Source organism: Salvia miltiorrhiza, unplaced genomic scaffold (assembly GCF_028751815.1).
Source record: "Salvia miltiorrhiza cultivar Shanhuang (shh) unplaced genomic scaffold, IMPLAD_Smil_shh original_scaffold_326, whole genome shotgun sequence".
Classification (NCBI taxonomy): Eukaryota; Viridiplantae; Streptophyta; class Magnoliopsida; order Lamiales; family Lamiaceae; genus Salvia; species Salvia miltiorrhiza.
In genome coordinates this window covers 211,323-334,069 of record NW_026651527.1, presented here as the reverse complement: position 1 = coordinate 334,069, position 122,747 = coordinate 211,323, and the positions used below count along the sequence as shown (strand labels likewise).

The 122,747-nt window shown below is 35.3% G+C and overlaps 11 protein-coding genes and 1 long non-coding RNA gene across 18 annotated transcripts; 10 read left to right on the top strand and 2 right to left on the bottom strand.

The window, feature by feature from the left end:
• The first annotated feature begins 6,558 nt into the window (after positions 1-6,558).
• Positions 6,559-8,556, top strand: LOC131004119 (protein ELF4-LIKE 4-like). 2 transcript variants are annotated; one of them, XM_057930725.1, is made up of 2 exons: positions 6,559-6,866; positions 7,925-8,556. In XM_057930725.1, the coding sequence occupies exon 2, from the start codon at positions 7,955-7,957 to the stop codon at positions 8,300-8,302; it is 348 nt and encodes a 115-aa protein (XP_057786708.1). In that variant the 5' UTR covers positions 6,559-6,866; positions 7,925-7,954; the 3' UTR covers positions 8,303-8,556. The 2 variants fall into 2 exon arrangements, with proteins under 2 accessions (XP_057786708.1, XP_057786709.1); XM_057930726.1 differs by having other exon boundaries at positions 6,851-7,037.
• Positions 8,557-26,029: 17,473 nt separating this feature from the next.
• On the top strand, positions 26,030-38,290 carry LOC131004125 (uncharacterized). 3 transcript variants are annotated; one of them, XM_057930734.1, is made up of 17 exons: positions 26,030-26,620; positions 27,275-27,644; positions 27,742-27,813; positions 27,942-28,004; positions 28,741-28,953; positions 29,778-30,383; positions 30,472-31,221; positions 31,869-32,150; positions 33,269-33,424; positions 33,640-34,061; positions 34,303-34,717; positions 34,972-35,241; positions 35,576-36,365; positions 36,472-36,530; positions 36,672-37,148; positions 37,357-37,395; positions 37,813-38,290. In XM_057930734.1, the coding sequence occupies exons 1-17, from the start codon at positions 26,253-26,255 to the stop codon at positions 37,996-37,998; spliced, it is 5,538 nt and encodes a 1,845-aa protein (XP_057786717.1). In that variant the 5' UTR covers positions 26,030-26,252; the 3' UTR covers positions 37,999-38,290. The 3 variants fall into 3 exon arrangements, with proteins under 3 accessions (XP_057786717.1, XP_057786718.1, XP_057786719.1); XM_057930735.1 differs by lacking the exon at positions 26,030-26,620 and having other exon boundaries at positions 27,273-27,405; positions 27,471-27,644; XM_057930736.1 differs by lacking the exon at positions 26,030-26,620 and having other exon boundaries at positions 27,506-27,644; positions 27,953-28,004.
• Positions 38,291-41,961: 3,671 nt separating this feature from the next.
• LOC131004116 (transcription initiation factor TFIID subunit 12b) lies at positions 41,962-49,123 on the top strand. 2 transcript variants are annotated; one of them, XM_057930722.1, is made up of 10 exons: positions 41,962-43,184; positions 43,868-44,074; positions 45,576-46,127; positions 46,380-46,454; positions 46,862-46,940; positions 47,311-47,375; positions 47,738-47,773; positions 47,920-48,101; positions 48,316-48,372; positions 48,862-49,123. In XM_057930722.1, exons 1-8 carry the CDS (start codon positions 42,162-42,164, stop codon positions 48,097-48,099), a joined length of 2,217 nt encoding a protein of 738 aa, XP_057786705.1. In that variant the 5' UTR covers positions 41,962-42,161; the 3' UTR covers positions 48,100-48,101; positions 48,316-48,372; positions 48,862-49,123. The 2 variants fall into 2 exon arrangements, with proteins under 2 accessions (XP_057786705.1, XP_057786704.1); XM_057930721.1 differs by having other exon boundaries at positions 45,573-46,127.
• Positions 49,124-51,579: 2,456 nt separating this feature from the next.
• On the top strand, positions 51,580-54,668 carry LOC131004118 (ubiquitin-like protein ATG12). Of its 3 annotated transcripts, none has more exons than XR_009094914.1 (6): positions 51,580-52,323; positions 52,464-52,522; positions 52,970-53,038; positions 53,586-53,648; positions 54,094-54,205; positions 54,292-54,668. XR_009094914.1 is itself a non-coding variant. In XM_057930724.1 (5 exons), exons 1-5 carry the CDS (start codon positions 52,302-52,304, stop codon positions 54,151-54,153), a joined length of 273 nt encoding a protein of 90 aa, XP_057786707.1. In that variant the 5' UTR covers positions 51,618-52,301; the 3' UTR covers positions 54,154-54,668. The 3 variants fall into 3 exon arrangements, 1 of the variants encoding a protein (XP_057786707.1); XR_009094913.1 differs by having other exon boundaries at positions 51,598-51,761; XM_057930724.1 differs by having other exon boundaries at positions 51,618-52,323; positions 54,094-54,668.
• A 2,023-nt stretch (positions 54,669-56,691) lies between these two features.
• LOC131004117 (AP2-like ethylene-responsive transcription factor AIL1) lies at positions 56,692-60,195 on the top strand. Its single transcript, XM_057930723.1, has 9 exons — positions 56,692-57,254; positions 57,534-57,999; positions 58,129-58,211; positions 58,329-58,337; positions 58,423-58,511; positions 58,608-58,681; positions 58,763-58,813; positions 59,058-59,134; positions 59,486-60,195. Exons 1-9 carry the CDS (start codon positions 57,104-57,106, stop codon positions 60,025-60,027), a joined length of 1,542 nt encoding a protein of 513 aa, XP_057786706.1. The 5' UTR covers positions 56,692-57,103; the 3' UTR covers positions 60,028-60,195.
• An 11,270-nt stretch (positions 60,196-71,465) lies between these two features.
• LOC131004101 (uncharacterized) lies at positions 71,466-73,545 on the top strand. Its single transcript, XR_009094904.1, has 2 exons — positions 71,466-72,285; positions 73,135-73,545. It is a non-coding gene; the product is annotated as an uncharacterized LOC131004101 (long non-coding RNA).
• A 4,600-nt stretch (positions 73,546-78,145) lies between these two features.
• LOC131004100 (uncharacterized) lies at positions 78,146-80,500 on the top strand. The gene is made up of 2 exons (XM_057930705.1): positions 78,146-79,012; positions 79,095-80,500. Exons 1-2 carry the CDS (start codon positions 78,237-78,239, stop codon positions 80,257-80,259), a joined length of 1,941 nt encoding a protein of 646 aa, XP_057786688.1. The 5' UTR covers positions 78,146-78,236; the 3' UTR covers positions 80,260-80,500.
• Positions 80,501-92,952: 12,452 nt separating this feature from the next.
• Positions 92,953-95,212, top strand: LOC131004099 (uncharacterized). Its single transcript, XM_057930704.1, has 2 exons — positions 92,953-93,784; positions 93,871-95,212. The coding sequence occupies exons 1-2, from the start codon at positions 93,006-93,008 to the stop codon at positions 95,033-95,035; spliced, it is 1,944 nt and encodes a 647-aa protein (XP_057786687.1). The 5' UTR covers positions 92,953-93,005; the 3' UTR covers positions 95,036-95,212.
• A 1,087-nt stretch (positions 95,213-96,299) lies between these two features.
• LOC131004097 (protein NODULATION SIGNALING PATHWAY 1) lies at positions 96,300-98,204 on the top strand. The gene has a single exon (XM_057930702.1). The coding sequence runs from the start codon at positions 96,515-96,517 to the stop codon at positions 98,153-98,155; it is 1,641 nt and encodes a 546-aa protein (XP_057786685.1). The 5' UTR covers positions 96,300-96,514; the 3' UTR covers positions 98,156-98,204.
• Positions 98,205-98,268: 64 nt separating this feature from the next.
• On the bottom strand, positions 98,269-102,055 carry LOC131004098 (E3 ubiquitin-protein ligase SPL2). The gene is made up of 6 exons (XM_057930703.1): positions 101,430-102,055; positions 100,837-100,938; positions 99,803-99,973; positions 99,588-99,709; positions 99,129-99,248; positions 98,269-98,717 (listed from the first exon to the last, which is right to left on the bottom strand). The coding sequence occupies exons 1-6, from the start codon at positions 101,826-101,828 to the stop codon at positions 98,420-98,422; spliced, it is 1,212 nt and encodes a 403-aa protein (XP_057786686.1). The 5' UTR covers positions 101,829-102,055; the 3' UTR covers positions 98,269-98,419.
• Positions 102,056-104,749: 2,694 nt separating this feature from the next.
• On the bottom strand, positions 104,750-107,857 carry LOC131004096 (uncharacterized). The gene is made up of 5 exons (XM_057930701.1): positions 107,431-107,857; positions 106,696-107,112; positions 105,521-105,613; positions 105,323-105,390; positions 104,750-105,234 (listed from the first exon to the last, which is right to left on the bottom strand). Exons 1-5 carry the CDS (start codon positions 107,734-107,736, stop codon positions 105,123-105,125), a joined length of 996 nt encoding a protein of 331 aa, XP_057786684.1. The 5' UTR covers positions 107,737-107,857; the 3' UTR covers positions 104,750-105,122.
• Positions 107,858-117,106: 9,249 nt separating this feature from the next.
• Positions 117,107-120,173, top strand: LOC131004129 (uncharacterized). The gene is made up of 4 exons (XM_057930739.1): positions 117,107-117,554; positions 117,657-117,733; positions 118,654-119,094; positions 120,075-120,173. Exons 1-4 carry the CDS (start codon positions 117,107-117,109, stop codon positions 120,171-120,173), a joined length of 1,065 nt encoding a protein of 354 aa, XP_057786722.1.
• The last annotated feature ends 2,574 nt before the right edge of the window (positions 120,174-122,747 follow it).

The following is a 122,747-nucleotide window of genomic DNA, read 5'->3' as shown; positions in this document are numbered from 1 at the left end:
GTACCCGCATCGGGGAGGAGGGTCGGGTGAGGGTGCGGTTTTCGGCAGTTTTCGTCCCGCGGGTAGGGTACCCGCGGATACCCGATTTTACACCCCTAGTACAGTACTAATGTTTTCTTTCAAATGTGAACGTCTATCCTCCTTGAAACATGTTTTTTTTTTTTTTCCTTTCTAATAAAGGATCAAACGTTTTATAGAAGAAGAATGAACTTGGATTCTCAATAATAATGTTTCTCTAGACATTGAAGTTTTCTTTGAAACGTTATGATTATGATTATCCTTTAATTCCAAATTATTTCTTATACAGTAATGATGTTGTCTGTAGAAGGACAAATATAATACCACCACAATTTGGGACAGAATAGTAGTCAAATGGAGTAATTATTTATTTTTGGCATGATTATCTACGACCTTGCAAAGTAGAAAGCAACACCTACCTCAATGGTATAGCAACATATCCATTTAATTATGCAATGTCACTGAATTGGGGTTAATGTTTCAATTTGCAGTTTAAAAAAAAATTAAAATACTTTTAATGTTTAATAAGTTAATTATTTGTAAATACACGAAGTATACCCAAATAATAATTTTTAACTACCTCAAATTTTCTAATTAATTAGTACATATAATTTGAACTTTTGAAATTTGGTCAGAATTAAAACCCCCACAAAATGTTATCCTATATTGACGTTAGAATTTTATTAAGTGAAAGTTCAATTTTTTTCTCATTTTCTTCTCTGTCACAGCTAGCTCATATAAAATATGACATACAATAAATTTCCATCAATAAGGTTAAATTTATCAAAAAATTTAATTTGTGCCAAATTATTGAACGTTCAAATTTTACGTGTTTGATTAAATCCCATAATTTTGATATACTTTATATATATAGACAATTAATCCTCAAAAATATTTGTAAAATTTTATGCATTAAACACACTTTGAACTAGTCTAATGGGTAGAAATTCATGGTTAGACAATGAGTTCCTTATTTCCTCGTTTAAGATTTGTCCAATGCGTGATATATAACTACGAAATTTTATTCGTCAGCCAAAAATTAAACAAATGATTTAGGGATTCAAAAAGATGGCTAAGATCGAAACTAATCTGTTTTTTCAGAGATTTCTTATTGATTTGGACGCTATCCACTCAAATTCAATGGACAATATTAAAGTATAGTCAAATCGTCTCACAATAGTTAAAGGAGAAGTTGCTGTTTGAGAACTATATTATATTGAATTCGATGAAATATTCAAGAAAAGCTTGCCAGAGATTTGTGCTATATCTAAACGGGGGCTATAAGCCCATGATAATGAGCCGTAATATATGGTGTATACATAGGGGGTGCGCTAAGATAAAAATATACTGTATTTTAAAATAATTTATTTTTAAATTATTAAAATCTATGATTAATTTATTATTTTTGTTAGATTTAATTTTTAACTCTATATTTGATTTTTTGAATAAATCCTTAAAGTTCTTATCGTCTTCATTTAATAATTATTTATCATTAAAGAAATTCGTGCATATTAAAGATTGGAATAAGGAAGATAAAATCAGATAAGACCAAACCAATGCATTTTTTTATGAATGTTGGTTAGGGTTTGCTAAGCAAAATTTTGCTCCAAATTTACAACTGATCACACGATTTTTCAACATATTCTGCAATCTTCAATCATTTGCCCTCCAAGCATATTATACGTCTATAAATAGGGTGGAAGATCACTGGATTCAGTACCAGTTCATATAAAAAGATATACAAATATTTGAAGAGCATGACAATTGAGTTGAGTATTGGTTTAACATATACATTCCAACATCTAGTTCAACTTACCTTTCTTTATATATAAAATTAGCAATATTAAATAAAGAAATTTAAAAGTTGCGCCACATGGGACTCGAACCCATGACCTTTGGCCTTAGACATTAGCCCCTTATCGCTTGACTAACACACACACACACAGTTCTGTTCAACTTACCTTGAGTGAGAGTCGTGAGTCTAGGATTAGCTGATAGATTTTGTATGTTCATGATACACATATTAACTTAAGTATAAGTCTAGTTATTGCTAGCGTATACGATAGGATTAGAAGTGATTTCTTTTCTTATCGGATCTATTCAATAAGATGGATTATATTATGTAGATCGTGTAATTCATTGTAAAATGAATTTTTATAGTGGATTCATAATTGCAATTAATTAACATTGTAGCATAAATTATTTATGTTGTGTGTGCATTGTTTTTTTCCACTGCTTTACTGCTTTTCGTAAGTAGTTGTTGGATCCATTGTTCAAACAATCTGTCCAATATCTCTATTTTGTGGGAGCAGAAATTTTCAATTTTGTTGGATATATTATGGTCATGACTGGTAGGGCTGGGAATCGGGTACCCTACCCGAAAAAATCGGGTACCCGGTCCCGATTAAGGCGGAAAAATGATACCCGGTCCCGAACCCGAAAAAAAATCGGGTACCCTAATACCCGAGTCGGGTATTCGGGTACCCTAAATTACCCGGTCAAAATTGCATGTTTCAGGTCAAACTGTGAAAATCGGGTATTTCGGGTATTAGGGTACCCGATTTTCCTTAATCGGGTATTAGGGTACCCTAATACCTGAAAATACCCGATTTTTTTAAAAATTATTTCGAAAATGTAACCCCTAATTTCATGATTTGAGTCATTAAAAAAAAAGGAAGAAGAACTGTACCTGGGAGTGGGGACGGTTGGCGGCGCGTCTGCTATTGCTCGGAGGCGGCGCAGCTGCTGGGACGACGGAGGCGGCGAGGCTGGGTCGACGGGTCGCGGGCGGAATAGAGGGAGTTGGGCGCCTGGCGGACTGGGCGATGGTCGTAGCGGGTGGGACGACGGAGGCCGGCGCCGGCGCCGTTGGGTCGACGAGCGAACGGAACAGAGGGAGTTGAGAGGGATTGAGGGCTGGGGGCGTGGGAGGAGTCAGGGAGGGAGTAGGGTTACAGTTTGTGAGTTTGATTTGAAATTAAAGAATTAAAATTTAATTAAATAATTTAATATATATTTAATAAAAAATCGGGTATTTCGGGTATACCCGATACCCAATTTTTCCCCACCCTAAATACCTGATCCCGAACCCGGTCCCTAATTTTTCGGATATAGGGTACCCGATACCCGATTTTTTCGGGTCGGGCAATCGGGTACCCTATACCCGAACCCTAACTTCCCACCCCTAGTCATGAGCTCGAATCTCATAAGTAGCAAAAAAATTAATTTTCGAAATTCAGATATTCACACAACGAATTTATACGTATTCTACATATAATTCAAATATTTTAGTTGGTTCACAACGAATTCATACGTATTTTACATATAATTCAAATATTTTAGTTGGTTCACAACGAATTCATACGTATCTATTTTGGGACATTATCCACCACTAATAATACCTCATGTATTCTTACTTTTTACATTTTCACCACTCTAAATACTAATTATAACACTTTTTCATAGTTTCAATACTCTATCTGTCACAATTATCTTGAGATAAAAATTTTGGACAAGAGATTTAAAAAACTAGTTTTTAGTGTGTTAAGTGTGATATGTAAAAAAATGAAATGTGAACAAAGGAAAAAACTTTTATCATATAAGAAAATGTATCAAGATAATCGGGAGGTTCAAAAATGAATTTGTCTCAAGATAAGTAGGACGAAGGGAGTATTGATTATAACATTTTTTTATCATTTTCAATACACTCAACAATTTTGTCTTAAAAACACATGTCCCTCCCTTGAGTTGGCGTTCGGCTTATTTATAAATTTCTTAAAATAATTTATAAGAGGTTTAACTTATAATATTCGGAAAAATAAATCATCAACTATAACTTATTTCTTCAGCATATTATAAATTTGTAACAACTAATTTACAAAAGCAATCCTACCATATTTGGTTATTTCCAACATATACTCCTTTTATTCGAATATTATCATTCTCTTTCTATCTAATTAAGATCTTCAGTAGTCTCTAATACAAAATTTATCTATAACTTATATGGACCTCGGTTATTCAAACATTTTTAGATATTACATCTCTTAAACACTTAAAACATTTGATCAAAAATCACAGCTTATAAAATATGTATAAAATAAACTTAACCAAACATCCTAAAAAAGCAAAATAAAACACCCTCTAATTTACATCAAACATTATCAACTTATCGAACCAACCCAAAATTGGAGAGACAACTAACTACACGGCATGTTTAATCTCTGTGCCTTATTTGTTTTCGTGTTACATTACATCAAAATTATGACCATTTATTTAAAAAAATATATTGAGAATAGAAAAAAAGAAAGGGAGGAGACATTAGATATTAGATAGTTACTAGTATATGCAAAGTGTAAGTGTGTATAAAATACAAGTAACCACCAGGTCCACCACTAATAAAACGCTAGTTACATGGCTCGCCAACTCATACATTTATGATTTGAATAAATACAATATTCTAATATTATAAAAATCAGTTTGCAAAACGATAATTATTTAAAATTTTATTAATTTATATACAATTAATCCTATAAAAAAATTTAATAAAAAAAATTAATTTATTGAAATGCTCGGTTTTATAAATAAAATAATCTCACACCATTGTATAGAGCTAGATTCCATCAAATTTATAAAGTAAATATTCGAATACTTTGATCCGTCGATAATTATTACACAATAAAAACCGGCTCCGCAATTATGCAATATAATTGTCTTCGCATTTGACGCCTGGCCCACGTTGAAAAATATTTAGCCAAAGGGCGAATCCCGCAATAAACGCAGGATGGATATATATATATATATATATATAGGCGCGTTCGAGTGAGATCTCCTATTTTTTGTGAGACACTCACCATAATGAATAAGACATATATACTGATGAAGAATGGCCCCAAGGCAGTATATACTGATGTATAACAAAATTTAAAATATTTCGCTCTCTCCAGGATTCGAACGCTAAGAAAAAAATTTCTCCCTTTAGATACAATATCAACCATAAGATTAATGAAATAAACGCACAAGATGGTGTCTCAGGTCTCACTAAAATTAGGGGGTCTCATTGGAGCGCTCCCCTATATATATATATAGGGGAGCGCTCCAATGAGACCCCCTAATTTTAGTGAGATCTAGGGCACGATCTGGTGCGTTTATTTTATCAATCCTATGGCTGATATTGTATCTGAAGGGTGATTTTTTTTCGCAGGGTTCGAATCCTGGAGGGAGCAGAATATTTTAAATTTTGTTATTCATCAGTATATACTGCATTGTTCATCAGTATATACGGCCCTGTTCATCAGTATATATGTCTTGTTCATTACGAATTTTTTAAATTTTATTTTTCATCAGTATATACATCTTGTTCATTAGATATACGTTTTGTTCATTAGTATTATATGTCTTATTCATTGTACTCATGTTACACGAAAAATAGGGGGTCTCACTGGAGCGCGCCCCTATATATATATGTATATAATGCGTTTTTTATTTTATACAAAAAGATGTGTTTTTACTCTAACTCACCCCTATATATATATATATATATAGAGAGAGAGAGAGAGAGATCAGTTATTTTTAAAAATTATTACTTTCTCGTCCCTAAAAATTATGACTTTATTACTATATTGATACGTTCATAAAAATTACTATAATTTTTTCTTACTTGGAAATGATCTCACAAACTTTCACTCCTACTATTTACAAAAAAGTGTGGGATACAATCTCCACTCAAACGCAACTACTATATTTTTTCTTAAAACTCGTGTCATCTCATTCGTGTTGCAATTTTAAGGACGAATGGAGTTTGTATTATCATTTCACATAGTAGTTAATTTGAACTTCAACGCAAATAATGTTACATATTTCATATGAACACTTTACGCCAACACCTATTTAGTTCGTACTAATATTACCTTTTATTTTATAAATTTATATTAATTCTAATATCTCATAAATTATTATTGTAACTAATTATTAATCTTATAAATTACATAAAAATTAAATCTCAATTTGTTCTTTTTATTAATTATTTAAAGTTAAAAGAAAAAATAAACAAATCAAGCCTTGATGTTATATACTAGTTAATAAAATAAATTATCTCCATAATAAATTATATCCTAATTTTCGATTATCGTCCATTCACAAAACATTTTTTAGTCACTTTCTAAAAATAATCCTACTAACTATGACACTTATAATTTCTTTCTGAAAAAAAAAAGTATCACACTTATGATTATCACATATTTGCACACATTGTCATTAATGGATCTATCATTTTTTGAATAAATTAATAATAATTAAATAAATAAATTTAATGATCACACCACGATAAATTCGAATCTGAGAGTTTTAATCTCATATATTTATCACATTTTATTTTAATTGAACCATTAATCATTATACTTTTTCTATCATTATTTTTTTTATTTGTGGAATTTCCTTCTCCACTTTTCTCAAAGGTAAATTAAAATGAAAATAATACATAGAATAGAAAAAAAATGATTGAACGTTAATTATAGTCACATAAAATATTAAAGCATAATATTTGACATTTGTGAGCCCATGAAATCCTCAAAACTGAAAGAGAGTGGGAGATCACAAGACAAGCATAAAAAAGCACAAGAAACACAAACCCCACGAAACTACCAAAGAGGGGTCCCCTTTTGTGTGACTGTGTGTTTGTGTGTGCGTGTATTGTCAAATCTCAAAGTTTACTGAATAATACTCCCCTTTTCTTTTCAACCCGCTTCATGATTTCAGGGTCTTTTCCCAATCCCTGCACCGTTTGCTGCTACTGCTGTTGATTCTTCTCCTTCTCGAAGAGAGAGAGAGAGAGAATGGTCCTGAATTTCAAGGTAAACCAGCTGGAAAATGCTGGGAAATTTTGGTTTCTTCTGTTGATATTTGTGCCCTTAATTAAATGTGGGGTTTCTCATTTCTGCGCTTTTGAGCTTTTGCTGCCTTTGCTGTTTGCAATCAGATATCTTTGTTTGACCGTTTAGATACTCAATTTTACTGCAATTAAGGTATAACTATGTGTTTGTTGTGTGATTTTTCTTTTTGATTGTTGAGGATTTGAATCTCTTTGTTGTATTCATTATGTAGGTTTATATTGTCTTACCAATCTTAGACAGGGTATTTTGCTTGTCAGAACAAGGTTTCTACCTTCAAAATTTTGCCATAAAATTTTGAGATATTTAATGCTGAATTCACCTAATTTTCATGATGAAGATCCCTTGGTGTAATTGCACTTTCTTTAAATGTTCCTTTTAAACCCAAGTCACAATTAATTTTGAGAGAGACCTTTCCTTCTTCATCACAATTTACACACACTTGACGCCATTGATGACCATAATTTCAGTTTCCTGAGCAGATTTTTAGATGACTAATTAGGAATTTCTAAGAGTCAATGATTAGCTTAAATATCAGTTTACTCTGCTTTGTTTCTGGAAGAGAGCTACTTGGTGAAAAAGGTCATTCATCAAGAAAAAGAAGTCAGCTTTCTTTCTTTCCTTTTTTTTTTTTTATCGCTCTCTTTTTGTTGTTGTTGAATTGCACCTTTTGTCCATAGATTTGTTAAGAGAACAAACTTTTGTACTCGATTTTGTTCGTAGATATTCGAGCTTTGTATAGGACTTGAGTAAAAGAAAAAAGATGAATTTTCTATCACACAACATAGTGTATATTTTGTACAAGATTTTCTGTATGCTCCTGAAAACGGAAGCTAACTATTTCTTAAGCTTCTTGCTCTATATCTGATTTCTAGTTTCCTTTTATGTCGAATTCGTTTAATTGAACTTCCTAAAATACCACAAAAAGGGTAAAATGAAGAAGATGAACAAGTCATGTTTCTTTCTAGCATCAAGAATTGCCTTTCTAATAGCATTTGTGTTTATCCTGGCAAAAATTGCAGTGGTTGTAACACTTTTGAGGGCGAGAGGCTATGGAAGACGACATATTTTCTGGCCTTGCCAACGGGCAGCAGATCGAGAGCAAGGTTGTTCAAACGTTTCAGAAAAGTTTTTTACAAGTCCAAAACATACTGGACCAGAATAGGGTGTTGATCAGTGAGATCAACCAGAATCACGAGTCAAAGATCCCGGATAATCTGTCGCGTAACGTGGGGCTGATTCGGGAGCTCAACAACAACATCAGGAGGGTGGTTGATCTGTACACTGATCTGTCCAACTCCTTCACCAAATCCATGGAGGCGTCCTCGGAGGGTGATTCAGCCGGGGCGACGAAATCTGATGGAAGAGGTGGGCAGAAGAGAGTAAGATCTGGTAATTGAGTTTAAATAGTTGGGGGTTTCCATCTAATTCTTGAGGTGATACAATCTGGTTAGTGTAACTTGATTTCTTGGAATTTTTTCTTGATCTTTAGCTAGAATGAGCATTTTTCTTGAGATAAAGAACTGTGGATACATAAGAGCTATCTATTGTGGTAGTTTGGTGTAAATCTTGCAATTGTAATATCATCATGGACATTAACTGCCTATACATTTTCAAAGCAAAAATCAGTCACAATCTTTTCTTCCTTTGGAAATTTAGGTGAGCTCACAATCTTGCTATTGGGTGGAAATGTTGTTCATCTACACACACGCACACATATGGGTATGTGTAATTCGTTTTCCTTATTTCGAGCATTGTCTAAAACTTTTCATTTTTTATTAATATGTGTTGAGCTTTATTAAATAATCGGATGCAATATTCTCTTTTTTCACCTTTTATTGTTATACTTTAAAAATGCCATAATTGATAAATTAGTGTAAAAATTGACTAAAATATAAAATAAAGTTAGACGAGACTCACATATTTCACGGGTGTTTTATTTTTTTAAATAAAATTTAGGAGCTCAAATCGACGATAAACAAATAACGAGGGTCGAGAATTAAAGAACTTGATGCTTTACTTTCTCGTAATGGATATTTGGTACTTTCCCCGTCTCAACTCAACAAGCCTTCGGACACAGATATTAATAAATGGACAGTTTATAATAAAATGAGAGATAATTTTTTTTTTTTGAAGATATATTTAGGAGTGTACAGACTCAAACCAAACCCGCCTGGACCAACGGGTTTGGTCCGGACCGAACCAACCCAAGACCTATGTACAATTCGGTTCGGGTTAGTTTTCTAGGATCGAAATTTTGTTGGGTCGGTTCGGGTCGAAACCCGATCGAACCCAGACCGACCCATATATTTATAAATTAATTATTTGTTTTATATATTTAATATTTATAATAATAATAATAAAATTTAAAATTCAAATTTCTAACCCTAAGTCCTAAGTTTGGAAATTGAAACTTAAAATTCAAATATTTGCAAAAAACTGAACGGTAGAACCCTCCCTACCCACTCAAACCCTAGCCGCCGCTACTGCCACCCCACCCACTCAAACCCGCCGCCCCGCCCCTGCTGGACCGGTCCCGACTCGGCGACTCCCGCGGCCACGACCCCCCTCTCTGTCGATCAGATCCAGAGTCCAGAATCGCACGGCACAGTCGCGCCCACGTCGCCCAAAGTCTGTGCTCAGTCTGTCAATCCGTCAGTCGCGCCGCCTCTGTCTCCAAACTCAGCCGCTCGCTGTCGCTGCCCATACCTGCAGCAAGCAGTCCTACTCCTCACCGACGAGCCCAACGGATGACTCCGGTAAAGTTTTTGTATATATGTACGTCACTTTGTGTATCAGTTTATACAGTATCAATTTGTGTATATAACTATATATAAATCTGAAATTATGTTTATAAGTTTGTGTAATTATGTATGTCAATTTGTGTATTTCAGTTTGTGTATAATATATATTTCATATTTATGTGTATCTGATATTATATTTATTGGCGGGTCTGACCCAAACCGAACGGACCCGTTGGTTGGGTTCGGTCTGATCCCGGGTCAGTCTGCATGCAAGAATCGGTCCGGGTCGGTCCAGCTTTTTGAAAATTTCGGTCCAACAAACCCGCCAGACGCTCACCCCTAGATATATTTGTCCAAAAAGTAATAGAGATAAATGAAGATACTCCATCCGTCCACCAATTCGTGTCTTAATTTCTATTTTGGTTCGTCCACCAATTCGTGTCCTACCTATTTTTAGTAACTATTTCCTTAACAAATCAATACATTTTTTCTTAAAATCCGTACCCCTTCCCCTAGGACACAAATTTGTGGACAGATGGAGTATTATTTTTTAAATGAAATGAGAGATAAGTATGTGTGAGTCACAATGACATTTGATATAAATAATGAATTATGTGGAAATATTTATTATGTATTGACTTTCTATCTTAAGAAGTAGACTATTAAATTGGGACACACAAATAAAAAAATATGATATATTAAATTGAGGAGGAGGGAGTAATTGCCTAATTGGTACTAAATATCTTTATTTGTTGAATATTTCATATTTGTACATAGACTTTAGACTACCCCTTATGAGACTCTCACAGGAGGTCACTAAAATAAGACCAAAAAAATAAAAAATAAGGAGAGAATAAATAAATCAAAAGGTCACCATTTTACCTGACTTAGGCGGCCATCCACCCTCAAGTCACCATTTGCACTTTACTATTCTTTTTACACATGGCAGGTTCTCATTTGTGTATTAAGATTTTATATTTTAAATACATTTTATCATAGATAATTTTTTATTAAAAATACAAATTATATTAAAAGTGTTTTTCCTCTATAAATAAGTCTAATTTTAATATATTTTCACAAAACAAAATAAATATTTAATTTGTATCTTTTTAGCTGTAATTTATTATTTCACATATCAATTTGTAGTTTTATTTGCAATTTTGTGTTTTAATTCTTATAATTTTCATTTGTTACAGAGTAAAGTTTCAATTATAATATTTTTTTTGAGACAGTTATCATATACTTTTAAGTACGATTATATAAGTTTAAATTAGGGCTAATTGCCGCTAAATTCAAAAGCTTTTTGAGAATTTGCGATATTCTCACCAACTTCAAAATCGGCGTATAAATACACGAATTGAGAATTCGTTCTTAATGTTCCCAAAATTATTAACTCCGGCGAAATGAGGTGGCAATCAGTGAATATGTGTCAAATACATGGCAATTAGGTATTACATGTCATTTTTTCATTTTTTTAATAATTTTATTTTAATAAAATATAATAATTTATTAATAAATTAATTTACAAAAAAAAATAAAAAAAATCCTACCCCCATCCCCAAACACCCCCATAACTTACCCCCTTCCCCAACCCCTCGACCACCTAATCCCCATCTCCCATCTCTCATCCCTCTCCTCGATCTGTCGGAACAAGGCAGCAAACGCCACCGCGCCGCCGTCGTTCGTGGATGCGGCGTCATTTTCGTGGGATGGAAGGGCTCGGTGGCGGTGGGAGAAGGAGGAGACCAAGAGGGTGAGGTGGCGCTTGGAGGTGGTCGGGGAGGCCGGAATCTCTGTGGGAATTCGATTGTGATGAGCTTGATTTTGAAGCCGGAATCTTGGGCCTTCTTCACTGGGTCGGAAAAGGCAGGGGTGGAGATGATGGTGGCTAGGGTGCGATTTCGAAAACCGCAATTTGGGGCCTAGGGCACGAGCAGCGGTGAGCGGCCCATTTTTAGGAGGAGCAACGGCGGCGAAGAGGGAGGCCACGCCGCGTGGAGGGCAGGGGCGAGTCGCTCCCCCTTCTTCTTGTTGCTCGAATCCTTGATTTTCCATTGTTGTTGCTCGAATCGTGAGTAACGGCGGCATGGGTGTTCTGGTCTAGCTGGGAAGCTTAGATCGATAGAGGGGAGAGGGGAGAGGGGAGAGAATAGAAAGGAGAGGGAGATCAGAGACGAGGGAGGCTGCGATTTGGGGCCTAGAGCATGATTTAGGGAGGGAGGCGGCGATTCAGGGCAGTGGCGGCTCCGCCATCCGAGCTTGAAGCTCTCGCCGGCGACCTGGAAATCACAGCCCCAATTTTTCTTTTTCTTTTTTATTTTTTCTTTTTTTTAATTGTTGTTGGAAATCAAAACGACGTCGTATTGTTTTAAAAAAATGACGTCATTTTCTTGCACCGCCGACTATGCCACGTTGTATTTACGGTAGTCCATGTCACCTTCAATTTGGGGTTTTTTTTCTTAGTTTGGGAACATTAAGAACGGATTTTCAATTCATGTATTTATACGCCGATTTTGAAGTTGGTGAGAATATCGCAAATTCTCAAAAAGCTTTTGAATTTAGCGGCAATTAGCCCTTTAAATTATAAAATATTTTAAATGAGTTTTTATAGTATCTTTTAAGAACAAATTATCATTGACAAAACACATTGTTAAAAAAAAGTAAAATAAAATTTGTAGGTTTGATTGATGTCACTAATGGGAGTAAAAGTTATATTAAGTTGTGGGTTCTGTATATGAATGAGAGAGAAATTAAACATTTTATTAAAAAGTTGAGTTAAGTTGGATTGAATGAATGTCACGACTATGAATAGCCTTATTGAGCTACACTAGTGATTGGGATTGATGATTCAGACACGATAATTATTGATTTATGGATTCCCCAAATATATTATCACAAACGAAATACATTTCTAACACCATACAATCTCCATCACCAAAAGTAAAAAACTCTAATAAAAATATATCAATATCCCCATTAAAAAATGCTCTATTCATCCCAATATTCATGACTCCTTTCTTTTTGGCATGAGTATTTAGGAGACTAAAATTAAGAGGTAAATTGTGTATCTCACGTACTTAATGTCCTCTCTCTCCCTCCCCTAATCTCTTCTCACAGTCCGGCCTTTGCGCTCACTCTCCCTCCCCTAATCTCCTTCCACAGTCCGACCGACATGATATTGTGTGGATTTGGTTAGACTCAAGCTCCGGCGAAGCAGCAGTAAAATCACCGCGCCACCACCTTATTTCTGTCTATAACGTTCATGAAACCCGCCCACCTCTTGCTCTGATTGATAGCAATATAGCCGCTGTCGGAGCTTTATATCCCCAAATCCATCGATTCCACCCTCAAATATATGCACTGGCGCCACTCCACGCGGCTTGGCCTCCTTCCTCGGTGACGGTGAAAGTGCCACCACCTCTCTCCGCTCTCGATTCAGACAGTAACAGCCACCCCGAACTTTTTTCGTACACCGCCCTTGGCCGGACAACAACGGTGAGTCGCCGTTGTGCCCTATCTCTTTCCGTCCTCAACTCTCTATCTTTTTCCCTGATTCAGTCACCACCCTTCGTCTCATCTTCCTCGTCTGTTGTTACATTACATCCCCAGATCCCCAAACTCTATCCTCTAATTCTCGCCGAAGGCGACGCTACTCACGTAACACCGTCTCCCTTCGCCCACAAACCCAACAACAGCAAAAACTACAAGACCATTTTTATATAATTCGATTCAAATCATTCCCAAGCCAAAGTTAAATATTTGGTTAAGTATCAGATTAATTTGTTTCAAGTCAAAAGCCTATTTTTTAGTGGAAGAAGATGGGAGGTGACAAGAAGAGAAAGAGTGGAGGAGAGAGGAAGGTGACGAGAAAATGGGAAGATCGTTGTCACGGTGGAGGCGCGAATTTGGTTGTGGATACGGTTTTAGAGAAACGATGAATGTGGCGGGAGGAAGAGGGCAGAAGGAGAGAGAGAGAGAGACCAGAGGAGAGTGGGGATGAAATCGGGTGGGTGGGGTGTTTTTAGGGTTAGATTTTAGGTTTAAATACTAGGGTTAATTACACATTTAATTGTTCCCTAATTACACCTAAAAAATGAAACGAGCCAAGTAACATGGGACGACTGAAGAAGGAATACGAGCCATGATATTGGGATGGAGGGAGTATCAAACTATATACTCCTTCTATCCCTCAAATAACTTCATTTTTTTTGGGTGGTCCCCCAAATAACAATCCACTCCATCCGTCCCATTGATCTTGTTCCGTATTCCTTTTTTGTTTGTCTCACTGATCTTGTCCCATTTCTCTAAATAGTACTCCATCCGTCTGAAGGAATATTAAATTGAATTAATACTCGATTGCCCGATGATCGTTTCTTGGATTATTATTAATTCATCATACAACGATTAAATCCTAACATGCTCCTATGAATTTAACAGCTGCACATAGGTGTTAGGAAATACTTACTTGAGAATTGGATGCACAAGATGTTGATGATCGCGTCGAAAGAATCTGACTCCAGCTCTGATCTTCTCGACTGTATCCCGCTCAATTCCCAACGTTGGATGGACAACGAGCTATGGAAATTCCCAAGACAGAAAATCACCTCACGTTTCCTGCGCCCCACTCTGCTCTCAAAACCCTAATTTTTATCAGTGTATTTTCCTGAGAGCTGACAGCTGTATTTTATAATACAGAAAAGAAGATGGGGCGCCAGTTATTGAGTGAGGGCCGAAAATCTGCCCTACTTGGGCTAGGAGACATTGGGCCAGCCCAGGGACCAGATACAAGGAATAAAGATGGGCCTCAAATAAATTAATTTATCTATGGTCAGCCCATACCATAATTAATTTATAAATATCAGTTCATTCCACTAGAGAACCGATACTGACTTACCCCTTTATTGCCGGTGATGAGTCGGGGCTTGTATTTAGACTTATTAAATCTCCGTATTTAAAATATCCGACATCCATTAATTAATTAGAGCTCTGAAAGCTTAAATTAATTAATCTCTTAATAATTCCTTAAGCAGTACCACTCAAACTTTATTATTACGCTTGAACTTAATCAACCTGCAGGGTTTAGCGTAATAAACCTTATTGAGCTCCTTAAGGGGATGTCATTATCCTATATCGGATACGGGTACTAATACAGATAATCAAATATCATATATTAACCGCTATCACCCAAGATACAGAGTACTCGAGTTAGTATATAACTTTCACCCATAGTAAGTCAAAGTGATATACGAGTTAATATATATATCTGAATACTTATTAGTATTAAGATTTATAAGTCACCGAGATCTTGATTCTTCACTTAAGTCAGATAGAAGAATACATCTCAAACTGTGGTCCTATCAATACGTAATGACGTACCAATATAGACAAGTAGCCAAGACAAACTACTTCCATCTATACTGCAGCCTAAACCAATAACTTGTCCTAAAGTTATTTCGGCTGTGATCATATTATATCTCTTAAGATTATTCCAATTATATGGTCTTCTGTGATCTACAACACACCATATAATCTACTCATACAGAGACAAAGAACATACATATGCAATCATGAACACAATCAGATAGGAGATAAGAATAGTGAATACAGGAATCATTGTATACAAGCATAAAGTTCTTGCCTTCAGTATACAAATCCAACAATCTCCCACTTATACTAAAGCAAAACTTTTAGTATACAATGTGTCTAAATACTAGCTATTACAAAAACTTCACTTCATCTCTCCCACTTATACTGAAAGTTTTTCTCTAAGTGGGTGGCATCAACCGCAATCCCATCCCTCGAGCATGCTTCTCATAGGTCTTTTGCGGTAAGCTTTTCGTGAAAGGATCAGCTAGGTTCTCCAATGTATCAATCTTTTCTACTAGCACATCTCCTCTGTTTACGATTTCTCGTATGATGTGGTACTTTCTCTCTATGTGTTTTGACGCCTTGTGGTCCTGGGTTCCTTAGAATTTGCCACTGCACCCGAGTTATCACAATAAATTATGATACTCTTAGGCAAATTAGGGACCACTCCTAGATCCAAGAGGTAGTTCCGGAACCATACAGCCTCCTTAGCAGCTTCCGAAGCAGCTACATACTCGGCTTCCATGGTGGAGTCTGCAATGCACTTCTGCTTTGCACTCCGCCACGATACGGCTCCACCTCCCAAGGTAAACACATAACCAGAGGTAGATCTCTTCTCATCCCGGTCAGCCTGAAAATCCGAATCGGTGTAACCCAAAGGAAATAGACTGTCTGACTGGTAAACTAGCCTATAATCTCGAGTCCGTTTCAGGTACTTGAGAATATGCTTTACCGCAGTCCAGTGTCCTGGTCCAGGGTTCGACTGATATCTTGCAACCATGCCAACGACATAGCAAATATCAGGTCTCGTGCATAGCATCGCATACATGAGGCTACCTACGGCGGAAGCATATGGTATCTTTCTCATCTCCTCAACCTCACTAGGCGTCTTAGGACACATGTCTTTAGACAGAGGAATGCCATGTCTAAAAGGTAGTAAGCCTTTCTTGGCATTTTGCATGCTAAAACGAGCAATCACAGTATCAATGTAAGACGCTTGAGATAAGCTCAACATCCTTTTCTGGCGATCACGAACGACCTTGATCCCCAGGATGTACGCTGCATCTCCTAAGTCTTTCATTTGAAACTGTTCGGATAACCACTTCTTTATGTCTGATAATAGCTCAACATTGTTGCCAATGAGGAGGATATCATCTACATAAAGTGCAAGGAAAACCACGTCACCATTGGCATCTAAACGGTACACGCAACTTTCGTTCTCACAACGAGTAAATCCATAGGATTTAATGACCTCGTCAAAACGTTTGTTCCATGACCTCAAAGCTTGCTTAAGTCCATAAATGGACTTCTTAAGCTTCCACACAAGATGCTCTTCGCCCTTTTTTACAAACCCTTCGGGTTGCTGCATATAGATGTCTCTTCCTTCTTCAAGGAAACCGTTTAGAAAAGCAGTTTTGACATCCATTTGCCAAACTTCAAGGTTCATGTGGGCTGCTATGGCAAGGAGTATTCGGATGGACTTAAGCATGGCAACCGGCGAAAAGGTCTCATCATAATCTATACCATGTTCCTGGGTATAACCTTTCACCACCAGTCTAGCTTTAAAAGCTGCGACTTCGCCATCCGAATCTCTCTTTCTCTTGTATACCCACCTACTACCTATAGCTAAAAAGCCATCTGATAGTTCGGTCTTCTCGTATACATCCATAGCACCCATGGATTCTATCTCAGAAACCATGGCTTCGTACCAAGAATCTGCATCTTGATCTTTCATCGCTTGTCTAAAGTTGTCAGGGTCGATATCCTTTTGTTCATCAACAGGGAGAAGATCCAAAGATTCTCCCAAGAACATAAATCGATCGGGTTGAACTATAACCCTCCCACTACGACGAAGCGGTGGTGGTACAGCTGTGACAATGGTTTGTGCAGTATCCTGTGGTGCATTCACTTGCACACTTGGCTGGGGTGATGGAATCGCCTGTCCATTGCCTTCGATTTCTTGAAGAACAATCTCGGACTTAGACTTGTGCTTATCTATATAATCCTGTTCCAAGAATCGTGCGTTGGTGCTAACAACCACTTTCTGATCCTTAGGATTATAAAAATAACCACCTTTCGTTCCCTTAGGATATCCTATAAACAACATTAATTCGCATCTAGGTTCCAATTTCTTCGCTTCCTTGTCCAGCACGTATGCAGGACAAACCCATACCTTTATATGGGTCAAGCTGGGCTGGCGCCCTGACCATAACTCGATAGGAGTTTTAGGAACCGATTTGGAGGGTACTAGATTGAGCAAGTAAACCGATGTTTCCAAGGCATATCCCCAGAACGAAATAGGCAATGATGCATAACTCATCATTGATCGTACCATTTCCAAAAGAGTCCTGTTTCTTCTCTCCGCTACACCGTTCTGTTGGGGAGTACCCGATGCAGTCAATTGAGATGTAATCTCAAAATCTGACAAGTATTGCAAAAATTCGTTTCCGAGGTATTCGCCACCGCGATCAGACCGCAATGACTTGATAGATTTACCCGTTCTCTTCTCCACTTCTGCCTTGAATTCTTTGAATTTCTCAAAGCATTCAGACTTGCGTTGAAGTAGGTAAATATACTCAAATCTTGAGTAATCGTCAATGAAAGTGACGAAATACTCATAGCCTCCACGAGCTTTTGTGGACATCGGTCCACACAAGTCAGAGTGAACCAATTCTAACACATGTGAGGCCCTATTCCCCTTGGCCTTAAAAGGCCTTGCCGTCATCTTTCCTTCTATACAGGATTCGCAGGTTCTAAATGGAACAGCTTGAAAGTCTTTCAAGACTCCATTTGAAACGAGCCTTTGGATCCTGGTTAGATTGATGTGGCCTAACCTTAGGTGCCACACATGCGTATACTATTCATGAGAATAATACTTCCTCTTATTCGGATTAGGACAGATTTGTGATGTAGATGCAACATGGACAGAATTTTTAATTGGACATGTAATAGTATAGAGAGAGTTATTCAAAATTCCAGAACAAATAGTCATGTTATTTTTCATGATAGAGACGCCTCTATCAAAAGTAACAGAATATCCATCCAAAAACAATTTTGAAACAAAAATTATGTTCCGCCGAAAATCCGGCACATATAAAATATCTCTCAAAACTAAAATGTCATCACCAAAACATAAAGATAAATCTCCAATTGCAACAGCTGCGACCTTCGACGCGTTGCCCATGGAGATGGTGATCTCATCACTTGCCAGTTCCCTTGTTGGCATGAAGCCCTGCAAGGTGTAACAAACATGGTCAGTTGCCCCCGTATCCACTACCCATGAATGAGTAGAAAACGAAGCTAAACATGTTTCAGTTACTAAAACTTGTGACGTACCTTGTCCCTTTGCCTTGAGCACTGGACAATCTTTTTTCCAATGCCCAACCTTGCCGCATTTGAAGCACTTTCCCTTGCCTGTTGGCTTGTTCACGCCGCCGGTAGGGCCATCTACTTTGGCTTTACCGCTCCCACTAGCCTCATGATCATGCTTGCCCTTTGGACCTTTCCACTTCTTTTTCCCGCCTTTCGACAAAGAAGCAGATCCCTTGGCAGCAACAAGGACCTCTTTCCCACGGCCCATCACTCCCTCTGCCGCAACTAGAGCATTCAACAACTCATTAAGAGTGTAGTTGACTTTGCTCATAACGATATTGAGACGGAAGTGCTCAAAAGTTTTGGGGAGAGTATTGAGGATGATATCGACCTTGGCTTCGCCTTCGATACCCCCTCCTAGCAGATCAAGCCTGTCAAACAAATTTGTCATATGCATGACATGATCGTGCACAGGACTGCCCTCGCTCATCCTACAAGATAAGATTTCTCTCATCAAGTTAAAGCGAGCAGACCTCTCGGACTCCCCATAAACCTCCTTGAGGTTTAACATGATGGTCGCCGCGTCATCCATGACCTGATGCTGGAGTTGCAAAGTTTGCGACATAGTCATCATAATATAGCACTTGGCCATATTATTCGACTTGTGCCACCTTTTATGCGCCTCACGTTCCGCATCAGTCGACTCATCAGTTAAGGCCGCGGGACGTGGAGTGGTAAGCACAAAACTGTGCTCATCAGCGTCAAGTATGTACATAATATGGCGTTTCCATTCGGTGTAATTAGGACCGATGAGAGGATTGTTTGCTAGAATGTTAATTATCGGAGACATAGACATATCTGAAAGTAAACAAATAAACATGTAAGAACATGAAGCACATAATTCATAACAATAATATTGTAACCTTTTGATAAAACAATATTAATGAAACCTCCAACGGCTCAAAGAATCCCATGTGCAAGCCACGCTGTGTGGACGTTTACACACGAACTCCTCAACCAGACTATTTACTAGTCGTTTAATTTCCATCCATGTCAATTTAACCTTTTGACAAAAGAAATTAATAGTTGGCACCTTAACTAGACCATATCATCATCAAGAAGAGACTCCTCGGGGAGTTGTACATTGTACTTGATATGATATCTAAGCAATGACCACAATTTAACCTTGAAAATTAAATTCTCGAAATTAGCATACTCACGAGGACCATACCGCTTTCAATTTAATTTTCTTGGTTATCTTATTTAATTCCATTCTCCAAAGTACTTGTGAAAAATTACACAAGTAAGCCACGCTTTGTGGACGTTTACTGCATAACTCCCACTACTTCAATGGATTTAAATATTTTTATTAGAAACCTCATCTGACAAACTTATGAAAAAACAAATATGAAGTAAGTCACGCTGTGTGGACGTTTACTCAAATTTGCCAATCACTTTGTCTTGAGGCCGCATGTGGAGGTCTAAAATAATTTTTAATTACTATAAAAATTATTAAACAGCTTAGTCTTTTTCTTTCAAAAGGTTTGTACATGCTCAAGCACATAAACCTAAACATGCTTCTCTAGAACGCAACATGTAAATCATGCTCGCAGAATTCTAAAACATGCTTAAGAAAACGGCAAACCTACTAGCATGCTCGTCTAAGCGCAATTAATAAACAAATATTAATAAACAAAGACGGGCAAAAGCAGGTAAAGAGCATAAGGGATTAACAACCACGACATGCAAAGAAACATAATTAAAGAATTAAAATTCTTCGTGACCCATTCGTGGAAACCCAACATCTATTCTATTACAAAATAAAATAAATAAAAATGGACAATAAAATGCCCAAAACCGCCTAAACAGGCTGAAAAACTGATCCAGCCCTTGTTTGGGCCCAAAACGTGTAGCCCAGCCGCCCAGGCCCGTCCAGCAGCTGCCAAAACCGAGATTGGGCCAAAAAACACCCAGCGCCCAGGCCCAGCCCAGGTAAACGGCCTAAACTCGCGGTCAAAGGCCCAGAACCCGGAGTCAACAGACCCTACCCACGAACTGTACCCGGATCCGCGCCTCGGATCCGGGTCTTCACCCCTCTGACCCGCGAACTGCTAGGGCTTGCGAGAAACAGGCGCCGCCTAGGGTTTCGCCTCTTAGCGCGGCGCCGCCACCTTCCAACACAGCCGCCGCACAGCAACCCTCGGCGCCGCACATCAGCACGCCGGTGCTGCAGCAGCCATGGCGCGCGCAGTGTCCCGGCGCTGGCAGCAGCCCGGCGCTGCATCAGCACGGTCCGGCACCTCCAGCAGCAGCAACGGTCGGCAGCAGCTCTCGCCTGACTCGGCCTTGGCGTCCCCGGCAGCAGCAACGAACGGCGACAGCAGCGGCTCCAGCGTGCGGCAACAGCAGCGGCAGCGTGCCGCCCGCCGGGCGCGCACCGCCCCTGCCCGCTGCTTCCAGCCCTCGCCACGCCTCGCCACGCCTCGCCAGCAGCCCTCGGTGACAGCAGAACGCAGCAGCGCGGTCGCCTGACCAGGCGCGCGCAGCGCACGGTGCCGAAGCGCCCGTGCGTGCGCGGCCCTCGGCACCGCGGCTGCCCGTGCCACACCGTGTCCGTGGCAACCTCCTTACACCTTCCTCGTCGTTGATTCGTCGTCATCCTCGTTTCGTTCCTCGATTTTACAGATTTACAACGGAAAAACAAATACAATTGAAAACCTAATCTAACCACGGATTTTCTCGTGGTGAAAAATGATTACAACGTCAAACGACGTATTCCACGAATCAACGAACCACGAAGAACAACAGCAGTAAAAACAACGCACATTATTAATCGTACATAAATTAATAATAGAGCCAAGAAATTAATCCTGGGCTCTGATACCAATTGAAGGAATATTAAATTGAATTAATACTCGATTGCCCGATGATCGTTTCTTGGATTATTATTAATTCATCATACAACGATTAAATCCTAACATGCTCCTATGAATTTAACAGCTGCACATAGGTGATAGGAAATAATTACTTGAGAATTGGATGCACAAGCTGTTGATGATCGCGTCGAAAGAATCTGACTCCAGCTCTGATCTTCTCGACTGTATCCCGCTCAATTCCCAACGTTGGATGGACAACGAGCTATGGAAATTCCCAAGACAGAAAATCACCTCACGTTTCCTGCGCCCCACTCTGCTCTCAAAACCCTAATTTTTATCAGTGTATTTTCCTGAGAGCTGACAGCTGTATTTTATAATACAGAAAAGAAGAGGGGGCGCCAGTTATTGAGTGAGGGCCGAAAAGCTGCCCTACTTGGGCTAGGAGACATTGGGCCAGCCCAGGGACCAGATACAAGGAATAAAGATGGGCCTCAAATAAATTAATTTATCTATGGTCAGCCCAGACCATAATTAATTTATAAATATCAGCTCATTCCACTAGAGAACCGATACTGACTTACCCCTTTATTGCCGGTGATGAGTCGGGGCTTGTATTTAGACTTATTAAATCTCCGTATTTAAAATATCCGACATCCATTAATTAATTAGAGCTCTGAAAGCTTAAATTAATTAATCTCTTAATAATTCCTTAAGCAGTACCACTCAAACTTTATTATTACGCTTGAACTTAATCAACCTGCAGGGTTTAGCGTAATAAACCTTATTGAGCTCCTTAAGGGGATGTCATTATCCTATATCGGATACGGGTACTAATACAGATAATCAAATATCATATATTAACCGCTATCACCCAAGATACAGAGTACTCGAGTTAGTATATAACTTTCACCCATAGTAAGTCAAAGTGATATACGAGTTAATATATATATCTGAATACTTATTAGTATTAAGATTTATAAGTCACCGAGATCTTGATTCTTCACTTAAGTCAGATAGAAGAATACATCTCAAGCTGTGGTCCTATCAATACGTAATGACGTACCAGTATAGACAAGTAGCCAAGACAAACTACTTCCATCTATACTGCAGCCTAAACCAATAACTTGTCCTAGAGTTATTTCGGCTGTGATCATATTATATCTCTTAAGATTATTCCAATTATATGGTCTTCTGTGATCTACAACACACCATATAATCTACTCATACAGAGATAAAGAACATACATATGCAATCATGAACACAATCAGATAGGAGATAAGAATAGTGAATACAGGAATCATTGTATACAAGCATAAAGTTCTTGCTTTCAGTATACAAATCCAACACCGTCTGCCAAAAGTGGGGCACAATTACTATATCGGACGTTCGCAAAGAGTGTACCACTAGAGGTGGCCACGGTTCGGTTCCAGGTTCGAACCGGAACCGAAACCGAAACCGCCGATTCTCGGTTTCAAAAATTGGAACCGGAACCGAACCGAAAAATACCCCTCACGGTTTCGGTTCCGAACCGTGAACCCGCAGTTCTAGTTCCGGTTCTGAATCGCCGGTTCCGGTTCGAACCGTTAGAACCGTCCATTTGTTTTTTTTTTTTTTCCTTTTTTTATGTAATTTGTATTGTTTTATATGTATTGTTGTGTAAAATTTAATGAAATTTGCTTTAATAAAATAAAAGACACAAGAAAATATAAATTTCATATACTTTATTTTCTAAATTGAACTTTATAATTCAAAGTTACACCTTACAACTCTTATAATATAATTTACAAATTACAACTTTTGGATGCTAAAATAAAATTAAGGCAACTTAGTTTACAACTTGTAATTGGGAAAAAAAAAAGAAATAAAGAAAATAGGACTTGAGCTTAATTATAACATTTAAGTTATAATTGAGTTGCCTACGTATCCCGAAAGAATCAAAGTCCACTATGGATTAATTAATGGATAACTATTTTTTTAAAAAACCAATTAACTGATAACTATTAACCTATATACCACTAATCAACAACTAACGACATAAGTATTTTTACAACTCACGCATGATCCTCCATTTGTAACCAAAACAACTCGGTTCCCAAAATAATAAACACTATGGAGCTACTGATATAAACTCCCTTCGTTTCGTCTTAAATTGATCAACTTCTTTTTAACATAAAATTTAAGAAATTAATATTTTAAATGTATTTGATAATAAAGTAAATAAGTGGTTATACTTATATATTTCCTTACTTATAAGCAGTTCTCAGATGGTTCCACGGTTCTGCAGACGGTTCCACGGTTCACGGTTTCAGTCCGGTTCCAGCACGGTTTCAACACGATTCCCGGTTCCACGGTTCGGTTCCGATTCGGAACCGGGAATCGACAGTTTGAAGAAATTGGAACTGGAATCGAACCGGCCGAGCACGATTTTGATTCCGGTTCGGAACTGTATGACACGGTTCCGATTCCAGAACCGTCCCGGACGGTTCGGTTCCCAGTTCCAGTTTTTTTGGCCATGTCTATGTACCACTTTCCTTTTAAAGGAATGGTCCCACCATCCTCTTTAATATTTTAACCTTACAAACACTTTTTATTTACTAAAAAACCCACCCCAAATTCAATCTCAACCACACATCTCATAAAGTGGTGGGATCATTTCTCCATTATATCAAAATCATCACCAATTGTATTAAATCCCGTGCCCAACTAAAGTGCCCCACTTTTGGTGGACGGAGGGAGTAACAATTAGCTAAACAATAAGAATTCTTAATTACTTTATCTCTCTTACTTTATCAATTTATCACATTCTATATTATTACATTCTCTCTTATATTTTATCATCTTTCATCTCCAATTTTATCAATTTTATACTCCCTCCGTCCCAATAATCTTGTTCCACTTTCATTTTTGGTTTGTCCCAATAATCTTGTCTCATTTCCCTTTTAGGCAAATTTTAAGAATTGAGTAATTTCTAATTAAAAATAATTTTAGTTAATCCAATTAAACAACCCCCACATTATACTACTCGGCTCTCTCTCTCTAATCTCTATACCGCGACTTCCCCTTTCTCCTAGAAACCTCGGCGCCGCCTCCCCCCTTTCCACTATGTTCCGCTGGCGCCGTCTCTCCCATTCTCCCTCTGTAAATTCGCCGATCTGCACAGATCTAAGCCCTAATTGAGTCGAGTCGAGTTGGGTAGGTGTTGCTCTTGTTGAGTTGAGTAGATAGAGGCGCAGTTTTCGCCGGAGTCAGGGGAGAAAGATCCGACGAAGGCTGTGGCTTGAGCGGCCGTCTGAATCGAACGAAGGGAAGAAGTAGACTGGAGATTTTCGGCGGCGGCGACAACCTTCTGGATGTTAGGGGTGTTAGGGCTTCGATTTAAGGCGACTATTTTTCCATTCAGAATCGGAGCAAGAGAGGAAGGGGTTTTCAGATTCGGCTAGAGAGATATGGGTGTCAGTGGCTTCTCGCTGCTGTCGACCGGAGATCCCAAAATCCCACCACCCATTTGATTCCGGCGACTGCACAGCCATAGGGCTGCCGCCGCTCTGAATCTGAGATCTGCACGACGTCGTCGCTCCGCTGCGCTGAATCTGAGGCTGTGTGTTTCTTTAATTTGTGTGTTTCTTTAAGGCTGTGAAGAATGATGGTGTGTTTCTTGAATTTGTAAAAGTAGAAATCTTATTAAGGCTGAGGATGATGTTGCCGTCGCCAGAGTTATACATGGTGTCGCCGGCGGCGCGACGTTGTATGTTGAGGGAGAGAGTGACGAGAGAGAGAAAGACATGTTTTGGGAGAAATAAGGATAATTAACCTATATTTATTTTTTCTTAAACATGTGGGACCTTCTACTTTACAACACTAATTTTACACTCCTTAATCTCCGTGCTCAAAAGAAATGGGACAACATTATTGGGACGGAGGGAGTACTTTATTACCTACACACTTAAAACACTAATAATACTCTCCTTAATAACCGTACCGAAACCAAATGGGACAAGTCCAATGGAACATATGAATATCTATTTTGGAACACTACCCTATTATTAATAATACATCATTTAACTTTTTACATTTTCAATAACATTATCTTATAACTTGTGCCCATCCCTTTTATAAAGTTATTTGGGGGACGGTTGAAATATGTTGAGATAGAGTTAAAAGTTTTTTGAAATTTGTTTTGCAATTTTCGAACAATAAAATTGATAACTTGATAAGACAACCACATAATGAACTTAGGAAATCAGAATCACTCAATCAATTTAGAAAATTCGATATTGAACATATATCTAAATTTGAACTCGAAAACTCATGAAAAAAACTTAGAAAGAACCATTATACCACAAATCAAAAGATTGTAATATTGTGTGGTGTCTGCTGTGTGTTGATCTAACGGTTGAAGATTAATATTTAAGACCTAAGGTTATGGATTCGAGTCATTTGTCGTGCGATCTTTAATTTTTATTTATTTAATTATGTAATTTATCAAAAAAAATGAAAAGAAATTGCATTATTATTGAAATGTTTTTTTTTTTAAAAATTGATCTAATTTGCAACATGGTCAATCATATTTAAATCGTACTATTTTCCATAGCCTTAAAGTTCGAGGGCTGAATTGAAATTTCGAATCTTGTCATCAGCAGCGCCAGCGTGTATTCAAACAATTCCACTATTTTCCCCCAACCTGATTCGAACCCTAAACCTAGTTTTTGACAGAAACGCAAACCTGCAAATCCCAATTTCCCCGCCAAAAGAAAACGTAATGCTAATAAATACTAGTAATAAATTCTAATAAAAAAGGTGAATGTAACTGATCAACCGCCATCCGCCACCGCATGGACGCCGTCGTCAACTCAGCACTGGAAGAGATATGCTGCGGAGCGGCGAAGGGGCTCCAGCTCAGCGACTTGTGGGCGAAAATCGGCCCAACTCTCGCTGCCCGCGGCCTCCCCATCTGCCAGAACGTGAAGCGGGCAGTGTGGGAGAATCTGGCGGAGATACCGGGGCTGAAGCTTGTGGCGTGCGACGGCGCCTCGTCCGAGCTTACGGAGTCTACAGTTGAAGAGTGCGACAAGATGAATGTCAAAATCGTGGCTCCAGAAGCGATGAGGAGGAGTTTTCTCGGACTTTACGACTTGGGAACGTCGGAATCCTCATCGGCTGATATTCAACGCTTTATTCTCGAACGCCTCGCCGTAGCTAGGTGAGCTTCAGTAGTCCAAATTTGGATAATCTGCACTAGAATTTGCCTGCTTTATGGGATTGTTGCTATTGTTTTCTGGTCATGTTGTTTATTTGTTTAATAATTATGTGTTAGTATTACGTTTTAGAGACTATGATGGTGTTTGGCTAAGCTTATTCTCCAAGAGCTTATAAGAATTCATGTCTCAAGAATTTATAAGTTCTCAAAGTGTAGATTATTACGCTCATAAGTTCAAGAGAGAAAATTAAAGAAGGAAGAAATTGGAATGATATATGATAAAATTTTACAAACAATGGTAGGGTCATTTTTGTAAAATGATTATTGCTTATAAGTATGAAAATTTAGTTGGGGTTGAAGAACTTATTTTTAGGGGAGCTTATAAGTTATTGGAGTTGTTTAGGGGTTTATTTTGCCAAACACTTCTCAAAAACTTATAAGTTCCCAAACATCTTATAAGTTGTTTTAAGGAGCTTATAAGCTCAGCTAAACACCCCGTATCTTGATGTTTAGTCATTCATAATTGTGAGTTGGAGATAATGAGTTCTACTAGATTTAGTTGTGTGTTTTGTCGTCAGTTTGAAATACGTAGGATAAATGTTTGACATGGGAAGCTAAAGATTTTAATACCTATTTATTGTTTGCCTGTATCTTCAGGAACAATGGGATTGCGCAGAACGATCTTACTAAGGAATTACACATTCCTGCTAACAATTTATCTTATCAATTTAAGACACTTGAAACCCAAGGATTGATAGTGAAGCAGCCAACTGTCATTAGGAAGAATGGTAACATTGTGTCCACCAATATGCTATATCTTGCTCGTTATGCTAAGCATTTCGGTTCTCAGCAGAGGCTTGAAATCACTAGGACGGATCAGATGTTGAGGGATGGGGAGGGTGCAGATGGTCATACTGGAACAAATGATGATGGGGTTACTGGAATTGTGGCTGAGAATGTATCTGTCAAAGATTTTGTACCAGCACTGAAAGCCATCTGTGATAAACTTGAAAAAGCTGAGGGCAAGGTCTGTACTAAACAGTGTCTAAAATCAACATACATAGTTCTCTGCATAAATTCGTGCTTATTATATTTTAATTTTATTACTGTTGCGCTGCCGACAGGTTTTGGTTGTCTCAGATTTAAAAAAAGACCTTGGTTATCGGGGGACTCATGGCCATAGAAGTTGGAGAAATGTAAGTCATAAACTATTTTCGCTTTGTGTCTTTGTTTCTTATCTTTTTATTAGTAAATCTGATGGTCATAGCATCTTAAATATTCCTATTTATCATCTTCACACGATTTACTTGCAATTTATGGTTAGATATGTCACAGGTTGAAAGATGCTCGAGTTGTAGAAGAGTGTCGTACAATAATCAAGAATAAGGTATGTGACCTGGAGTTGTGGCTTCATAGCATGCCAAATACAAAGACGAACAATTTATGATCTTAATACTCATCTGATCCTTGCCAAACCTTGTTGTGGTGGCTGGGAACCTTCTGCCTTATTTTGTTTGGGGGTGGGAGGGGGATGAATTCTTTACTTTGTTACTAATGGATGTTTAGGAGCAATTTGTGTTGTACTTTTTATGTTTCACAAGCCAAGAATGACATGGTTATGATTTGACCTGTTTTTTCTAACAGATTCCTAGTTTTCCTGTATGTTTATTGATCCATTAAATAAACATTGCTAGCTCTGTACATTTATTTGAGTAGTTATTTAAACTTATGAAGAGATATTTGTCATTGGTCTTTTTCTTTCATCTGGCTTTTCATTGTCAAAGATGCACCACTTGATGTTAAGTTAATACTAATATCGTGCTGAATTTTATTGGTTTGTTAAGTTCTCTTCTCAGAACTGACGTTGGATGTGAACTCGTGTTTCTTAAGTAAAATATGATACTTAATTGCTGGAGATGATTCTATTTTCATTTTCAAGGTATTAAAACTAACTTAAATAATGTGACATGGATGTGGACTCAAGCCTACTGTTGGATGTACATATTTAATGCATAGAAAATGAACTATTGAGGAACTTTTGATATGTGGACACTCTGTATAAGTGAAGGATTATTGGCTTCTAATTTTACATCCACTTAACTACTTATATTATTCCTTTTTAGGAGGTTGATTGTTTACGTCTACTTCAAAGTTTCTCAACGTCACATTTTGAGCCAAAATCTCATGGACGTGGCCCTGATGGTATGGACATAGAACAATCACAAAATTTGTCAAAAAGAGGACAAGTTACAGAAGAACTTGTAGAGCTTCCCATCTTGCGTCAGATCTATGACATGATTGATGTTGCAGGGTTAAAAGGATTGACCAATACAGAAGTAAGTTCAATTATTCTAGTCAAATATAAACAATGCAATTTAGTTCTCAACTTCAGATTTTGTTTTTACATCTTAATCAGGTGCTTTCTTGAATTTCCTTGATCTTATTTTCATATTTGCTTCACTTTATCCCTTTTTTCATCACATGGTTTAACTTCCTACTTCCTCACAGAACATCTCCATCTTCAGTTTTGCATCAATGTTTTGTCGGTGCGTAATTAGTTTTCTGGTGTTGTCCATCAAAACTACTGTGTCTTATGGCTTAGTCAAAATCTAGATATTTAGTATGGAGTTAGATGGCCACATTTGTATTTAACTACAGAGGCAAAAAGTGAAAAACCTATGAAATTGGGAATAGTCTTTGTGAGGGTGCTACATTGGGTTTCAAAAGTGACAAGGTGGCATAGTTTGGTTATCAAGAACTGAAGTTTATTCAATCAATAATTATGATGAAATTTTTGTTGATAAAAAATACACTTATATGTTCACTCAATTTCCAGATAAACAATCATAGATTTAATCATTCACTCTACTAATTAAACTATTATAGTCACTAAAACATAATTTATTCATTATTACTTAAACATATTGTACATGGTCTAGAGGTCTTTAATTTATAGAGTTTCTCTACAGCTTATTCAGGATCACATATAATATCTTGACTCTTGGAACAGACTAGAATTCTCATGTGCAGCTATTCTTCATATTCTGGGTGTATTTGAAATGCAATGAATTCTCCATAGAAGGCGTAACTAGACTTGACAATTGCTATAGACATTAATAGAAATTTTTAAGTGTTCACTTGCAACAAATTATGTGAGCAGGTATGTAGAAGGCTCGGTTTGTGCTGTAAGGAGTACCACAAGCGATATTTTAAACCATTGATATCTATCTTTGGCGTACATTCGTTAAAGGAAAGCCACAAAAAAGGCGAGGTTTTCCGACTTTGGACAGCTGGTAACTTCAAACCAGAACCATCCAACATGATCCCATTTGAAGGAGAAACAGCTTGTCAGGAAGCCCGTGAATCTAAATCACTTGTTGAGGATCCGTACCTTCTTAAGGACTCATCTCAGCCTGTGCAGGTGCTAGATACTTCTATTTCTGTGGGGAATACTAGTGGTACCTGTGAAAGTGAGAATGATGCAGCTGACAAAAAAGAAGCTTCGAACTGTACAACTGTGGATGAATGTTCTAGTGGTATGCTTGTACGATGCAATACACAGAATTCTGATGTGGAACAATGCACTGGGGTCCCTGCTGAGGAACCATTGCAGGGAAGTAAATCAGTACCTAACTGTAATGTGCCAGAAACACACCCTCTTGCTCTTGTAAAGTCTCCAATGCGTCGATCATATCCAAGACCTTCCAGTCTTCCAATTCGTGCATCCAGCTCACGGAGGGAGCAACATATACTCAAGGTTTTGGAGGTCTGTCTCCTAATCTGTTAAACATATATTCCTGTTAAGGCTAGTTGTCTTGATTGCCATTAATCTTGTTAAAAAATTTTGTGTGAAGGAGGAGAAGTTCCTATTAAAACCTGAGCTCCACAGGCAACTTGAGAGTCTTGAGACAGAAAAGAACACAATGATGGATAGGAAGACCTTGGAACGTATTCTTAACAAAATTCAGCAAGACGGAAATTGTAAATGCATCCAGGTTAGTGTCCCAGGCGTGACAAACTGTGGTCGCAGCAGGACAATAGAAGTTGTCCTCCATCCATCACTTTTTAATGTCTCATCTGAATTATTGACTCAAATTCATGATAAGATGAGGCATTTCGAAATCCAAGTGCGCAAGCAAGCATATATGCGGCAGAAGAAAAACCAATCAGTTCCCATATTGGACAATGTGCAGAGAATCCCCTGTACTGTGCAGACCCAATCAGAGCATGCAGGATTGATGCGTGCTAATGGATTTGTTCTGGCAAAAATGGTTAGAACAAGGCTTCTTCACACCTTTCTTTGGGGTTTGGTCTGTAGTTCCCCTGGTTGGGATCAAGATTTATTCATTAGCGACCATTCTCATGATTTGGAAAATCCACACAGCTCTTGTAAGTTATTCGAGTTAAATCTATCCATTAGGTCAATGCCACTTGAATTGTTCTTACAAGTAGTTGGATCTACTGAAAAGTTTGAGGATGTGCTCGAGGAGTGTAAAAGCGGCTTGTTACTTCGTGATCTTCCTATGGAAAAACAAAATTGCCTGATGGATACTCGAGCATCTAATCGATTGTCCTATCTCATCGAAATATTACGACGTTTGAAGGTAGGATGCATGATCCCTTTTAAATAATGTTTGTATCAATGTCGTATCGATTGATTCTTATGTCTGTGTACCCTCATATTAAGGTTTGTAATTAATGGGTTTTCTGAGAATGGAGTCCTTTAGATAAATGATGGACCAATATGTGAGGCTTGTTCATGTGTCCTCGGTTATTTAGTCTTTCATCTTGTTAAGAGAGTCAGTAGAGTTGTTACAAGGATGTGGAGTATTCTGTTGTCTTTAATATTGGTGTTAATGATTGGGCAGGAGAATCCTGAGTCAGCTTTAAGCTTATATGCAGACGGAGTGGAGTCATTATTTTTCTTTACTTCAATGAATCATTGTTTATTTAACACCTTTTCAAACTCTTGCATCTATTTATTTAATACTTCTTTTACATGGATTTTATACCACTAGCTAGAAAGAAGTTTTTTTTTTTTTTTTTTTTTTTGAGAAAATAGAAAGAAGTTACTAAAAGTGTTTACAGAAATATTGTAACTCCTATCTTCAGTACTCTATTCTTATGGATAAATCTATTACTTATAGTTCCTTTTCCAAACTCATTGGAAGAACTTACTTTATTAGTGATTTATGGCTTCATTTGTGATCTAAATTATTCATGGCAAGTGTGAATTGGGACTTTTGGGCAGTTGATTCGTCTAATGAGTAAGGGCCATGCAGAAGATGGATCCAGCAGCCTGCACACTACTCTTAATTATGCATTGGAATTTAAGCCTTACCTCGAGGAACCAACATCAGCTGTTGCATCATCTGGTCTTGTTTTTGCTGATCTGCGCCCTCAAATCAGACATGATTTTGTCCTTTTGAGCAAAAAAGCTATTGATGACTACTGGGGCACTCTGGAGTATTGTTATGCTGCAGCTAAATCAAGGGCTGCATTACTCGCATTTCCAGGATCTGCAGTTCATGAGGTGTGCTTCCAATACCAATTCTTTTATTTCTCTTCATCAATTTCAACTATGATCAGTTAAGTTGTCTCCTTATCAATGAAATTATGCATGAACTGTTTTTGCTCTATCCTAACTGATCTTCTCCTATAAGGAGCTGTTGTTGAGTCTCTCTGACATTAGTATGACTGTCTCATGGAAGTATCACCTAACACATAGAGCCTTTATAAGATCATCAACCCTATTTTGTACTATCATTTCAAAAACTTGATCGCAGTTATTCCCGCTGTAGTATAATTCCTCATAACCCCACCTAGGTGCTAAGCATCCCTAGTCCTCTTTCGATTTTATTCTCCAAACTCAAACCCATACAGGCCCAGATTAATGCTAGGCCCCAGTATGCCTTTTAACTGGCACCTCTTACAACATTACCCATGCCTAGTTATCTTAAATCTTCACTCTTTTAAACATTATAGCTGATTGCATTCTCCTTATGAGATTCTGTGGAGTGTAAAGTTGAAGGGTCTCTCTTGCTAGAATATATACATATATATATATATATATATATATATATATATATATATATATTTAAATTTTATTTATTTTTTATTTCCTTGAGAAAATGGTACTGTACATGTATGATGGAGAAAAGTTAAAAGCCATTGAAATTGGATAATGAACCTACATGTTGGAATTTTGTGAAATACTCTATTCATTTTGCCATGCTTAATTGAGAATCGATTTCTATCACTGTTGAGTTTATTTTTTTGATTTGTTCTTTCTTGTTCTTTTGTCTTACGTTAGTCTTCCTCATTTATTTTCCAATTAAAATTCCCCCACTTCCCAAGTGGTGCACATGTATGGTATAAAAAATTGATTAGGTAGCTTGTATACCTTTATCTTTTCGGGGTTAATGCTGATTTCGAGAGATTACACTAGTTTCATTCACATCTTGATTGATTGAATATGAATCATATGTGTCCGTGGAAGATGTATTCCCATGTTCGAAGTTTTCATGGGCAATTGCTGATATCTGGATCCACTATCTTAACATGAACAAAATACAAAAAAAATGGAATGATTGGAGTATTGAGCATGATAAATAAGTTCCTCTATGTTTTATAATTATATAACTTGTTCAGGTATTTCATCCGAAATCATGGGCATCTGGCCGGGTCATGACAGCTGGCCAGCGAGTAGAACTTGTCAAACGTCTGGCAAAAGATGGCACAGAGAAGAAACTTTCATTCGAAGACTGTGAGAAGATTGCTGAAGATCTCAATTTGACACTGGAGCAGGTTGGTTCATTTGGGAACTCATTCGTATTCTGGTATTACAAATATTACTTTTTACGATGTGAAAGATGATTGTCAATGTGCAAAAATCAGTATGCTGAGACCTGAGTTGAACACATGTTCGGAATAAAATTGTAACATATAGCTCTCTAGTACTGCAGGCTTCAGGTAACAATTGTTAGTTGTGACATACATATAATCTGTTCATACAATTGCAGGTGCTCCGTGTCTATTATGACAAGAGGCAGCGGTCTGCTACTAGATCTACGAGTACTGTGGATGCTGAAGGTGAAGAGCTTCAGACAGCCAAAGGAAAACGTATTATGTCTCCACGGAAGAGGAGACGTTTATCAGATAGAATTTCCTCAAAGCTTGGAAACGGACATTCAGGTCTGAAGGCAGCTAATTCGTTATTAGGTCCGGATAGCCAATCTACCATGGAACAAGGTTCTTCGACAATTACTACTACTGACAATGATGATTGCCAGTCTCAGAGAAATTCTGTAGGTGATAATAGAGAGCGTTTGGGGGCGGAAAAATTGAGTGAAGAAGATAAGGATGTCTATTCTTTCAAGCGAGCACTATCAAGGTTGAACCCAGCACGTCAGAAAAAGTTTTATTGGTCAGAAGAGGCTGAGAGGTAATATTAACATATATGTTCATGAAGTTTGTCTATCAATAGCAGCTGCTAATAAGTAATAGTTTCTCAAATCCTATTTCATTTGATTGCTATTTAATTGATAAGTTGTGACTATCATATGTGAATTGCTCATGCTTCACTCTATTATCTTGTCAATTTTGTAATTACTTTCTTTTCACTATTTCTTTTTAATATTCAATTTGTTTCTTAAATCTGGAGCTTGTTGAATTTTTTCTCACAGGCAATTAGTGATTGAATATGCTAGACACCGAGCTGCTCGGGGGGCAAATTTTCATCGCGCAGATTGGGTGTCAATTTTAAATCTCCCAGCACCTGCTCATGCATGCAAGAGAAGAATGGCATTATTAAATAGCTTTATCCCTTTCAGAGAGGCTGTTATGAAACTATGCACTATTCTTTCGGAACAATATGCAAAGTACCTTGAGAAGTTCCAGGACAAGATGTTGATTCATGCAGATTCTGAAGAGATGATTCGGGGTCCTGCATCTGAAGAAGCTGACATGCTTGAGAAATGGGCTAATTTTGATGAGGATATCGTTAAGGTTGCATTGGATGATGTCTTAATATGCAAAAGATTGGCTAAGCTGAATGCTGCTCGAGAAACGTTTCCAGAACAAGAAATAAGTGAGGACGATGTAAGTTTTATATCTCTCATGCTTTAAAAAATACTAGTGTTTACCTGCAAAACATGCTTTCAAAATAAATACTATATGTTTACTAATTACTATGTATTGTGTAGATAAACCTTTGTTGTCCATTCTTTATTAGCTGTATGTCCATCTTGAATTCTTGGTTGTGGAAGCATTGGCTGGTTTTGCAATATGTCTCCTTCTTGGCTTTTTGTGCAATATTTCATCGTTGTTTAATTTAATCCGCTTCTCATGGTCAGGACATCGAGGATTGTGGTCAGAGTAATGCTTCTGGTCAAATATCAAGTGCCCAGCAACGTCTCAGAAAACATTTGCATACAGGTGCAAGAATTTTGAGACAGATGCATGAATCAGTTGCAGTTGCAAATGCTGTGGAGCTATTTAAACTTATCTTTCTAAGCAAATCAAAAGCTCCAGAAGCACCGACTTTGCTGGCCGAAACACTACGTCGTTATTCTGAGCACGACCTCTGTGCTGCTTTTAATTACTTGAGAGAGAGGAAAATTATGGTAAGTAGAATTCGTGTACTGCTCATGGTTGTTCCCCAGACCATATGGATGAATGGTACGATTTAGAGTTGTGATGCCTCTGTTGTCATAAAAGGCGATGGTGAGAGTGACCTCACTGGCTACAATTGAATAATTTGAGTGAGAGGATCCAAAATTTAGTTATGTTAGCTCATTCACTATATTAATATTATGGACATGTTCATTGGTTTAAATACTTTATACTTGTTTGCTCTTTTGATAATGAACTATATGGTTCTCTAGCTTTCACTGGTCTGTTTCATCCTGATCTATGATTGGCTACTAAATTAAGCGGTCTTTTATCTCCCCTTTGCAGATTGGTGGTGGCAACGGTCAATTTGAATTATCACAGCACTTCTTGCATAGTATCACGTCATCCGAATTTCCCCCTGATACTGGAAGCAGAGCTGCTAAGCTTGCTGTCTGGCTTCATGAGAGAGAAAAGGATTTAGTTGAAGAGGGCATTGAAGTTCCATCAGATCTTCAGTGTGGTGAAGTTTTCTCTTTGTGTGCTCTACTATCTTCAGGTGAACTGTCAATTACCCCATTGCTACCCAATGAAGGTGTTGGAGAGGCAGAAGATAATCGACCTTGTAAACGTAAAAGTGATAGTACCGAGCCTGATGGGGGATTACCAAAAAAATTAAAAAAAACATTTGCCGGGGACAGTGAGTTAACTACCCGCAGAGAAAAAGGTTTTCCCAGCATAAAGTTATGCTTGCAAAGGGAAACAATTTCAAGATTTATTGCTGTCGACTCATTCAAGAAGGGGAACTTGTATCCTGCCCCATTTTGTGGAGTAAAAGATCAAAGCAATACTTCATCTGGTTTGGATGTTACCTCAAGTTTGTTGCCTTCTGAGATTGCTGATCATTCAAGTGATATCCTTGAATCTGGGACGGTAGATCATCCCACTCTTGAGCTGAGTGAATCTCCATGGGAAGCTATGACCGGCTATGCTAAGCATCTATTTTCTTCATGTTCTTATGAATTAAATAGTTCGTTGCTTCAACCTGATTTGTTCAAAACACTCTATTCAGCCATTCAGAAGTCTGGCGACAACGGGTTGAGCATGAAAGAGATCCACAAGGTTCTGAACATTAAGGGTATGCAACTTTACTCTTTGATACTGTGCAGAGATCCGTATTTCTTTTACATTTACCCTTTATTGCATGATTTCCATTAAATTGAAACCATCAATATCCTTTCCAGAAGAGAAATTATTGGAAGTTACAATTGAGGTGCTTGAAGCATTTGGGCGAGCATTAAAGGTTTGCTTTTCTTGCCCGTTCGTTATTCTGAAAGATGTTGCTTTTGAAACTCCTTTCCGCAGGTTTTGTGTCTCATTATCTGAGAGTGGAAGGACACCATTTCTCAATTTGACACATTCTCGCATTGCATCTCAAATGCAGGTCAATGCTTACAATTCAGTTCACGTGGTTGATTCCCTATACCGATCCAAATATTTCTTGACCAGTATAGACGATCGTGTTGCTCATCATCTCAAATCGGAAAGGAAAACCAAGGACAAGCCTACGCCTCTTAATCTTGATAGTCAAAGGAAGAATATGGCCTCCTCAGAGGATAAGATCAACACAAATGACAATGAAGGACATAGAGTCACAATTTTAAATCGTCCTCAAGATGTCACCGATCCTCCTTCAGAAATATTAGCAGGGAATAAGATTACAGGCCATCAACATTCTGATGTTGCTTCACCCAAAGTGAATAGAGGAGAAAACCTTGAATGCTGCCGTACTGATTCAAATCATATAAGTTGGCCCCTGTTGCCATGGATGAATGGAGATGGTACTATAAATGAGCTTCTATACAAGGGGCTTCTTCGCCGTGTTCTTGGTATTGTTGTGCTAAATCCAGGGATATCAGAGGTCTGCTATCTTTTTCATTCAAGCTCATATTTATCCTAATCTTTAGTATATTCTACGCCATGATATGCACCACCTCTGATATAATCCGGTTTTACCAAGTAGCATGCAAACTGCCAGTTCCCATTTCCCTAAACTTCCATAGTTTCGTTTTTGTCCTTGTACTTTTGAAAAGTAATTTGGGATACTAATATTCTGTCTTTATGTACAGGATGGAATCATAAATCAGATGCAAGGTCTAAATCCGCAGGTATGCAACTTTCTTATTTATAAGCAAAAGATGATGGCTCATTTTAACTATTCTTTCTCTTGTTCTCGACTCTAGTATCTACAAAATACGGTTTTCATCATACTTGATCATTTTTGGTTGGGGTAGTTTTACAAATCACCAATGTATTTTTTTTTATAAATTAACAATTAAACAAAAAAATTTAATGACCACGCCAAGGTGGGCTTGAACCCAAGATCTTAGGCATTACCAACTCTACCGCTTTGGCCCAATGTATGTTTTGTTTTTCTCTTCTATAGTTAGTCTAAGATCAAGATACTTTGGAAACCTAAACTGCTTTCCTACATTCTGCAGCTTGCTGTAATCATTGTCGACTTCCTTAATTCGCTTCATTTCTCCATAATTTGTTGCTAATCGCTCAATTCAATGCATTTCCAGAGCTGCAGGCAGCTGTTACAGATGATGATTCTGGATAACCACTTAACTACCCGCAAAATGCAGCAGATGACATCGGCACGGCCTCCCTCCATTCTGGCCAATCTTCTTGGTGATAAATTCAGAAAATCTAAGTGGATATGTCGAGTCCATTTCTTTGCGAATCCCTCGACCACCACCTTGTTGTAGAGCGGTCCGGGTGACTAATTTGCACAGCACATGAACGGGGATGGAGGCTGCGTAGCCATGGAAGGTCAAAACAAAGAAAATCTTGAATCCTCTTCTTGTATAGTTAGAAAATCTTGCACCCACTTGTTGTACAGTTAGAATCTTGAACCCTCTTTTGTATAGTTAGAATCTTATATGTAGAGTTGCTTAAATTATTCTCTGGGTTCAGAAAAATGTTTTGGCCTTAATTGTCTGTGCGATTGGCTTTTATGCTGGAAATGTTAATTAGTTATTCTACTATGATTTATGCCAACAGATTTTTATAATGTTTGATAAGCTTTGCCTCTGAAAGAATGACTAAAGTTTTCTATTAGTTATTGAAAGGAAAGTTATGCTGAAGTATGTCAGTTTATGTTTTCATTGTGATCTCTATTTTTGCTTATTAACTCATTTTCCTAATTCCATTATACTTACTTTAGCTGTTCTTTTTCGTATTTTCATTTTCTTCGTTTTAAAACTCAGAAAATTTAAAAATCATATTTTTTCCGTCATTTAAAATTCTGTCTTTTTTTTTGTACGTCTCTCAAATATGTCTTTTTTATTTTTATTTTGAACACTATCTAACATATAATTTTCCTTAATGTGCAATATCTTTTTCACTATAAATACTCTTTTAATGTAGACTTTTTCAACCTCTTTTTATTAAAATTCATGCTAGAAGAGTTTAGGCATAAATATAAAGGACAAATGAAGTAGTAATTTTTTTTTATCATTATCAACAAAAAGAAAAAGCTCACAAACTATAATATTTTATGATTTGAGCAGGATACGTCCATTAAATAATTTAATTTGTTAAACACCTTCTGTAACTCCGGTCCATATTATATGTTTAAATTTGTTTGTTTTAATAATTTGTAAATGATTCTCCCCAAATCTCTCTTGTCAGCTATAACGTGGCTTTTCTTTGCCACTATAATTTCATAATTCTTCCTTCTTATTCCTTGATATTTTCAGCTCTTCTTTATCTTATTCTTTTTCATTTAGCAAAATAACAATGACTTATAATTTTATCTATTTTCAACTCAGATGCAAGAAATTTATAATTTTACAAAATTAGCAAAAATAAAATAAAATTACTCTCTCCGTTCCACTTAACTTCTCCTTTATCGTGCTTTTCATTTTTAGTAATCAATTTTTACTATAACAAATATGGACTCATCCATCCTTTACATATTTTTACATTATAATCTTGGGTGATTCTATACATAGCCCCCATTTTACTCTATATAGCCCCATATTTAATAAAATAATAAAAAGTAATATAAATTTTACTATTTTATCCCTACCGTCCTCAGATTCAATTCGTACATCATTTCATTTTTCTTAAAATTGTCGTTAGTTTTCATAGCCTTCGTCTTCTTTGAACTCACCATAATCGAAGAAAAGTGGAACAACTCTATTTCTCAGCCATGTCTCATCACTTCAAGACACTTTCTTTTACCCACATCACTTTTGGATTCTTTTTACCCACACTCGTAAAGTAGCACCATCATTAATAACATCCATTCTTCAAAGATTTTATAATGCGAAAGCGTCTCTCCACTTCATCTCTTCATATAAAATTTTCAATACTTCTGAATTTCTTCATCTCACAATTATTCACCTAATGCGGCAGCAGAGGCAACGCTCAAGATCAGAATTTTATGCCTTCAATTTTGCGGGCTGTTTGATTCTACTGTTGAACATTGTGTGATGGCTAAGGAAAGATGTATGAATGGAGTTATGATGAGCAATAAAATATATATGTAGAACTCATATATATGATTTTCAATTGGCTTCTGCATATCCTTTCACTCGAAAGGCCAAATTAGATGTAGTGCTTACAATCCCAATACGTGTAATATATGAGCAATGCAAATTAAAGCTACTTTATTTGGAAGAATAGGCTATGATTAGACCCTTTGCATGTTTGATCGGGCCAATGGTGGCGGTTTAGACCATTGTTGTCCGCCAAGGCGAGACAGGGAGCCGGTGGAAAGAGTTTTTGTGTGCATTGAGTATAAGGAGAGATGCAGACGCAGTGGTGGTTGGCTTGGTTGACAGTAGAACTGCAACGGTGACGATGAATCGTTAACCATCTGATCGAGGGGACGAGGGAGATCGGAGTAATAGAAGGAAGAAGAAACAACAACGGCTAAGTCTCCATCGACTCCGCTGGCTGTCCGGTGAAGAATAAGAGACAACAACAAAGGGGGAGATGAGTTGGGGTTGTTTAAGTGAAAGAAAATTATCAAATTCAGTTTTCGATTTTGGGATAAAATGGTAAATTTATAATAATAATTTATTTATGTTAAGTGGGGGCTATAGTAAGTAAAATGAGGGCTATCAATAGAATTACCCTATAATCTTTACTCTGCTAAATATTCGTGCCCAGGGCCGTAACTAGGCATAAGCACAAGATGCTATTGCCTAGGGCCCCAATTTTTTTGGGGCCCATTTTTTTAATGCGTATGTTTATAATTATAATTATAGGAATTGGTTCAATTGAGATTTATATATATATATTGAGATTTTGAGATAAATGAACATATAAGTACATTTTGATGAACTTGTCAATTAATTTTTATGAACGCGCGTTGGTCTGGGGTTCAATCCCTACAAGTGGCGTGTTTTTTAAATAAATTAAATAGATTCATATGTTCATGAGTTATATTGGTTATGTTCAAAGAATTTATTGATATGTTCATTTATCTCAAAATCTCAAAATATTTAAAATCTCAATATAAGCTAACCCTATAATTATATATATATATATATATATATATATATATATATATATATATATAGGGGGCCGCTCCAATGGGACCTCCTAATTTTAGTGAGATCTAGGGCACGATCTGATGCGTTTATTTTATCAATCCTATGGCTGATATTGTATCTGGAGAGTGATTTTTTTTTCACATGGTTCGAATCCTGGAGGGAGTATAATATTTTAAATTTTGTTATTCATCAGTATATACCGCATTGTTCATCAGTATATACGGCCATGTTCATTAGTATATACGGCCATGTTCATCAGTATATACCGCATTGTTCATCAGTATATATGTCTTATTCATTACGAATTTTTTAAATTTTATTTTTCATCAGTATATACATCTTGTTCATTAGATATACGTTTTGTTCATTAGTATTATATGTCTTATTCATTGTACTCATGTTACACGAAAAATAGCGGGTCTCACTGGAGTGCGCCCCTATATATATATATATATATATTATATTTAAAATGAGTAAATTTTTTCAATTTGAAGATACAGATTTATCTGAGAGTTATCATATTTTTACAAGAATTTATTTGATTGTTTGATAAATTTAAAGAGTATAGGTTTTATCATGCCATGGATCAAGCTAAAAAAATGTTAAGTGAATTGGGTAAAAAGTAAGAAATATTTGCCTCTAAAATTGGAAGATGTATTGCATTTGCTTAAAAGTAAGAAACATTTGTCAGTTTTGTAGCAATTATTCTTTTAGTAGTATGATATAATAACTTCATATTGTTTTCTTATAATTCTTATTAGCTAGTGATTTTTTATGTTTTGCTAGATATAAAAACTTATATGCTTGATATCGTAAAAAAAATGTATTATAGGAGCCTTTTTTAAAATTCTCGCTTAGGGCCTCGTAAAATATAGGTACGGCCCTGTAATCGTGCCGATAATATTTTTACAGTATAATTTTACTTTCTTAAATTATCGTACTAAAAAAAACTAAGTCAAGGCGGGACAGAGGGAGTATTTACAACCATAAATCTTATTCTCTATGATTTAGCAAAATAACAATATATCTTATAATTTTATTTATTTTCAACTCAGACAAAGAAATAATTATAATTTTAGATAAGAGGGATAATTAGCAAAAATAATAATTATATTTTCCCCATATATTATGATACGAACCCGTTATAAAACAGACTGAAAAAAAAATAAAAAATAAAAAACAAAAAACGAAAAATAGACTGAAAACTTTCCAGTCTTTTAACACCCGTCTCTGTTTCATTTCTTCGTTTGATCGAATTCAACAAACCGAAGAAAAATATTCTTCAACAAAAATCATGGATTAAATTCCAATTTGTCGAAAAAAAGGGAGAAGCAATTAAGTCGGGGAATTAATTCTTCGCGAAGATGGCGGAAAATTCGCCGTCATCGTCTTCCCCACCGAAACCCTTACCAGTGCAGCAGAGCCCCGCCATGATTGAGCCTTCTAATTCGCAGCAATTACAGCCGCTGCAATCCCCGTCGCCGTCGCTCGACCATCAGCAGCAGCAGCAGCAATTGGTACAGTCACAGCAGCAGCAATTGGTACAACAGCCGCAAATGGTGCAAGCGCAGCAGCAGATGGTACAACCCCAACAGCAGCAATTGCAGCAGCTACAGCAGCAGATAATGCAGCAACAGGGCAACACCAACAGCGTCAATGGTGGTGGTAGTGGCGGTAATAATTTGATAGGGGTTTCAAATTTTCAGGGTATGCAAAGGAATCCTTCAATATCTAGGCTTAATCAGATGCAGCAGAGTAGTAGTATTAACAGTCAATTAGGAATGATGAGACAACAGCAGCAACAACAGCAACAGAATTCGCCATCAATTTACGGGCAGATGAATTTCGGTGGAATGAGCGTGACGCAGCAGCAGCAACAGAGCAGTAGTGTTGGTATCAATGGAGCTAATAGCAACCAGCAACAACAGCAGCAGATGGGGCAACAAAGCCAATTGCAACAGCAAATCGGGCAGCAGAGTCAATTGCAACAACAAATGGGGCAGAATCAGTTGCAGCAGCAGCAGCTGGGGCAGCAAAACCAGTTGCAGCAGCAGATGGGGCAGCAAAATCAGTTGCAGCAGCAAATTGGGCAACAGAATCAGCTGCAGCAGCAGCAGATCGGCCAGCAAAGTCAACTGCAGCAGCAGATCGGCCAGCAAAGTCAACTGCAGCAGCAAATCGGGCAGCAGAATCAGTTGCAGCAGCAATTGGGGCAGAGCTCTTTGCAGCAGCAGCAAATTGGGCAGAGCCAATTGCAGCAGTCGCAAATGGGGCAGATGGCCGGTGGGAATTTGTCGAGGTCTGCTCTGATGGGGCAGACTGGGCATTTGCCGATGTTATCTGGTCAAGCAGCGCAATTTAATTTGCAAAATCAGTTTTTGAATTCGGTATGGAGTAAGATAAATCGCGATTTATGATTTTCTGGAAAGAAATGATCTCTGTGTGTATCAGTATATGTTGTGATCTTTAATCTTGCATGAATATGTCTTTACATGTTTAAAAGGTGATATTTGCATGTAGCTCTCCATTTCTTTTGACTGTGATGTGGGAGCTCCTAATTTGTGTGACCATGGTTTTCCTTGGAAGCCATGCACATTGATCTCTTGGATATATGAATGATTGCTTAGCTACTATTTTTTTTTTTTTTTCATCTCTTGGATTTGTGGATGATTGCTCAGCTACTATTTTTTTTTTTTTTTCATCTCTTGGATTTGTGGATGATTGCTCAGCTACTATTTTTTTTTTTCCTTTGTGCTTTTGGAGCTTTTTTTCTTTTCACAAAACATGGAATGGTTATTACTGGGAATTTAATATTAATTTTATGTTTGCCGATGTGCGTTTTAGGCTTCTTGTTGTTGTAGTGTTTTAAACATTGCCTGAGGATATCTGAGCTTGGTCTATGGTCACCAACCATGTTTTATTGTTTTGGTATTATTCTAATTGGATCTTTCCGTTCACAATTATCTAAGAGCTGATCTATTGTTAAGATATTTACCTATTTGAGTACTTTTTCTAATTCTCTTTGGGATTTTATGATGAGTTTTTGAGCAACCTGGTGTTTTGAGTGCAGCCACGTCCGAAGGCGGGGTTCATGCAAGGGTCTCAGTTCCATCAGGGTAATTCTCCTGGGCAGTCCCTACAAGCAATGGGAATAATGGGGTCAATGAATTTGGCTACTCAACTCAGAGCAAATGGCACACTTGCTTACGCCCAGCAAAGAATGACGGCGAACCAACTGAGACAGCTTACACAGCAAAATGCACTTACTACTGGCCAGGTATAAGTTTCTAGGTCATCTTATCTATCTTTGAGGTTTATGTATTATTGATTTGGAATGAAGCAGGAATGGGTTGCCAACTTGCCATTCTTGGCAATGCTACCATCTATTTGGTTAATGTGCGTGATTGTGTTGTGTGTAAGGTTTGATCGACTATTGAGGCACATTGATTCTATGGTCTTGAATTGACATGTAAATCTTGCTGGTTTTATAGAATATAATGAGTGCTTTTATGGAATTTTCTCTTGTCAACCATTAATGCTTCCTTTAGAGGGAAGAGTGTGTCAGTATACTTGGTGATGTAGTGATGTGGTTGGATTTATATACTTGATAGGCTGTGCTGGATTCTAATTGGGAATTTGATCTACGAACTTGGCATATAATTAAAAGTTTAGTTTCAAAGCTTGCCTGATATATTTGGTCAATTCTAATTTCTTCTATTAATTGTTTTGTTATATACTTTGGCATGTAGTTAGTACTTTAATGCATTTTTTGATACATGTATCAGGTATGTCTACATTTGACTAGCAATTATTGATTAAACAAATCTCAAGTGGTTAAGATTTATCCCATCTATTGTGTTTCATGATTTCGTTTATTTTGCCCTGATTGTGTTTTCCTGGCTCACTCCTTTTGCGAAGCACGCATTCACCTCTAGTCCAAAAGGACGTCGCACTGTAGCTAAACTACTTCATTTCAAAGTGAGATATCTTAGAGCATGACCCTATTTCTGCTTGTTGCCAGTGAAGTATATCTATTAGAACAAAGCTGATTTTACATAGTTTTCATTTCGTTCTACTGCATTAAAAATGAACTTAAATTGATAGATTTTGCTAGTGAAGATTTACTTTAGTTTGTATGTTTGTCTAAATGAATAACACATCATGATAAAAAAAATATTTGCCTCGCAAACAAATATGAAGATTGACTTTTTTGGTCCCATAGATGAGTATGACTAGGTAAATTTGATAAACTTATTTTTAAATGCATCATCATAAAAAATTGCTCAACGATTGAGAATATTTGGATGACTTCTCTTAGCAGGTTTATACTTCGAATTTCTTCTCCCAAAATATGCCCTAACAAGTCCATCCTCTCTGATATATGTTTTTCCAAATACATCAGATTTTCAGCACTCTTATTTAATTTCTTCTCCACAAATCTTCTTCCAAGACACATTAATAATTTCTAAGAGTTTTTCAGGGTTAGGTGTATAAGTCATGAAATAAAATATTAATGTCAATGGGAAATTTGATCTTCTTTCCCTATTCTATAAATGAGCGTCTGGTATTTAATGGCATATCCTCTAAATAAGAGTTGCTAGCAAGCCGTATTTCTTTTTCATGAACTTTTCCGCAGCATTTAAGGGTTTACCCTTCATTGATGATGTCAATCTGTTGAAATTAGCAAATTACAAGTTGAGTTTTGCTTGCTTTCTTGTGTGCTGCTCTACTTTTCTATGCGAGTGGAATTTAATGTTGGGATGTACATGAAATAGCAGGGACAGAATATTACAAGGACGTCATTTATGAACGCTCAAATTGCTGGGCTGGCTCAGAATGGACAACCAGGTATGATGCAGAATGCTATATCTCAACAGCAGTGGTTAAAGCAAATGCCAGCAATATCCTCCCCCAATACTCCTTCATATCGTCTACAACAACAACGGCAGCTGCTCATACAGCAACAACTAGCTGCGTCGCCGTTGCATCAAAATTCAGTGAGCCTTAACCCACAGCAGTTGTCTCAAATAGTACAGCAGCAAACACAGATGGGCCAATCGCAGATGCATCAGCAGAAACAACAACAGCAACAGCAGCAGCAGCAGCAGTCGCCAATACAGCAACAACAGCCTCCACAACAGCAACTTTTCCATCAGCAGCAGTCACCAAGAATCGCGGGACCTGGAGGCCAGAAATCTGTGAGTTTGACTGGATCACAGCCAGATGCCACTGGATCAGGAGCAACTACACCAGGTGGAAGTTCAAGCCAAGGCACAGAAGCAAGTAATCAGCTTCTTGGGAAGAGAAAGATACAAGATCTAGTGTCACAGGTTTGTGAGTTTTCTTATTTAAATACTTCTGTGCCTCATAAATAATGTTTAATCTGATCACAAGAATCAGTTTGGTGTTATTATATTATACGGATGGTTTGGAATTTCTCCACATCAATTTGCTAGTGAATCAGGATTAGTTTAGGGCAGGATTTAATACATATCAAACAGATTATCTATTTATTTTTTCTATTTTTTTTATGGATATGGGTAATGAGTGTGAGGATTGCTTAATACTTTTGGTTGTCGCAGTTGGATTTAAATGGAAGATTGGATCCTGAAGTTGAAGATCTGCTGTTAGAGATTGCTGACAACTTTATTGATTCGGTGAGGTTCACCAACACCTGCATGCGTATAATAGTGGTTTTTGTTGGTTCAGTTTTTGCTGTTATGCTTCGTCTTTGTATTTCATAATCTTTGCTGATGGTGCATTTTCTTTATTTGCAAATTTCACTTCTATATCTCGCTATTTCTTGAAGTAATAAATTCGAACAAAAAATCCCATTGGTGGATATGTATGAGTTTTTCCACTTTCGGTTCAAGAGCTACTAAAAATTGAGTTTATCATATCAACCAGATGCCGAGGTTGATGTCCACAACATTATCATCTTTCAAGCTAATTATTATGCCAGTCGCTGATTCTCTTGAAATTCCAAATGTATATATGATTATTTCGCTTGAAGAGTAACTTTGCACTCTCCTTTTTGAGGTATACCACGTCTTGTACAATGCAGGTTACTACATTTGCATGCACCCTAGCAAAACATCGCAAATCTTCAACTTTGGAGGCTAAGGATGTCTTGCTGCATTTAGGTTGGTGCTGCATGCGATGGTCTATTCTGCTAGATATTATTCGTTCCCTGTTCATAAGATTCATAACGTTTCAGTCATATACTGTTAGTTTTCTCCAATTTAAAAACTGACTATTTTAGGTCTCACTTTTACATTATACCTTGACACAAGCAAACGGTTCGATGGAGCTGTCCTTTTACATATTTAAAATTGTAATACAGCCAAGAGAGGTACCAAATATCATCCCAATTTGAATACAAGTCAGGAACATAATTTGCCTAGGATAAAAAGTCTCTAAACCAAACACCCCATACAATGTGTATCAGCAAAGGATGATTGCGTTTTTCTTATTTTTGTTGTACATTATTCTGACTGAATGAATTATTTGCAGAGAAAAACTGGAAACTGACCATTCCTGGGTATTCAAGTGAGGAGAAGAAACACAGTACTGACAATGTAAGTCTGGTTCTATCTTTATTGTCTATTTTTGTATGCAGTGTTCGTTATTTGTAAATCAACATAGAAAATCCTTTATTACTCTGAATCCTTAAAGGACTGTGATTATAAGCACTGGATAGTGTTGATTTAGGAGTTGTTTTAATATTTGCACGGACAGTATATTGTGAAATTGGGACTTTTCCATATCCACGAATAACAAATTCAAAAAGTTTCCCTTTGAGTGCTTGAATTTATGCTGTAATGGAAATAGTAATAATTTATTAATTACACGTAGAAAGACTTTCCAACTATTTGAATGAACTGTTCATTAGAAAAGGAAATATTCTTCTATTCTGAGACAGACTTAAAATGACATGCAGCCACCAGGTGATGTGCATAAAAAGCGTTTGGATGTGGTAAGTGTTTTCTACCTCGGTCTCTCTCTCTCTCTTTCTATATATATATATATATATATATATATATATATATATATATATTATGAGCCTATTTTCTCCGGCTTCCTCTCCCAATGAGTCGAGCTGATCATAAAATTTATGCTCAGATACGTACCTTGATAGAGCCTGCACAAACTGAGGCAAATAGTGGTGCTAAGCAGATGGTCAGGCAGGGATCAAGCAATCAAATTGGTCAAAACCATATGGTAAGACCTTCTCCAAGTTCAGAGCAGTTAGTTTCACAGTCTGCCGTGCCCCAGATGCTGCAGCAGAATACCAGATTCTGAAGGTATTCCCTCTAGGATATTTTGATGCATAATGTTCTCTTTTATTGATAAGTATTATTGTTTTATTTTTTTATAACGCGTTGAATATTTGATGTTATTTTATATCTTGTAAGAAGTTATATGCAAAACTGCTATATGTGATCCTATGTATTATTTTTTTTTGTTCTACACTCTTTTATATTTCTCAGCCTCTCTCTCTCTTCTCTTCATTCATAGGATTCTTGCGGTTCTCTTACTCGCTTCACCACCAGCGCTTTGGCAATCTCATGACTCGTAAGTTTATTTCCCCGCAAGAATGTTGAATTGCTGTGTCCACTTTGAAAATCTCATCAATGAGAAAATGTTAGTTAAAGAAAACTATATGTAATAAGATAGACCTAGCAAAATACCTTAGTTCACATCAGAGTTCAGATGGAAACATGCATTTTTTGTTCATGTCTAACAAAATATAATTAGATTCAAGTTCATCAACTATCTTTTCCTAATAGGTAAATTTCCTTGTATTATACATATAATCTCGAATTATTATTGGAGCAAGTGATGTAGCAGAAACTCATTTTTCATGTGAAACCTCTGGAAGATATTCGATACATGGCTACTGGGACTTAGTTCCGTTGTACGTCGGATTTTCTTTGTTTTTAAACCTAATTACACCCCTTGTAGTAATCTCTACCTTGATATAGTTGATTTATATTGCCTTCTTATTTCCTAGTATATTATATGTCAGTTTCTTACATACTACATTTTCTTTTGTTGTTGCAGCGGTGGATTTGCTTGTTGCTGGTTCAGTGACGTGCATAACCAAATCAACTAATAGCTTCTTGGAATATATATATAAATATATTCTATTAATTTAAGTGATTACCATCTGTTGGAGTGAAATAAATGGTGAATTTTGCCATGATTTAAGTTTGATTTGTGTGATTTTTCAGCAGGATTCTATTGTTTATTACAGCCTCTTGTATATATGTTTCAATAGTAATATCTGATTTGATAGAGTTCAATAAATGGAAATTTTCTGGCCTTTTTTATGTTCATCTTAAATTCAATGATTTGGTTTGGATCAAAACAATATAAAACCCTCCTAAATTGTTAAACTTGGGAATAAAAATTACTCTTCCTACGATAATTTTAGTTTTATTGTTATTTTCGTTTGCTCACAAAAATTAGAGTAATTCCTTTTCTAAAAACTATATTTTAGATTTTATTCACTCAATATTTACAAAAATAATAATAATAATAATTATTTAACACATTAATTTTAATGAATTTCTTTTTAAATTTTATCCACCGCCACCACCCTCTCTGCGCTGCCCAAAATCGTCTTGGCTGTGTGGGCTGGGCACTGCGACGCCACGTCGTTGGCGACCTCCTGCCAATTTTTGTGAGGTTGCCTCGCCGGAGGTTGGAGGAAAAGAAGGAGATCTGGTAGGGAGAGGAAAGAGAAGATGAGAAGAATAGGAGAGTGGCTAGGATTTCAGAATGAAAGGCTTTTATATTTTTCACATTGGGTCGGGTCGGATCCCAGATCGAGTCGGGCAAACCCGTCGAATACGAAGCGACCGTATGCACGCAATAATTTGCGTACAATTTTCGTAGATGAGGAGAATATAAAACACTTAATTTTTTAAGTCTAGCATGGCATACTAATATGTAGTCTGTCAAAATTCGATAAAAATTTACTTTAAATTTCGTCTCTAAAGCAAATAATACGAGGGTGATGCTTTTGAAAGAAGAAGAAATGTTAAATAGTACTCCCTCCGTTCCACTTTAAATGTACCACTTTCCATAATGGGGTGTCCCACTCCAAATGTCTCATACATTTTTTGGCAATACACTCTCTCTCTATACTTAATACTCCATCCGTCCCAATAATGAAGACACACTTTCCTTTTCGGGCTGTCCCAATAATGAAGACACATTTCTATATATGGAAATAATTAGTGCTTAACAACACTAATTAATTTAACACTAATTAGATTATAAATAACTAACTAAACCCTAAAATCTACAAAATCCATCCGCCTCCCATCTCTTTCTCTCTCTCTTGAATGTTCTCCCCTCTCCGGCGAACAGCATCGCCGGTTCCGCCCTCAAATCTCCGGCGAAGCAACGGTAGGCGAGCCCACCGCCGAACCCTTGATAGGGTCGTCGCCCTTGCTGCCGCCAACCAAAGCTCTAGGCCCCAAAACCAGACATCCGACGAAGAGAGACGACAAAGATGTCGACTTCGTCGGAGAGACGACCAGAGTTCTAGGCCCCAAAACCAGAAGCCGCCCTGTGCCGCCGAACCACCACCACGCAGATTCAGCTCCCAAAAACCTAGATCCGCAAGTTCCCCTTCAATATTCAGCCCCCAATTTCAGAACCCTCGATTTTTTGGGTTCTGGGTTCGATTTGCAACAGTGGCGCCCCTCCCACGCCCTTCCTTGCGCTGCCGCCGAACACACCAACAGCTTGCGCCGTCGGTTCTCCTCTCTCTTCAACCAGATCCACCGCCGCGACAATGTCCTCTCTCTCTCTCCGATGGCAGCAACCATCGCCTCGCGTCTCCTCCCTCAGATCCAACCATTTCCCAAAATCTTTGAGGATTATTTTAGGGGTATGAATTGGGGATTCCAAAATTTCAGATTTTTTTTTTTCTGATTTGGGGTATGATTTTGGGGATTATGATCGGAGGGAGCAGGGGCGAAGTTGAAAGGGGCTGACTGGGGACAGCGACGATGGCTCGCCGGATCAAAGAGTGGTGGTCGGCGGCGGCGGTGATGGTTGTCGGTGGTGTTTCTGAATTTTTAAAATCAAAAAACTCAATCTGAAATGTAAAATAAAAATAAATAAATTCAATAAACAAAAGTTAATCAACTACATTAATAATGTGGGCCACAATACTTTATCATCTAAACTACTTCTCCTTAATCTCCGTGCCCAAATGAAGTGTGTCTTCATTATTGGGACGGAGGGAGTAGTATTTAAACAATTTTCACCAACCCACTTTATCTACTTTATACCCACTTTATCTACTTTATACCAATTTCTTAATCTCCGTGCCTAAAAGTAAGGGGACATTTGGAGTGGGACGGAGGGAGTATCTTTTTTAGAATAAAGAAATGAGAGAATTAGAAACCAATACCAAAATCGCATTCCAAAGAAAGTAGTCGCTAAAGAAAAAGAATTAAGAAACATGGCGAATTGCGGTCTCTAGTCGAAACCAGAGAAAATCGGAGCTAACGCACCGCACAATATACCGCAATTATGGCTGTTTAAACGGATATCGGATATTGGTTAATCCAATACCCGAACCGAACCGATCCGGGTTCGGTTATCCAATAACCGATTTTTTCGGTTATCAGATCGGTATCGGTTAGTAGTTTTTTAAAAATTTCGGGTATCGGTTAACCCGATAACCGAATCGGGTTAACCGAATAACCGATATAAATAATATAATATAATATAATATATATTTAATTATAATTTTTAAATTTCTAAATTCTACTAATCTCTAATTCAGATACCTAACTCACGCACTCATCTCTCTCTCTCTCAAACTCTGGCGTCTCTCTCGAACTCGATGCCGCCGCCGCGCCGTCCGCCACCGCCCTCTAGCTGCACCGCCCAGCAGCAAGCCGTCGTCCGCCGCATCGTAGGCCGCAACAGTAGTTCAAGTCGTCACTGCCCTCCATTTGTTCTTCTCAATCTGTTATTGTCTTGTGTATTCTTCTCAATCTGTTCTCAATCTGCCCTCCATCTGTTCTTGCATCTATATAATATTTAGAATTTTGCTATTGTAATCAATTTATCATTATTTGGTTCCTGGGAGTTTAAATATTTAGAATTTAGAATTATGAATTCACGCTGAGTTGGGGATTATTTGTTAAAAGCTCATATGTTCAAAACCTCACCATTTACGTTGGATTATATCCCTTTCATTTTTTTTAGTTTTAATCAAATGGAATTCACGCTGAGTTGGGGCTTCCTGCTGAGTTTTCTTGTTTTGGATTGCGCTGCGTTGAAAATTTGAGTTCAATTTTTGGTTGTTCGGTTATCCGATAACCCATTCGGTTCGGTTAGTATTATTAGGTGAATTTCGGGTTCGGGTAACCGAAAATTTCGATTCGGTTATCCAAACCCGAACCGTTAGACAGCCCTAACTGCAATGAATTGTCCAAAGCAATTAATTTCGAAGCTTACTTCGTAAACGGGCTATGGCTGCGGAGACTCGGAAAGGTTTCTCTACAGATACTCAATTCTTTTTCTTCGTTTTCTTTTTCTTTTTGAAATTCGATTCGATTAATCACTTCGTACAAACCACAAATCATGATCATATTGTAATATTTATTAATAGTAACAATTCGATATTTTTGCAGTAGTAGTTCATCTAAGAGCCACCGGCGACGCACCGATTCTCAAGCAAGCTAAGTTCAAGGTAATTCGCCTCTCAATTTAATGATGAAAAGGGAACATATATACGAATTGAATTTATGTATTTTTGAATTGCATATCGAGCTGCTTAAATTTGCTGGAGATGGGTTAGTGCTGTTTCTTATGGATTAATTTCTTCATCTTTTTGTTTGTTTGCTATGTTTATGTTAGGGATCATTGATGATATGAAATTCAATTTGGAGTGGATTTTTTTTCCTGATTAATCACAACCGTTTGATAATGTAATGAGGTGATTAGAAGCGTTAAAGGGGTCGATTGAAATTGAATTCAGCTATCTCTGAAAGATCTAAATTAAAGTGATGCAATCTTTACTCAAACCCTAAAAAAACCTTCAGTGTGGATTATTCTTGTGATGGTTCTTAGGGAAGAACTATTTAGATTGTGTCAAATTTTAGATATTGATGTTTATGTTATGAATTTTGCAATCCAGATTGGTGGAGATGAGAAGTTCATAAAAGTGATAGATTTTCTTCGCCGGCAACTTCACAGAGAGACATTAGTGAGTTATTTGTACTACCTTCTCAATTTTGAAAGTGAAAATGGTAGCTTTTGGGTGATTTGGATAAGAAGAAAATTATTTTCACCTATTTTTTTGAAAAACATAATATTATGATTTAAATTTAAAAATACACATTTTGTTTAATTTCATTCTTCATTTTACTTTTTTCCTTTGCAAAATTTTGTTCTTCTTATCAGCTCGAGCGTATAGTTGCATGTCAAAAGCACAATGTTTTGGTTACCGATTGTATGTTTTATTGTCATGCTACCTTGGCTGGCTAACAGTACTCATTCATTATGACTTATGACTTATCAGATTGGATATCACAATCGAGTAATGTCAAGCCCAACCACATTACACGATTGCGTGATTGGGTAACCTTTTCAATGGCTTTTTGTAAGACCTTTTTGTAATGGTAGTCTTTAAGTCAGGCCAAAAGTAACATGAATTTTTAATGAAAATGGCCAAAATAAGACGTTTTACTTCTGGTCGCCTTTTAAAATTTTGTCCTCTTTTACAATGTCACTAATTTTCACACTATTCTCAGTTTGTGTATGTCAACAGTGCCTTCTCACCAAATCCTGACGAGCTAGTCACCGACCTGTATAATGTAAGTTGTAGTTGCTGTGGGCTTTGATATTTGTTTTTCATGTGTTTAGGCTGATGAACTTTTAATTAACTACAGAAATTTTAGTAGCTCTGTTTTGTTATCCAAGATTTTGCTTACTCTGTTACTGCTGCTAATATTTGTTTCTTTTAAGAATTAAGCCATTATATGCAATTATTTTCTCTTGTTAGAGATATGCTATTGCTAGGAAAACTTGGTCTTACCTTCAACTTGTGACATCTGATTAGCAATCATATAAGCTACTTATATTGATGGCTGTGACACATGTTTGCTTGAAATAATTAACTTGCCTTAGATAACGGATATAATTATTCGTATATTCATCAGATGCTTGAGTGTGTTCGCATGAAATGTGGAATGTATTGTGATGTTAAGCACCTTATTGTTGTGCACTCCTGTCACTTAGCCGTGTGTTTTTGCGTCACAGAACTTCGGTTTTGATGGTAAATTGGTGGTGAATTATGCGTGTTCCATGGCATGGGGATGACGACTTACCAAGATTGCGGTCCTTCATATTCGTTCATATAACTGTATATAAGGTATGTGTCCCGTTCCACACATCTCTCAGATCTAATAATACTAGAAAACATGAGTTGAGCTGAATACTTTATATTTATCCCTGCAGAAAACTAGTTCATTTAGTACTTGGCGATTGCTATTCGCTTCCCGTTGATGCAAATCTTTGGCTTAGTTCATTTGTTGCATTCAGCTGTTGGCAGAACTAGCGAAAGGTCTCAGGTTCGAGACCACTCACGCGATCTTTAAAATTATTTGTTCAACTATGGAAAAAAGAAAGAACTAGCGAAACTGATTGGCGTAGGACTTGCAATGAGGAGTTTGAGTTATAATTTGGTGTTTCTTTACATCTTCTCCATTAGCTGCAATAGGCATCTTCTCTAAATTGGTTTTACACTAAAGCCCAAGTGTGTTGGCCATGATTTGGGTTATATGTAAAATTGTTCTTTTCTCTTTCTTTGCTAAAAAGAATTAAATATACTTCAAGTTTCTCGTGAGAATTACATTTTCAGTAAAAATATAAGAATACTATATTGAACGGATTAAGTAACTTCATTTGCTGTAAAAGGCGAATAAATTAATTGTAAAAATGGAATTTTCTCATATCATAAGATTTTAACTGAGGTGATGTGTTAATCAATGTGATGCACTCGTCGTAAATATTTAATAGCCGTTATTATCTAACGGCTGAAAATGATTCATACTAATATAATTTAAATAAATATGGTATGTGTGATGCAATAAATGGGTCAAACTTTTACCTCAATATTTAATGAATTCATCGTAAATATTCATTATTCACGATCGATTGAATAATTAAAAATGTACAAGTTCTCGATTTAAATAAGGTATGCATGATGCAATAAATGGGCCAATCTTTACCTCAACATTTTCTTAATTTGCTATCGGCCCATGGGCCATTTTTTTTTTTTTTTAAATGTATACTTTTAGTCACCATTTGACCATTTCTTTTCTAATTGGTGGCATTTGTGTGTGTGTGAGAGAGAGAGAGAGAGAGAGCTGCTTCCACCATTTTACTTTTGAAAACTCTATTTCCAAGATTTGACGAATGTATGTTCTATTCTTGAACTTTGTTGTGCAAGTAGACAAGTAGAAGGGCAATAAAGTCTTAAAACCACAGGCAAAATTTAGCTAGAATACACCCAATCAATGCCTATTCCAAACACCAGTAATAAAATTCCACGTGTCACGCCCATATGCCTTTTTGCCCCTTTTTTCCTATAAATAAATATTAACTCAGACTGATTTTGTCGCCTTCCGGTGTGAGATGTTATAAACAAACATATAAACACACACATACCATCTATAAGTAAATTATACATATTCGGCATATTTTATTACTATATTTTTTATTGAGTAAAAGACATTTAATATAACACAGAGCACAACTGCATACTCATACAGATCAAATTTTAATATTTAGATTTCATGGCCAAGTAATATATGAAATTAATACATTTTATAATTTTGATATAATTATTTGAAACGTTTGAATAATATCATTACTTTTTAATATAATAAAAAGTTAATGCTTTCGATATTTTTCAATCATTAATAAATAAATATGTCGAGCATAATTCTAACTGAATTTGAATTATTGAGTTCATATGACTGAATTTGAATTATTGAGTTCATTGGGTGCATTATACAGCATCAACTTTGATGAGATACAAGCTAAGTCAAATGTTTGATAATAGAAAACAGTGAGTTATTAATTTGTAACAAATTGAAAGATCATTGTAAAGAAGCACTATATTGATAAAGAAAGGTTTTTTTTTCCAAAATCAAAAGAGCAATTGGGTCGTTTAAATTTAATAAAAAAAAGAATTATCAGCAAGACAACAACCTCTTTCAGACATGAATCTATCTCATTAAAAAAAATATATATTTTTGTTGTGAGAAAATAGATCCGCGATCTTTCATTTTTTTGGGCTACTGGCCATTTGATCAGAGAAAAATGCACCTAAGATCAAATATTTCGAACTGACTTCTCTATGGAAAATTCAGATTATTTAAGGATTATTTTAAAATATATCTTGAATTTGGAGCATGATCTTTTATCTCGTTGAATTCGTGTTTCTAATTCAACAATCGACCATTTTTTTAACTCAAACTTCATAATGAATAACAAATATAAATATATTTTATTTTTATAATAATTATAAATTCGTACAAGAAAAAGTGATCATAAAATCAATATTGTGATTATCTTTTAAGAATAAACTTATTTAAAAATGTTTCACGAGTCAGTGCAAATTACTATAAAATTGTAAAAGTTGATGGATAATTGACAATTCAGACCAAGTATTCCAATCGGTGCATTCCATTAAATATAGTTATAAAAAAATCCGACGTAAATATATAGCTGGGATTCCTGACCAATAGCATCAAACATTCATCTCGATTCCAAGAAAAGGCGCATGCGCCCGCGACACATCTGATCATATCCCTTCTCATAACCACAAAAACCTGCAAAAACCTCAGACACAGAGAGAGAGAGGAACGAAAAACGAGGTTTCATGTTGCAGAATGGCGCAGAACAGAGAGAGAAGACGAATAGCCGGTGATATTTATTCATAGATTCTAAACCACTATATACAAATTAAATCAAAAAAGAAAAAGAAAAAATCTTTTCTTTTTTGCATGAGGTGTGGGTTCGTGATGACACACACACATACGCCCTTCTCTACAAATCATCCCTCTATATATATATCTAGTGTGTGCACTGTGTGTAAATATATAAATATAAATACAAGAAGAGGGAAAGAAGGCTTTCTTCTCTCCTTTCAGCTTTGAAGTTTGAGCTCTCCAACCCCACAACAAACCTGAGTTTGAGGAAGAAAGGATTTTTTGAGAGAAAAAAACAAAACCAAAAAAAAATTGTGGAAAAAAATATTTAGATGAGTAATTGGTTGGGGTTTTCCCTCACGCCCCACCTCAGAGTCGGCGGTGGCGGCGGCGAAATCGACGGTACCGCGGCGGCGGAGGATAGCAACGGCGGCGGCTGCTTCCCTCCTCATATTCCTGCTATCCCTTTGCGCTCTGAGCATTGTATATCAACTTTTCTCTGAAAATTCAAGATCACATTTTTATGCTTCATAAGTATCTTTATTTATTTTTAATTCTTGGGCTAATTTGTAGATTATATATCACCTTACTCTCAAATTCAAGATCACATTTTTATACTTCATATATATCTTAATTTTATATGTAGATTGCATATCACCTTACTCTTTAAATTCAAGATCACATTTTTTATGCTTCATGTTTTTCTTTTTTCTTTTTTTAAATATTCTTTTTTGTTTTTTTAATTCTTGGGCTGATTTGTAGATTGGAGATATGATAATGAAATGAATGAATCAAACCCGAATGAAGAAGGTGGCCCCAAATTCGAGGATTTTCTGGGCAATTGCTACTCAAATTCGCCGCAAAATGAGCCGGGAGAGATCAACATGAACATGCCGCCAAATTTCGATGATCAAAAGAGAGAAGATTTCAACAATCCGCCTCTGTTTTACCCGTATCAGTACGCCGACGGCGGAGGCGGCTACTTCGGCGGCGGCGGTGGCGGTGGCGGTGCAGGGTTCAAGACATGGATGCAGCAGCCGCCGGCGGAGGGCGGCGGTCGCGGCGATCTTCAGGCGCTGTCTCTCACTGTGCAGCCAAGCTCTCAGGCGGCGCCGCCGCCTGCAGTTGCGGCGGACGGGAAGAAGCGGGCGGCGGCGAAGGAGCCCGTGCCGCGAAAATCGATTGACACTTTTGGGCAGAGGACTTCTCAGTATCGCGGTGTTACTAGGTAGGAAATTCGAACTAGTGTTTTTTAAACAAGAATTTGAAATAAATTACGTCTTTAATCAAAAGTTCTCATTTTTTTGCGGTAATTGTTTTTTATTTAGTTAAATTGCAACTTTAATCAATTATTTAGGCATAGATGGACTGGTAGATATGAAGCTCATTTATGGGACAACAGCTGCAGAAAGGAAGGCCAGACAAGGAAAGGAAGGCAAGGTGAAAAAAAATTGATCTTTTTTTCCCCTTACATACTTCTCTTTCACAGTGTTCTAACCTTCTTGAATTAACCCTGATTTTGTTCTTTTTTTCCGGTCTCATTTTCGTGAAAAACAGTGTATCTTGGTAAGCTTATGCTGTCTCTGCAATTGCATTTTGATTTCATTTGATGAATGTGTTCGAGTCTATGATCGTGTTCATGTTTGTGTAGGTGGATATGATAAAGAAGAGAAAGCTGCTAGGGCTTATGATCTAGCTGCCTTGAAATATTGGGGGCCAACAACTCACATAAATTTCCCAGTATGTGTAGTTAATTTCCGTAGATTCTGTTTGTCTATGCACATGTCTTGATCATTAATAGTGAAACGAAGAACGCGATAAACGTGTTTGAATCAGCTAAGTGACTACGAGAAGGAGCTCGAGGAGATGAAGAACATGACTAGGCAAGAATTTGTAGCCCATTTGAGAAGGTTTGATTGATCCCTTGAAAGCGTGTTTCTTGACATGATTTTCGTGTTTGAGTTCGAGCTTTGAGTGTCGATTTTTCGCAGGAAAAGTAGTGGATTCTCAAGAGGGGCATCGATGTACAGAGGAGTGACAAGGTGTGTTTGCAAGAATTTCTTATTTTTATTGTACAAATAATCATTCAAATGTAACAATCAACCAAAACAAAACAAGAATAATCATTCATATGCATGTGGACATGACATTGTTGAGTTACAATAGTACTATAATTTGAATAAATTCAATAAATTTAAGTATAGAATTTAAGACACACACCAGATTGGTCTGTCTGTTTCTTACATACATCAATTTGGCTTGGTCTAATCTTATTATTTGTTGCAGGCATCATCAACATGGGAGATGGCAAGCCAGAATTGGAAGAGTTGCAGGCAATAAGGACTTGTACCTTGGTACTTTCAGTAAGTGTGCTGTAATTATCTAATTCAATTTCACCTTCTGTAGCTTCCACTGCTTGTACCTCACAAGTCCACATTGAAGCATAAATGCTAAGTCATAACTTGCTGCAAATAGGCTCTGTCTCATAAATGCTCGACTCTTTGAACAATGCTCTTTCATTTTCATTCCCCAAGTCAAAGTTGAAGCCCTATTTGTTTCGACCGCGAATTGGATCGTCTAAAATACGATGTTACATCTCGTGTTTCACCTATGGTTGCATAGGACTAAAATTCGTGACTATTCGAACTTGTATCGTGTGATATTACATCTCGTGTTTCACTTAAGGGATCTCTGAGATTTCGAATTATACCTAGGCACGCAGGAGGAAGCTGCGGAGGCATACGACATTGCTGCGATCAAGTTTAGGGGGACGAGCGCGGTTACGAATTTTGATATAAGTAGGTACGATGTGAAGAGGATCTGCTCGAGCTCAACCTTAATCGCGGGCGACCTAGCCAAACGGTCCCCGAAGCACCTGGGCCCCGCGGGTCAGGATGACTACAACTCATGCGCCTCGTCAGCTTCTCCCCAGGCTCCATTACAGATTACCAATGGCGAAGCTGACGAGCTCGCTGACATGATGTGGAATGCCGCCTCAGATCAAGATCAGGCTGCCAAGGATGACGTGCAGCCGGGCCGGGGGCAGGGCGGCGGGGGATCACCCGGCCCACCGGGTCCCCACTTAAGCCCGGCCCGGATGGATCCGGTGATCGGAGATGGGGGTGGCTATTCACAGGGGTATTTCTTGGAGGGACAGAAATATGATGACGATGACGGGTGCGATGTCGGTGGTTCGGGCCGGGCTGAGGTGGGATTGGTGCATCAAGCACCTACATTTTCTTTATGGAGTGAGTGAATGGTTTTAAGGCAAGGCTTAGATGAATAGAGTCTTTTGGTGTTAGGATTTTGGCATCTTTTGTAGGAAAATAGTACATGTAGATGGGGAAAAAAGAAAAATGATTTTGCAATGGATTCTGTCCTTTTTGTATCAGTTGACAAATTAAAACCAAGTTTTTGTTGGTTATTGAGAAACCAATAGTAAGATTGAAGAGAAAAGTAGTCTATATTTAAACTGAAATGAACAATTTTATCTAGGGTAAATATCATGAAAATTTCTGAACTATACTTATTTTATCAAAAATATTCTGAAACTTTCGAAATGTTCTCTAAACCCTTTAACTATCAGGTTTTTATCAAATATATCCCATATTTATTTTTCGGTTACCAAAAACGTGATGTGGCTCGTAGGATGCCACAATGTAATTTATATTCTATTTTTTTTAAATGACATGAAAAAAAAAACGCATTCGTTTCGTATCATATTCTACCGTGTTTATACTTAATTTTAGGTTATTAACATGAATTTCAAACACGATAGGAGTCAATTTTAAATTTCAGAGTGAATTTTTTTTAAATGATATGGTACGAAATGATGTTGTTTTTGCCATTGCATTTAAAAAAAACAGAATATAAATTATATTGTGGCATTCGGCGAGCCACATCACGTTTTTGGTGATCGGAAAATAAATGCGAGATATATTTGATAAAAATCTGATAGTTAGAGGGTTTAGAGAACATTTTGAAAGTTTCAGGGTATTTTTGATAAAGCGGGTATACTTCAGTGGTTTTTATGATATTTACCCTTTTATCTAAGTAATGTGTACATTCGCACAATTAATTATACTATCTTCTAAATTTAATTTGTTTATATAAAAATATTACTCCTTTTTTTCCAAAAAAGAATATTACACCTTTCGATCTCACTTTGAAAGTTCTTCTATTAATTTCTTTTGGAATGTCTCAAAATATAATTCATTTTTTCAGATTTAAATTGTATTTGAAATGTTTTATTAAAATAGACCTTAAATTTAAATTGCACTCCAATAAAATTTAATGGAGAAAGAAAATCATCAAAATTGTTTAATATATTAACTGCTGCGAATGAGGTTTAAAATATAAAATAAATGACATTCAGAAAAAGAAAGATTTACAATTTTTGGAGATGGACGACATTAGTAATAAAAGTACATGATTTTCGTGGAACGATGGTTAATTAAATCTTTTGTTACTAAAATAACTTTATTTAATATTTATGAAGATAATATTCAGGACAATAAAATAAGGATAAAATAAAAAATAATTATATTAAATAATATTTTCTAAAAATTATTACTTCATCCGTCCATCAAAAATATTGAACATGCACAAATTTTAATAAAATTAGTGGTGATTTTTATGTAGTGAGAAAGGGTCCCACTATTTTTTGATATAAGTGGTTGAGATTGAATTGAGAGTAATTTTTTTTAAAAAAATAAATGGTATTTGTAAGGATAAAATATAAGAAAAAGATATGGGTTTATATTAAAAAAAAAAAAAGTATCATATTTTTTATGGACATTCAAAATGACAAAAATATCATAGTTTTTGTAGACCGAGTAATTTTTTTTAACATGTGTGAAAATTTTAGGTGAGCTATCAAAATTGAACTGAGAATATACTCCCTCCGTCCGCTAAAAGTAGACTACTTTGGTTGGACACGGGATTTAATAAAATTGGTGATGATTGTGATGTAGTGGAGAAATAGTCCCACCACTTTATTAGATGTGTGGGTGGGATTGAATTTAGGGTGAGTTTTTTTGTAAATAAAGAGTGTTTGTAAGGATAAAAGATTAAAGTGGTGAAAGGAAAGTGATATACTTTTTGCGGACGCCCAATATAATAAAAATGGTCTACTTTTGACGGACGGAGGGAGTATTAATTACAGTCGATAAAAAAATGTGTCATGAATAGTTTCATAATGTTTATTTATGAATTTCTTTTAAATGGTCCTGACTTTAAAATATAAATGAAATCTGATAGTGACTATATTTCACGTGCACAAATCATTAATAAATAAAAAATTCGGAAATTTCTTGCGTCATTAATATCTATATCTTCATACTTCGTCCACTAAAAATAGTCCTAAAGATGAACGTCACGAGTTTTAATAAAAATAATTATTATATTGTGAGTGAAGAAAATATCTATTTAAATAAATTAATTTTTATGAATATTTAAAAACAATAAAAAAGACTATTTTTTTTGTAGATGGGAAAAGTATCATCGTATATTCGTACGTGAATATTAATGTCAATGTAATGTAAGTGTATATTACAGTCGAAAAAAGAAAGAATAATAATGTATGTGTATATTGTGTGTGTGTGAGAGAGGAGAGAGAGAGATAGGGCGCCTTAATATGTGTGCCGACTGGTCATAAACCCTAACCCCATTCCAGAAGGCCATCATTCTTTCTTGTCGATTATTAAAGAAAATAAGACGATTGATTACGGTTTAAACAATCATTGTTTATGCTCATCTTAGTTTTGTACCATCAATGCCGAATTTTCAACCTATCTTAATTTTTGGGTAATTACCGTTACTCCCTCCCTCGATCGCCCATATTTACGTAGGACACTAAACCATTCAAGTTATTTATAAATTATTCGGAGTTCGATTTGAAAAAAATTCGTTTAAATTTATTTAAATTTTTTTGATAAATAAATAAATTAAATTTGAGTTTGATAGTATTCAACTCGTTAGCTCATGAGCATGTTTGTTAAGTGATTTAATTTGAAAAATATAAATTATTAATAGATACAACTTATATTTATCTATTAAAATTAATACTAATAATTATATTAAACCTCTTATTAACTCTCTTTGTTATAAGAAAATAATTAATATGTTTATAATTTTAAATAAAATTATTTATTTTCAAAAGAAAATAATCAATATTTTGACTATAAATATAAATTTAGAAAGTTTGTAAAAGCTCGGCTTAAGTTCGTGAGCCTCAAAATATTCAATAAATAAAGTTTAGGATTCGACTCAATACTAAACAAAAATTAAACTTGAACACACCACCATTCGGTTCGGCTCAGTTCAATTACACTCCTATATTTATGCCTACATTTTCTTTTTAGTATATTCCTTAAATTTAAGCATATTTTATTTATAAAACACTATTTACACATAATTTTTATAATTTTACCATTGTAACTTACACTAGTTACCCACAATCCATTTAACAATACTCTTGGGGCTCGTTTGCTACGTGGTATGAGATAAGACGTGATATCTTTCACTACGATATTTATTAATTTATTAGATATCAATATCTTGTTTGGTAAGATATATATATATAAAAAAATTATGCTATCACACGTGCTAGATGTGATACATAATCCAAAAGATATGGATAATTAGATAATTGGTCATTAATTTATAAAGGGATTTGAGTTTTGAAGCAAACAACATATTAGGGTGTTATAGGTATCAATCCCAAACTTATCATGCATAGCAAGCCAGGGGCGGATTCAGGATTAGCTGATAGGGGTGACTAAACTTGAAGGTACTACATCGAGGTTCGGGGGCGGTAGCCCCCAAGCCAAAATTTTCGGGTAATATGTACAATAATTTTTATGTTTAAGTTGAATCTTAATGGATTTAGGATTAAAATTCGATCACCGAGTATAATAAATAATTGTTCTCTATCTATTAATTCAGTAACATATACATTGAAAGGCTGAAAGCACATAAACAACTACCTCTATATATTGTATATAAAATTAATCAATCTTATACAAGAATAAGCTAATGTTTAATTAAATTAAAATATTTTTTTTATCTTTTTTTCTAAAAAATGAACTTGGCTATGAGCTGAACTATGTATACAGTATACATTAGCTTAATTTTTTTTTAATATATATAGGATAAATTTTGGGGCTTGCAGTAGGCTGGAGCCCAGTGGAGCCCCACTGAAGATCCGATCATGTAGCAAACGAGCCCTAAGAGCATCTACAGCGTCGAGGCTTCGCCATGGATTGATCCGCGTCGAACACGAGCGAGGTTGACGTCGGGTCTTGCTGGAGCAATAAGTCGATGGCCGATTTTAACGAAATCGTGCGCTAAACGCGCCAATTTAATAATAATAATAATAATAATAATAATAATAATAAAAAGAAATTCGGGAAGTTTGTAGAAATGGCGAGAAGATAAGTTGGGGAAGAAGAAGAAGAAGAAGAAGAAGGCGGGCGGGTGGGGGGGGGAGAGTGGAAAAAAGCTTCTGGGTGTGTGGGCCGGGAGTTGGGCTAGGGTTTGGGTTTTTTTGTTTGATTTTATTTTTTATTTTTTTTTAAATTCTATTTTTTATCTAGTTTTAAATTATTGTAATATTTATAATTTTAAAATCTTATATTTTATTTTTATTGCAATGTTTAATTTTTAATTTTAATGAAAATTTGAAATTTTAAAATAGAAGTGTAGAATTGGGGACTTTTTGTGGAAATGAGAATCTAAGACACAACCTAAGACACAAGGGTTGTAGAGGGTTGGTGCTTAGGTGGGGATCACCGTCTAAGCACCCCTCTAAGCACCAAGGGTTGTGGATGCTCTAGTATGAGATCCACTATCAATACTCCAAACAATTTTTCATTAAACTAGTGTTGTAGTCAACTATGCATATTTATGGGGAACGAAAAGAATATTAAGTTCCACTATTTTTATAATTTCAAAAATATTTTAAACTTTCAATAATATAAATAAAAGCCTCGAACAATTGATATTGTATAAAATATCCTCTAACAATTTTGGTTTACGAAATGCTACTCCCTCCGTCCCATGAATCTTGACACGTTTGGTTTCAGCACGAGAATTAAGGAATTGTAGATTAATTCCTTAAAATTTGTGTTGAAATATTAACTCCTTAAAATTTGTGTTGAAAAAAAATAGCTCAAGATCCGCGGGACGAAAAGAGTATATAATTAAATATAAATATATAGTGAAATACTCCCTCCGTCCAATATAAATGTCCCATTTTTCATAATGAGACGTCTCAAAATAATTGTCTCATTTTTTTTTTGATAATATATTCTATCTTAATATTTAATATTTAAATAATTTTCACCAATCTATTTTATCTATTTTTTAAATATTTTTAAATTTTTTTGTCTAAAAATTATAGGACATTTATATTTTCGTGCTAGGGATATTTATATTGGGCCGAAGGAAGTATAAAGCGAAAATTATATTTTTTGGGTGAATGTGTAAAGTAGGTTGTAATTATGTAGTAGGAAGTAGGAATATGCGTACGGAAGAACAGAGAAGTCAGCTTGCACACAATTTGAAGCCCAAAAAAATCGAGAATATATAAAGACAGATCTGAAATTTTTAATTTGAATCTGGATATGATTTATTTTTTGAATTTTTAAATTTTCAATTAACCTTTTGTTTTCTATTTTTCGGTTTCACAATAAAAAACTCATATGACCCAACTCAGCTCAATTATTCTCGACAGAGTACCACTTTTTATGTATACACTTTTTTACTTTCCCTAAAAAACAAGTGCACACTTTTTTTAACAAATTTAAACGCGAGCATAATTTTTATATGTGCATTTTCTCCGACTAAAAATGATCAATAATGATTCTCTATTTTCTCATGTGATGACTCAGATTCTCTCAACTTATTAATTAGAAAGGAGTTGTGTCTTATTAATTTGAATTTGATTCGAATTAAAATTACGGTAACAATTAATTATACATGGATGTTGAAATTTTATTACATAGTCTTTTTAGTTGATAATTAACGCGCTATATTTTTTTTATCTAACATATACAACATACTTTTCTTCATCTTTCATTTTATGTTGCAAACAGTGAGTTTCAGAGAACATGATTTTAGAGTAAAAAGACAACGTCGTTTTTATCTTATATGAAGCATAACGTTTTAATTATCAGTTGAAATGTTACGTTTTAAAATTTTGATATTCACGTGGGATTAATTGTTCTTGTAATTTTAATTCGAAATCAAATTCAAAAATATTAAAAATTCATGCAATAATCAGTAAAACAACAATATTAATTAAAAATATCTACACCCAAATCCATTAAAAAATACTCCATCCGTCCGCCAAAAGTAGACCATTTTTACTATATTGGGCGTCCACAAAGAGTAGATCACTTTCCTTTTATGGAAATGGTCCCACCACCCACTTTAATCTTTTATCCTTACAAACACTCTTTATTTACAAAAAAATCCACCTCAAATTCAATCTCAACCACATATCTCATAAAGTGGTGGGACCCTTTCTCCACTACATCAAAATCATCACCAATTTTATTAAATCCCGTGCCCAACCAAAGTGGTCTACTTTTGGCGGACGGAGGGAGTATATCAACTTGCATGCTTGGCCATGTGCATTTCCATAGCCCATCCCCTACATTAACTTTCCTCCTTGTCTCTGCAATTCCAACATGCTTTCCCATCTCTTTTTCTGTCGCCCAAAGTTTTGCGATTTCTGCTGCCAACCAATCATATTTCATTCCTTGCTTGAATTTGTTATATTGGTGTTGCTTTGAGTTTGACTTCCCTTTTGCAATTTTCCACGTTGATTTTATGCTCTTTACCCCTCCGTCGCAATTAAACTGATCAACTTCTATTTCGATACAAAATTTAAGAAATTAGTAATTTAAATGTGTTGATAATAAAGTGAATAAGTAATTAGATATTTCTTTACTTATATTTATTTTATATAAAAAAATTGATCAACTCAATTGGGACGATCCAAAAACAATTATAAATCAAGTTAATTGAGGCAGAGAGTGTATTTGTTTATTTCATTTTCTAGCATTTTGGAATATATATATATATATATATATATATATAAATATATAAATATATTTATATATATATATATATATATTTTGACTAGATTATATTCATGAAAAATAAAATTATAATCGTGCTGCCTTTTTTCTTCTTCTTCTTGTTATGTTTTGCAGGTTGTAGAAGTTCAAATATCAAGATGCATCAGTTGGACGATTTCAATATGAAAAAAAAAATGCGAAATAAAAGTGGACTCGATATAAGTTTTACAAATATATATAAAAATATCGAAGTAGATTAAATAGAGTAATGGTCCAAATCGTAAGAACTGAAAGTTTTCTCTCACGAAAAATCTTTATATATATAAAAAGCAAAGTAAATGTAATTTAATTCAATTGGAAGGGTAATTTTGGAATTGACAAAAATAAATAACTAAAAGATAAATTGGACGTGAACTACTTTTTCCTTAAAAAAAGAAAAAAAAAACTGCCGTTTAACTAACAAGCATTTAATAAATTGGACGTGGACTATAAAACTAACATATTGACTACATTTAAGCTATTTTGTTTTTCTTTTCTTAGTTTATAGATAGAATGCAATTTTCTATTTTCAACTAATTGTGTGTTAGACCAAATATGTAATACTATGTCTTGAATAAAACATCATAAATTGATCTTTGTGTAAAAATTAAATCTAAAATAAGGAAGTTATGATAATTGAAAATTATAATACATATTTGTAAACATTGATATAAAAAAGTAATGACATTTTACTTGAAATTAAAAACCGTGCTCAATTTTAAAAATTGCCAAATTATGTGTTTTTATTTAGTTTATATCAAAAAATTATTAATAGCATATTATGTAACTATCACAAAATTGTACTACTATATATTACTGATAATTTATTTTAATAATTTATTTTAAGGCAGACTAATTCAATAATCTCATTTAATTAATTAAATATTAAATTAATTTTTTAATTTACTAAAACTTGAATGAATATTAAAACTTGAATTCACAACCAATATTAAAATATGATATTTTTTATAAATAAAAATGAGACTGTGCACAAAAATAAATGATAGTACATTACATTTTAATTATGCAAATGACAATTTTAATTAATAACAAAAAAAATATTTTGTTCGATTGATCGGAGTGGAAAGGAAATAAATGGGGGGAGGAATTGGGCAGGCTGTGCACAGTGCAAGCACACATTTGACCCTACCGCTTAATTCTTTGTGATTGAAAAATTTGCCAATATTAAATATAAATCATCAAAAAAGTATATATACAATGCATGTATATTTTTTAAAAAAATCACATTTCATTATTACTTAATAAAAATAATATATTTACAAATTTTATATTTACTAATATAATAGTAAATTTACAATATATATAGTATTTTTCGTGCATCGCACGGGAGGCGTACAAGTAAAGCTGTAAAAGAATGACATTATGGACATGTTATAATTGCACCATTCAAATGTGTATCCTAAATTAAAGCTGTTAGCGCTAGCTTAAGCTGGCACGCAAGAAGGGATGCAGCGCTAGAGTGCCGCTTAGTATATATAAAAAGAGAAATAAATGTCAATAAAATCAATTTAAATGGTAATTTTTTAATTGTAAAAAATCTTAATAATTAATATTTAATTAGTGGTTAATTTATTTGTTTCAATCGGTTCCACTTACTTCTCAATCTATTTTTTGTTCTCATTCAATATATAAAATATATTCCGTCTAAAAAAATACATAACACATATTTTCTTTTCTATTTATTTTATAACTTTATTATGAATATAATAATATACAAAATGCATCTTAAATTAAAGATCATAAAAATATCTTCAATTTGGTATATAATATATCAAAAATTAATCAAAAATGAAGAAGTTGTTATCATTTAAAGTTTAACCATATTCAAAAAATAAATATTTTCTAACTTTCCTTCAAATGTGTATCGCGTTTAAATATCTTTCAAACTATTTTTAAATTTATATTTCTTCTTTCTTTTTATGAATTTGATTTATTTTCTTATCCTATTTTTTATATTTTTAAATTTTCATTCACCGCGCATAGCGCGGGAGGTACACTAGTAAAATTGATGAGTAAACAAATTGAAACCCACGCACCCAACATTAATTTCAAAAGTTATTAGAAAAAGTAATTAAAATGAAGTAAAATAGAAAAATTAATTAGAATGGATGGAAGTAGATGAGGCTTATTTGGGCCTGAGAGAAGAAGATGGCGGGAGCCCAAGATCTTTTCTTTACAAATACTGGGCCTTATTTGTATACTATATTAAAGCCTTTTGGCAAATGAACAACTAAACTGATTTTGCCTTTTAAATTTTAAAAACAAATTCAAGATAAATATTTTTTGGGGTAATTGTACAAAAATTACTGAACTTTTATTAAATTATGACTTTGCATACAAACTTTAATGTTTGGCATGATAATACTGAACTATTAGTTTAATCTAAATTTATATATCAACTTCAAAGTTTGACGTTATAAATATAATTATTGAAATATTAAGGTTATCTAATTTTGATAGCAAATTAGCAATTAGGATTCCAACCAAACTTACTACTGATATGAATAGTCAAATTATTGACTTCGTTTCATAAAAATAATTTTCGTTTTTGCCAATCAATTACCACACCAGAATAATTATGTCATGTCAATTATTATGTTACTCATACCAACAATAAATTTGATTGGAGTCCTGATTGCTATTAAAATCAGATTAAATTATCTATTCAATAATTACATCATCAAAGATTAAACTTTATTATATCTAAAATAAAAATTTGATAAAGATAAATAATTTTCAGACAATTAACTCCTCTTTTTTACTTGATAAAATTCAAGATAATTGATAGTTCTATTGAGATGACAAATTATTTTTGAACTTAGATGGGGTCACGGGATGAAAAACTTTATTCATATTTTATAATCCCTTATTTTTTCTCTCCATATCTATATACTTCCTCCGTTCACTAAAAATGGGGCACATTCTTTGAGCACATCTTTTAATAAAATGAGTAGTTAGCGGAGAAAGAGTCCCACCATTATTTGAAATGAGTGGATGATATTGAATTCAAGTTGATTTTTTTTGTAAATATGGGGTATTTATAAGGATGAAATATAAGGAAAAGAGGTGGACCCATGTCCTAAAAGAAAAAGTGTCTCATTTCTTGTAGATGCCAAATATATTGTGCCTCATTTTTTGTGGACAGATGAAGTAATATATAAAAGTTGACTTTAACGTAAATTTTTTTCCACCAAAATTTCTCTCTTTACTTCTCTTGGTTCTTTTTTAAAAATCACCAACTTTGATTCATAAAAAAAATCAACATGGATGTTAAATTAAAGATAATGACAAGATTTTTAATTTGATGTAAAAATTATAAAAAAATAAATTTAAAAATAAATAACTTATTATCGTTTAAAGTCACGAAACTATTCTTCTCTCTCTCCTCTCTCCTATCTTCTTTATTTACATGCCACGGTTCTTTGTTTTTTTTTTTTTTTACATTTTTAAAGAACAATAACATTCACCTCCAAAATCGAGGAATTTACAGGATCTGATTCAAAAAATGATACTCCCTCCGTCCACGAAATGAGTACCCATATTTCCTTTTTCGTCCGTCCACGAAATGAGTACCCATTTCCCTTTTTGGCAAGTGTACCCCACACATCTCTTTAATTAATACACTCAAAAAGTGGAACCCTTAAACTATTCACACTACACTCCATACATTTCTTAAAACCCGTGCCGTCCACAAATGGGTACTCATTTCGTGGACGGAGGGAGTAATAAAAAAAGAGGGTTTTACTACAGCCGACTGCTGTGGACTTCCCTCGCCTCTGCGTCGGCAACGTTCATCTCAACTATAGCCCCCATCAACACGACACTAGGCGAACCAGCGAGGACTCTAGTCAACCTCCTCATGCCCAATTTTACATTCATGAAATCAAAAACTAAAGTAAATAAATAAATATATATAATAACAAAAGAAAGAAAAAGAAACACTGCCGCCCTCCTCTTCCCTTTCAAAGATCTGCTGTTGCTACAACACTGCCCCCTTCCGGGCCTCGACGCTAGCGGCCTGAAGCCATTGCCGCCTCTGCTGGCAGTATCCTCCTCAGACCATCACAACGGCCACCGCCACACCTAAGGAACATCGAAACCATCTCAGAAAGAATGACGCCGCTGTCGTCTTTGAAAAAGCGGTGAGGCCGACGAAACTTTAAAATCAATCCATTCGCGGCACGCACCACTCGGATTTACTGCCCAATTAGGTTTGAAAAATGAAGAACACCACCCCCTTGTTCCGTCGAGCTGCGCAGCTTCCACGGATGGTTTGAGAATCGCCGCGAGCGAGCCTGTTGCCGCTTGCGCCACCACCACCGGTCTGGTTATTGAGATTACGCCATTAATAACACACCCCCATGTGTTTATTAAGATTATGCCGTTCATAACTTCGATTTTTTTATTAAAATTTATATTTATATTTATTTATATTTAAATCATATAGTATTTAATATATTTATTTAAAATATAATTTAATTTTAATATGATGATGAATATATTAGTTTAATTAAAAATGTAAATTCTCCCTCATAGAGAAAATATAGTCGAGAGAAGACTCAAGACTGAGGAGTCAAGAGATACTTGTCTGAGTCAACGTTGACTTTTGTCCCCATCTCTCTCTCAATAATTCTCCTAAAATTCACTCCCCAAAATCTATCAATTCATTCCCCAATCTCATAAACCCTATACCCCCCAACTTGATGAACATTCATCTTTCTATATTTGGGACCAAATTCCTTTCGGATCTTCCTTGATTCTCCGAAAATTCGAAACCCTGCTTGATCCATTCCCAATTTCAACCAACGATTGATTTTTCCCTCTCATTATTTTTGTGATTGATTCAATTTCGCTCAATAAAATAGTTAATTCGAAAGCTTTGATTCGTATGGATTCATCGATTTTGACTCTAGTCGTCGCTCTTCTATTCGCATTCACCGCAGAATCGCAACGAATCCCCGACCGCCGCCCGCCTCCACCGCCGGCATCACCACCACTGCCGCCGTCTCTTGTTTCGCCACCATGGCCGCCGCCGTCGCCGTCGCCCCCTCACCTCCACCCGCCTACGAAACCCCCAGCGCATAAATTGAATCGACATTTGAGCCCACCGCCGCAATTGAGGAAAACGAATAAGGGGAAGAAAATTGGGCTGATGTTTGTCGGAGTTGCTTCAATTCTGCAAGTTTGCATTGTGGTGTTCTTACTGATCAGCAGAAGGCAGCTCTTCAAGGCTCAAAATGGCTATCAGAGAAATTGAACAGTTCATTTCCCAAATCCAAATACTTGGTTTGTGGCTTGAAGCTGCATTGAGGGAGCAATGTTGCTGAGAATGAATGGCACTACCTCCGATTTGCAGAACTTATAATTCGGTAAATTTTAATTTATTTTTGTTGGATTGTCATCGATTTTTTTTCTTTTATAATATAATTAGAGCAGAAGACCTGTTTTTGTTTCTTTTACTATTCTGTCGACTGTTTATACAACCTCACCATTCATGTCATTACTGAAATCTATTGAGTTTGTTAATGTCTCATGTGAAATTTGCTTGGACGACCAAGAACTTGATTATCATTAACAATTAGTTGGAAACATATTTTAAACATATTATGTGAACGCCTTAGAAGTCTACATGGTTTAAACAATCGATGTAGCTGGATGTCTACACCACTTCAACTTGTCACGATGGCATTAATTTTCCACTTCAGCTACCCACGATGTCATTAACCACATATTTTAGTTCATGTGTACATGGTTACTATTGATCTCTATCTATTTATCAGCCAAAATTAGGATTTACTACATCTAGAATGGCAAAAAAGAACACATTCTGCTGCAATAATTTCAATTCCACTCTTACTGTGATTAATACTCTCTCCGTCTTACTTTGATAGTCCACATTGTTTTTACACATATTAAGAAAATATTGTTAATGTTGTCTGAAAAATGTCATTTATATGTAATTGTTTTATTTTTATCTTATTTATTATTTCTAAATATTATCTTCACACACACTAGATAAGGTTATTTTAGTTAAAATAAAATAAAATAGTGTCAATTTAAATTTACAAAGTGGACTATATCTTGGGACATTCCAAAAAAGAATAGGGGATTATCAAAGTGGGATGGCTGAAGTAATTCTTTTATTCCTCGAATACTATCGTCTGTGCATCATATACCTGACTGGAAAATAATATATATGTCCTTTTCTCATTGAACAGTCGTGTGATCTAACGGCCCTCGTTGTACGTCGGATACTCAGGTGCTGCAGCTGCCGTTGATGAACGAAGTGACTTGCATTCTATGTAGAGCAACTTCAAAAGTGGTGATCAAGATTCAAGATGAGTGCTGCAAGAGAAAATGCTGTGTACGAATTCAGTGAGGCGGGCTTCACGGCCCGGATGGACCTGCAGGTTGTTTCCGGCCTTAGAGCGGGCCGGAAACTATATATGTGTATTCAATTTCATACATGAATGTGTGCATATTTTGACGTAGTACTGAGCGTAACTGAAATATTTAAAAATAATTATATATGGAGTATTAGATATTTTTATAATTTAGACAATGTTTGTAAAAAAAATTTCCTACAACAAAATTATCATAACATATTCTAATTTAACATTGTTATTTCATGGTGCTGTTTATTTTTTATGTATCTAATTAGCGGATTGAATTTAAAGTTCTTCATATTCTCTATAAAAAATTTAAAGTTCTTCGTAGTGGGCTAAAAAGAATTAGGATTTGAGCTTTAAATCTAAAATTCTTTATTAGACTTGCAATTTATTTTTTATGTTGAATTCTCCTTATTTTTTATGTAATAGATTGTTTGTTTTAGTTTCTTTCTCAAATGTTATTGTTAATATAATTTGATTAAATATTTCTAATTCATGTTTGTTGTTAGCTCAACCCGCACATTACATGATGCTAGTGAATTATAATTTGAATAAATATTTTTAATGAATCGAGTTACATTAAATATTTCTAATTTTTAACATATAAGTCAGTGGGACTTGTTGATATTTGTTTAACCTTAATACTTTACATCGAAATATATCTATTTATATAATTATTACCAATGAAGTTATATGCAACAGTATGACAATATGAAAAATAAATTCTGTGTTAGTCAATTTTCATTATTTTTTTAATGATGTGATATATTAAAATTATTGTAAATTGGGCCCCTAAGCTGAAATCTTGGCTATGTCGCTGTGTGCATTATTGAAAAAATAAAGCCATCAATTAGATTATGTGATTAAATATTCCTTCCGTCTCTGAAATAACTTTTTTTTTCTTTTTTTTTGACGTCCTCCAAATAATTTTCTCTCTTTTTTTGCATTTTTAGACAACTACCACACCACTAATAATACTTTATTTATCCTTACTTTTCACTTTTCACTACTCCCCATATTAATTATAACACTTTTTCACAATTTCCAATAATAATCATAACACTTTTTTTCCACTATCAATACACTTTATAATTTTTTCTTAAAACCCATGCCGTCCCCAAAGAGGAAGTCATTTCAGGGACAGAGGGAGTATGTGTTATAACAACTATTTCAAAATTACTTATTTAGTGCTCGTTTGGTTCAAGTAGTGAAATGAAATTAAAATAAGGAGTGAAATGGTAACAATAACCATTATTTTTATTGAGTGTTTGGTTTAACAATGGAAATAAATCATGAGTAAGAGATTCTCTTTCTTTTGTTTCTCCTCTATTATGAGGGGTAACAATTGAGTTACCCTCAAATAAGGGTAATGATTATCTCATTATTCAAATCAAACAACAAGTAATAGATTTAATTACTTGATTATCTTTCCAACCTCTATAAACACCCAATCAAACATGGGCTTAGTATGAAACTATATGCCTCATTCGTCTAAATCTAACAAAAACATGTATGTTTTATTATTTTGAGTTGTCTCATAAAAATCTACATATTTCTATTTTTATATACTATTTCACTATAATCCTTTTAGTTTATATCTCAATTTTTTTTAAATTAAATTTATTTTTTACTCACAAGTCAAATCACAATACATTTTTATTTAACATATCTTAAAATATATATCGATTACAAATCTTCGTATTTTTATGAAAAGGAGAGAGTATTAAAAAATCGATCTGATCCATTCAGTTTGTGCTCTTAAAGAGAAAAAAGAAATCCTGAAAGCTTACATATTAATTCAGAATATACATTTAGTCACATTCATCAAGAAAAGAATTATCCCAGGCATTGAAATTAGACATGACTAAAAGGAAATTATATGAAAAAGCAAAAAACAGCGCCAAAACCAAAACCAAAGCACAGGAGATTCTTTGAGTAAAATTAAATATTTTCATTGTGATACATTCTTTCCTGGAATGGCAAGTTTTGTATTATTTTATTTATTTTCATTAAAATAGGGTGAATATCATGAAAATTTCTAAACTATATTCACTTTATTAAAAATATCCTGAAACTTTTGAAATGTTCTCTAAACTCTCAAACTATAAGGTTTTTATCAAATATATCTCGCATCTATTTTTCGGTTACCAGAAACGTAATGTGCCTCGTCGGATGCCACAATATAATTTATATTCTATTTTTTTTAAATGACATAGAAAAGACGACTTCGTTTCGTACCATATTATATCGTGCTTATTCCTAATTCTAGGTTATTGGTGTGAATTTCAAACACGATAGAAGTGAGTTTAAATTTCAGAGTGAATTTTTTTAAATGAAATGGTACGAAACGACGTCGTTTTTGTCATTATATCTAAAAAAAACAGAATATAAATTACATCGTGGCATCCGGTGAGCCACATCACGTTTTTGGTGACCGGAAAATAGATGCGGAATATATTTGATAAAAACCTGATAGTTTGAAGATTTAGAGAATATTTTAAAAGTTTTAGGGTAATTTTGATAAAGCGGATATACTTCAGAGATTTTCATGGTATTTACCCTTAAAGATAAGATAATAATAATAATAATAAAATCGTATTGCATTGATTTTTGAAATGATTAATTATAATTTTTGGCCTAATCTTGGAGGCTTGAAAAATCCTTATCTTTGGACAGAGCTTCAAATGGGGGAATATATATGAATCAGATAATTTTGCTCCATTTAGTATTTGTGACGATGAAGCGCAGTCTGTTGGTAAGACGCTTCTCCTCCAACCAATAGGTTGGGGGTTCGAGTCACCCTAGGAGCTAGAGTGTGAGTGAGTTTTTTCATTTCTTTGATTGTAACAAATTAAAAAAAAAAAGAATGCTCCATTTAGTATTTGTATTTAAAATTTTATATTTATATTCATAATTTTTTATGATTCGAATTTAAATACATTTATTTTTTATTCGATTAATCTTTAAATACAAATACAAAATTATGATATTCGACATTCACAATTATCATGAAAATCTCTGAAGTATACCCGCTATATCAAAAATACTCTGAAACTTTTAAAATGTTCTCTAAATCTTCAAACTATCAGGTTTTTATCAAATATATCCCGCATCTATTTTTCGGTCACAAAAAACGTGATGTGGTTCGTCGGATGCCACGATATAATTTATATTCTATTTTTTTAAAATGACATGGAAAAGACGACTTCATTTCGTACCATATTCTATCGTGCTTATCCCTAATTCTAGGTTATTAGTGTGAATTTCAAACACGATAGGAGTGAATTTAAATTTCAGAGTGAATTTTTTTAAATGAAATGGTACGAAACGACGTCGTTTTTGTCATTGCATTTTAAAAAAATAGAATATAAATTATATCGTGGCATCCGACGAGTCACATCACGTTTTTAATGACCAAAAAATAGATGCGGGATATATTTGATAAAACTTGATAGTTTGAAGATTTAGAGAACATTTTAAAAGTTTCAGGATATTTTTGATAAAGCGGGCATACTTCAGAGATTTTCATGGTATTTACCCTTAAAGATAAGATAATAATAATAACAAAAATCGTACTGCATTGATTTTTGAAATGATTAATTATAATTTATGGCCTAATCTTGGAGACTTTAAAAATCCTTATCTTTGGACAGAGCTTCATATGGGGGATTATATATGAATCAAATAATTTTGCTCCATTTAGTATTTGTATTTAAAATTTGATATTATATTCATAATTTTTTATGATTTGAATTTAAATACATTTATTTTTTTATTCAATTAATCTTTAAATACAAATACAAATACAAAATTATGATATTCGACATTCATAAATATTCAATTAAATATTTAAATATTATATATATATATATATATATATATATCTATCTTGAGAGAATTACATTATTTGTGAGAATGTGAGAACCATCAAATCTAATGTATCCACTGTAAAAATTAATGCATTCGCGGTTAAAATTAATGCACTAAAAAAAATGCTCCATTCAGGATTCGAACCCAGGTTCTGCATTCATCCAACAAGATGATGCATCCACCGTAGATCTTGATGATCGAATGGTTGAAAATGGTTCTTCGTTCTTTTTTTTATTTAGTGGTTCTTTTTTGAACCTCTCCCCATATATATATATATGTATTGTATTCATTAGGTAATACATGTTTTTTTGAACTTGGATTAGGTAGTGTATTTTAAATGTATTAAATAAAGTCCTATATTATTTAAAATATTATTATATAGATTGTCTATATAAAATTTCGAAGAGTATACTGGAACACTATTGGTTTAGAATACACTACCTGAAAAATGAATTGAATACAAATAATTCGAATATCAATTTCAATCGAATATTCGAATAGTTTCACAGCGTGAATCTCATCTGTTGATTAGTTTCCAAATCGACAATTGAGATTTGTACTTTGTTAGTAAGTTATGTTTGAAGCGGGGAATAAAAGTCATAACTCTTTTGCTTTGTATACACTATACAGTATATAACTGCTTTCTTGTCATTTTCTATTTCTATACTTTAATTTCTTCCGTCAAATTCTACATACTCTAGAACAACAATTCCAAGATCACTTATTTAATCCACCAGTTTGTCTTATTAAAGAAAGAAATCATCGCAGCACAATACATAATACTTATTTGGTCACATGCATCAAGAAAATAATTATTCCACACGGTGAAATAGACATGACAAAAAGAAAATTATATGAAAAAGCAAAAGATAAAAGCCAAAGCCAAAGAAAAAGGAAATTCGATCTTTGAGTAAGTCCATTAATTAACTTTATCACTGTGATTGATTATTCTTTGGTGTGATTGGAAGTTTTATATGATTCTATTGTGGGTGTGCTAAACTAAATATTTGAAGAATAGATAGTTTGTCTGTTTTTCCAAGTTAATTAGTTAAAAACACATAATGAGCGAGAAAGAAAAAGAGATGGAGGAGATGTGGTTGGAGGAGAAGAAGATTGTTGAGCATTGGAGCCATGAGCATCCACTTACTTTGGTGGAAACTCGTAGAGAAGATAAATGTTATGGTTGTCAAAGGTCATTTAGTAGTGAAGAGCAAGCGTATGGATGCAGCAAGGGATGCAGGTATACAAAATTATTACACCAAGAATGTGCACAAGTGGCAAGAAAGATAAGGCATGAGTTGCACCCTCAACACATATTCATCCAAGATCACGAACAATGTTTGGGGATGTGTAACATATGTCGATTGTCTATATGGAGCATTGGTTACAGATGTACGAGCTCATGTGAGTTTCATATGCACATGAGATGCGCGCAAGGTAGTAGCATGATGGAAGCAGATGATGATGATGAGCAGCAAAGAGGTGGCAACATCATTCGTCATCTGAGTCACCCCAAACATGAGTTGAAGTTGTTGAGGAGGTTTTGCTCCTTCAAGTGTGATGCTTGTGGCACCACACGCAGAGGGAGTTCCTACACATGCACCGCGGATGCTTGTCAATATTGGATCCACGAGAGATGCGCATCCTTGCCTCCAACCATGGAAAGGGAAGACCACCATCACTCTCTCACTCTCTCTTTTCATCTCCCACTTGAATATATCAAGTATGACTACAAATGCGATGTATGCAAACAATATTTGTTGCCCAAACATTGGATATATCATTGTCAACTTTGCAGATATATTGTCCACATCAAGTGTGCTTACAACACCATTGAGTATGTGCTACTATTATTAATTACATACATAGTAGTATTAAATTATCCTTCTTTTTTTAAAAATTAATATTGTATTTTGCAGAAATAATGCAAGTGCATCCAATGAGAAAGACATGATCCAACTTCCAATCAATGATGTGGCTGGGGAGCTAATTACACCTTTTGTAAAGAGACAAGGAGGAGAAGCAATAGCAATAGCACCACCCACTGATGATCATGATCATGATGAGATGGTGAATGTGAAATATAAGTTCCTTCATCACCAACATCAACTCACTTTACTCACATTATCCTATCATGATCAAAACCAAGAAAAAGAAGACTACGATGATTATGGAAAAAAATCAGAAGAATTAGTATGTGATGTGTGCATTACTCTTATATTTTCACCATCATCATCTTCTTCAGATAAGTACTACTACATGAGTTGCAGTGAATGCAAATTCAATCTTCACATAGCCTGCTTCCACTTGCCATCTAAGATCTCCTCTTCTGCTGTCCACAAACGTCATCCCTACCTACTCCTTCAAACATCTAGCCGTGACGCATGGGATTGGAAACTTTGCTCGGTCTGTTGGCACTATACGAATGGGTTGTTCTACGCTTGTCCAAAATGCTCCTTCAAAGCAGACATCAAGTGCGCCTCTATGCCGGACACCATATATCACACGGCTCACCCACAACATCACCTCAACCTTGTCTCTGAACATGATGTTGAGAGACAACGTAACCAATATTATTGTGGTGCTGGTTGTGGTGACTCCTCATCTTTGTATGATTGTTATGCATGCGGCAGCTGTGAGTTCATTGTGCACGTTCGATGCGCGGGGGTGCCGACATCAATCACGAGCCCCACATGGGACAAGCACCACGCACTGCCATTGACATACGACGCCAATCTGAACCATCCGGGTGAATTCTACTGCGATAAGTGTGAAACAGAAATGAATCCCAAGAGTTGGATGTATCACTGCCGCCACTGCGATATATCATTCCATCCCCACTGCTTTAAAACCACATCCGGTCGCTATAGAAACATTAAGTTGGGAAAGGAATATGTGAATGTGGCAGCTCATCCACACCCTCTCACCTTCCAACTTCTCACCACCAAACGCCGTTGCAACGTTTGTCATCTGAATACGTATGAACTTTCAGGATTTCACTGTGCATCGTGCAACTTCTTCATTTGTTTATTCTTCTGCGGTCAAAAAATGCTCAAAGATGGCAACATGAAGGCTGTCGATTGAAAAAAGTATCAGCTTCAGATTATTCGTTGGGTTCCGTGTCTAGAATGATGTTGTTTACTTCTTTTTCTTCTTGTATCGCTATGTTTATGTGTGTGTGTTGTTTTTCACTCCTATCAAAGAAATTATTTTATGGGCACAAAAAGTATTAAATCTGTGAACCGATATATCAAACATGACATATATGACTGTAAGTCCTAAAAAATTTCAGCCCGTGCAATGATCTGATGATTCTTGTATTTGAGTCGAAGCGAGCTCAAGTTCGGCACCTTTATATTTTCGGGTATTTGCTGAGGCCAAGTTAGGTTCATCTGATACTCAATAATGTCATATTCGACCTCGAACTCGAGTTTTCAACTCATCTGATATTTGTATAAATGGTATTTGAGCTCGAGCTCGTCATGAAAGATAAAAAAAATATTCAAAATGTGCTCTTCATCAATCTATTACTTGACCTCTCGAGCTCGAGCTCGAGCTCGGCTTTACCAATATATTTTTGCACGAAAAGCTCGCGTACTGGCTCAATTAAATGCAGATTCACGAACTAACAAATCCGAGCCAAGCACTGTCAGGCTCTGCTCTATAAAATTATCGAGTTTATGTGGTGGGTTGGCCCAATGCTCTTTATTTATTTCTTATGACCCATTTTTGAGCCCAACAGCCTAAACTAAGCCCATCAGCCCTTTAATCTCCCTTTAACCCTAAACCAAACCCATCTGCCCCTTTATCTCCCCTTAACCCCTCGTTTACCCAAAAAACTTTAATGCTTCCTCTCCCTTCTTAACCCCCTGCACCCCTTCATTCTCGGTAAGCAAATAACCAGACGAATTCTCTTCAAAAGGCTCTGCTATTCCTTTCTTGTGGTGTCGTCGGAATCATGTTCATCGATTTCCTGTTTGGTGACTAAGTGTGTGAGCTTCGTGTGGTGATCCATCCTGTTTCATCTTGTGACCTGGGTCGATTGTTGTTGCCGGAAGTGCATCGTCGCCCTGGGAAAATCTGAGCCAACAGTGTCTCCAAGACACAATTTTCCCACCTCTCTATCTCTGGTCTCTTCTTCCTTGCCCTTTTACTTTGTTGCTAATAGTTTACTTGGTGGTTTGTTTGTATGCAGATAAGCTCGGGTAAAAGGCTGTGAAAGAGTGAAGAGAAATAAAGAAGCTAATTGAAATAGGGGTTCCTAAGTTGCTTGAGCAATTGTGAAGTAGACAGGATGGTTCGGGAACCAAGTGGTGAACTCCGGCTAGGCGAAGATACCCAACAGTTTCAATTGAATCTTTTGCCAACTTCTCTGTTCGTTTACATGAGTTTGAGTCTACTCATTGGCCCATGGAATTGGATTGGGTCGAGCCGTGCCCTTGCTGCCTCACACATTTGACTCGTGCCACCCCGGCTAACTAGGCCTTCGAATATTGAATTCAAATTTAAAATGTGGATTATATCTTGCCACATTTTAAAAAGGAATAAGGGATTATCAAAATAGAACGAAGGGAGTAATTATTTTATTCTTGCATTATAATTTATTTCGTGTGATCTTCTGTCAATATGTGCATTGTATGCTTGGGGAAAATAATATTTTTGTCCTTTCCTAATTGAACAATCGTGTGATCCAACGACCCTCCTTGCACGTTGGCTACACTCATTAAAAATCTTGCATCGATTTTATATTAACCATGAAAAGTATAGTTCTTCTAATTTTTTAACTATACTAGCAGAAAGAACGTACGATGTATGTGTAATTAATTTTATTTTATTTGATAATCTATTATTTTAGAAAATTTATTAATTCATTACTTTTATTAGATAATTTATTGAATGGATATATGTATCTATAAGCCTTATCAATAGATATATATATATATATATATATATATATATATATATATATCACATAGATTAAGTGTAATATGTAATGAATTATAATATATTCTTATAAATATATAATATGTAAAATAATTTTAAAATAAAATATGTAATAGGGGTAAAATATGTAATCCACAAGTTGTATCTTAGGATGACTTAGGCTCTTTTTCTAGGCTCTTTTTCTATTAGTATAGATTAATAATGTAAACTCTATCTTAGATTTTTTGTCTTTGATTTTACATTTTTGGTTTTACTATATATTGTAAAATCTATTATGATTATTCAACTCCAATAATAATATAATAAGGGTTAATTTGCTCTAAATTCACCAACTTTCCACGATTTTGAATTTAGACACGAGCTTTCAAATCTGCCTGACAATACTCAACCTTTGCACTCATTTTAATTTTTGGCCCGAATCTAATTGAGCTTAAAATTTCTTCTGACGTGGCAACTGGAAAATCCAACGTGGCTCCATCGTCTGGTGAATGAAACTACACCGTTTTTTACTCCATAAAACTACGTCGTTTTTTGTCCAAATTTCAAGTTTTAAACTAAATGACCCCTAATTCATCTTCATTACACCCTTTCTTCTCTTTCGACTCAAAGTCTGTGGAAAATGGAATCTTCTCCCCCACTTTGCCACCACCAGATCGAAGCGGCGATGTAATTTCCTACCTCACTTTTTCTTTTCATTTTCTTTGTCTTACGATTTTTCTGACATAGGGTTATATGCTTATAGGATGGAAGATGTAAATTCTTCCAATGGATTGACCAAAGACCAAGTTTACTTCAAAGAAACTACATCGCTAAATTGAAAAGGAAGAGAGATGAAGCTCGCGAGCAACTCCAGATCCAAACATGCTTGGCTAGAGAGTATAAGCAGTCGGAGGACGATGCTTGGGACAAAGCTGGGCATATTACTGTTTTGCACCACGAATTGGAGGAGGAATTGGCGGCCTTGAAAGCCAAGCGTTGGTGGATGGAGAAGTTTGTGATAATGGCTATGCTACTATTGGTGTTGGTTATTGTGATAGTTTCTTAGATTTGTTGGATTACCTAGATAGGACTAGATGGAAATTGTAGTATGTGGTAATTGTATTAGAATTGGCATCAATTTTCAATGGAAGTATGCTTTTCTGAATTTGGCATGAAGTATATATGTATCATTTTCCTGCTTATTCTTATTCAAAATCAGAACTTTAAAGTAAAAGACACTTCTTGAACATTGAAACTAAAATTTGAATTCATAAATATTTCAGTAGCATAAACAATCCAATGTTCAAACTAAACATAAGATACAAATCTACTGTCTTCATAATCTGATATAGCTACACCTTGGTCATCCCCCACAACAACATCATCATTTGTCTGGCCAATGTATCTTCCAATATCATTGAAGGTATCTCTGTCAATTCTAACATCCCTACGGCATGAAAGGTATTCCTCATCCTCATCATCTAATTCTCTGTCACTTAGGCTATCTTCTATTTCTTCCCCATCTCTAGGAGCATAATCATCATCATTGTCATCCTCACTCACATTTTGCATCTCACTGACCCTTTCACTCTCAGTCACTCTATCAACTTGCTTCTCAAAAACCTTCATACTCTCCTTTTCATTAACCTTCTCATGAATTTTTTCAGTCATTAGTTCATCTATACTTTCACTAACCTTCTTAATAACCTTCTCAACATGTTTATCACTAGTTTTCTCCTTAACTTTTTCATTAACTGTCTCCCTCACTGTCTCAACAACCTTCTCCTTGCCCTTACCCTTCTCAGTTACTTTCTCCTTACCCTTTGATTTCTTTGTAGGCCGCTGGACCTCAGGGCTATCCCCACCGATTGCATCCAGGTTATGACTTAGTTCATTGCCAACAACCATATTACCCTCTCCCATAGGTAATGCAACCTTCTTACAACCCTCAACATATACCCTAATATGTCTACGAGTTGGAGTCATATGATTTAACATAGCTAGAACATCAGAGTCGTCCTCAACTAAACTAAAAGAACCTTCATTCGGCCCCTTGAACCAAATATATTCTCATGACTCATATCTTAATTTCTTAATTTCATCCAATAAGTCGAAGTACCCGAACAAATCGGTATCCAACCCACTACGACATTCCACAACACCCCCACAATACTCTTCACCTCCATTAAATTCATGAAAGCTACCACCAAGTTGTATAAAAAGTCTAAAAGAACTGCAAAATTGGCAATGCAAGAAAAGGAAGAGCTAAATAAACTTATGCAGACAATAAATTCAGTAAGTTTCAACGAAAGTGAAAATGGAATTACATGTCCGCCATCTTTCGTGCTTCTTCAACAACCTCTACCAAGAATCCATTTTTTTCAGCCCTAATTTGGAAATGAGGAAGTGAGTGTAAGGACGACAACGTTTTCAGCCTTTTTTGTAAAAATGCGACAGTTCTTTAATTACTAAATGCCATGTAATCAGTAAAATTATACAACTCAGATTAAAAGTGCACACGTCGGATAAGTATTGCCACGTATTTGGCCGAAAAATTTCGACGGGCCAAAAAATAAAATGGGTGCAAAGGTTGAGTATTGTCAGGTAGATTTGAAAGCTCGTGTTTAAATTCAAAATCGTGGAAAGATGGTGAATTTAGAGAAAATTAACCCATATAATAATATGAAGTTCATGGAATGTGTGCAATGTACACACTTTCTGCTTTACATAAATGTGCGCATATGTGAATAAATAAAGCCCCTTTAAAACATTTAAACTAAATAATCAAAGCATAATTCATAATAATTGTGAATATATATTTAGTCACGCGCGTGCATCAAGAAAAGAATTATTTCACACATTCTTGAATTATTTCACACGATGAAATTAGACATGACAAAAAGGAAATCATATGAGAAAAGCATATAATGTACGACTGATAATAATCTTGATAAATTACGATCAAATACCAAGGAATAGCATTGGATAAACAATTGTGTTTACTACCTTCTAAATTAAAATGAAAAAAAAAATCTAGCTATATACATATATAGATGACGTACCACAACTTAGTCGATATTAGTATTAAAAGGAGTACATCGTATATAGAAATAATATACTCACACGACCATTAATTTTGAAGAAAAAAATACAATATTTGGCCACTAATTGAAAAAATATAAAATCTGACAATTTTTACGTTTTAAAACTGTTTTGCCCTTAATTAGGGTGGACGACCAGATTCGGGTCGGATTCGGGTTCGCGCGCGGGGTAGGCACACATGACACTATTAATGTCATATACTCAGTGCTGCACGAATGATACTTATGGTCATATTAATGCTATTAATGTCATATGAATGGTACTGACCATATTAGTGTCATTAGTGCAATATATTTGTGTGCTGATATTATTTAGATGAGTACAATTATATGACTATTTTGAACAGTTCCCCGTAGGGTTTAGATTCTCCATTTAATGTGCTGCACAAATAGTATTTATGGTCATATTAGTGTCATATACTCTCTTATGTAGTGTTGCATGAATGGTATTTATGGTCATATTAGTGTCATAATTAGTGTCATATACTAATAGTGTCATATGTGCCTAACCCGCGCAAAAATTCGAATTCGACCCGAATCTGGTCCGCCCTAATTAAGGGCAAAACAATCTTTACATGTGATAAATGACCAGATTTTGTGTTTTTTCAATTAGTGGCCAAATATTGTGTTTACTTCTTCAATATGACTATTTCAAAAGCGACCTTTACCACTACAAAAAAACGCGTAAATAGCGACGAAAATTATCGACGGCGGCGCCGCCGCCGGCAATTACCGACGGCACGACGGCGGCAAAAAAGGCGACCCGCCTTTTGACTATTACCGGCGCATTACCGACGGCAAACGGGCCGCCGCTAATTAGCGGCGGTTACGCCGTCGCTAATTTAAATATATATTAATATAAATATATATTATTTATTACCGACGGCAATTGCCGTCGGTATTTACCGGCGGCAACCGGCCGCCGCTAATCACCACCGCCGGTGACATCCGGCGATAGCACCACCGCCGTCCGGCCAAAATTACCGACGGCATTTTTTCGCCGCTAATTACCGACGGCAAATGCTAATTACCGACGGCATTTGCCGTCGGTAATTAATTTTATTTTTTTTATATTTTTTTTATATATTTTTTATTTTTTTATTTTTTTTTCATTTTTTTTTCATTTATCATCTAATAAATTGATCAAAGATAAAAATACAAAAACATTAAAATCAAATATATATTGAAATACAAGTGAAAATTTAAACATTGATTATTACTAATCTAAGATTATTACTAAGAATTCAAGATTCTTAGTAAGAATAAGAATCTTATAATTATAACTTAAGAATGTTAATTTGATTAGTGATTCACTCATCAATCATCACTAATACAAGATTATTACTAAGAATTCAAGATTCTTAGTAAGAATCTTGTAATTATAACTTAAGAATGTTAATTTGATTAGTGATTCACTCATCAATCATCACTAATCCAAGATTATTACTAAGAATTCAAGATTCTTAGTAAGAATCTTATAATTATAACTTAAGAATGTTAATTTGATTAGTGATTCACTCATCAATCATCACTAATTCAAGATTATTACTAAGAATTCAAGATTCTTAGTAAGAATAAGAATCTTATAATTATAACTTAAGAATGTTAATTTGATTAGTGATTCATTCATCACTCATCACTAATGTAAGATATTACTTAAGAATTCAAGATTCTTAGTAAGAATCTTATAATTATAACTTAAGAATGTTAATTTGATTAGTGATTCACTCATCAATCATCACTAATCCAAGATTATTACTAAGAATTCAAGATTCTTAGTAAGAATCTTATAATTATAACTTAAGAATGTTAATTTGATTAGTGATTCACTCATCAATCATCACTAATCCAAGATTATTACTAAGAATTCAAGATTCTTAGTAAGAATCTTATAATTATAACTTAAGAATGTTAATTTGATTAGTGATTCACTCATCAATCATCACTAATACAAGATTATTACTAAGAATCTTATAATTATAACTTAAGAATGTTAATTTGATTAGTGATTCACTCATCAATCATCACTAATCCAAGATTATTACTAAGAATTCAAGATTCTTAGTAAGAATCTTATAATTATAACTTAAGAATGTTAATTTGATTAGTGATTCACTCATCAATCATCACTAATCCAAGATTATTACTAAGAATTCAAGATTCTTAGTAAGAATCTTATAATTATAACTTAAGAATGTTAATTTGATTAGTGATTCACTCATCAATCATCACTAATCCAAGATTATTACTAAGAATTCAAGATTCTTAGTAAGAATCTTATAATTATAACTTAAGAATGTTAATTTGATTAGTGATTCACTCATCAATCATCACTAATACAAGATTATTACTAAGAATTCAAGATTCTTAGTAAGAATCTTATAATTATAACTTAAGAATGTTAATTTGATTAGTGATTCACTCATCAATCATCACTAATCCAAGATTATTACTAAGAATTCAAGATTCTTAGTAAGAATCTTATAATTATAACTTAAGAATGTTAATTTGATTAGTGATTCACTCATCAATCATCACTAATACAAGATTATTACTAAGAATTCAAGATTCTTAGTAAGAATCTTATAATTATAACTTAAGAATGTTAATTTGATTAGTGATTCATTCATCAATCATCACTAATCCAAGATTATTACTAAGAATTCAAGATTCTTAGTAAGAATCTTATAATTATAACTTAAGAATGTTAATTTGATTAGTGATTCACTTATCAATCATCACTAATCCAAGATTATTACTAAGAATTCAAGATTCTTAGTAAGAATCTTATAATTATAACTTAAGAATGTTAATTTGATTAGTGATTCACTCATCAATCATCACTAATCTAATATTATTACTAAGCATTCAAGATTATTAGTAAGAAACTTATAATTATAACTTAATAATGTTAATTTGATTAGTGATTCACACATCACTCATCACTAATGTAAGATATTACTTAAGAATTCAAGATTCTTAGTAAGAATCTTATAAGTATAACTTAAGAATGTTAATTTGATTAGTGATTCACTCATCAATCATCACTACTCTAATATTATTGCTAAGCATTCAAAATTGTTAGTGAGTAACTTATAATTATAACTTAATAATGTTAATTTGATTAGTGATTCACTCATCAATCAACACTAAGGTTATGAATGGTGTATAAACTAGATTGATAAAAAAAAAAATCGAAAATTAATAATAAATTAATTAATAAATATTTTTCCGACATAAAAATAAGAACGGAAACGAGCCCAATCCGTAATTAACAATATTTTTTGTATATCATCTCGACATATTCTAAGGTTATGAATATATATGATATTGTATATTGAAATAGACTTTAAATGAATTAATAGATACTATATATATCAATAATACGAGTGTTCTGTACTGGTGACCATTCGAAAAGAACTTCAAGGTTAAGCGTGCTTGACTTAGAGCACAACTAAGATGGGTGACCGACTGGGAAGTTCGTCTAAATTATGACTAAGATGGGTGACCGACTGGGAAGTTCGTCTAAATTATGCAATACTGTATAAATACCGAAATAAATTGTGGATATACAATAAAATAAATAAATAAAATAAATAAATAAAATAAATAAAATAAATTAAAAAATATTACCGAGGGCAAATGCCGTCGGTAATTACCGACGGCATTCTGCCCTCGGTAATACCTTGAACAACTCCGGCGTGTGCGCCACCACCGTCCGGTGGAAATTACCGACGGTGATCTCACCGCCGCTAATTACCGACGGCATTTGCCGTCGGTAATTTTCCGGCAACTCTCCACCGTTCAACGACGGTATTTAACGGCGGAAATGCCGGCGGCTTCGCCGCCGTTAATTGCCGGCCGGCAACTCTCCGCCGTTCAACGGCGGTATTTAACGGCGGAAATGCCGGCGGCTTCGCCGCCGTTAATTGCCGGCGGCGGTCGATCGCCGTCGGTAATGGCGTTACCGACGAGCCGGTTAGCGACGGCGAGTTGCCGCCGGTAGCCTTTATCACCGGCGGCCGTGTCTTATTACCGACGGCAAAATGCCGTCGGTAATCGTGCGTTTTTTTGTAGTGTACTTGTGAAGTACTAATAAATAATATAATATAATATAATAAAGTAACATAACAATTGATCCGTCCAATTGCAGACCTGAGGAATATAAATCTAACGATTTATAAACTTTACCCACTTTCTAGAAATTTTTGTCGTAAACGACAACTGTGAACACCTTCTACGCCACACTTTGTTCATCCCAACCAAACCCTAATTTGGGGCAATTCAATGAAGATTCTATTTTTTTTGGGTAATAAATTGATTTTCTGAATCCAAATCACTTCCATATCATCATATCGTTGTTATAAAAAGAAGAACTTTTAGCTACTCTTCCAAAAATAAAAGGATTTGTCGAATTTTAATGGAATAATTAAACTTAATAAAAAATAAAAAGAAGATCTCCCACCAACCGCAGCCACAACAACGAGAAAATATCAGTGGAAAAATGTAGTTGAATTGGGCGAATTCGACCCGCATCAGTTCAAAGGCGTTCAACATTTTGACTGCCTAATATTATAAATCTTTTATAGATCCTTTTATTTGTTTTCTTCTTCAATTAATTACCCCAATTAATACGTTGGTTTCTCTTCTAAACCTGCAGCTACACCCATTGGCTAGATATATGGATAGAAGTCTTTTCCATGCAATTACTTAGGATAAGCAACGAAATCCTTACATGAGTAGATATATACTTTCGTGATGGAAGATTCCTTTGCAACTCTAAAGGATCATCATGGACATAATATGCAATGGCTACTTTAATGTAAAAAATCACACACAACAATTCAATTTCAAGTTCACGTAGAGAAGCACAAATTTTTTCAGCTATGAATCGGACATACCAATAATCATCAGTAGCTAGCGGAGGGACGGCCTCAACTCGATACACTCACATACTTAATTAATTCACTACAAGAAAACACGCTTACAATGATCGAATTTATCGACCGAAATATCCGGTCGCTAAAGAAGAGGTGTTAATGACCGAAAATTAAAAATTAACGACCGAATTTATTAATTCTATTTCTTTAAATTTTTTCCACATACGACCGATAAATACGGTCGTTATAAAATTTAAACTTCATCTATTCTTAAAATCTGAATTCTCAAAATGAAATCCTTAATTGAAATCTAATGTGTAAAATAAATTCTTAATAATAAATGAATACAGAAAATAGAAACATGAGTTTAGATCGGAGGTGGATTATAGGCGTTATGCTCAAGGTAGTCTAACAGAGAGTTCATGGATGGATTGAAAGTATTTATCCACTATGCATCTTTGAATCATTTCTATATTGTTATGTTATGGAAAACAGGAAATATAAAAACTGAAGAGAAAAAAAAAATTAACAACCGAAACTACGGTCGTTATATAAGAACCAGCATCTAACGACCGTTTTTTCGGTCATTAAATAACGACCGAATGCAAAACGGTCGTTAAATGTCGGCCTTCGATAAACCGTTAAAACCGACTTTAACGACCGAATTTTCGGTCATTAGTTAACGACATAAATACAACGGTCGTTAAATGTGCGGCGACACAACGACTGTTATGTTCAGTCGTTAGTTTTCTTGCGTTTTCGCCATTTGACGACGGTCGGGAGATCTTAAAGACCGAATAAACAATCATTAAAAAAAACGATGGTTAAATTCAACAATCGAAAAAAAACGGTCGTTGGAGACCCGGACGACGATTCGAACGGTGACCACCGTTTACGGTGGTCATTATTTCAGTCGTTAAGACCTTTAACGACCGTTTTCCGGAGGGTAACGACCAATTTTTCGATCGTTAGGGCCAAGTTAATTTTCTTGTACTGATATTTCTATTTAGGGTGCGTTTATTTTAGTTGTAAAATTTCCATTGAAAAATGATGGATAAAAGAAAACATTATCTTTTCCTCCTTTTTATCATATAACTAGAGATGAAAATATTGAGAAATATTGAAAAATATTTTTACACTACTACCTAAAGATAATGTTATCCAACATTAGATAGAAAATGAGCTATGTGAGAAGATATTCCACCATGTTCTGATAAAATTTCTTTATCATAATAAATATGTGAAAATAATGGAAAAAATGTGAAAATATATATATTCTCTCATTTTCTATCAAAGTAAACGCACCGTTATAATTATTACCAATGCAATTATATGCATGCAACAGTATCATAATATAAAAATTATACATGCAAGAGAAATACTATGTTAGTCCTTTAGGGTTGTCCCAACTGTATTGGCCCCTTTTTTAAAATAGCAAAAATAAGGGCTTTTAAGTGGCCAAAAGTAAAACACTCTACTTACTTATCTCATAAATAAATGTTTTCTTAATCTCCGTGCCCAAAAGTAAGGGATCAATACAAATGGGACGAATGAAGTATTAATTTTTTTGTAAATTGGGCCCTAAGATGAAATCTTGGCTACGTCGGTGCGTGCATATGTGAAAAAATAAAGCCCCTTTAAAATATTTATCAAGCAGATTATTGATAACAACTATTTCAAAATTACTTATTTATATATTTAATTTGTCACATGCAAAAAGAATTATTCCACGCAGTGAAATTAGACATGACAAAAAGGAAATTATACATGAAAAAAGCAAAAGACAAAGCTAAAGCCAAAACCAAAGCACATGAGATTCTTGGAGTAAAATTAAATATTTTCATTGTGATTCTTCCAGGGATGGCAAGTTTTGTATTATTTCATTTATTTTCATTAAAGATAAGAACAAGATAATAAAAATAATAACAAAAATCGTACTGCACCTTGATTTTTGAAATGATTAATTATAATTTATGGCCTAATCTTGGAGGCTTGAAAATTTCTTATCCTTGGACATAGCTTCAAATGGGGTTATATATGAATCAAATAATTTTGCTCCATTCAGTATTTGTATTGGAAATTTGATATTTATATTCAAAATTTTAATTATGATTCAAATTTAAATACAATTATTTTTTTATTCGATTAATTTTTAAATACAAATAAAAAATTATGATATTCGATATTCAAAGTCCCATATTATTTAGAAGATTATTATATAGATTTTCTATATAAATTTGTGAATTGAAACTAACAGTCTAAATATGAACCTTTCATGAATTGAATACTCGAACACTATTGATTTAATTAGAATATACACTACCTAAAAAACGGATTGAATACGAATAATTCGAATATAAATTCCAATCGAATACTCGAATAGTTTCACAAATAGTATTCGCTTTGATTCGATTCGTCCCTCATGCGTGAATCTCATCAGTTGATTAGTTTTGACGGTTGAGATTTGTCCTTTCTTAGTTAGTTATGTTTGTTAACTGAGGAATAAACGTGATAACAGTTTTGCTTTGTGTACAAATATAATTGCTTTCTTGTTCACCTTCTATTTCAATACTTTAATTTCTTCTGTCAAACTCTACATATTTTCTCTAGAACAACAATTTCAAGATTACTTATTTAATCCATCAGTTTGTGCTCTTAAAGAAAGAAATCCTCGAAGCACAATACATAACAATTGAGACCATATGTTTGGTCACATGCGTCAAGAAAAGAATTATTCCACAGGGTGAAATTAGACATGAAGAAAAAGAAAATTATATGAGAAAGCAAAAGATAAAAGACAAAGCCAAAGAAAAAGAAGATTCTTTGAGTAAATGAATTAACATTATGATTGTGAAGTTTTGTATGATTCTATTGTGGGTGTGTTAAATGTTGGAAAGAATAGATTAGTTTGTGAGTTTTTCACATAATGAGCGAGAAAGAAAAAGAGATGGAGGAGAGGGAGATTGTTGAGCATTGGAGCCATGAGCATCCACTTGCTTTGGTGGAAACTCGTAGAGGAGATAAATGTTATGGTTGTGAAAAGTGGTTTAGTAGTGGAGAGGAAGCTTATGGATGCAGCGAGGGATGCTGGTATACAAAATTATTACACCAAGAATGTGCAGGAGTGGCAAGAAAGATAAGGCATGAATTGCACCCTCAACACATATTCATCCAAGAGCACGAACGATGTTTATGGAAATGTAAAATATGTGGAGAGATTATATGGAGCATTGGTTACAGATGTAAGAGCATAGAATGTAAGTTTCAGATGCACATGAGATGCGCGCAATATAGCGGCATGATGGAGGCAACAGCCGATGATGATGATGATGAGCAGCAAAGTGCAGGCAACATCATTCGTCATCCAAGTCACCCCAAACATGAATTGAAGTTGTTGAGGAGGTTTTGCTCCTTCAAGTGTGATGCTTGCGGCACCACACGCAGAGGGAGTTCCTACACATGCACCGCGGATGCTTGTGAGTATTGGATCCACGAGAGATGCGCATCCTTGTCTCCGACCATGGAAAGGGAAGACCACCATCACTCTCTTACTCTCTCTTTTCATATCCCACTTGAATGTATCAAGTATGACTACAAATGCGATGTATGCAAACAATATTTGTTGCCCAAACATTGGATATACCATTGTCACCTTTGCAGATATATTGTCCACATCAAGTGCGCCTACAAAAGCAACACCATTGAGTATGTGCTAGCTAGTATCAATAATACATATATACTGTATTAAATTATCCTCCTCATTTTTTAAAAATTAATATTGTATTTTGCAGAAACAATGCAAGTGCATCCAATGGGAAAGACATGATCCAACTTCCAACTAATGACGTGGCTGGGGAGCTAATTACACCTTTTGTCAAGAGACAAGGAGGAGAAGCAATAGCAATAGCAATACCACCCACTGATGATCATGATCATGATGAGATGGTGAATGTGAAATACAAGTTCCTTCATCACCAACATCAACTCACATTGTCCTTTCATTATCAAAACCAAGAAGAAGAAGAAGACGAGGAGGAGGAGGATTATGGAAAAAAATCAGAATTATTATGTGATGGGTGCATTACTCCTATATTTTCATCATCAGATAAGTACTACTACATGAGTTGCAGTGAATGCAAATACAATCTTCACATGGCCTGCTTCCACTTGCCATCTAAGATCTCCTCTCCTGCTGTCCACAAACGTCATCCCTACCTACTCCTTCAATCATCCAGCCGTAACCCATGGGAGTACTGGAAAGAGTGCTGGGTCTGTTGGAACAGTACGAATGGGTTATTCTACGCTTGTATAGAATGCTCCTTCAAAGCAGACATCAAGTGCGCTTCTATGCCGGATACCATATATCACATGGCTCACCCACAACATCCCCTCAACCTTCTCTCTCACCATGATGTTGAGAGACAACATTACCAAAATTATTGTGGTGCTGATTGTGGTGTCCGCTCATCAAATTATGATGTTTACGTGTGCGGCAGTTGTGACTTCATTGTGCACGTTCGATGCGCGGGGCTGCCAACATCAATCAGCACCCGTAGATGGGACAAGCACCACCCACTACCGTTGACATACGATGCCCATCTCAACCATCCCGATGAATTCTACTGCGATGAATGTGAAACAGAAATGAATCCCAAGAGCTGGATGTATCACTGCCGCCAATGCGATATATCCTTCCATCCCCGCTGCTTTATAACCACATCGGGTGAGTTTAGAAATATCAAGTTCGGAAAGGAATATGTGATTAATGCGGCAGCTCACCCACCACACCCTCTCGCCTTTCAACTTCTCACCACAAAACGCCCCTGCCACATTTGTCATCGGTATAGGCATACGTATAAACGTTCAGGATTTCACTGTGCATTATGCAACTTCTTCATTTGTTTATACTGCGGTCAAAAATTTCTGAAAGATGGCAACATGAAGGCCGTCGATTGACCAAACCATCTACTACAATCCTCATACAGAGATCATGGTGCTTTACCTCTTTCTTCTTCTATGTTTGTGTCTTACCGTTGTTAATTTAATTATTGTTTACATCTTTCTTCTTGTATAGCTATGTTTATGTATGTGTCTTGTTTCTCACTCCAATAAAACAACTTATATTTCATGGGCATCACAAGTAATAGAGCCTCTTACATCTGCGAACATCATCAAACTGAGCATATATATCAAGAGAGATCAAACATGACGTGTAAGTCCGAAAAAATTCCAACCCATGCAATGGTCTGATGTAGGCGCCGCCTCGTAAAGTCGAATACTACTCAACTCGAGTTTGACTCATTTAAATATTTGAGTATTCGTGCTCGACTTGCCAATCAATTGTCCGAGCTTGATGCGAGTGGCATTCGACAATGTGATATTCAAGTTCGAGCTCGATGTATCTAATATTCGTATAAATGGTATTAGAGCTCGAATTCGTTAAAAACTCGTGAAAGGTTCGAAAAATATTCAAAATGTTATCTTTGTCAATCTGTTACTCGAGCTCAAATATATTTTTGGGTGAAGGCTTAGATCGATTAATTGAAAGTTTACGAACTAACAATTCGAATAGGTTTGCGAGTTCAACAAACTTGAACACTATAAAGCTCAAGCTCAATTCGATAAATTATCAAATTTGAACGAATTTTATTTATTCGAACCTCAAATAATTTACGAATAACTCTGTTTATTTACGGTTCTAATATAATGGGCTCAGCCTAGTAGCATTTCATAAGAGTCACGTGGAAGATAGGAAAATAGCTTTCTTGCATCGGCCGTTGGAATTGGATCTTTTCGGGCCGGGCCCTGGCTGCCTCGCACATTTGACACGTGCCATCATGGCTGACTAGGCCTTTTAATATTGAAATTTTGAATTATTCTTAGCTGACAATTTAGTTGTTTGCAAGTCAATTACATCCTCGAATAAGAACAAATCTCCACTAATAAAGAAACTAAAATTTCAGACATTATGCTTCAATAATTTAAATCAAAAGTCTGAAAGAGTATGCCGTCTACTGAAAAATTCAAACATCTCAATTTTCCCAAGAATTTCAAATTCCCTCAATGTCTACAACTATTGCCTCTTTGTCCCAACAACTATGACGTTATGGCGAATATGATTTAATATAATATACCCTTTTACTACTTATCAGTAATCAGCATCAACAAAGCTTAATAAAAACATCACTACTTCCAAAATAACAGCACACCCTAAATTTGAATATTCCTAGATTTGTCTCTTCCCCAAATAGACTAGTTCTCGATTTATTATTATAACACATGAAATAACGTAACAACACACCGCCCCATGTTATGATTCCTATCTTAGGCCTCATTCTCATCAAATGATCAAGAACAAGAACTACAACACATTTTGTGATCTACTCTCCTTTTTTTTTGTTTTCCCTTGAGAAAGAGGTAATTGCAAAATAAATCATGACGATCGATGGATCGGAGACGGGCCCACCTCCCGATCACATCGTCGGATGGATCGAGGAGTCGATATCGTACTTTCCGACAATCTTCGATGATCCCTACGAGGCGGCCGGAGACTTCAGCGGCGACTCATGGTGGGATCAAAGCCAGAGCCTTGAACAGCTGATCAATAGTAGCTTCAACTCTTACAACACTCCGGCGTTGGCCGCCGCCACGGCCAGTGCGGCCCCAACTCCGGCCGACTCGATGGTATCCGACCGGTCGCTCTCGCTTGATTTGAGTAAGAAAAGAAAGTTGCCCGACGACTTGAGTCCCAAGACGGTCCGCAAGAGCAACGGCCGGCGAGGGCACGAGGCTGACGCTGCGGCCGCAGAGGCCACGGGCGTCACGAAAAAACCGGCAGGAAACAAGAAAGGTGGCAAGTCGGCGGGGAGCGGCGGCGGCGGAAACAAGGAAGGGAGATGGGCGGAGCAGCTGCTCAACCCGTGCGCCGCCGCGATCACCGGCCGGAACCCGTCCCGCGTGCAGCACTTCTTGTACGTGCTGCATGACCTCGCCTCCCTCAACGGCGACGCCAACCACCGGCTGGCGCACCACGGTCTCCGGGCGATCACACACCACCTCTCCGGCGCCGGAGCCGGCAGCTTCTCCTCGTCGTCCGGCGACACTTTCGCCACCAGCAATCTCAGATTCTTCAGCAACTCTCTGATCAAATTCAACGACATCAATCCATGGTTTCGAATCCCAAACAATGTTGCAAACACCTCAATCCTTCAAATTCTCGGCGAGCAGCATCAACCAACCAATCTCCACATTCTTGACATTGGAGTCTCACATGGACTCCAATGGCCAACCCTCCTCGAAGAGCTGACTCGTCGTGCAGGCGGGCCGCCCCCGTTAGTCCGCCTCACGGTGGTCCCTCCGCCCACCAAGGACGAGGAGTCAAGAAACGCCACCCCCTTTGCTCACGCCCCTCAAAACTACGACTTCACCTCCAAACTCCTCGCCTTCGCCAAGGACATGAATGTGAACCTGCAGATCAACAAAATGGATAACTTCCACCTCCAAAATCTCAACTCACAAGCCATCAACTCCACCTCGGGCGAAACACTGGTCGTCTGCGCGCAGTTCCGGCTGCACAACCTCAGCCACAGCGCCCCTGATGACAGAACAGAGTTCCTGAGAGTGCTGAGAAGCCTGCAGCCGAAAGGAGTAATCTTGAGTGAGAACAACACAGACTGCAGCTGCAATAGCTGTGGAGATTTCACAACAGCCTTCTCAAGGAGGGTGGATTACCTGTGGAGGTTCTTGGATTCGACCAGCGTCGCGTATAAAAGTCGCGAGAGCGACGAGAGACGGATGATCGAAGCAGAGGCAGCTAAGGTGCTGGTGAATGTGGGGGAGATGAATGAGAGAAAGGAGAAATGGTGTGAGAGAATGAAAAATGCAGGATTTAAAGGACAAGTGTTGGGAGAGGAGACCGTAGATGGAGCCAGAGCATTGCTGAGGAAGTACGACAGCCACTGGGAGATTCAGGCTGACGAGAAAGACGGCTGCATCGGGCTGTGGTGGAAGGGGCAGCCCGTGTCGTTCTGCTCACTGTGGAAGATGGATGTGAGAGTGAAAGAGTGTTTGACATAGTTGTGAAAGATATGCTCTGTTTTTGGAATGAATTTCAATTTTTTTTTTTTTTTTTTGTAGTCCTGTCCACACACACTCTTCAAAACCATCTAAATAAAGGAAACAAAGAGAGATGAAGATGAATCTGATAAGCTATTACAAAATTTAGTATATATACAAATGTTGTCACATTCTCAATACTTTTCTAATGAATCTACGGTTAGTACAAAGGAAGTAATCACACAGATGTAGTTTTTTATGTCTATGCTAAATCTGCGAATACTCTCAGGACTCGTAAATTCTCACAGAGCTACGGATTGTCTGTCTGCATACGGGACATTTTGGGGCTATCTCACGCTCGACAGAGAGGGCACAGCGCTGACAGCAGACCAAATGTCCGCAGGGAACAAAGGCAGAGCGCCGCCTTCTCAGGAGGCAAATGACACAGAGCTCACCATCGGGGATTTCTTCAGCTTCGTCATCCACGACTTCATCGTCAAGAGATTCGTTGCGAGTGCTAGTAGAGTTATTTGGCGGCTGAGTTCGCCGCTGGCTTCTCCACTGTTTATACTTAGTCCAATTCCTACACAAAGTCAATGTGATGTATGTTCAGATCCCAAGGCCAAGGCAACTGGCTCATGTCTAAGACGAAAAAAGAAATTGAATCCACATGGAAAAATGGAAGACACAGCTCCCCCAAATAATATTTCAGATCAAAATAAATACTCCTTCAGTTTCTAGTATGTATGCGTTAGTCTGTTTGTGTACATAAAACATGTATAAATTAATCCCATGTCAAAGTTCCAGAAAATAAGAAGCAATATTCTGATCGACCATGCAAGTAAGAAAATAAATTTCCTCAAAGAAGGGACAATATTCTATGCAAACTAAGAGAAATCATTTTAAGAGCAGTTCACCTAGTTACTGGAAGTGTTTCTATTATGCCATAGATTAAAACCTAATCTGAGTAAGACGCATGGTTGGAGAAACGTACCTTGCAACAGAATAGCCGAGGATACCTATAGCAAGGGTACCAAAAACAAGTCCACTCCACATTAACACTTTTGTCTTGAACGAAAGATCTGCGACAAGTTGATCTTTGGTCAAAGCAGACCTACAAATAGAGTACCAGGTTGGTCAGCTTTCTAGAATATCTCTTGTTGAGGAGGAAGGATTAACAGTAGAGACTACATTGAGCAACAGTTCAAATTCAAACAGCACCTTGCGTATAATACATTAATATATTCTAGTTTTCAGTATCTAAATATCTTATGCTGCAGAAACTGCACGTCTGCACATGAGCAAGTCAGATATATAGGCATACGACAACAAAAATGAACAGATCAAGAACTTGCAGGAGAACGTGTGACCCTATTTTTGTAATGTAAAAGTAAAAGTAATCTTGCAGTCTTAACACAAAACAAACGAATATTTTAAAAGAAAATCCACATACAGGAAATAAGGAAGATCCTTGCAGGATTTGATCTCAAAAGACCCGTTGTTTAGACTGCAAATTCCAACAGCAGTTACATCCTTCCCAAGAGGGAGAATTTTCTCTTCATAGAGCATTCCAACCTGAGGGAAAATTAGATTTTTTTACGTATGAAATAATAAAGAACAGCATAAAACAATTTTTATCACAACAAGGATATATAATAAGTAACTCACAGGATATTCAAGACCACAAATCGCCTGAAGGAAAGTGTAAGGAGTAGCATTAATAGGTTGTAAGTGCTGATAAACTGTTGTTAGAGGTAGTGGGTGATTTGATCCTTCCATGTTGACAACAACATAATCAGATTGCGGCCATTTCGCGCCTTCAACAAGAATAAAAGGAACCTGAGGAGAGAAATCCAATGCATATGTCATTGGAGAGCAACCTCAATATTATTGTTGCAGAAACAGAAATTATTCTCTTTGATTGGTTCAGTGTCCAGATACTAGAATGGAGCTTAAAGATAAATCTCTTTCAACATAAAACATGTCATTCCAAGAGGAAGCAGAACATAAATAGTGTTAGAAATGGATATTGGGCCCATTCCTCCCTTAAAAGGCCTTATAAGGGAGAGGGTTGCCTCACCATATAAAGTGGCTCATGCCACTATCTCTAATCCAATATGGGACACTTCAATACACCCCCCGCACGCGCTGCGTGGACTATCCCAAACGCCATCTGTTGACAACGATATTGGGGGGGCCCATCATTGGATTGAGTTGGCTCTGATACCACGTTAGAAATGGATATTGGGCCCATTCCTCCCTTAAAAGGCCTTATAAGGGAGAGGGTTGCCTCACCATATAAAGTGGCTCATGCCACTATCTCTAATCCAATATGGGACACTTCAATAAATAGCTGTTAGTCCTTACATGCATTGTGTGCTAATGACCAAGCCATATAATCTAATTTTTCAGAACATTGCAAAATCGGTAATCTGATTAGTTAGAAGCTTAGTACAGCGGGAGGCGGGAGCAACTAATGCAAGAGAAGACCAATGCAGTAAGAAAGCAGACGACAACTAAAAGATTTGACTAATAATTCTGATCTTATAAAAGGTGTAGAAACAGGCAGGACAGATAAAACAGAAAATATCATGTCTTGCACTCATAACATGATACCACGGCCGCAAGAAAATGAAAGCATACAACAGAAGTCTAAGTCAAGTGTTATAATTTCATGATTATTGAAAACATAACAAAGTTACCATTCTCGTAGACGATGTCTCATGCTCTTTCAAGGATCCAGAAATCATGTTGCGCAGATCAGCAGTCCATCCAAAGACCCCCTTCCACTCATTGTATATACACTTCAAATGGAAAGAGAAAACATTAATTCAACAAAGAATCTCATATAACTAATCAAGATTCATTGTCCAAGTGCTGCAAGGGGCATTTACTTTTGAGAATTAGCCTAGATAGATAAAAATAGTATAGGCTAATCCATTGTTTACTAAGATGGTTTGGAACTTTGGATATCCCAAACCCCATCGATAATTTGTATCATTTGAGCTAAATTTACTTGATTCATATCCCATTGAAACTGTAGGATTAAATAAATCCTTGTGATGAAGATAAAAAATAATAATGTATATTATCAATCATGAAAAGTAAACATGATTTTCAAGAAGTTGGCATGCAATGCAAGAAATGGCAAATTCATAAAGAGAGATTACTAGGAAAGCTTTCCCACTTCGTGCTTTTTCAAACAGTTAAAGAAGAAATGCGGAAATAAATTTCCTTTTAAAAAAAATTAGGTTAATTTCTTTTAAAAAATAGGCTAATAAAGGAAATGACATACGGTTTGAGTTCTCTGCAATATCACCCCTTTCTCGCCGGAAGCCTTCGAAGCGACTAAATTACTCCCCATCAAGGCCTTCCAATTGGCCTTCTCCGCGGCCGATTTCACCTCCACACTACCCCTAACGATGACCAATCTCCCGCCCCCATCCGAGCTGGACGACTCACCGCCGTCTGAACCCGAGCTGCTAGAATCATCTCCGTCGGTGAGAATCGACCGGAGATCGGAGGTAAGAACCGCCGGCGCGTCGCTGATTTTTCGGAGGGCGGATGCGGTGGCCGTGTATTTGCGGATGCTGCGATACGCCACGTAGGCGACGCCGAAACCGAACAAGGCGCCGTCCGCCGCCATCATCATCTGTGCCAGGACTGCCGCCGTCGCGCGGTCGTGCATCGACATCTCTTCAGCCGCTGATTGAGTGATCGGAAAATTTTCCGGTTTGCTCTGTGTGTGGTTAATTTTCTCACCTATTTCTTTCCCCCGCGTAAAAGGTTTTATTTTTATTTTTGTAGATGAATTAGTATTATTTTCTTTCCTTTTTTTTCTTGTTTTTTTTTTTTTTTTTTTCTTGTTTGAGAACAGATGAATTAGAACTCTTTCTAGTATCTACTACGAATTGTCATCATTAAAAGATATAGGTAACGAATTATTATAATTTTAATATGGTATAAATATACTAATAAAGTAATAAAAGTATTCAGAGCAATATTTTAGAAAAACTTCATAAAACATAGTAATAGTGAGATAGTAGAATATATATAATTAATTTTGTTACTTTGACTTGTTCAGGACGACAAAGTAAAAATTTGGCTTTGTTAGAAATCGGTCGTTTTTTAACTAATATTAATTTTTTTCATAAAAATAATACTAGAATTAGAATATATACAAAGCTCTCTAATTAATTTTGTTACTTTTGACTTATTCAGGAAGATAAAGTAAAAATTTGGATGTGCTTGAAATCTGTTGTTTTTAACTAACTAGTATTAAACTGTCCGATAATTTATGTATTTATAATGTATAGTAGAAGTACTATAGGATTTTAAAAAAAATTGATAATTTACTGAGAAATATTATAATGTATAGTAAAATATAATACAGAGAAATTAAACAAAATTGATAATTTACATTACATTCAGAAGTATTGTATTGAATATATGAGCCTAATTAAACTCATATATATTTATTCTTCATATGCGCCACAACAAAAATAAGTTACATAAAAAAATGAGCCACAAAAAAATATTAAACATAAAAAAAAAGTGCTCTACTAATTTATTTTATTGAGCTTTGAACGAAATAAATAAATTTAAAGTTTTTAGAAATTAATAAGTTATTTCTTAGCTTTATCAATAAAATCATTAATTAGGCTCGAGCAAATTGGATTCAACCTATTTCCTTTGTTGGCCTCAAACGAATTGGGCTACCCAATTGACCTCAAGGAAATTGGGCTATTATGTAACTATATTAAATAATAATAATTATACTATTATGTATTTATTTGAAAATTATATAATTACCCTTATTAGTAAAAAAAAAAATAGTAAATCAAACTAACATATGATGAAATTTTTGTTTTGTGAATTAAAAAAACTACTCCCTCCGTCCCACTAAAGTTGGCTACATTCGTTTCGGCACGGGAATTAAGGAGTTGTAGATTAGTATTTTAAGTGTGTAGTTAATAAAGTATAAAAGTAATAAAGTAAGAAATATAAGGTGATAAAGTGAGAGAGAGAAGGTAATAAAGTGATAAAGTAGGAGAGAGGATGTGATAAAGTATGAGAGAGAAGGTAATAAAGTGATAAAGTAGGAGAGAGAATATGATAAAGTAGGAGATAGAATGTGATAAATATTTCTATTTTAGGAAAGTGGCCAACTTTAGTGGGACGCCCAAATTGGAAATGTAGCCAACTTTAGTGGGACGGAGGGAGTATATAATTAGACTCATCAATCAAATAAATAATTTAAGCTTCAATATTTAAATTTTTTGAAATGTAAAACTATAATGTTACACACCATCTATAAAAATTTAAATGACAAAAAATTATTAAGTACCAAATAACACATATATACTTCAATATATATTTTAATCACAAAAATTTATTAAGTAGCAAGTATAAACAATTATTTTCAAATACAGATACACTTCAATAACAAATATATATTCCTTTTTCAAATTTACTAACCAAATGTTGTTGGTACTAAGTAATTAAGTTCACCAAGAAAGAACTAAATTCATTGTTCTTCTTCACAAATCACTGAGGCCACCCAAATTAAAGTCTTCTTCCATCTTCACTCAAAGTCTTCTTCATCAACACACATTCACTGAGGTCATCAAAATCAGAAGTAACAACCAAGATTTTCACCAGGTTCGACGTTTCATTGTTCATATCTATAATTGTATTTTGATTTTCACCTCTTCGATAATATATTTTTCATAAAAATAATAGTAGAATATATACAGAGCTCCCTAATTAGTTGAGGCATTGTTATAAACATGTTATATATGAATTACTCTACTGAATTCAACCTTAAAACCATTAATACTGTTGAATGGCTATATTGTAACTTTTTAATTTTTTTTCTCTCTCTCTAAAATCTCTCAATAGATATCAACTGATTTCATTCTTTTTTCACACTAAAATCAATATATTCTCTTGACCTATTCTATTTTTTTTTAAAATATATCTTCTTCTTTCAACTCTTCTACTCCTACTCGCCTTCAAAACTTTTGAAGAAGAAATATTCAAGCTTGTGGGCATCTTGCAGAAATCTATTAAAATCCTGAACGAATACACCCCCTTTATTTTGAAGAAGAAATATTCAAGCTTGTGGGCATCTTTATGGAGGCCACAAGTAATATAATGCAGGAGAGTCCCAAAAGAGAATATATATTCTCCACGATAAACGAGTCCACCACCGCCTCTAATAAGATTTAATTGAGTATATTTGGACACTATTCGATCCTATCCAATCGTAATTTAAATTCATATTTAATTATTGAAATTTTTTATTCTATCTCAATTATTGTAATTTTCTTTTTTAAATTTAATAAAATTTTCGATTTTTAAATTCAATGTTTATTTTATTTAGAATTCAATTTTTCAAAAAATTGTACAAAACAAAATCTATAGAGCCCCGTTGTGGAGGAGTGACTCAATAAAGCCCCAAATGGGCTCTTACATTAGGGTTGTCATATAATTATAGCTTTAGTTACAAATGAAAAAAATAAAAATAAATAAATAATGACTTTTGTATGATATAATTTGGGTATTCATAACAGCTGCTGCTAGTTTCTACCAAGCTTTCAGATTGTGAAGAGATGAAGCAACAAAATCTTGCAATACAACTATTATACAAATTCTACAAGCCACTTTTTTGAAAAAAGGAAAAACAAGCAAAACAGCCTTACAGACACCACTATGGCTGCATTTGAGACTCAAACACACACACACACACAAACACACACAGACAGAGCTTATGTACTATGCCTACCGAGCCGAGGGCATCCCGGCATCTAAGAATCGAGCAAAAACGCTTTCTGAACAACAATTTATCGCGTATTTTAACCATACTCCACTGAAGGTAAATCATGTCAAAAAGATAACTAGCAAATATCTTCCACGTGATGCGATCTTGATGTTATGAACCAATGCAGCTAGATTTATAAGTAGGGTGGATAACCTGCTTGGGGTTTCACTCCAAGATAAATCCTTTGATCAGATCATTCAAGGAATCGGGAGAGTCGAAGTTTACTGCATGCCCTGTATCCCGGAGAATTTCCAGACTAGCTTTCGGGCCCAAGTTTCTGCATTTACAAAGATGAATATACGATTTATTTTGGTGTTGCTAGAACCTAAGCGTGGAGATTTTCATAAAGGTGAAAAGTTATGTACCTTTGCAACTGATAGGCGAAGCTTAAAGGGAAGATCTTATCCTTGTCGCCCCAAACAAGCAAAATTTCCTTCACCAATCAAAGATAACAAGAGAAGAAATATTTAATAGCAGGATCACGTGATTCTTTTCCCCAAAGCACACCTCGTATTCATTGACAGCTTGTTATGTACCATAAACAAGATAAAATGTGAAATTACCTGACTGAGTGGTCGAATCTTGCATTCTTCGCTATTGGCCAAAAGATGTTCTACTAGCTCTTGTTTCTCCTTCCTGTTAGTGTTGCACATTGTCTATACAAAGAATGTAGCGTGTGAGAAGGAAGGAGTTCACGAATTGTGCTCGTTGAAATTTGAATGCAATCATACTTTGGCCCTAATGCATACTTTTCATTGAACAGTGACTACATCATATCATAACAGATAAAAAAGAGAGAAATAAAGCTCTAAATGACCGACACTGGCTAGAAAAGTTTCAAAAGAATCTTAACAAATTTATTTTTTTCAATGATACACACATCTCCCAGAAAGAACTCAGATATAGTCTAAGAGGACCAGCACCCACTGTCTTTCTAGATATGAATATAGAAGTTGTTTACAACTTGGCAGAAATGACGATGCAAAAAATATCATCTAGGCTGACACGTAAGCCACATATATGTTAGTGCTTTATCCCACTGAACAAGTCTTTTAGCAACTTCAATTTGATTTCTGGTAACATGCACCGATGGTGACATGTTTAGATTAAGAATTTAAGATCATAATTATTGGATAAATGTGAACTCTTGCTTAATCTTATAGAAAAGTATAACTTATAAGCTACCACTTTCATGTGTGAGACCTTAGATGATAAAATACGTATTACTTCTACTAATGTGTAACCAACCCGAAAACGAAACTAAAAACATATCCAAGAAAGTTCCCTCTCCTCTGCTTAGATATTATATCACCAACCACTGACACAGAAAAGTCGTGGGCTTTCAATTTGCAACAAATATCAACAACTTGCAACATCGTCATCTCATAGGCTACAACTATGCAAAGACTGCAAGACAATGACATCTAATTTCAGAGCAGCCAATTGTTGAACATGCGATGGCCAAATAAAAGCACATTGACATCCTACCTACACAATCAACGATTGATATGACGTGTCACCTTATTACCATCAATGTGAAAGCATCTAAAGACAACGTCTCAATATCTCAATCAAAGCACAACTAACTTAGCCGCATTAACACCCTAAAGATAATCATCATGGACTAACAATGCAACAGTACCATCAAACATTAAAGGAAAAACACATTGTCAAGTTGCACAAGAAACACGCATCAAATAGAGCTGCGCAACATTGAATATCCATTTAGAACACTCACGTCAATGAACTCCTCGAGCATGAATTCCGGGGCCCACCGCAGAGGATTAGACTTGTAGACGGAGAGCTCCACCAGCCGCTTCATTCCGACTGTCGTCCGGGGAAGGAGCAGATCCAGTACATCAACCCCCACGTTCTTCATCTGCTCCCCCTTCTGGCTCTTCGTGCACCCGACCCCACTGCTCACGATCACCGCCTTCTCCACCAGCTCCGGGTGCATCTCAGCCATCCGATAGCATACAAATCCGCCGTAGCTGATCGCATACACCGAACAACTCTCCACGCCCAATCTCCTCAACCCCGCCGCCACGCACTCCGCCTGAAACGCCTCGGTGCGGTTCGTGCGGTTTGTGTAGGATTTCCCGAAGAAGAGGAGGTCCGGTATGTAGACATTGAAGGATTCCGCTAGCGACGCCACCTACAGAGATACAAACCTTACTCAAAATTCTTAAACAATTTCGCTACAATTCAGATAAAATTAATCAGACGACTGAATTACAACTTTAATCTAAATTTCGCGTCAATATATTTGGAAATCGAGATCGATTCATACTGTCACGACAAAATCAATGCAGCCAAACCTGGTGGATTTCGCTACAATTCAGATAAAAATCAGACGAAAAGCGGAAGCAATTTCCAGTCGACTGAATTTCTACTATAACCTACAATCTCGTGTTAATAGATTTGGAAATCGAGATCGATTCATACTGTCACGAGAAAATCAATGCAGCCAAACCTGGTAGACGAATTGCCACTTGGAGTTGCCGCCGTAGCCATGGATCATCAACAGATTGGGCTTGTTGAATCTGCGGTGGGCGGGGGCGAGGAAATGCATGGTGGTCTGATCGTCCAAATCGACGGTGCATTGGATCAGGTTGCATGCGAATTTGAAGTAGAAGGAGAGGATCCACTCGAAGACGGGAGTGCAGATTGGGAAGCGGCGGATTTTGGAGAAGGGGGAGAAGAGGTAGTGGGAGATGGTGGCGGCGAGGGTGATGTGGAAGGAGAGGATGTGGTGGAGGAAGAGGCGCAGAGTCTCCATTGATGAAGGAACTGGAGCTGCAGAGAATATTTTAGTTTGGAGAAACGAAATGTGGAAGTGGTGATGATTTTGGATTTGAGCCCAGGACCTTATTTTTAAATTTGTTTGATCTTTTTATTTTTGTGTGAAATGTGGGGCCCGGAATTTAGGCTTATTTGGGGGGTTTTAGCGTCTCGGAATCCTTTTATTTTGGTTCTATTTTATTTTATTTTATGGTTTATTTATAAGATAATGTAATTTACACGTCATTCTTGGTAGGTATTTCACTTTTTATCCCCCAAAAGAGAATATTAAGCTTGTCATTGTTTGAGTCTTTGAGACAATAAGTGCATCTTTAATACTCACTCTGCTCATTAAAATTGACTTGTTTTTCATTTTGGAATATTTCATTAAAATTAATTGTTTTAAATTTAAAATGATTAGGGGCATATAATTAAATTTAATTAAAGGGAGATATACCTCTTAATTATTGAAACCTTAATTCATATCATCTCATTTCCCATCTTCATTTGTTTTTTCTCTCTCTAGTGACAAGTTCTCTTATCTGAAACCCTAGCCGCTCTTCTCGCCGTGTCTCCCCTTTGTACCTTAACCCCTTCCTACCATAACCCGTTTCCTAACTTCATCGCCGTGTTGGATACAACATACTCCATACAAAAATCCTTTGAATAGGAAGCCTTAACCTCTTATTTCGTCGAAATGGAATATTTGAGCGGTGGCTATGTTCCTGATTTGCTATCTTCAGTTAACGCCGATGATTTCATCCATTTCGATGAGGATTTTACTTGTCTCGAAGCAGAGGGTAGTTGGATGGTGATACCAAAGACTATGGAGCCAAAAACCTTCGTTCCAGAGACTGAACCGTCGAAAATCGAGAAGAAACCCATTGATCGCTTGAAGAGAGTTGTTTATAAGATTATGGCCATATATTTTCCGGCCTTCTTGAAATGGGTGGAGAAATTCCTTTTACTAAAATGATGAGAATATGTGTTTCATTTTGCATGTATGATGTGCAAGAGTTATTTGTGGGATTGATGAGTTTAGATCTATGTCTAGACTGAAATTATGAGAATATATGTTTTCCTTTGGTTAAATGTTGCAATTTTGTGCTTCTGAGACCTTTCACCACATCGATGATTTGTTTCCGATGAGATGTGGTCTATGGTAGCCATCTTAAGCCTCCTTGCTTACTATGTTGTGGTCTTCATGTTGCTCAACTAGATTGAACTGTTTCATGTGTGCTGCTGTGATGATCTGTAATTTGTGGTGATGTAGTGGTGATGTTGTGGTGTTGTTGTGGCGATCTGTGGTGATTTGTGATTTGTGATTTGTGATCTTGTTGTGGTGATCTATGAGCACTTTTCATTGATGTGTGAGCACTTTAGGACTACCTCCTTCATTTTTCCATAGAAAGGCTGCCTTTTTTGAATTCTGAAGAAGAAATTGCACTATGAGGTTTTGTTGTGCATCACTTAGATCTTTGTTCCCCATTTTTTTGTAGTTTTTTAAGAAGAAGAATGAAGAAACAGGAAGGAGATGAAGAAGTGTGTTACAATTAGGGTGTGTTCACTTTGATGGATGAGAAAACGAGAGATAAAAAAAAAATTAAGCCTTAAAATGTCTCATTTCTTATCCCACATTTTACACAAAAGAGAAGTTCACAATTTTTTCTTCCTTATTTTCACTTCAAGAAGGGATAATTTTAGCCACCTTTAATTTTGATTATTTTTTTAAAACAAATTGTTTAATTGGATGGTGATGATCGTGGGCCTTTAAAGTAAGAGGAAATAAATATAAATTACCAAGTTTATTAAAATGCTTAATTAATATGGACCACACCACATTTCCCCTCAAAAGTAAATTTCTAAATATCCGCACTCAAAATAATTAAGTCAACATTAACGGGATGGAGGGAATACATCTTATAAGTTTAGATATTTAAATAATTTAGGATTATTTATGTGTTTGGTACTTCATATAATTAATTAAAAACTCATGAGTAAAATTAAAACACTTCCTTGTTTTACTATTTCTCTGTAAAAAAACAATCTCACTTCATCTATGAGATAATTTATTATTATTATTATTATTTAATTACATGAGGTAGATACATATAGGGTAAAGGTCAGTTTTTGTCCCATCACTTTAGCGAATTCTAAAAAATGTCCTAACCTAAAGGTATTATGTTAGGTCCGGAGGGTCTCGAATAGGTGTATTGGGGGGGAGGAATACACCTATAGGCTATTTTCGATCTTTACAAGAGATCAAAACGAAACTTCAAACACAAACTCACACAACCTGTTTACAGAAAAAAGTTTTGACCAAAACAGGGTTGACGACTAATACTGAATACTCTTCAGTAAAGAGTTATCAGTTAAGTCAAAGATCTTAACTGATGCACGTAAGGCTTCAGTCGGATTTGATAAACAGAGATGTTATGAATCTTACTGACTATCAGAAGATAGATCAGTTAGACTGATAACATACACAGCGGAAAACTTTTGTTTCGAAATAGCCTTTGAGTTAAGCACGTTGTCAGTCTTAAGATTTCTCTTTGCGATTAATCAGTTTTCAGTTTACGAAGGGGAGAGCACAAGTAAGAAAGTAAATACTGAAAGCTGTAAATAACACAGAGATTTTTACGTGGTTCGGAAAACACTTCTTACATCCACAGTCGGTTGATCAGACCAACAACTTCACTGGCAAGTGCTTACGAGTGCACTACAAACCGATGCTCGTGCTTACGGATGCACAACAAACCTGAACGTGTGCTTGCGGGTGCACACAACAGAAACAACTGAAGATCCAATCTTCAGTACCAACACACCTTGTTGGATTTCTCACTCCTAGCACGCACTGGGCACTAGGATCTCACGGAGACAGAACGCCTTTCTGAACTCCTTTACAACACAAACACTCGATTCAGTAGGTTGAAGGGAGGTTTGAAAACTTGCCAACTAAATTTCAAAGAACAAGTTCTTTAGAGTTAGTTTGACCTAGGCTTTAGATAAACATGATTTGTCTAAGGTCTAAGAGAATATATGTAATCAGCAGTGACTGATATTTGGCTTTGGAATTCTCTTCTTCGATTCAAACTTTGGAGAGTCTGGGCTTTAGCTGAGAAACAATTTTGGCAGTGTTTCAGCTTATGTCGTTGAATCGGTGAAGATTGAAGTGATCCTCAAGCGCTATTTATAGGAGACGTCTTGAATAGATCCGTTGGCGGAGAAGGTCTTCAAGATTTCTTCCGTTAGAGAGTAATTTGAACTTGGGATAAGGCTTCAATCTTTGAGGTGCCTTGTTTGGTGAGAAAGGCTATATTGAAGAGCAGGAGATGCGACATATCTGAAAATGTAATCACCAAAGAGGAATGACCTCTGCAGAGAAAGGACGATCCTGAGATATCTGCATTTAATGCAGCTGTACTTTATGGAGTGTGTGGCTTCCTTTGAACGTTGGAGGTTCAGTCCGAGGAAGAATGTTTAACTGATACTTTACTTTAGTATCAGTTCGCTGATTCTACGTGGCTCGCATTAAGTAATCAGTCAAGAACTGATTCTTCGACTAATGCTTCAGTCGGCAACTTCAGTCTTCAGTCTTCAGTCTTCAGCAACTAAACTAGAAAAAGAACTCTAACACTTGAGTTCGAACAGTTCTAGTCTATTACAATAGAAACCTATTAATTTTGGTATCATCAAAACAAGGATTAAGATATTTTATTAAGTTCCCAACATATTACCAAAGCAATACCCAACCTACCGAAAAAATATTATTTGCGTTTTATTAAAAAATTTCGGCTCACGAAAATTGATGTGGATTACCAGATGTCCAATGTGGCTTGCCTACATGGATCAAAAAAACAAACAAACAAACGAAAAATACACCTAATTCTTGTTTTCATCTTCCGTTCACGTTACAAAATACCATCTCTCTCTATCTCATATATATCTCTATCCATTTCTCTGAAAATGCCGTCGACCATCGTTTGCCATCTCAAAATCTAGCGAGGCTGGCGTCATTTTTCTCTTTATTTTTGGCAACACACAAAGTTTGAAATTTTCTTTCTCTCTGATACGCTCGCTCTCTCTCTCTCTCACTCTAAAACAGAATCCAATTCATCACCACCAACCACCACCTTAAGCACAATGAAAGCCCTTCCTCCATTACCTCACCGGAAAATTCCAATTTTCCAATTCAATTGTACCCCTCGATTTTTCCAACAATAATCTTCAAATTAGCAACGTAGCAGTACAAGGCGGAGTTCGCCAGATTTTGCAAGAGGCAGCGTGAAGGAGCAAGAGAGAGAAATATGGCAGTGTGGTGAAGGAGTGCGCATGAGAGAGAGGAAGAATCTATAACATTTATATTTTTTTGTTTTTTCTTAATTTCGGCCAAAAATCCATATAGATTAATATATCCACGTTGGCAAGCCACGGTGGATATCCGACATTTCACGTCAATCTTCAGGTACCAAAAATTTTTAATAGGACACAAACAATATTTTTTGTCGATAGATCGGGGTATCATTTTGGTAATACATTTAGGTTAAGACATTTTTTTAGAATTCGCTAAAATGATGGAATAGAAAGTGACATCTACCCAATACATATATCGCCAGACACCAAATGCAGGTGAGACCTTTATACCACACAAAAGTGAAAAATATACTACCCTCATCTTTGAATTTTTTTTATTATTATTTTAACTACATGGGGTAAACATATATAACGCCACTACACCGCACGCAGACACAAAGGTGAAAAAATACTTCACCGCAAGCAGCGAAAATTCTACATCACATAAAGGTGAGAAAATACTACACATCACGCAGGCAAGATTGAACTCAAGACCTCTCGCAAAAGATCGTCTTTAGATGCCTCAACTTTATCACTTGAGGTAGGTCTCATTAGCCTAAGATAATTAACTTTAACGATACAATAACTATTTATTATATTACTTATCTTCTTTTTATTCTCAATTTATTTATAGACACAGATACCAAACAAATTCTCCCCATGTCCCAACTTTTAGTGTCCATATTTTTAAATAAATAATGCATACACGAAACATAACTAAAAATTAAATAAACTTATATAATATTTTAAATTCTAATTTTTAGATATATAAATAACTTTTTATCAATAGATATTAAAATTAATACAAATTTCACTTTTTAAAACTTTTTTTAAAAAAAATTAAAAATTCTAAAACGGATCATTATAATCTTATTCTCCTTAATTTCATTTAAAACTATATGTAAATTAAAAAATATAGTATATACTTAAACAATCATGTAAATTTTTTGACAGAAAAAATTGCATCTACTCATTTTTCCATCAACAAACGAAAACAACATGAAAAAAGAGTATAATGTTCAACACTAGAGATACATGAAGGAGAAAAAAATAATTTTGACATTTTAAATGATAATAACTTATTCATTTCAAATTCAATTTTTATAATTTTTACATCAAATTAGAGATCTTGTCATGATTTTTAATTTAACATTCATATTGAATTAATTTTTTTGAATCTCAGTTCACAATTGTCTAGAAAAATCAAAGTATAAAAAAGAGAATATAAGAAAGAGAAAATTTGGTGGAAAAAGAATTGAAGAAAGATAAAATTTGGTGGCAAAATATTTACGTTAAAACTCCTCTTTTATATCTACATTATCAATAATTTCTATAATATTTTTTTAAACCAATAATTTCTATATTTTATAGGTAATCGTATATATACAAATACATATTCAAAATTTTAAAATAAGTCCAATGTAATGCTGTTGCCTTATTTTTGTCGAGTTGGGTGTAATCAAGCTAAAGAATCAAAAGAGAAATTAAATTTGAAATGCATTCAATCACGTAAAGAGCACAGATAAAGAATGAAGTGTCTTTGGGCTTTTAAGCCTTTATTTCATGATTGTGCCATATGAAACCGAGTCCCCAACAAAAGGAATGTACAAAATTATTCACATTAAATTTTTGTGATTAATTGGTCTCAAAAGTTGTCCCTGTTGAGTTCTTACTTTATTTCATATTATCTCCTGTAATATGTATTCATATGTCCTACAATTAACCTTTACCATCTAATAATTAATTAATTAATCATAAACTTTTTTTAGTACTCAAAAATAAAAATGTAGAACTTGTTTTGTTATCACATTCATATTAAATTAATTTTACTAGTATGTATACAATGCACCGATCGACTGATGAGAGATTTTCTATTTTCTTAAAGTTAAGAGTCATGTGCAGTCACTTTTGTTTTTCTAATTTTAATAACATACTATCAAACTTTTAACTAATGGAACGACAAATTGTTTCCCTAGTCGGAAAACAATGTAATCATTATTGAGATTAAAGTGCGATATTGTTTGAGGTTTAGTAATCACGTATGTACCTTTATTACGAAGATATAGTCAATACATTATATCTTTATGATAATCAAATTTTAAGATTTTTAGCATCATACATGATTAGTTATAAATTCATTTGTTAATAGCTAGAATGTGGAAAAATAGTTTTTTTGACAAAATATTATTGTTAATTGTAAAATCACAAATTAAGTCTTTTTGGGAAGTTATGGTTCCGTATATCATATATTTATTTTAATTATTTAATAAATCGATTTATGGGATGTCCCCAAAAATGACACTCATAAGAATCGTTCAAGAAGTCAAAGCATACAATTAATTTATTACTAGTAAGACTGCGAATAATAGTAAGTAAGACCAAAACAATATATAATTCGAAAACAGTTAATAAGCGTAAGAGAAATTTAAGAGTTACAGAGGATATTTCTATTTTCGACATTGCGAAAAAATTAAACATGCACGCATGTGTTCAATTATTTTTTGAAGTTATCAATTGATTATTGTTTGGAATACGCTTCGTCTCTCCCATATATAATTCCATGATAACTTGAAACGATATTAATTGGTTTTCTTTTGTTGATGAGTATTTTACATGCAATGTTATACTATTCCTCCTTGGATTTTTTTTTGATATTTTATTTTTTAGAAATGGTTAATTGATTATAAATTATTAGACTTTCAACAAATTCTCATTTGCACACCAATTTTAAATCATTATTAAAATTACTTAACTATTTTTTTTCCTCTCAATTTGTATATTGTCCCATTTTTTGGCGTGGGCATAATTTAAATATACTTGATTGACATAAATATGCTCGTGTGACATATATATGACCGTATGGAAATAGAACCGACATTATTTTGTCTAATTGGATGGAAACGACGTTATTTCATATATATATATATATATATATATATATATATATATATATATATATGAAATAACGTCGTTTCCATCCAATTAAACAAAATAGTGAATATACAAAATGAGAAGTAGTATATAATTAAATAATTTTAATATAAATATATATTAAAGTTGGAGTATTTTTTTTAAATTTCACTAATTTATATACAATTAACCCTTTTTAAAAGATATTTGGTAACAACATATGCAGCATTAAATTTAGTTTGAAGGCGGGTCCGTATTAAGGAAAGTTGAAAAATTATTGCGACTAATATATAGCTAAATAGGTAAGCGAAATTTATGCATTATATTCAAAGGGTAATTACTTTAAAATTAGGCGGTAATTAGCGTAAATGTGTAATCATGTAGTTTTTGGTTGAAATTTAAAAAAGATTTAGTGAGTTTTATTATTTTCTCCATATTATAGTTTTTCTAGTAATTTTATAATATATTTTTTAATTTTTATTATAATTTTTGTACTTAAAAATAGTAATAAAAATTGATAAGTTAAATTAATAAAAAAATATGAAAAAATTATAATATGGATAAAACAATTAAACAATAAAAAAATTTAATCAAATTTTTAAATAAATTGATATTTAATGTATTTAAATTTTTTTTATTCGAACATATTTTGTTTAAATAGCATTATTAAAGTTTAAAACAAATAGTTATTAAACAATGGTAAGTGTAATCATGTAGCACTGACCTAACAAAATAACGTTTTATTAAAAGCAGTCGTGTGAACGTAAAGGGATTTATGTCATTTTCTCAAATATATTTGACTTTCTAAAGCACAGTCATAAATGGTCGGTGAAATAAATAGGCGGCATTAAACCTAGGTATAACTATTTTTGCATAACTAGATTAATTTTTATTGAACTTCCTATGTTGTGAAGCCACTATATATGATTGAATAAAAATTGGTCAACACACATATACTGGTTTATTTTCTAAGTGCGTGTGAAAAGAAGTCGAACTTAATTTACAAGTGTAAGAACTAATAATTATACTGAAAAATGAAAAATTAATCAATTTAATCACTTATTTGAAATCCATCATTGAGCAAAACAATCTATAAATAGTAGTCATTCTATCCAAACCTCACTTTGTACAGGAAGATTTTGAACTCATACATTGGTTTGTGTGTTTATCTTATTTCTTAAGTTTTTCATTTCTTTTATTTCAGTATCAACTTATTCAAACTCTAATACATTTCGTGCCTATTTGCAGCTTTTGCATCAAAGTGAAAAACAATACTATTATTCCAAATGAATTCATATCTTGCGGTGATGCATGAAATTCATGTTCTATTTGTGGACCATGAATTAAATTGTTTAACCACAACAAGGCTGTTGGAAACGTGCCAATATAGAGGTAGACATATTTATCATTTTCTATAGTTTGCTTTGTATTGTTGTTTTATCATTTTCTATAATTACCTAACAACAAACAAAGTTTAACATCTAGGTTGTCAATGTTTTAGTTTGGAAAATGAGCCTTTATCATCACATGCATATATATAGATTCAAACATATATAATCAGAAAAAGTACTGAGATAAAGACCCAATATGCCTGAATTGTTAGAATTGAATATAATTAAGCACTAGTATTGGCATATAATCATGGAATGGAATTAATCATATACATATAATGACTAATTTAATTTCTATTTTTCAATAAATCATTTCGTATTCCATCTATAAAAAATCTATTAATGTATATTTGATAATCTTTTTTTTTCTTAAATTAATTAATTTCGAGTGATCTTCAATAACTTAACTTATTATTCTTCTTCTTTTCTATTTTTTTTTTTTTTGGGTATATTAGTTACTCATGTCGCAGTTGCTGCCGATGCTATCTTAATGTTGTCAAACGGAAAGTCAAAATTCGATTTTGTCATAGCAAATATCAACTCACCTGACCTCCAAGGATTCAAGCTTCTTCAGCAAGCAGTAAGCATGGAAATACCAATAATTTGTAAGCTAATTAAATATCTCTAATTTGGACCTTTTTATTTCAATATATATTTCACCAATTATATATAAATTAATATAGGCGATTATAATATTTGATTTCGCATGTAGTGATGTCTGTGGATGACGACACGATCACGGCCATGAGGGTTATTGAGATCGGAGCATTTCTGTACATCAAAAGGCCAACGACCCTCGAGATGCTGAGATGCCTGTGGCAGCACGTGGCGAGGGAGAACGCACGTGCGATGAGAGAGCGCGAGAGGCTAATGGCGGCCAACCACGTCACTCCTCCACGTGGCATCGAGTTTCGCGAGATGACTCATCATCTCGAAGAAAACCCTAGCAGTGTGGGGCCCAACAACTTGTTCGCGATCGCGGCGAGGGAGAAGGGGAAATTTAAGAAAGGTTATTACCATAAGGGAAGGCAAGTTGAGGAAGAATACAACTCGGATAATAATGTGAGTGCCCATGGAAAGGTTAAGAGAAAGGTTTGTACCGAGTGGACTCAGGAACTACACGAGAAATTCATGGATGCTGTCGAACAACTCGGAGAAGGAAGTAAGATTTTCCTACATTAATATTTTCATGTAGTTCTATGAAAAAATACATTTTATAGAACGAAAAATATGTATATTAATCACTTCATGAATTTGATAATAGGGTGCTTCCCAAAGGAGATATTGGAGTTAATGAACGTGCCGGGACTAACAAGAATGCAAGTGGCAAGTCATCTTCAGGTTTGTTTCTCAACAACTAACATATACTCCCTCTGTCCCACGAAGCATGACACAGTTTCTTTTTTGGTCTGTCCCACGAAGCATGACACGTTTCTAAAAATGGCAAAAAAATTACCCTTTATTCACATTTTCACTTTTTCACCTACCACACTTAACACACAAAATATCAATTTCTTAATTCCCGTGCTGAAAAGAAGTGTGTCATGCTTCATGGGACGGATGGAGTAGTACTCCCAATCCCTTAAATTGTGCATTGTTTTTATCTGCACGAATGCTAATTAACAAATGTTAGGTGAGTGTTATGAGCTAGTAAGAAAAAAAAAATGAACCTACTTTTATTGTAGGATTATTATATCGGGAAATTTGTGGTGAGTCACGTGAAAAATGCATGTTTTTGTGAGATGTATCAAAATATATAACAAAAAATATGCATTTTCTATTTCTGAATATTATCCCACCACATAACACTATAACAAAATGGGTCTCTTTCTCCACTCACAACACACACCTAACATTTATTATTTAAGATCAGTGTCATTAAAAATGATGCACAATCTTGACGAATGAAAGGAGTACATTAATTTTAAAGGATAGAGGGAATTTAAAAGCTATTGACCTATTTTCATATACTCCCTCCGATTTTTCTTAAGTGTCCTTAGTCATCAAAATACACATACCAATAAAATAACACATTTACATTTGTAACCTTATTAATTATCATAATAAATGTATATGTAGCTAATTATTCTATTCAAACAAATATTAAATGAGAATAAAATATGAAGAATGTCATAATTATACTCTCAAATTTTGAAATTGGACACTTATTAGAGAACAAGGAAAATATTAAAATAGGAGGGAATATTTGTTATGTCAATATATCTAAAAACCCTAATATATATTTCAAAATTAATTTTTAGAAATGTCGCAATGACAACTGGCGATCCCCCGTTGAGCGAAAGTTGACCCTAGGGACCCATCCCATGTCGTCTGATGGAGAAGGGTCCCACCAAAAGCCAAGGCGGTTCGGGTCCATGCCCCGAGTAGAAAAGGCTCCTTCGGACAGTCAAGGCAGCGGGGGCGGGCAGGGATCGAGAAGTGAAACGGGAGCTAGGGTTACTGAAACAGTGATGGTTAACCAAATCACATATCAACAGCATTATGGTGCATTGGTTCCTCATCCAGACATTATTGAACCAGGCATAAACCCTTCCAACCAATTAGCTGATGGTTTCTTTAATTTAGATACAGATTGCATGATCCAGAATTTCTCTGCTCTACCTCAAGGATTTGCAGGCATCACTCATTCTCAATTCAGCTCCAGACCTCTCTCTTTTGAGTCGGTCTACGTCCATAACCAGGTACAAATTTTCTCCTTCGCCCATACAAACTACATTTAGTAATGCATTATTATGTAATCATGCAATTTTTCTTAGTGCAATATATATGATGTAATGTGTTTTTGAGTTAATGCATTTATGCGTTTTTGAATTTAATTAACATGCATTTTTGTATTCGATATTATGCTCATTTACGGAAAGCGAAAGAATCTATATGATCTATTTAAATATGCCCATTTCACTATCAACCCAAGAGAGTAATACCATTTATATATCTAATAACTAGGCACTCTTTATATTTATGGATAGGCCATAATTAATGATTCTCTTGTTGTGATACTTTCAACAAACCCTGAGTCAGGGGATGTTTTAGGACATTAATTTAGATTGATTTGAAAATTGGGACAATAACTTTCAGATTTGTAAAAATAGGACACTAATTATTTTTTAGAGTAAAATAGGACACTAATTAATAAGCGTCGTAAAAATAGGATATTTCTCAGCCGATAATTGACTAAAAAATGTCCTGCGGATGCAACACTTATTAATTAGTGTCCTGTTTTACTCTAAAAAAAATTAGTGTCCTATTTTTACAAATTCGAAAGTTATTGTCCTAATTTCCAAATCAATCTAAGTTACTGTCCTAAAAAACCCTCGAACTCACAAACCCTAGGAGGCCGAAATAGCTAGTTGTTACAGTATCTCGAAATTATATCATGTATTTATCATATATGATGGTATATATAATTAATAAATTTCCATGCTTTTTTTTTTGAAAGCCAATTTCCATGCTTCTTAAGGATGCACTAGTGGTAGAGCAAACAGCTGCGTGGTTCGAAAGAAATTCTTCTAAATTACCAAATTAGGTTATCGATATATAGAGAATTCTAAACATCAATATATAATCAAGATCCTAGAAAAACTACTGATACTATTCATATTTGTATGTGTATTTTTAATTTGTCGAAATAATTGTATTAAAATCATGGTTTTTTCTGCAGACAAACTCGAAAGCCGCGAGCATGGACAGCGGGAGCCAGTGGACTGGTTCGGAAAATTCGAACTTTTGCAGTGGTGATTCGCAAACCAAGCCAAATTGAGACTGCAAATTAAGTCATGTTTAATTTAGGGTTACTTACATATAAATTATTGAACTTTAAACGATTTTTAGTTTGCACGCACAAACTTTAAAATCTGTATTAAAATTAGTATATCATTAATTTTTTCTCATTTTGCTATATATTGCTAATTTTTCTCTGTCAAATATAGTGCCGAAGTGGCCATCTGCAATTTTACGTGTCCAAATTCGTCAATTACCAAAACGACATCGATTTGCAAAGATAGTAAAATAGACGAGATATCATTATTTCATACGGCCACTTCAGCACTAAGAATGATCGGAAAATAGACAAGATAACAAATTGAAAAAAAATTAATAGTTAATTAATTTTAATACAGAATTTAAAATTAATATGCAAAATAAAAATTATTTTAAAGTTAATTAATTTATATGCAATTGAGCCTTTAATTGAACTTCTATCTTACTTAGACCATTGGTTCGAAGATGGTCTCAACTATATTTATCGCAAAATTCAAAAGCTTCCCCTTGAAATAAAAAATTCAAAAGCCAATTCCTTTTAGTTGATCGTCTTTAATTATCTTCTAACTTTTTAATTGAAACTTGTATCTCATTTTTATTTTTATTTTACTTGGGGGAATTGAGGAGGGCAATGGGGTTTGAACTCGGGACCTCACTGTTCACACACAGGAGGTCGCAATGCTTGGTGTTCCCTTGGGGACACTTGTATCTCATTTTGGATTGCACTATTCGTGCGATTTTTGAATAACTTCTATAATAGTAATAATAATAATAATAATATTTAGAGGTGTCCAATCGTCGAGGTAATCCCTCTACAATAAAAAAAATGTTAATGGTGTGTGTTGGTCAAATGGTAAAGAATTAATGTTTAAAGTCAAAGGTCTTGAGTTCGAGTCATATATGATGCGATCTTTAAATTTCTTTTACTAATATTATTACTTTATCAAAAAAAATGTCGACTATTTCAAGGATCAGTTAGATTGATTAAAGCAATACATGTATGTGTATACATCTATCATCCATGAAAAGGAAAAAGCTCAAGGAAAATACTACTACTAATAAGCAGCAGTAAAGCAACAACTCATTCAATTTTCCTAGCAGGTTGAAAAAAGAGTGACAGCTAAATGCCATTTATAAAAGATCACTCATTTCTAAGACAATTATGAGTAAGCATTATTAATCAGTTAGGGTGTGTTCTTTTTTATTATAAATGATACGCATTATTAATCAGTTAGGACATGTTCTTTTTTATTATAAATTTATCATGATAAAAGAAGATAACAAAAAAAATTTACCTTTAAAATTATCATTTTCCTTTACTATAAAAAAAAAAATTTATATTTTCTCATTCTTTAATTTTTTTCTTAATTTTATATTCCTTTTTTTCATCCCTTCTTTTTTTCGTGTGATATAAATATATCCCTCTTTGAAATGAAAATCAGGGAATGAGAAAAAGCAAAATTCTCTTTTATAAAAAATGAGTAAAAAAAAAGAGTAAGAAATTTATTTTATAGCCCTCTCTGTTTTATGAAAAATTTGCAATCAAAGAAAATATAGATCTAATATATAAATAAAAGATTATTCATCTCCAAACATGAAAATTGAAAATCCACTCACACTCACACAAAAGCAACACATTATGACATTATACCTTTCTCTCAAACCCCATCACCTTTTTACTCCTTTTCCCCCCCTTCCATGCTTCAATTATCAATCACCTCTATTTCTCTCTCTCTCCTTTTTGGACGGCTCCCAGCTCACTTTTCCTGCATCAAATTTCTATCTTTCCACACACATTCCTTCACCACCTCATCTTCCTCTCTCTCTCCTATAAATCTCCCTCTCTCTCCTACCAAAATCCATCACCACTCAACCTAGGGCTTTCTTATTATTGTTTTTACTACCTCAATAACAATAACAAGAAAACTAGGTCTAATTATAGCAATGGAAACTTGCGCGCGTTATCCACACGCGATCAATTCTTCGCCCAGGGCGGCGGCGATGGCGCTGGCGCTCGTGTCGGCGATCGTGCTCTCGCCGCTGTACGTGGATCGCCGGAAGAGCGAGAGCCGCCTCGAGTCGCGGTGGAGCTCGAGCGGCTTGGTGCTGCCGGCCGTGGTGGCGGGGCTGATTGTCGCCATCAAAACCACCACTTCTAATTCATCGAAGAAGAATGCGGCGCAGAAAATTAGGGCTGGTGGATTCGAATCTGCAGATTGTGACGCTGCTTTCGGAATTGGGGGATCGAGCTTAGGGCTGGCTGGGATTTTGATCTTGCTCGTCTTTGTGCTTACGTGGCAAACATCTGTGCAGCAATTTTTCTGGAGATGAAAATTTGAATAAATTGTTGGTTATGAATTATGGTGGGTGTGAGTATGTTTTATTTTTAGCGTTATAGATTTATAGTACTTTAATAATATAGGAATTGAGTTTTACTAGTATTTATGTATGGATCAAGCTACCTTAAACGAAGTATGGATCAGGCTACCTTATAGGAGTATTATTTTAGGCGCATTTCAGTATATTCAAATGCAAGGTGATTTTGTTTTAATTAAATTTTAATTGTGATTAATAT

Excerpts from the sequence above, each read along its gene's own strand:
- LOC131004116 (XM_057930721.1), top strand. The coding sequence starts at position 42,162 with ATGGCGGAAAATTCGCCGTCATCGTCTTCCCCACCGAAACCCTTACCA. Across the intron at positions 43,185-43,867 it reads AAAATCAGTTTTTGAATTCG|CCACGTCCGAAGGCGGGGTT; the intron begins GTATGGAGTAAG and ends TTTTGAGTGCAG. Across the intron at positions 47,376-47,737 it reads AGAAACACAGTACTGACAAT|CCACCAGGTGATGTGCATAA; the intron begins GTAAGTCTGGTT and ends AATGACATGCAG.
- LOC131004099 (XM_057930704.1), top strand. The coding sequence starts at position 93,006 with ATGAGCGAGAAAGAAAAAGAGATGGAGGAGAGGGAGATTGTTGAGCAT. Across the intron at positions 93,785-93,870 it reads TACAAAAGCAACACCATTGA|AAACAATGCAAGTGCATCCA; the intron begins GTATGTGCTAGC and ends TGTATTTTGCAG.
- LOC131004096 (XM_057930701.1), bottom strand. The coding sequence starts at position 107,736 with ATGGAGACTCTGCGCCTCTTCCTCCACCACATCCTCTCCTTCCACATC. Across the intron at positions 105,391-105,520 it reads AGATTCGACCACTCAGTCAG|GAAATTTTGCTTGTTTGGGG; the intron begins GTAATTTCACAT and ends TGATTGGTGAAG. Across the intron at positions 105,235-105,322 it reads TTCGCCTATCAGTTGCAAAG|AAACTTGGGCCCGAAAGCTA; the intron begins GTACATAACTTT and ends TTGTAAATGCAG.
- LOC131004129 (XM_057930739.1), top strand. The coding sequence starts at position 117,107 with ATGTCTGTGGATGACGACACGATCACGGCCATGAGGGTTATTGAGATC. Across the intron at positions 117,555-117,656 it reads CGAACAACTCGGAGAAGGAA|GGTGCTTCCCAAAGGAGATA; the intron begins GTAAGATTTTCC and ends ATTTGATAATAG. Across the intron at positions 119,095-120,074 it reads CGGTCTACGTCCATAACCAG|ACAAACTCGAAAGCCGCGAG; the intron begins GTACAAATTTTC and ends TTTTTTCTGCAG.
- LOC131004118 (XM_057930724.1), top strand. The coding sequence starts at position 52,302 with ATGGCTGCGGAGACTCGGAAAG. Across the intron at positions 52,523-52,969 it reads TCAAGCAAGCTAAGTTCAAG|ATTGGTGGAGATGAGAAGTT; the intron begins GTAATTCGCCTC and ends TTTGCAATCCAG. Across the intron at positions 53,649-54,093 it reads TAGTCACCGACCTGTATAAT|AACTTCGGTTTTGATGGTAA; the intron begins GTAAGTTGTAGT and ends TTTGCGTCACAG.
- LOC131004100 (XM_057930705.1), top strand. The coding sequence starts at position 78,237 with ATGAGCGAGAAAGAAAAAGAGATGGAGGAGATGTGGTTGGAGGAGAAG. Across the intron at positions 79,013-79,094 it reads TGTGCTTACAACACCATTGA|AAATAATGCAAGTGCATCCA; the intron begins GTATGTGCTACT and ends TGTATTTTGCAG.
- LOC131004097 (XM_057930702.1), top strand. The coding sequence starts at position 96,515 with ATGACGATCGATGGATCGGAGACGGGCCCACCTCCCGATCACATCGTC.
- LOC131004125 (XM_057930734.1), top strand. The coding sequence starts at position 26,253 with ATGGACGCCGTCGTCAACTCAGCACTGGAAGAGATATGCTGCGGAGCG. Across the intron at positions 26,621-27,274 it reads GAACGCCTCGCCGTAGCTAG|GAACAATGGGATTGCGCAGA; the intron begins GTGAGCTTCAGT and ends CTGTATCTTCAG. Across the intron at positions 27,814-27,941 it reads GCCATAGAAGTTGGAGAAAT|ATATGTCACAGGTTGAAAGA; the intron begins GTAAGTCATAAA and ends ATTTATGGTTAG.
- LOC131004098 (XM_057930703.1), bottom strand. The coding sequence starts at position 101,828 with ATGTCGATGCACGACCGCGCGACGGCGGCAGTCCTGGCACAGATGATG. Across the intron at positions 99,249-99,587 it reads AAGGATCTTCCTTATTTCCT|GTCTGCTTTGACCAAAGATC; the intron begins GTATGTGGATTT and ends CTCTATTTGTAG. Across the intron at positions 98,718-99,128 it reads CTCGGCTATTCTGTTGCAAG|GAATTGGACTAAGTATAAAC; the intron begins GTACGTTTCTCC and ends GACTTTGTGTAG.
- LOC131004117 (XM_057930723.1), top strand. The coding sequence starts at position 57,104 with ATGAGTAATTGGTTGGGGTTTTCCCTCACGCCCCACCTCAGAGTCGGC. Across the intron at positions 58,000-58,128 it reads CAGTATCGCGGTGTTACTAG|GCATAGATGGACTGGTAGAT; the intron begins GTAGGAAATTCG and ends TCAATTATTTAG. Across the intron at positions 59,135-59,485 it reads CTTGTACCTTGGTACTTTCA|GCACGCAGGAGGAAGCTGCG; the intron begins GTAAGTGTGCTG and ends AATTATACCTAG.
- LOC131004119 (XM_057930725.1), top strand. The coding sequence starts at position 7,955 with ATGGAAGACGACATATTTTCTGGCCTTGCCAACGGGCAGCAGATCGAG.